Here is a 144,179-nt window from a genome sequence, read left to right on the forward strand (position 1 = left end):
GTGTTCAGCCATAACGAAGCAGCAAAAAGGTCAGGCGAACAGCACACAGTAACAAGCGCGAAAACAGAGCAGCAACAAGGCAAAAAAGGGACAAAAATCACAAGCAGAAACAGCAATCACGAAAATCGCGTACAGCCAGGCACGAAAAAATAGAAACAGACAGCAAAGACAGTCCAAAGCACCGCAAAAACCACACAAAGAACAAGACCTGAGAATCCGCAACAAAAAACCAAAACAGCAAATGACAGAGACAGCAAAAACATCAGAAAGACAGCAAAAGAAGTAGCAAAACCGACCGACGAGAAAACTCGCAGACAGCAGGCGAAACAGCGCGCAGGGAGTCCCTGAACGCCCACAGAGACGGCACCACAGTCGGCGGGCAGCGTGACAGAGGAGGTCATCGGTGCGGGTCGTGGTCACTGCAAGTTCATGCAGCCGGGGTGAGTCAGGGACTGACTGACGATTAACTGGAGTGGGCCGTATTTATAGTCCGCTGGGCCCCAACCGATCACACCGAAGAACAGTCTGGAAGCCTGCGGTGGAAGTTCGGCTCGTCGGTAGTTCCGGCGCCAAGCCCGCGAAGCCGATCTGAGTCGAAAGGACCCGAGCGGGCCCAATGGCTTGCTGTCAAGCGCGCAGAATTCGAACAGTGCGCGCCCCTGTGCTGCGGTTGGTATCCAGGCGATAGGCAGGGGCGCGCTCTTGAAATTCATCAAAGTTACGCAGTGCGAAACTGCGTAACACATTAAAATAATCTAGAAGTAACCAGATTTCAGTGCTTTATTCATATTTTTATATATTACGATCCACCTTAACACCCACCAACCTTTTGGGTGTAAACACCTAAATTCTTTGTATTTTACCTGTGTTCCGCCTCTGTTCACTGTTCAAATGTCTTCTTGATGTATGCCATAGCCCGTATGTTTCTAGATTTTTTTTTTTTTTTTTTTTAAAGTACCTACTAAGTCTACAGGAACACAGGTTTATTACACTATATACTTTTACTCTGTAGAACTCATTCTATTGAAATGGTAATTCTGAAGGAAAGCCTCTTCCTAAAAATAGCTCTAAGTTGCATTTTTACACACTGACCCAATTTCCAATCATTCAAGTCGTTTTCCACTCTTGAGCGGTTAGGTAAGCTTTTATATATTACAATTACTGTGATATCATGATAATAAATTTGAGTATGTTGGCTACATTAAAAATACTTTGAATGCATTTTGATTGTTCATAAATTATGAACCTACTTTAACTCACCTAAACATACCAAATGCAAAATTTGATGAAGTGAAAAATTAATAGTTTTGAAGTAGGAAACAACTTAATAGAATAAGTATAACAAATTTTTTAATGTAATTTAAATTACAAATAATGTAAATTATAATTTATTTTGTGCATACCTGAGAATGCCAGTTTAACAGGTCGAAGTTACCAGATCTTGAAAGCTAGTTTTACGAGTCACTCACTTCATACTGACGCTCTTGCAGATTTGCTGATAATAGTCAAACCACACTTCACAGAACGTGTTTTTTGCTGAAATTTTAATTTTGAATTTCTATATGATTACCGATGCCTTTTTTCCTTACAGGCATCAATACATGTGCAGTCTGGTTATTCGTTCCATATATTTTGTTTAATATTAACACATAATCCTTACCTACGCATACAGTCTATACAATCATTGCAGAAATCAAAAATACATTCTCCCTGAAAACCTATCTGTCTTGATCTCCTTATGACAAAAATTAATTGAAATTTTATCGAAAGTGATATAATTAATTGTTATTTTGGAATAATTCTTTGTAAATTTATCTCTATAAATCCCCAGAATCTCTATAATTATTGGAAATAATTTCAGCGTTGGATAATTAATAGAGCCACGCAATTTTCGCGCATTCATTTAGTCGCAAGCTAGAATGCAAACCTCCACACTGTTGCACTGTGTTCATGATTGGACCGCAGTTATCTGGACACGCCCCTCTACGACCGTGAGCCAACGATGCCCAGCTAGGAGAGAAGTAAGCGAATCAGGTAGTGCCAAATAACAAGGATAAAAATGTTCTCGCTAAGGAATCAACCAATAGGAAAGTAAACATGGGTCGAGCATACCTATAACTTTGAATTCTATCCTGAGGCCAGAGGAATCCGCGAAATTTCCGGGACTCTAATAATTAATGATACAGGCCCATCAAAATAAATAGCAGTATGATAAAATTAACAGTGTTTGTGATCAAAATACATGTTTGCAAATGATTACTACCGATTCACCTGAAACTATTGAGTGAAGGCTATCAAACATGTATGTAACATGTACATAAATACTTTTTTTTTTCCTTGTTCAACTACATGTTTACAGTAAAATTTCTGAGAATTCACGAAAAGAAAAATCACCCTAATGTTGTGATTATACATTTTACAATTTTTGAGATGCCTAAATGTTAATGAAAGCGGTATTTTTTGTTTCACTTTCGTTAGCACAAGAATAAATTCCAGAAAAATGTGATTTCCCTTACTTTTCCCAGTATTCCCTGACCATTTTAATTTCCCAGACTTTTTTCGGTTTTCTAGTCCTGTAGCAACCCTGTAATTACAACTGTACTTAGTATCTTGGTAGAAAAAAAATGTGAATTAAGACATTAACAGACAAAAATACACAACAGCCAGAGTTGATTAATTAGGCAATATTAACTACTCAGAGTAACTATTTTTTGTTATTAACTTGAACGAAATAAAACTGTTATAGTTTCATGATGTCTTTCCAATAAAATCTATAAAATAAAATTTTATGAAAATTAAAAAAAAAAAATTCACAAGCTCTGCCTAATGAAATCATTAGCATCCAGTTGGAACAATCTTTCAGTCATTACAATAATATATAATAATGGATAACTGAGGAGGAATTATTTCTGCACACACTTGCAAATAAGAAATAATGGCATATGTTTATTCACAGAACAAAGCACTTCCAAACAAAAGTAAAAAGGGCAAATGAAGACAGTTCATAAACATTTATATTTTCAAAACACAAGAACATACAATGGTGTTTCAAATACTCCGGTATCTTCATTTTCATTAACTCGATGCCTTTATGTATTAGCAGACACATCACTTTCCAAATGGACACACACAAGAACATACAATGGTGTTCAAATACTCAGGTATCTTCATTTACATTAACTCGATGCCTTCATGTATAAGAGCACACATTACTTTCAAACTGCTGGACACTCACTGTGAAACTTACTACTTAACTATTACGTTATTAACTACAATATAAGCAAAACAAAGTTTCTTCCAGTATACTATAAACAAAATACAATAAACTTTACACAGATAATAGAACAAAATTATTTCCAATTGCTAAAATGTTCATATATACATAACTTGCCAATACTGTTGTATAAAATATTTAGTTCAAATGTCTCAATGAAAAAAAATTCAAATAAATGCACTGAACAGTCATCAGTATTACACTATGACAGTTATAGTAATGAATTTAAGTGTGTGTATTCAACCCTCAAATGAACAACCTGTGCCTCCTTAACTAAAAGATAATTTTACTAAAAAATTAATAGTTTTAATGTAAAATAACAATACAAAATATAAATGAAACGTGACCCAAATCAAAAATAACCGGTGATAACTTATTTAGTCGTTTTAGAGTGCGACATCACACCTACAGCTTGATTCAAATATATAAACCAATTTATAACTTTACTTGTAAAGTAAAACCCAATACAACAACACAATAAAAGCAGACCCCCAAAGCTACATAAACATGAACTTTTGACAAAAGTGAAATTGGTAGATTTTCTTGTTAACTTTTCCAACCAAGTATGTCCCACAAATTCATCTACTTTACAAATGTATGTTGAATATAACACTAACATTAGAAACTAAGTATCGCACTCCAATTAATTTCATGAAATATTTTATGCCCTCACGTTAACAGAGCAATGTTTAATGAGTCTCAGCCATTTATATACCACACACCACTAAATTATAAGTTTTTCTTTTAATGAAATGGCAGGATAATGCATATTTTTCCAAACCAGAGAAACTAATACTTTTAGTCATTAGGAATTCTAGACCATAATGAAGACAAATTTCAGCTGAAATAACAAAATATTTGCTTATCTAGTCTACCATGTTGGCACAAATGTGCTACTTGAAACCTGTCAAACCCTTGGTAAATAATTGAAATGAATCAGTTAATTGCCAATGCAAAAATGTTCCAAAAAGTTTAAGTGAGCAAAAATTGATACATAAATAAATAAATTTCAAACAATTATATACATATTTAAAAAAAACTTGGGAGTATATTACTTACAACCATTAAGAAATTGTATACAAAAAAGAAACAGTTACCTGTAACACAGTGGCGAACTGTTCACCTGAAGTAGTCATTGCAACCTGAATATTTCTATGTATAAGTAGTGTACAACTAGCTTTTTGAAGTGCCTACATATTCCTTCGAATGTTTCTTTGCTTTCTCAAATATCACATTCAATACCCGATTGAAGAGTTTCAGGCTTTAATGAGCTTGGCAATAACCAAAGTTTTAAATTAACTTTCCAAGTGTCAAAAATTGTGAGTTCACAGATGCCTTTAAAGCCTGCTTAAAAAGTATTTCTTCTTATTATAACATCAATCAAGCATGTGTTAAATAATCCACAGAGAACAAAAAATATCTAACATATTATATTTTATGCATGCTAACACAAGGAGGGGAAAAAAAATTGAGAGCACATTAGATTATTACTTTTGAGGGTTGATTCACTTACAAACTGAAACTCACCTTGAGCAGCATCTGTTAGTGACCGGGCCTGGACACCTCGTTCTCTGGGCATGCAACGCTGGTAGCCAACCTCTAATCTTAACATTCTTACGATACAGTACGAAATGACATCACACAAGTGTCTTTTCAACACATTAACATATTGCAACAATTATTGGTCAAACAAATTTACAATGATTGGTCAAACAAATGTACAATGATCGGTCAAACAAATGTACAATGATCCATCAAACAAATGTACAATGATTGTCCCTTTGCTTCAAATTTTTGACACCTAGGACAAATATTTGTACACATCGTTGGTAAGAGAGATGCATGCCAAACTTTGTCAAAAACATGTTTTTGCAGACAAAGGATTTGTGAACGATTAGCCAGTGGTTATAGCTACATGCAGTCCTGGAGAAACATAAGGCACTAAAGCATAAATAAAACAGAACTAATCAACTATTTTAATGCACCTAGTAACTGGTTACAACCTTTGTCTAGGCATTTTAAAAAGATTCCTTGTATGAACAAAATGACTTCACTGTTTTAATACACTAATTTTCATGAAATAAATTATTCTTATATTAAATATGCACCTGATGCAGCAGTACAATATCTAAACCACCCAATTTCCATTACATCAGGAACATTAAAAAAATCCAAGCATTTGTTTTATTTAAATTTTTGTATGTAAATTTGGCTGTAACTTACAAGTTGACTTGTACATTATACTAAACAAATCACTTTTTCAACCACAAATGAATTATTTTTTAAAAATTTAAAATCTGACCTATCATTTCCATGAATTGGCATTTACGTACAACCTTTAGTAATGATAATGTTAATAACAATTAAGGAAAATAAATTATATTTTCTTCTTTGTCCTTTAATTGCTTGTAGTACAATATTTTGAATTTCATTGTACCAATATTGGCATATTTAATTTCATGTTACAGCAATAAATTGCAATAGGAATAGAACTTAATAGAAACTAGTACATTTTTGGATAGGCAGTCTAAATTGGAATTGGTTTTTAAGTTAATTAATATATTCGTAACTGCTACAGGCTAGTAGTATCTGCATAAAGTGAAAACTGTATTTATTAGTGGCTACTGCTATTACTTGTGCAAAATATTTTCAAGTGCGTTTTCTAAGTATCCGCACAAAAAATTTAATATGCATGTACTATAACATAATATAATAGCCAGCGGCCTAAAAAAACACATAATGAACATAGTGCACGACACCTGCTGACAGAAAAAATCTTTGCAAGGCCAATTATCAATTACTTCCCATATGTGCATGGACAGGCAACCTAAACACCAAATGTAAATCGATAACTCACAGCGCAAAGCAATGCTGCTATAAATATTTTACGCAATAACTTTTATAATAGAGTCCGAATATCCAACTGGAATACCACATTGTTTTGAGCTCATGACAGATCAGCTTGGCAACACAGAATTAACAAGTGTTAAAAAGAGCTGTTTGCAATCTCTTGAAAGTTGCATAGTAGTTTTAGTAGTAGTAAAGATCTTTCTTCCACCAGTGTTATTTTCAACCACTTCTTTGCATCTAATAACAACACATACTAAAAACCATTAGTGCTTTGGCTGCTGTCCACAATGTTTTGAAGATGTACGTATTTACCAAAAGATTAAAATTAAAATATAGTTTTTAGCCATGCAAACAGGATTCTGAAAATAGTCCTGCTTACAAATGCTACATGAAACACCAAATTAGTTCGTGAATCTACAAGCTGTTAGGAACATCACAACCTACTTTTTTGTTTGGTGGCATTTGCAGGTAGATTACCTAACATTTACAGACAGGGGAAAATATAAGAATGTCTACTCAAATTTTGCATTTGATGCTATTCTGATGCCAGACTGAAAACTGTGTAGTGGTAATGAAAAAATCATTTGGAACATTATTATTTTTATGACTTATTTATATCTACATGTGCATTATGAACTAGTCTTTGATGATGCTTCTATAGTTTAAGTTAAAGTCCAAAAATTTAAAAGTAATTTTTAGCCTTACACATGGGACTTACAATCATATTACAAATGATGCGAAAAAACTGGCTTACAATTTCCCCTTCCCCACAAATCAAATACCACTTGCTAATACATAATGTTTTATCCAGAAGGCATTTGCAGGTAGGCTACAACTTACCAGCATAGCAAAAAAAAAAAAAAAAGTTGACAAAGTTTTCATAACGTTTAAGAGTGATTATTAGCAGCTATACGTTTAACACAATAATAGTAATATCATACTGAACCAGAAACATTTAGTGTGTTTGCACATTAACTAGTCTGTGAATGAAAATAATAATAAAAAAAAAGTGTTTTATGAAGTTTGGATGTTTTTTCCCCATAAATCTCAAGACGCAAATATTTTGAACACTACATTAAATAAACTTAATAAATAATATATAAATTTTCACCATAAATTGTTAACATTGGGCATGGGAGCACTAGTGACCAAGTACCGCCCACACACTGCTACGACTGCACTCACATGTAACCCACCTAGTTTTGTAATATCTTTTATTAAATCTGTGTTCAACACTTTTCAATTACACAAAATTTCATCTTACTTCATAACCAAGTATAACCAATATAATTGTGTGTGTAAGAGAACTATTTTTTATATTTACATGAACAGTAATAAATTTAAATTTCACAAATCACGACCCTAAAAAATTTAAACTAAAATGTACAGCCAACGAAAATTCATTAAATTCAATTGTGGAACAGATTTTTTTTAGATTCATGCAATTACGAACGGTACATAAAATACCACAGCTTCGCAAAATGCTAACAATTTTAAGCCCACTCAATTTTATAATTTATTAACCATAATATAGTTACTAGCATACATTATGCAAGTTAATACTACTTAATTAATTGTAACACACTTTGAAGTACAAAATAAAAGGATAACATGTACAAAAATGAGTTTCCAAACACAGTCTATATCTTTAAGTTTCACGATACCATAAAGCAAAAGCTTTAATTTCTGCATGAAAAAAATTTAAAATCTGAAAAATTCTGGATGAAGCAAGTAGGTTACTTATCAAAGATAAAACACCTAAAGGAGTTTTTAATAATGCCAGTATCATTAAACATAAAACTTATTTTAATTGTTTTGACACCAAAAAATTAAACATAAGAACTTAAAAGAATGATAGGCAGATGTAAAGAGATGAAACTTTAAGTGGGAAAGGAAACATGACTATTTGGAACCCTTCTGGCTTTTAATGTCAAAGCAAATGTTCAGAAAAAACAATTATTTCTTCAGAGCATTTAATTTCATAAATTACTGCAAATACAGTTAAGATTAATATTAAATGTATAATAGATGTCTGAAACATCAAAGGGCTAGCTGAAGTGAAAACCCTGTTGAACTATGTTTAGTCCAATGACTATCATTCACCCTTACCCCGATTCCACTAGCACAACACACCTGTACTGTGTCATATAACAGCAATTATGACTCCTCACACCTGAGATATAATCATACATTAAAAATCCTTCCTTATTCCATATTCTTAAGCCTAAGCATTCACATGAAAACCAAGCAATATAAAGTCACTCCTCCATGCAGAATTAAACCAAATTTGGTTGTTTTGGTGCATCATAGAATGAACGTGAAGTCCATAGTTAGGTACTACACTGCATACAGATCGCAATAATTTATATTAAGTTAATACTAAATAATTACAAGTCATACTTATGATACTTACTTTCCGAATAATACTGTACATATATTTTGTTTCACAATACCAGTCACATAAAAGGCAAAATTTTATGTGCTTATCTGAAACACAAATTGTTAACTGCTTGAGTTTTAAATTTAATTAGGGGATGTAAATTATAGTTACATATTACTGTTGTAGAGTGGACTGCTTTTTAACACTAGTATCACATAAAAATTTAAAAAAATTGTAGAGACATCATCAAAGTTTATTTGGAATGAATACAGGATAAATTTTAAGTTACTTTAAAATATAAAATATATATACAAATAAAAAATTACACTCTCTTGACTCACCATTTAGAAAGAAATATACAGAAAAATAAAGAATGTCAAATTATGTTGTAGTTTTGATTTGTATTCACACAGTTTTTAACAGCAAGGAGACTAAAGATTGAAGTACAGAATACGAAAAAAAAATTCTTATTTTCATTCATGATATAAGTTCAACATTCTGTCATGCACATTCAGTTTATGTAATATTCACAACTTAAAAACAAAAACCCATTAGAAGATGATAATAATAAAGGATGTAAAGTATCATTATTATAAATGCTTCAACATTAAATACACTACTATGAAATACAATTAATCCATATGTATAAATGGCACACACAAATAACACACAACACATTGTGATGCAACTGGGAAAAGGCGGCCTCCAAAAATCAGGCCAGTAGAATTCCTACTAGTCACTGGAGTAGCAAAAGGCTAATGAATTTTTAAAAGTATTTTGTAATTATTTCATTATTTCCTATACAAGATATGTACTTCACTGCAACTAGATTTAATGACCGTCATAAATGGAAAATCCCCTCTCTCAGGTGTACAAAACATTCCATTCACTAGCCAAAATCTTGCAGAGATTAAATAAAAGCAATTGACACAAACACAAAATACACTTCAATTAATTCCACACTACTTAAAACCCATACGCGTGACTAATAAGCATTCACATTTACCCAATTTGAGTGGCCTAGCTTTATGAAGTCACATCACAACACATGCAAAAAATAAATATCTTCAAAAGACAAAAAAAATGTACTATACATAGAAAACCTGATGTGTTATTAACATGAATATTAATAACAAAAAGAGGCATCTAAGTAGTTTTAAGCTATTCTTTAATCTATCAATTTTACAATATTGTGACAAATCTGAAAACTGCAGACAGCCAAGAAACTTATAACAATAAAGCACAGTAATTTTAGAAATTTGAAATCACAAAAGTTTCACCATTTTTGAACTTTACGCAATACCCTTTCTAGGCCGTGTCCCAATTCAGACAGCACTCTGTTCACAAGCACTCTCTTGCAAACTCGTTCTAATTTGCTTTCTTCACAATACTTGTCCCCAGTCACACATGAAACTTAACACACACAGAGTACACAAACCAAAAATTGTACATGACAAAAAAAAAGCACACAACCATTTTTTTTAGAATTAAGACCACATACCCACGACCTTTTTTAATTTACAGCTTCAGGTTGTGAGAGTATTCATATGTATCTGCTTAGTCCATCACTTGCTAGGGAACTTGTGAATGCCATTCCCTTGGATAACGCAGTGATGGGTGACTGCAACGTAAGGGCAGTATCTTGTCTCTACAAAGATGTTAAAAAATGTAGGAGGTCTGATAGCTTTGCCAATCATGGTCAAGAAAGTTAGGCAATATCAATAAATAATTTTCAGTCATGTTATAGCAAGCAAACTCTAAGAAATAAAGGATTTAAGAGGGAAAAAATATTTATGAATTAATTTCAAATAAAAAACATAAAAATAGCTAGGGACTTAAATACCCTTCACAAAACTTGTACATCAATTTAAAATGCTAATATGACCACAGTTGCTAATAATAATGCTGTTAAAACTGTTTCCTTAAGAGAATCAAAAAAATATTTTAACATTATAAATTTTACAGAATATTTACTTTGCAAACATCAATCAAAAATAAAAGAAGATGAAAACATTTAGACTGAAAAAGCACACATAATCTAACTTCTTCTTATATTATACGCCCACATAGATTCTCTCTGCTGATGCACACCCAAAGGGCACTTTTAAATGACATAACGAGACTGCAAGAGAATGCAAAAGAGCATTCTTACAGCGAATTGAGACACAGTCTTAATGTTTCAATTGCAATCTCTCAGTTGCTGATATTTTATTTCATAATGCTGTTTGTGTTGCAATTAAATATTTAGTTCCAGATTCGCAAGAAGCTATCCCATGAACCAGTGGCCACTGCCATTCCATCTTCAGTCACACCAAGACAGCTCACTCTGTTATCGTGTCCAGCCAGAATTCCTGGGGAAAAAAGAAACTTGCATAAGTACCACTAACTATGCAAACACATACAAAAACAAAATTAAAACCATATTAATTAACTAATAACATTTATGAAAATCCACAGATGAACTGAATTTGGAATTAATTTTATTACATTACTATGGATACAAACAGTAAACAAATATGTCTGGAACATAATCTCACCAGCTCGTTCAGTTTTCATGGAGTCCCAAACATTACAGTTGAAGTCGTCATAGCCAGCAAGAAGAAGACGACCAGACTTGGAAAATGCCACTGAAGTTATACCACAAATGATGTTATCATGAGAATACATGGCTAATTCTTGGTCTGCACGAATATCGAATAAGCGACATGTAGCATCATCACTACCAGTAGCAAAAGCATATCCATTGGGGAAGAACTGAAAAAATACAACACAAACAAAATTATTATTTCACAAATTTAAAAAAAAAATGTATTTGGTAAACATATTAAGTGCAGGTATATACATTTTCATTTATATACATTTCATGCATTTAGTAAATCACAAAGCAAAATCTGCACTAAAGAGCTTTCTACTGATCAGTTACGGTAACAAACTAATGGAGAACTGGGCATAAATAAATAGTAAAAAATAGTGCCAGATACAATACCAATGAAAAAACTTTATAAGAAAAACACCAACTAAAGAATAACAATTTCACATGCACCTTAAGGGGCCCGCCTCGTCAGGGGTGCATGTGTGTTAGTGAGGCGGGATGATAAGCGCGACGCTCGATGGTATTTCTAGCGCGGTATCGCCTCTAAGCACAAGGCTCTGAACTGGAGCGCAGCCTTCTCGTCGTCAATGGATAACTGTGAAATTTGAGCGGTGACCGTATTTTTATATTACGGGGAAATTAAGATAAATGTGTAATGCAAGTCCCTTAAGTGCTTTCAAGAATCTGTACCACTTGTTTCACACCTAAAAATTACTCTGAAAACATGCGTTTCAGCCATTTTAACTCTTCTAGAAATACAGTTTAAAAACATGATCCAAAATTAAAAGTACTTTTTGGGCCTCAGTGAACTCTTAAATGCTTTTCGTAAACATACCCAACTCGGATATCTTGAGTAGTTTTTAAATCGCGTTGTTTTTCCTGAAGCTCTGCACATCGTGTGTGTGACAAGGTAGGCGGGCCCCTTAAGCACAGGCCAACACCAACTGATTTGAGCAGAATGCCATCCAGGTACTGTTGACCGAACCTAATTCATCCTCATTTGTTTTATCATATCTAACTGATCAGAGCCAAGTTTCATGCTTTAATACAGACATAGATTTGCCATAATCCATCTTATTACTAGAGATAAGATTATGTGGTTTTATTTTTAGTCACATTTCATTTTTCAAACAGAGGATATCTGTTATTGATTTTACTTTTATAAAATTTGTTAATACTTACTCCACAAATATAGGGGTAAAATTTATATGCTGCATTTTTAGGGTAAAATAACTTTTAATAAATTAGTCTAACACAGAAATATTCAGAACAATAAAAATAAATAATGAGCAATAAGAGATTAATTTTTCTGACCCATACACTTTGCAACAAATTTTTCCCCCCCAGAAATAAAGACATTTCTTCAATTTCAAACATTAAAAGATTCGTTTTATGATTTGAATTAAATTTTGGTTAAATGCTATTAATTCCTTGAAATGACTTGCATTTCGGTGCTATATGATGTATTAATTGGATTTTGGTGCATGTTTTGTCATACTTTTTGGTGTTACTTCGGTTTTTATCACAAATCACCATGCAATTTTGTCCTTATCTATTAAAAGTGCACTACAGATGTTCTGGCAACAAAAAAATGTGTGTTAATTATGTCATTATCTTCAATGATGAAATAGATTTATTATGTTACTTTTGTACATCAATCATTTTTACCTAGCCTACACAAAAATGTTTAAATAAATAAAACAATATGAAAAATTATACTGCACTAAAACTAGCAATCGGCTTAATTAAACTGTTTAAGTACAAAAGTGCAATGAAAGTTGTGGAAAGCGCTACTGATACCTAATTATTGTTATATCATTTTACTACGTAGGTTTGCATAACATAATCTTAAGTGGTTATATTACATTATCAGCACAGGTGTATTTACAGAATCAGGTAACTGATAAATGTTCAGAGAAAAACAGGAACAGGGACTGAAAATGAAATTTGTCAACAATCAGTAAAACATTCATTTGCATTCTTCAAGTATTTCTATATAAAAATTATTTTAGTTCTAAAACATGGCAAATGTTCAATTTTACTTTTCATTCCCTTAAAACTTTTATTCTATACCCTATGAATTGAAACTTAAAGACTTTTTTGCAATTCTGAAGGAAAGCCTGTTTTTGGTAATAGAAACTTAACAATTATAAAATCACCCCAACCCAGAAGCTATTATTTGATATTTCCTTAGTTGGAATATTTATTCAATTTTATAAACAGTGATATATCTCTTACCCGAACTTCCTGACACATTTATCATTAGTTTTTAAGTAGTTCACTGTTTAAACAAGCGATTAGGTTAGGTACATTTGAGTGAATGGTTGGTTAGGCAGCTACATAAAATATACTGTTAAGTGATGTGAACTTTTGGTTTCATCAGATTAACTAACTATATTAAAAATACTATAAATTATTATGGATAGTTGGTTAGGTTAAGTAAGTTACATTTTAAATCAGTAATTCCTAATGATTTCACAGTATTTTTAATGTAGCTATCTACATGTAACCAACCATTGATACAGTTTTAATTATTTTTAATATAGGTAACCTAACACAACTGGCCATTTTCACAATATCACAGTAATTGTAATATATATACCTAACCTAACTACTCAAAATGGTTAACTACTTGAAGTATACTAGTATCATCATATTAGAGAATGATTGAAGTATAATTATTTGTTATCAGAAAAGAGGCTATTCTTCAGAAATACAATTTTTATTAGTTTTTAAAATCAGTGAAGTTTCAGAAACTATAAAAAAATTATAAATTTGATCATCTCTATAATTTTTATAAAATTCCACGAAAAAACTAAAATAACTTTTTGTTAAAATATTAAAACATATGGTAAGTACTAAATAAAGCAGTACTCCTATAATTTGGCATTAACAAGGCAAAAACAACACAATGTGTACATATCTATATGTAATAACTAAAGTAAATATAAGCATAGGGATGGGGCTAAACATACATAAAAAAATGTAAGATGTCTTCTCATACTACTAACAATTATTTCTTGATATAAACTATAAAATGACTACAAATGTAAAGATAAGTAATTAAACACATTATTTTTCACATATGTTAATACTTTTCCAGGGAAATGAGTTTTTCTCCATTGAAAAAGACAGTATTTTTTTGTCCCATCAAGTAATAAAAGAAAAGTTACATAAAACCTGGTAAACATATAAAATGTGTAGTAGCTTCATTGTAAACAAAGCCATCCTGCATTTTTACTAAATAACAAAAGATATAAAGATACAAGCTGTATAACTGTGTTGTACATCAAACAAAAAAAAAGACACATTTGTAGCATTTTTAAATAATATAGATTAGCATTGTAGTACAATAAAAATACTACATTATAGATATTTACATACTTTTATAATGAAACGTGTTTCATGTATTACTGAACTACAAGACAACAAGTGAAGTTTTCAGAAATGGCATCCATCAACTCATGGAAACAGCTGTATTTCACGCTAAAATTAGTGTTTGCACAAAAATTTTGTAATATTGTGGAAAACTTATATAAAAAAAACTACCAAATTTCATTTTTTTGCGAATTCAGCAGTTCACCATTTTTTGGGGTCCCTATGCATGTGCACACAATCAAATATTCTGCACTTTATGTTTGCCATTATGATTGTAAATCAAAATAAGCTATAAACATATGCAGAAACACTGCTGAAATTACTTACTGTGACAGCGTTGATATCAGATTCATGCCCGGGGAAAGTCTGCTTGCATGACCCTTCTCTGATGTCCCACAACTAAAATTAAAAAAATACATACAAATGCAGATCAAACTCTTGACATTATACAAATATACAAAAATTAGTTGTGTTACCAGAATAAGGCTTTTGTTGAAAACATGCAAGAAAGCATGTAAGAATCAGGCACTTATATTTTCTCTTTCACTTGCAGCTCAGAGACAAGCTACATGTAATGACCAACTAAAGAACTTACATGAAATAAAAAATTATTAAATATGCATTGGACATCAAATTTTATAAAACAATGATAAATACACCCAAAGAGTCAGGTTGTACAAAAAATTCATAAAATACAAAACATTTTGTTGGCTTTTCATATACCCTAAACTAGAATGGTGTATTTACTAGCTCAGTGCGAATATTCAAATTTTAAAATACAAATTATTATTTGTATTCAATTCGACCTAGAATACCAACACTTTGAAATAACGAATGTTTGTTTGCTTACGAATATTTTACACAGTATACCTTTTGAGTTTTTTGTATACCAATATTCACTTTTAATGTTAAGACTTTTGTGCGATATAAAATACCTTTATTGATTTTTTGATAGGATTTAATAATCAAAAAACATGAACAATAAGCAACATATAAACATGAAACAAGTAGTAGTTTTTTTCCCACTATTGTCTTGTCTTGCTAAACAGTAAATAAAAATCATGCGAATGATTCAAAACACAGCGTATTTGTCATTTCAAACTTGAAAACAAAATTATTGTATTTCTTTTCTCACATGAGCTAAAACTGGGGACAAAATAAATAACCGTCAAACACCATGGACTAAAACACCACAAAACACGGACACTCAATTGTGATGGCCATGGTGTATAAATCAATAGTCACTATCAATCTAACAGCATGCGACACTAACAGCTAACTTGCTGTATGTATCTATGATGAAAAGACTTTGCGATTCAATAAATATGGAAAAAAAAAAAAAAAAAAAAAAAAAAAAAAAAAAAAATAATGGCTTTGAATTCCAGATTAAATTATACATTTTGTTTATAAAATTGCTTGACTAAAATACAGAGTACCTGTTACCATTAATGATGAAAATGTGTGAATAACTAGGGTTTAAATATGTACATATGAGCTTATTTAATAACTAATTTGGTAATAGAGCATTAAAAATTAGTATCTTGTTTTTCATGAAATGGATTTCACAGTATTTTGCTGTTTCGCAAACATTTTTTGATAATATGTTAAGTAGCAGGTTCTGGAAAATAAAGGCTAACAGGAATAGGAAAGGATTGGTTTGGTTTGGTTTGGTTTGGTTTGGTTTGGTTTGGTTTGGTTTGGTTAAGTTAGGTTAAGTTAGCTGCATAATTAAAAAAAAAATTTCATTCATAATTTAAATATTTTAACAAGCATTTTACATACAATTACTTTAGCTAACTAAACCCAATGAACCTTTCACTTTAGTATTATTTGTCTAATTTCCCATAAGCCACTACACTACATATATACTTTTTCTTTCCATATGTTTTTGTTACGTGTGAAAAATTTTTTTTTAGTGGGATTACAGTTCTCATTTTTTTACTATTTGAATTCGATATTCTTACTGGCCTATCATCTACTCATATGTGATAAAAGTTAAAAAATCACAACTATTCTATGCTGAATATTTAGTTTTTTATGACTACTTAATATCGGAATTAAAACTGCACAACTTTTTATTGGAATACCACAAAACAAAAGTTTACATTTTGTGCTTTAAAACTGCAGTAAATACAAACAAAAAATGAAAACAATTACATCTGCCAGTACTGTAATTAAATTGTTAATCTAAATAGTTCTCTCATTATTATAGCAAAACTAGTCATGCCTATAATTTTCTGCAATTTATTTTGATATTGTAGATTACAAACACCGAGATTTAACAAACTTTATCATGTACTAGGTTAGGTAAAACTAAACTGTAGATGGGTTTTTTAATGTAAGACTAGACCAATGTAGGCATGCATGACTTGGCAAACAAGAACATTACAAAAATTATTTACTTTGGAAAAATCTGTATTCGGTGCCGTAAGCGATCGAAAGACGTCCAGCTACATCCTCTGGCACATTGTGTTTCCTCTCTTCACCCCTACACCCACTTGTTCGCTTGTACCCGTCTTTATTGCTTCCTCCTCTCTCAGGTGTAGGTGTAGGTTATGCGCAGGTATGACTTGTGCACATGGCGTGCATAAATAGGGCTCGAGATCCTAGCCTCAGTCTTATTATGGTTCAGTTCTCATGGAGTATTTCTTGTTCCTGCATCGCCGCGATACTCTGAGATAAGCCATGGCAACGCTTCAGTAACTTGGTAACTTGTGTTGAGGTTCGTGGTGGACAGCCATAGTTTCATGTTTGTAAAAACCCATTTTTTGGTCTCCACCATCTACATTTTGTCTGACTTTACTGTTTCTTGGTCTTTGTACTTACTGTTACATAATTGCATTCTAATAGGTTCTGCAATGTTTTACGTCACTTCGGTATCGCAGTGATCGCTATGTTGCCTATAAATTTTGAAGCCTTAGTTTGGCTTGTAATAATACAGCTTTGCATTTTGCTCTCACCCAATTGTTGCCATGTTAGGGTTGAATAATGTTCTGGAACAACTTGTTCCAGTTTTCCCTTTGACTGTTTGAAGTTTTAAAATACAGATTTTTTGGAGAGTTGTCAATATCTTCTCCCCTGGGCAGTTTACGATTAGTCGTAACCTTCATATTTAATCACACTGTCTTAGTTTAAACTTCAGTGTAATCATATGTACTTGCGCTGTCGTGGTTGGCGTGTGGCGTATATAAACGAGCCTCCGTGCTGTTAATTTTTTCAAGGTCAATTTCCTACCTTGTGCAATACTATTTATTAGTACAGGTTTAGATTGACTTCTGCTTGCCTGTAATGAAGTAATATTGCTAATTTTTATATTTCTTTGTAAGTGATATTTGTATCATTATGTTTTTTTTCCATAATCAATTTGTGAACATCATTTAGTGTTTGGACTCCTTACACTGTTTTTAACATTTCTGACTGATTGTTGATGAAAATATAAACCCAGGTTTTGAAGATTTATTTTTTTTACTTGTCATGCCTATAGAAATTAACTTGTCTTTTTCACAACCTGCCCTCTCTACTATAGTTACCTACCCTGATGATGGCTACTGCAACACTGATCGAAACGTCAGTGATACATTTGCCTTGGATGCAGCTACAGCCCAGAAGCCAAGCAACTTCAGACAATGGCCGCGAAAGCCTGAAATCTTTATTAAATGTCCTTTACTTAATTGTTTGAACTGACGTTATAAACGTAGGCTAAAAAATTGGCCAAAATGAAATGGAAAAAAATTACCATAATCCTATGAAGAAACATACCTTTATAAAGATAATGCTCCTAGTGACTAGCTTAGCTAAGTTAGAAATAATTAAACTACTTTTCAAGGATAATGTGCACAAGACTTTGCTGCCAAGGTAATGAACACTTACCTTAGCAGACGCATCACATGCACCAGAAACAAATGTCCGCATGTCTGGAGAAAGAGATAGTGACATGACATCACCAGTGTGTCCAATGAAAGATGTGCACTGCTGACCAGTTTCGATATCCCACAAAGCACTGCAAAATAAACACACAGGCCATGTGCTCTTAACTTATTTTTAACACATTTATTGTCTACATAATGTATGTAGTACTTTATTGGATACTTGAAAACATACTACATATAACTATTCCAATCTTATGCAAATGATTTATCATTATGTATCAAAACATTTTTTTCAGAATTTAGTGCATTTTTTTAATTTAACTTAATTCACAAATACAAATAACCAATGTAGCCATGGGGTATTGGATTATGTACAAACATTTTTCTAAACTGAACCACAAAAATGCCAACAAATTTATAGTAAAAAACATTAGAAGCATTTAGCACGCCAAGCACTGCAGCAAAGCTTCATCTAGCGCATCCTGCTGCAGTGTTGCAGTGGAAAAACACTTGCTGCAAACACTGATGCCAGCAGATATTACAATGACTTCGAGTTATTATGCTGATTAATTAACAAAAAATGACCAGTGAGATGAGAAATTTATAGTAAAATAATGAATTACTAAGGTTATGTGAATAATATGTTTGCATAGCATTACATACTGTGAATTTCTTATACTATGTTTTAAAAGATGTGTTTTGAGTATTAATTGTGGAAAATCATGTCAATGTACACAATAACTACATTATGAAAACTTTTAAAAAATTAATTTTATATAAATTTATACATAAGGAATTAACTACATATTAAAAGAAATCATTAGCTGGGATTCATTCAGCAGAAACCTACAACGCTCTGCAAACCAGAAGGCAGTGCTGCATTGCCTGCTGAATAAGGATGTATCAGGATGTGTGTTCCAAGTTTGAATGATAGCTCAAAACATGTAAAAAGTTTAGTTGGAATTGGAACGCTCAAAAAATCAAAAAGTGATTACCGTGTTTTATCGCATAATCGTCGTACTGTTATTTTAGGGGGTCAAAATTTCAAGGAAAAAAATTCTTACATAAACGTTGCATGATGTTTTTGGTCCCACTGTTAAGATTCCGAGCGCTCTGAGTAGGTAGTTTTCCCGTATAAAACAATGTATGTATTTTAAAGTTGAAATCAAATATTCATCAAGATATTCTGCTTACTTATTTGATTAACGGAAATACTAAGTTGTCTGACGGGTAAATTTTCTTTTAAAGACATTTTAAAACGTTATAACTTTTATAGGTTCGTCTTCATCACTGCTGTGTACCACTTATAAAATTGTAGCCAGCGATAGTTAGCATCATTCATGTTTGGTTGTGTTGATTCCTGTATAGAGCGCGCACAGAGTCGAATATCAATAGCTCGCTGAATGCATGCAATGCATGCACTCTGCCTAGTGTCGAGTTAATTACATTTGATAGCCCACACTCTTTTGTGGTAAGAGTGTACTACGAAGATAGTTATGTGTTAGTTCTGGCTCATGTTCGGGTCATGGTTTTCGTTTTTCTATTTTATGTTTAGCAAAATTTTGTTGCATGACTTACTAATTTAAATTGTTTGGTGTGCATTTGTATGCTCTACTTTTTAAATAAACGTACTTTCCATGAATAGGTTTTGTTTTTATGAATAACTTACCTAACACAAAATGCTTTTTTATTTTCAGTAAAAAATGTGCAACATTTATGCTATAAAACACAGTACTAGAAGAGCAAAAAAGGTGTTTTTTGCTTTCAAGCACAATACATATAAACGTAGTCCATTACATATAAATGAGTGCATTTGTTTGCCAGACATATGTTGGAGGGATCAAGTTGTCATTCCACACAAATTATTACATTAAATAAAACTTGTAAAAACTTTATATTTCCAAATAAATAGGCTAGCCAACCATTTACAAGTATTTTTCTCAGAAATTACTGAAGACATCTTGATAAAGAGAGCACCCAATGGTGGAAAATACTGCATGAAGGAAAATTAATGGAACCTAGCATTTTGTAAGCTAAGTTAGTTACACATGCTTAGGTTTCCACAGTCATGAGACTTACCAGGTCATGTCTCCCGAACTGGTCACAATTTGATTATCATCCAGAAACCTGCAGCACGATAGATAGCCTGTGTGACCGGGAAGCTCACGGCTGACTCTGACGTTTCCTTCCCTGGTCTTCAAACTGAAATCAAACATTTAGTCCCTGAAAGCCACAAGTCAAACAATGACATATTATTAAATCGTATTCTACCCCACATGGAAATATACCACTTAACACAAATGTTTAAGGGCCAGTTTCACAATATAAATTTTGAAGTCTCAGTATCTGAACACAAGACAAATATTAACAGAACCTTTACCTACATATATTATTCTGTTTCTCAACTAGCTTTTACTGCTAAAAAAGTCGGTAATCGACACTGCTTAGTAACTTAAGCTATGTTTAATATTTTGAATTGCCTCGGAAACTTTTTATTCATGTTGTCTGCATAATACAAAAAGTTAACACTGACAAAGCAATCGCAATGTATACATTTCATTTCTTCAAAACTGTAACTTTTATCACGGTTCGGCTTATTACTGCCTTGCATGAAAAAAATTAATTATTAAATTTTACAGTTTTATTATTTGAAAACATCATTTTCATAAACAGTAAAATGCAGGTCCTGTATCACATGCCATGTATAAGTTAGGCCTACTGAGATGAAGTGCCGGGGCCCGATTTTAAGCTAATTTAAAAATTAATCTTTATTGTACCTGTTGATCTTACATACATTATCTACAACAAATCATAAAAATATTATCTTTTTAATACTACACTTCACATTATTTTTTTTTAAATTTGTAAACAGTACACTTTGTCAAGCAGGGCATGTTTTGCAAATTGCAATCATATTTATACCTAATTCACATGCACTTACATTTCTATACATTAATTGTTGCATGCATCTGCACCATAATTTTACCTGTGATAATCCAATATGTTAAAATATTATTGTTTCATTAACAAAGAACTGTAAGATAGGGTACAACGTGCAGTCACTGTTTATATACATTACAATACACACTGTCTTAAGCTTACTGGGACTTTTTTACTCACATCTGCATGCATTATGCATTACTTTTACCTTAAATTAGCCTGTAAGATAAAATACTAACATGTCATACCTACATGTTACATCTCTAGTAAACATTACACTTTTTAAACAAGACAGGGTTTGCCAAATCATCTTACGTTCTCAATTGTTATAACAATTCTAATTACTAATAATGTGAAACTTCATTAATAAAAACTCTTAATACAAAGTGTTTTTAGAGTCCCTAGAAATGACGTAAGTTACAATGCTAAGCAGTATGTTTAGTACAAAATATGGTTATGTAATACAAAGTAGTTTTTATCCCCTGGAGAAACAATTACATGAATTAAAGAATGGTTAGTATAAACATTGCAAAATGATAAGGAATAATTTGAGTTTCAACTAAAATAATACTAGTCATCTAATAGTTCAATGTCTAATTCAAAATAATGGTATGTCGCCTTGTAGGTACATTCCGAGACATTCGTGCGTTCTACTTTCGTAAATGTCCTAGAGTCGCAAGGTACAAAAATTATTTTTTTCTGGTACCTAACCTAATACTTAATTTATTAGAATCTAAGAAGTACTTCTGATATAGTATGTATATTGCTTGCACGTGTTCTTACAGCACAATCTTATTTTTATAGGAATTTTATAATACATGTAGTAACTGAGAAAAATATTTATAATTTTATTTTGATTGTCTTTAGAAATTATTGAAAGTTATGATTTGCCTCATTAAATTTCAATAGTATAGTTTGTAATAACTATGTTGGTACTAACCAAAGTGCCAAAATTATGACCCTTTCATGTTTATATTAATGAGGTTTGATTGTATATTCACTTCTGAGACACAATTTAAACAGCAAAAATTGTCATGTTTCATAGGCAAACATTGAGAACAAAAATTGAGCCAGTAAAAATAAAAAAAAAAATTATTATATTTAGAGTTTACTTACCTAGTCTTTTCCAATTTTTTTTTCTTATTTTCTTGTAACTGCTTCAATGTAGTTCAAAATTACTAACAACTGAGTACACATACATTTGAATAAAATAACATAACAGTGTAAAAATACAATTTAATAATTTTACATATTTTTATTTAAAATCCAAGCATATAAGCAAATTCACACATTTCAAAAATGTATACATAATTCACTACAATGAACCTAGGGCTTACATTGAGAACAATTACAATTATTGAATGACCTTTGGCACAATGTCACAACCATTACCAAAGCCTTTCTACATTACAATACAATTTCACAATCATTAAAAGCGTTTCAAATCAAAAAAAATATTAATTCTGTAATTCTTAACATTCATCTGTGTTTTAGAAAATCTAGTGTCTAAATTTCTAAGCCACGGTAAATGCTACTTAACACTAAATGCATATTAACACAGTTTAATGTTTTAGTGATTGGGGCTTTAGCATATTCTTAAGTGCTTTTGCAGGGTGGCTAACAAACCTGTGATGAAAAATTACTTGACCACTGATGTTATTTAGTAACCCATAACTATAAAAATTTCAAATTCAAAATAGCGACTCTTGGGCATACCACACTTCTCTATTGCAGCAGGCAACTATAAATTATTTTATCACATTACTGTTGATAGCATTGAAGTCAATGCGTGTGGCTAAGTTCTGATATAGGTACTTATGAGCAAAAATGAATAAGAATGGATGTGTAAATAGAACCAGTACACATCAAATCCAGTATATGCTATAACTTAAATTGTTCCTTGACATCATCATTAAAAATAGTCATGAAAAATATTCCCTAACTACCTAATAAATTCCCTGATTAACCCTGACTTTTTCCTATTTTTAGTAAACAGTCACCACTTGGATTTATTTAATAGTTTTGTCAATTGCGTGGGATCTTTCGAAGCTCTGCAGTGTTTTGTGTGCCCGGCAGGCAGAGCCCTTAACGGCAATGGTGATATGAATTTAAAAGGATGTTTTCCATTGCCTTTAACGATCTCCATGTTGATGAAACAATCACTAGTTATCTATCAATTGCTTAAAGTAAAAAAAAAACATGAATGTGTACTGCATTGCATTTTTGAAGTGAAAACTTCTTTAGTGGCGTTGAGTGATTGTTGGTAGGGGCAAAACTTACGTGTTCGCATCACCGACATGCTAGTGACGTGTTGCGCCAGACTGGCGAATTGCAGCGGCCTGTGTACATGTATACGCATATATACACTAATCAGGGTGGCCACTCTTCTGGGATAATAAAATTCCTGGTTTTTTCCAGGTTTTTTCAAGGGTGGTTTTTATCAATATTTGCATACAATTTGCATTTTTGTTACACAAAGCACACACAATATGATGTTTTATTGCCGTTAAACAATAGACAACTTAACTATAGGCTTAAAAATTAAATCAATGAACTTGCTTAAAACAAAACCTACCCCCAACAAAAAATTTATAATCTCACGTCACAAAAATTACTTGACACCAAACGCACGTGTTTTGCCCCTCTTGCGTGGCTGGCTAATGCTGTTCTTCCCATCCATGCTACCGATATAGATTTTAACATTACAGAAATTGCAAATAGCGTTCGTCCCGCACTTTGGATCTTTCTCCACCCATTTAAACTCTTCCGTACATTTGTCATTGTATGTGGTGACCGAACTCGTTGACATTTTGATAGTCTGCGCCAATTACATGTTAGATTAAAAGATTCAAAACAACGTCCCGCACAACTAAACTTTTAAAAAAAACTCGAGAAAAGTATCCGTGATACCGTGACGCAACAACATGAGCGCAAAGTAAAAACAAATATACATACAAAACTAGTGCTACCAACATGCCGTGCGAGAAATTACTACCATCCTACAACAACATTTTCAGCCAAAATGCTGTTGCTTTTGAATACAGAAACATAATAAGTATGGAAGTCTGAATTGTTAACGGTTTCTTACGTACTACAAAAGTTTTTAAATGCAATATGAACAAATTAACTTTCACAAAATATAGCACACGAGCACACTGTCGTGCTTCGACGGGTGGTGAACGTGCTCATTTAACAGCCGTATGTTATTGTGATCGTTACTTCATAAAAAAAATTCCCGGTTCTAATAAAAATTCCTGGTTGATTCCAGGTATTCCTGGTTTTTTTAAGAAATCCTGGCTATTTCCCGTATTTCCCGATTTCCCGGTTGGCTGGCCACCCTGCTAATACATTGTATATACTCGACTGTATCATGTGCGTGTTGGACTCTATTTGGATGGGTAAAATCTTGTTAGTTTGCGCACCGACATGCTGTAGTAGCAGTAACTGAAGTTAAATTGACCGTGTTGAACGATTTTCTTTTGTTTATTTATTTACATAGAGAAAGTTGATTATTTGTGGATTTTAGTTCATAGTTTTTAGATTTTTCAAGGATAAAACTTAATTTATTCTCATTTTACAGTTACAAGTTTGTCATTTTATTTTTATTTTCCAAGGAAATTTTAACTTTAATGTGTGGTACATATTACGAGTATTGGCTATTTCTTAGTAAGTAGGTAGTTAAGTTGAGATTATTTTTTTTCTTTCGTTTATTTATTTACGTAGTGGATTTCTTCAAATGTCAGGTTATTGATTTATGAGAGGTAATGTTGATTATTTGTGGATTTAAGTTAATTATTTTTCAATGATAAAACTTTATTTCTTCTAATTTTAAAGTTATTATTGGTAGTGGCAAAACTAATGGGTTCGCATCACCGACCTGCTAGTGGTATAATACCAAAATAATTTTCATCATACGTACATTTGAAGAAGAAACGATGTCATATTACACATTTAAAAACCAAAATTTTAAGTTTCCACTTCTGTCGACAGTCCCCATGACTGCCTTTTCATATTTTTTTTTAAAATATGTGTGTCTTGTCATTTTTATTTTGGCTACAACAGGATCTCTGTTGATTCATTGGTCTATGTTCATTTTTTTATTTCCTGTTTGTTATTTTTTTGACTATTATTAGGCAATGGAAAATGTCAATTTAAATTCATTTGGCAGAAAAGTGAAGTAGGTTAAACAAATCCTCAACATTCATTTATTAACTGAATTCTCTGGTAACTGACATATAGACTGATGTGTAAATTTTTCTTTTCTGATGCCAAAGAAAAACTATAAACCATTCTTCGTTATTTTCCAAATAGAACGGGCCCATTAAAACTTACTGTGAGTGACGATTGAGTCTCAACTTATGCTTGAGAAATGTATTTTGCTGGTTCTTCACAATTACTAATGTTAAAACAACTTCTTAGTGCTGATTGTCTTCACAATTATGGATTATTGATTAATATTACACTTTAGAAAGCTAACATTTAGCCTTAAATCAGTCTTCAGGCAACAACCAAGACACATCTTCAGTTCCACTTCAGTCCTACAAGTAGGGAACGTTCTTGGCTACTGTGGCATACCATAGAATGTGGGTTTTCTCAGGGTACTATTACTCCAAAATTTTCACCCTGCTACTGTTTTGCATCCACTTTTCTATGATACTGTCTCACGGTGGGAAACAACACAGATGCTATGTGTTACCACTTTCAAGAATACCAGAAGAGGGATTTCATTTAGTATTAAAGTTCCAAGAGTTCCCCAAATGCATATGGTTTCAACTGCACCATCATCCATAACAAATGTGAAAGTGATAAAACCTGATTGTGAAGAGGCCAACGTAGCTGAATGGTCAGATCACTCGACTCCCCCGAAGGTGATCTAGGTTCAATACCCGGAGGGGTCCAACAATCACTTTTTATAAGTGGGAAATGTGGCAGCCATTGCAGCGAGTTGTTTGGTTTTTTCGGGGTGCTTTCACTACTCCAACCTACTCATTCCGTAAATACCCCATCCTCACATCACCCTTCATTGTCTCTGATGACCCCTATATCAACAAGTCATTTCACAGTAATTCATTTATTCTGATTGTGAGCACTATTAATCACTTTCTACCAACCTTTGGCCACATTACCATACAACATAACTTACGAACCGTCAACGACAGTCTTTAATGCACCCATTCATCGTCCAATTCAACACACACAGCACTAGTCAAGTGTGTACCAACCTGTAGATTGAACAAATGTTGTCAAGGCCACCACAAGCCACATAGCTCCCCGACGGAGCATAGGCACACGTCATGACCCAGCTCGAGCGCAGAGGGATAGCATGAACTTTGTTCGTTGTGTAGCTGTCCCAAACTATTAGTTTCCCATCCTGTGATGCAGATACTAGGTTCCTGCAAATACTGAACATTTTTTAATCTGTTACTTGTAAATGGGGCCAGATAAAGATTGTGTTCTATGCCCCTATGGGTATATTAGTTACATTTTGAAATGAATTTTCTTCCTGCAGTTGAAAAAAAAAAAGCAAAAAAAATTGCAGTTACAAATTCACTAAAAATGCAACCACAATTACCCTTTAGAAGCTTTACAAATAATCTAACTAAACAGTACTGTAATTCTAGTTTTATTACATGCAATTACAATTGCTAATCTTCATGAGATCTGACTATCACAGGATGTCTACCCAATCTCTACAACAAGATCTGAGTCTTTTTTCATGACTTTCTGAATTTCAAAAATTACTGTAATGTGATTTTCAAAGTTTTTAAGTTTTCATTTAATTTTTTTTTTTTGCTGGTGTATTAAAAGTTATTAAAAATAAAAAGAAATTAGAAATATTTTGAGGCTTATCAGACTATTAAGCACCTCAAATAATTTTTTAAAATATTTATAGAGTTATTTGGTTAATTTACTCAAATTAATACATTGATTACACATACCAAGCATTTTAGATGTCAAATATAAATTGTACAAGTTATAACATAGATGTATACTTCCAACTGACATTCATTGAATGTAAAATGTGATTGGTAAACTAAACTACACAGTATAGAATTTAAATAAATAGTGCAAGCAGTAATGCTTGATAAAAAATTACATACAAGAATGGCTTGCAGGCACTCTCAAATAGCATGTTTGTCAATGGCACCAAACTAGAAAAGGTAACTTATTAACGAGAAAAATCTTGACCAACGTGGGAACTTCCCAAACCATACATGCCATTTATATGACTTTTTTGTGACTTGTGTGACAGGCAGACATCCTGCATTAGCTAGTTTTCTATATTTAATTAAATAAAAGGATTAAGTAATTACAGCTGTGCTTCCTGGTTGGATTAAATTTACCACAGCTGTGTACCCATAAATAACGCATATTTCCTTTGCATCAAAAAGCTGTAGGAATTTAGGCTTGGCACGAAGAGGGCTTTGGAGAATTTTTTGTTTATGTAATGTTGTTGGTACGTAACAGAAAGTTCTGGAAGTACATTGGAGGATGAGAAACTTCAGAAAATTGTTCCTTGTAGGTACACAATAAGTCATGATCAGAGCTCTATCATACTCCATTTCCACCACACACACAAAACAATATTGTCACACCAGTATTTTTGACTATTAATTTTTTTTGTGCCCCAGGCTTTTTTCTTACGGGCTGATATTTTTTGTAAAGATCTGTATTTGTTGAGATTCTGTGCACTAGGCCAGTCAAGCAGGTAGCCAAGCACGCATGGCGTTGCTGTGTTGCAGTTTTCAGCACCCGCCACACAGCCTTTTGTCCGAGCTGCGCGCCTACTGCACCCTTCCAGAAGGAGGGTGTGATTAAGGAAAGGGGAATAGTACAAAGGTTGAGTCACGGGGAGGATAGAGCTGGGACCAGATTGAGTGTTTAGAGGCACATGGAGGAGCACGGCCCAATCAGGGTAAGGTTTTGAAGGTGGTAGCGTGGCTTGGATTTGGCGGCATCAACATTGAGGGAGTCTCTTGCGGGATGAAGGAGAAGATACACATATAGTTTCAGCACAGAGGTTTTGAAGAATAACGGGAGACGTGAATTTGGGACGATGATGGTTTTTTCTGCTTGCTAATTTCTTAAGAGAGCGGAGGACCCTCTGGCATGGATCATCATGTAACAAGTAAGTACTTTTTGTTGTTTTCTGGATTATAGTAACATGTCGTGTGAAAATTAATATAAAACGAGACAGTGCTCGTTTGGACCACCACCAATAGTGTCGTTTTATTTATTTATAAATTGTGACATGCACACCAACACTCTGAGAAGAGATTACAGGGGTGTGCACGGTACAAAACCCAAACACAATACACAAGAGACACCAGAGGCAAAGGACACAAAACAAAAAAATTAAAAAACAGAAAAATTACTAAATTCAAAAATACAGAAAATTAGTGAATTTAGAATAATAGTAAATTTAGAATGCCAACAAACAAAGATGCACAGTTTATTGAGTTGACTGTAAGTGCTACTAAAATAATTTACTAATTGCTTAAGCTTGTTACTATTAGGTCTAATCTATTATAATTGCTTATTAATCTAAAAATAATATCATTTTTTCTCTTGAATGTACAGAAAGTAGACGAAGTCGACTATGATACTGGGGAACTCTTAAACCAGTATTATCTCAGATGTATTTATAATTGATTTTAGATGAATAACAATTGGAAATAAAAAGATGGTCAAGGAGGGCACGCCGATCAAAAAGTGATGTTAATTTAGGAGGGGGAAATGATTTTTGAGTAATAAGTTTAATACATTTGTTTTGAATATTTTCAATTTTATCAATATCAGATGAATTAATGTTGTTCCATATTACTGAACAATATTCTAATTTTGACCTAATAAGTGCTAAGAAAAGAGAAATGATGGAATCTGAATTAATGGCATGGTAAGTAATATATTTAATTAGGGAAAGTGTTCTTTGAGAACTAGAAATTAAAAAATCTACATGTTGATGAAAAAATAATTTAGAATCAAGAAAAATTCCAAGATCTTTTAAAGCAGTCGTTTTTGGAATTAAATTATCTAATTTGTACTCATAGTTTATAGGAAAATATTTCCTAGTAAAGGAAATTATTTTTGTTTTATCATGATTAAGACGGACAAGATTTGATTTGCACCAAAGATTAACTGCCTTGATGTCGGATTGCAATAAAATGCAATCATTGACCGAGATGATTTTTCTACAGATTTTGAGATCATCTGCAAACAGAACACCAGAAGAGTGGGACAAGACATGTGTGATATTATCTATATATAGATTAAAAAGTAAAGGAGAAAGTACCACCCTGAGTAACACCAGAACAGGCATTGTGAAGAGTTGAATTACTGTTATTAATAGAGACAAAGAAACTTCTGTTACTGAGGTAACTCGAAAACCAATTACCAAAGTTGTCAGATAAACCAAAATTGGATAGTTTAACAAGTAGAAGTGGATGACTAAAAGAATCGAAAGCTTTGGCTAGATCAAAGTAACAGGCATCAACCTGACCCCTGTTAGTGACTTCATAGTAGATAGGATTGAGGAAGGTAATTAAGTTTGTAGCAGTAGACATTTCAATTCTAAAGCCATGTTGATTTACAGAAAGTCTATTTTTTAAGGGAAAGTTCATAATTTTGAATATAATTTTTTCAAAGATTTTTAGAAAAGCCATTTAATAGAGATATAGGTCAATAGTTTGAGACCTTTAATTTAGAACCACTTTTGTGAATCGGGATAGCTTTGGCAATTTTCCATTCATCAAAAAATACTTGAGTTTTTAAACTCATGTTAAATAAGTGAGTTAAAAGAGGAACTAAACGATGAGAACAGCCTTTCAATATGAAATTTGGTATCCCGTCCGGACCCATTGACATTGATGTTTTTAAAGTCTTAATGCCCCAAAGTACTAGACTTTCAGATATTGTAGGAACAGAAATTGTATCATGTGATAAAGATGAACAGGAAACATTGTTTGTGTGAGTAGGTGGCACATAAACACTAGAAAAATATCATTGGAAACACTACCGTTAACTTCAAGAGATAGATGATCATAATATCCATGTTTCATTATTTTTACAAAACGCCAGAATTCCTTGGGGTTATTTTTGATATTATTATTAATTGATCTTAACCAACTGATTTTATCACGTTTGATTAAGTGCTTGGCCTGTTTACGAAAAAATGAGAATTTAGAGAAATACAATGAATTACTGTTTCTTTTATAAAGTTTGTGAAAATGCTTCTTGGACTTCAGAGCTTGAATTACATAGATCTTTTGAAAACCAGGTTGGGTAGGAGGAAACCTTTCTTGTAAAAGTAGGTATGAAGGTGTTCATATTTGTGCATATACAAGAATTAAGTTCATCAACAAGATTATTAACATCAGATGATTGAAAGAAATTAGACCAATCATGACATCTAATACCATTATAAAGACCAGCATAATCACCATTTTTGAACGATTTAAAATTGACAGAAGAATTGGTCACATGAGAGAGACTATCAAATGTTAATTTGATATTTAAGGCTGGGTGATATAGGTCTTCCTTAACAAGAGCTTCATCGGCCTTAGTGATTAAACACTGAAAAACATTGCTGAAACAAAGGTCTAAAAGATTTTTGGATGATTGAGTTTTATTATATTGAGCTAAACCAAGACTAGAAATAAAGTTAATCAGGTATTGTGCCTTGTTTTTAATATGCGTGTGTAAAATCTGGGTAGCTTGTTTGTTAGTACAGTCAACTCCAGGTACATTAAAGTCACCCAAAATCAGAATATCGTCTTGATAGACAGTAAGTTTATCTTCTAAGAACTCAAGATAAGAAAAGTGATAGGGGATGTTTGAGGGGGGAAAGTAAATATTGCCTAGAATAAAAAATTTTGTTGGGGTTAAATGAATTTTCAGCCAAAGAGCTTCAATTCCAGGATAATTGAAATTATGTAAAGATTGAACAGATGAAAAGTTGGATTTGTTTACTGCTGTAAGTACACCACCACCACGTTCTTTCAATGTCAGTAATTCGTTTCTATCACTTCTATAGATGAAGAAAGAAAGTATTGACTCACCACATTATCTTTAATCAGGGGTAATGTCTCTTCCAGGCGGATATTCAGTTTTAAGCATAGCTAGGGCAGGACAGATATGGTTGGCAAGAGAGTTAAATGTTTTATTTTATTCTGTTATGAGATGCAAGACCATAAAATATTTTGATAAGCCCAATGATGTGAAATGAAAGGCTACTCCTTTTGTATTGTTTTGTAGTTGGTAATGAACTAATTAAATCTTGTGTCCTGATAACCGTATATCTAGTGTTTTTTTAATACATTATTTTAAGTTTATGTTCCTTGGTCTTTGCTATTGTATTCTTAAAATTATTTTATTGGTGGTGTTTAGTAGAGTTGACGAAAGTCCTTGTATATACTCCTTGTGCAGAGCGAATTTGCAGTGTTCATTTGTAGCTCTAACTACTGGGTTTATTTAAATTTTGTGTTTCTTTGTGTTACTTCCAGTACTCATTTGGTTTATTTGCCAAACAAATACTGGGGTGGTTAATAAGCCCCCTTGGCTGGTTTTATTGTTACAGCCAGAGTAATTGAGTTTAAGGATTACTACTCGATCATTCATTTCATCCCATCTCATTTTCACTTCATTATTACCCACATTGACATACCCCATCTGCCAGCATCCTTCACAACATCTACCAACCAGAATAACACCATTTTCAAAATAATAAATGGTTTAACAGTAAAATTATGCACAGCCTGAAGTTCATTTAATTATTTCTAACACTAAATGTATTTGCAAGTAGACCTCCCATATGACACCGTACTAACAATCACTTTTCTGAAGAATATACTACACAATAAGCAAGCTTTATGAAAATTTAGAGAGGAACAAAAAAAATAGGCTAGAGTATATTCAAAATGTTAGCTGCCCAGTGGAATCATGTGCACAATGAGTAGCATCATTAAGACCAGGATGTTCAAAGTTCCTTCAAAAATTACCAAGTCATAAAAATTATATTTGAAAAGTAATGGCTAAAATAGTATATTTGTTCAAACGTGCAACTTCAGCCAGAAGCAAAACGCTATATGAATATTTACTTTTTATTCTGAATGGGATATCTTGCTTGGAAAAACTTTTATTTCTGAAAAATTGCACATAGATTAGATCACATTAATCGGATTCACTTGCCAGTGGGCGAGTTCATTGCACTCGCCCGTCTACTCCTTCCCCTCTCCATGCCACGCACTTGCAACTGACCTAGAGACAACATTGCTCAGTTGCGTTGCTATCTTGATAGTGCTCGCGTGTTGTCCTAGTATCGTTGTGCTGTTTAGTTAGCGTGTTGTTCGCGATGGCGAAGAAACATAAAAACATTGTTGTGACTATGGAAGAAAGTTTGAAAGCATTAACAAGAATTGATAAGGGAGAACCTTTAAAGAACATTGCTGCTGAGTTTGGAGTAGGAACATTGACCGTATCTGAATGGAAAAAGAACAGAAAACACATTGAAGACTTTTGTTTCAAAATGATTTCTAAGGACAGTTTGGATAATCGGTGTCAAGCAAAAATTGCTAAACTAGAAACTCTGGATAAAGATTGTTTGTCTGGTTTTGTGCTGAAAGAAAATGTGGTTTGCCAATTTTTGGACCCATCATCCAACAGAAAGCATTGAGTTTGAACAAACAGTTGCCTCATGGAGACTAGTTTTATAGCTAGACAGTGATGGTTGGACAGGTGAAAAACAGCATGAAGTGCATCAACTAACAATCACTGGAGAAAGCTTGTCAGCTGATGTAGAAGCAGCAGAAAAATTCAAAAAGAGTTTGAAGACTTTATTAAAAAGGAAGAACAAACAGCAGATCAAGTTTACAATGCTAATAAATATGGTTTATTTTACTGGATGTTGCAGAGTAAAACGCTAGCCTCAAAATTAGGAGATTCAGCGAAAGGGTATAAAAAAAGGAATAACACCTCACAATAATGGATTGCAGTAATGCATCAGGAATGCACAAAATTCTTCTCTTTACAATAGGGAAGTCTAAAACCCCCCATGCATTTAAAGATGTGAAACGAGACTGTCATTTACAGCTCACAAAAAAGTGCTTGGATGGTTAGTGACATTTTCCAATAATGGTTTTTCAAAAATTTTGTGCCATCACTATCACTAAAAAAATATTTTTAAAAATTGTGGTCTTCCCAACAAGGCAATTTTGCTGATTGAAAATGCACCTTCGCATCTGTCAATGAACTAGTCAAAGATGATATTTCAGGGAAGTTTTTACCACCTAATATAACTTCTCTCGATCTACAGATAGACCAAGGAGTTCTATAAAAAAATTAAAGAAAAAAAGTGTACAAAAAATGCTAGGTAGAGGTGCTGAAATCTTTTAACGTAAAGACTGTTATTTATATGATTGCGGAAGCTTGGGACCAGGTTGGAAGAACAACTTTGATAAAGTTTTGGAAAAGTTGTAGCCTGATGGGTGTGACTTGCCAGAAAACAATATTTAAGAAGAAAAAAATAAGCATGGAAGAAGATTTTATAGACATTTTCAAAAATATCCATGGCTGTTCCGATGTTGATGAAGACATTGACGGTTGCAAATTGAGAATGACAGAGGCAATAAAGATCACAGAGGAAGAAATTACTGCATCATGCAGTGTTGGAAAATGAAGAGGATTCAGACAGCGTTGATGAACCAACTGTGGTTACGACCCACGCTGAAGCTGAAACATCGCCAAACGAGCTTCTACTGCTAAAGTGGATGCAAGATTGCGCTGCTCGTAAGCAATACACAAAACTGAGGCAGCAAAAGCTCTCTGCTTTTTTTTTTACTACCAACTAGTTTGTACCTATATTGTGTATAATGCAAATACATACACCAATCCCTTACTTAGGCACATCTTCGAATTGCGCAAATTCATTTAGCGTAATGTTAATTTTACTGCACCAGTCTTGAATAGCATATCTGTAAATTTCAGTTAGCACAAAATCACCACAGAAAAAAAAAGTACGGCATGATGTTACGAAGTTTGCTTCAACTCTGTAAACAACACATGTACCGTGGAATACAGTTAGCTATTAGAAGGGGGAAGAGATGCGTGTGCAGGTGACTACGCTATAGACTGTTGTACAAACATCAGCTACGCAAGTTGTGGCATTTGGGTGTAAAGGATCAAATGTTTTTACGCCTGCGCGTATGCCACCAAGCCATACAGTTATCGCCCTGCCACAGACCGGGCCATGATGAATTTCAGTCTAGCCAGTGGCAGGGAACTCGAGAGCTTAATACATCATGTCATGAAGGCCACAGTTATGTTGGTTGCACTTTAGTTTTAAGCAAGTAAACTGTGCAATCATACGTATCATAAATAAGGATTCTATCAAATGTTTATATAAGTCTGACGTTGTTGGTTGTACTAGTGGGAATATATTTTACATTAGATACCAGAACTGAAATGAATAGATGATTTACATGGAAAATGTTGCTAAATAAATGGTGTCATGAAAAAAACAATCACTGCCTTACAGGATTGGTGTGAACCAAATGGTGATACATGAATAAACACTAATTTTGAAGTACATAATCACCTACCTCCTGCTACGCGGTGTCGTATTTGTCATGCAAAGGATTTTATGGTAGGCTTATTTATTGTATTTATTGTTGAATGTTATTCTACGCATTTATATTAAGTGAAAAATATTTCCCTGCATATTTTGGAACATATTAAGTAAATTAAACTTGCTATTTTTGGAGACTAATGCTTTAGAACATGCCATTTTGAATAACAAACATTTTAGGAACGCATTAGTCGTGCTAAGTGAAGGAGTGGTGTATTGTAAGTTTTTAGGTAAAAGTACACCAAAAATAATTTTCAAACTCCATACATGTTCTTTATCATTTTCCCCTCATCCTCTGGATAAACTGGATTTTCATTAACTTAGATTGGCCCTGGCCCCAGCTGATCTAGGTTAACGAGGTACTACCGTGATTGTTATTGATTCACCACATCTTTGCAAAAATCTGACATATTTTTATTCATACAGAATGTCTATAGATAGATCAGAAAGGACAAACCTTAATATTTTGGTTGTTACACATGTTTAGCATTCTGATAAGACTATTTAGTTAGTTATTTGCCCCAATAAATTTCTGTGTACTTGTGATTACTCTTAACATTCTCACCCCAGCAGTTAACACACTGCCTATAAGCCAGCCTTGGCCGGCACCTTGTCTGGGAGTTGTGTAGGGAATATGTGGGGAGAGAGGGAGACTACGCTGCCTGCACAAACAGACGCTGGCTTTCTTCCAGCAGCTGATGCGTGGTACAGGTGTTAGAATTTCAATTTTATTGATAAAATGGTCACATGACCAAATTTCATTGCATAACTATGACAACTTTGATCAAAACAAAATAGAGTAAAGGTGTTATAAAGAATAAAAACCAAGATTACTTAATTTTGAACGAAAAAATTTGAACCTGTAACATAATGCTAATCATTCAACAAATTATGAATTTAATTTTATTTATAACTATTAAATTGTGTGTTTAGAATGTGCCATGATATTACATACAATTCGGACAAGTTTGTAATGGTGACAAGTTTAATTCATGAATAGTTCTTTTATAACCACATGCCTTGTAATGAAAAATAATTTAGTAAAAGCTTATTGCAAACAACCAGAAACAAAAAAAAAAAAAAACCCCCCACCTGAGAAATATTAGTTAATCTTGAGTGCAACATTGCCTGTTGGTTTAAGTTATCTATTATAACAGTAAAAATATACAATATTAATAGACAATTTAGACAGTTAAATTTACACTGTGTGCATGTATATAGAAGAACCCATTGTGCCACTACCACTTTGGACACCCAAAAATAATTTTTTTGAACGCTACCATTCTGAACTTAGCTAACAGCACAACCATCATCAACGGTTTAGTGCGTTGAAATTCCTTGCTAGTTCGCCTTGATGATATTTCTAGTACGTCACATAATACTTCAATTCAGCAATTCTATCTGCACATGCAGAGCTGCCAACCTCAAATCACACCCATCAGTAATGGCAATTAGGTATATGAAAAAGTACGCGTAAATCATGCACGATAAATTTTTCCTGGGGCATTATAACACACTCACAAGATAAAACAAAGACAATAATATGCAAAAGAAAAAGAAAAATATGAATACAATGCAAATTAATGAATAAAAAAAATCTATTTGAACAATACAATCATCTGAATATGTAAGAAATATTAATAATTTTACTGGATATTTTGAATCTTCAATTCAAAGTATTCAAAGTTAAACTTTAAAACAACTGTCTTTTTATTTGCTTCTTTTATCCTGGTTGAATAAGAAATGTCATGTAAACAAACAACAAGACAAACACTAGGACTTGTAAACAATAACTGCGTTCGTTACTTTCGTTTCTTCAGATGTAGTGAAAAAACGAAGCTATAGATTTATTGCTAGTCACGGCTTTAAAATGTTCTGCATGTTTCTTTGATTCAATATGCCGTCTACAGTCATCCCTTCCACCATGTGCAATCGAAAAGTCACACGTGCATACATTACAAAACCGTAGCGTTCCAAATATTTGAAAACGACAAGCATGGCCATTCTTTTCAATATTTAAGTCGAAAGTTCATAACACAGGTTAGCCAAAGTACCGTACAAATATTATCGTGATTTAAGTAGCCTTCAAACGATAAGTCCGAGAATATGTACGAGTTGTATCGTACAACGGACGTAATACCATCCCATTATTATTTGAAACCACGAGAATTAATTTACTTATTTCGACAGTACATCGTACATGCGCACACTTACTAGTTCCGTTATTTGAGCAACCAAGCGATGTATTCAAACTGCGTTCACGAAACACGCACAGCAGAAACGGAATTTTCTCCGTTACCATGCAGCACAAAGCCTCGTTTCCGTAATAAACCAGCGATGTTCCGTAATTCCGTAATTCGGGGTTAAAATCCGTAATAATTACGGAAAATCCGTAATGGTTGGCAGCTCTGCACATGTTACATTCAACTCATTAAAAAAAATTCCTGTAAAAATCAAGAATAATTTAATTTGGTGATCAGACTGATTGAATGTTCAATATATGCACGTACACAGAAATTTCTACGGCAACTAACCATAACTAAATAGTCTCTCAGAATGCTGAACATGTGCCACAACCAAAATATTGAGGTTTGTCCTTTCTGATCTATCTACAGTCTGTGCATATGAAAATATCTTTTAGATTTCCCTAAAGATGTGGTGAATTGATAACAATTATATGTGATTCCCCAGAATTGAAAGTATTTTCAAGCAAGATATCCCATTCTGATAAAAAATCTTTTTCTGCGAGAAACCTCTGGTTGGACAACTAGCTCCAAGTACCAGCTCCTCATGTCATCTATACAGCTCATGCCTAAAAAGGAAAATGCATGTATATTATTTTATATATAAAGTACCATATTCACCCGAAAATCAGACGAGTTTTTCATCGTCGAAAAACTACCAAAAAATTAGGGGTATTGTAAAAAAAAGTTGGAATATTTGTTTAGTTGAAAAAATTTCTTACAATCATAGAATTAATTTTTTTTAATATCGAATAGAAGCAATACTAATGATATTAAATTTTAGCTAAACTTTTTTAATATTCACAGAGATTTGGGCAAAAAAAATTAGATTTTTTTTTTTGTGATTCTGTGCAGTGAAGCAAGAAAAGGAAATGTTAATGAGAGGTAATAATTTTTCTTGGAACCTTGACTTGCATAATCAGGGGTTGTCTTACATTCAGGGCCGACTTATTTTTGGGTGAATGCAGTACTCTCTGATGTTATCTGAAATGTAAAAACATTTGCGGAAAGGCTAACCAGATTTGAATCTATTAAAAGTACAGCAAAAATTGTAATCCCTTTTCCTATTGCACTATCTATAACTACATAATAACTCCAACAAAGCTGCACCCACATATAATCTAAACATTAGTACAGTGTACCTAGAGTCAGAGCCCCAGTGCATGGCATAGATTTTTGCCAAATGACCTCTAAGGGTTCGACGTGTGCGCATTTGTATTCTGCCAATTGGTTCCATGTTGCTTGTTGCCTGGACAAGGCTTGTGTCGCAAGCCGCTTTCCGAGCATCCTGTAAACAAAGAACAACTTGTGTTTTTGCTTTGCCTAGAGAGATTTTTCAAATAAATTTCTGGGGGCCAATTTAAATTTGGAATGTTTTAAATAAATAAATAAAATAAAAAGTTTAAAACAAAATATTCTACAAACTTAACCGTTCAAAAATATTTCAAAAAAGTATAATTTTTAGAATTTTGCAAATTTACTAGTTTCCATACAAATATTTCTATGTTAGTTGTGACCTAACTTACACTAATATTTAAAAAAAAATGCATGTAGACACTGGCACAGCCAGAAATATAATTAAGAGAGAACTCAAAAGTAACTTTTGGAAAGAGATTAACACTGGACTACTGAGAACAGTCGAGAGGAAGGAACTTGGAAGAGGGGGGAGGGTATACCCGGAGTTCAAGGTTTTTTTTATTGTGCAAATTTCCCCTGATAGGACCAAAATCACAAGTCTGCTGCTAATAAATTCATTGGAAACCTTAAAAGTTATGCAATATTTGCAGTTATGGTCATGGTAACATTTAGTCTTTAATTTTTTTATAATGTGGGGTTTGAAAAGTTGTACATTAGGTAATGAGGGGACCTGGCAAAACTATTTGCCCATGGACCCTTAGTCCTTTTCCACAGCCCTAACACTACTACATGCATTGGATGTATATTAGCTATAAAAAGGTATAGAGCTACAAACCAAATCTAAAAATATAAAGAGAAACAGCGATCATGGCCACAACGGAATGACTGTATCATGTCCTTACCAATTTTAATGTGAGGGTTGCATCGGAGAATTCACATGCCTTTTCGTGCTATAATTTTAAGTCAGTAGGGCAAGGAATGTGTCTTGGAAGATTAGCCTAAAGTACCACCTTACACACAACATCCTATACAACAGCTCTTCTAGGGTGCTATTCCTGGTAAATTGTTAGAATTGTTCTGTCAATGGTAATGTGAGCCATTACAAATATTTAAACAAAACAAATAGTGTCTTGAAATGCAACCCTGCAAGTTACAGGCACGAACCGTAATGCACAATTGCAGCACAGTGGCATTCAAATGCTCCACGGGAAGCAGGCAATGAACTGGACACAGTCTTTTAGAATTACAAATTCACATTCTTATGTACATAACCCTTCGTATTATAGCAGGGTGGCCACACAAAATCTCAAATAAAATTCCCTGACTTTTCCAGGTTTTCCCTGACCAGATTATAACTTTCCCTGACCCTTATTTTGCACTGTTATGCTACTTCACTTTTAAAAATTAACCAGCATTATTTTTTTCCCAAACTGCAAGTATTCAACAGGCAAATTAGTAAACAAAGATTTAACATAAATATTATTCATGATAGGGCAATATAAATGTGATAATATGTATTTCTAGATGACTATTATTCATGCACAAAACTCACGAAGAGTAAAAACATTATGAGATTATGTAAGTAACCCAAATTATTTTTAGCAGACAATTAAGTTACCAAAATAAGATGCAGTAATTCCAAAGGAGAGCCATTTTACCGTAAATATTAAATTAAAAATTTCAAAATGCTTCTTTTTTTTAACTTCCTGATATTTTTTCCAATTATTATCTACGAGGGCATTATGATACTACAAGTAGTTTACCAGTATATAACCATTTTAGAGAGTGGTTATGTTAGGTACATTAAACACACTTAATAGTGTGGATGGTTATTTAGGTTAGGTTAGCTACATTACATTTACTTTTAAATTTTGTTAACTATTGGTTATCTTCGTTAAAAACACTATAAAATAGTAAGGATGTTTAGTTAGTTTAAGTTGGCTACATTATATTGGTAAGTTTCTACCCATTTTTTCAAAAAATATTTACGGATTTTTAATGTAGCTAACCTAACTGATCATTTTCACCATATTACAGTATTTGTAATATGTAACTTAACCACACTACTTGTATCACAACACCTTCGAGTAATGATTGTAAAACATGTCAAGTAAAAAAAAAATGCTATTTGGAGTTTCTAATTAATTTTTTTTAATTACTTGAATAAGCTTCGCACCCCTGACATTTAGACCATAACCAAAAATATTTGATTAGAATATCCCTCACACCAAACTTAAAACATTGATGTTAGAATCCTTTTTAAACTTTCTATTAATTTTTTTATTCTGAACTTGCATAATCATTCCAAATTATAACTTACCTTGAAGGTTTCCTGTAAAACTATAGCATTTTTAGTACCATTGTAGAAGTCTACCAGTTATTTTTTTTACACTATTATGTTTTGCCACAAGCATACTATTAAAAGTTTCAATACTTCAATTAAAATTTTTGAAGTAAATTGTACACACTTATCTCTACAGATATTGGGTAAAAAATGTTTTATTTATGGATTAACTGTGAATGATATGTTTACCTTAAAGAGAGGAAAACATTGGTCATGAATAAAAAATGAGTGACGTGTCGACCGAAGAAGATTTGTTGACTGTAGTGAAGAACCATTAAAAGTTCGGCCATAATATTATTTTTTTCCTGAAGTCACATATATAGGGATTTTCTTCCCATAACATTATTACCCATTTCCTCATCAATTTTAATAATTTTAGGGTTTTCAGCCACTGTAGATACAACTGAAAACCTTTGGTAATCATTGTAACATCTTTTTCACAAATATATGCACTTTCAAACCACATGCAAGATGTCTGTTGTCATTTAACCAACAGAAGGTTAACCAACATTGGAGCTTGAAGGAACTTTTGCTATGCAGCGTTGCCTTGCAACATTGTCAAGTTTTGAGTAAGCTGTGCACCATGCTTTTAAACGCACATTAAAAAAAAATTCTATGTGGATTATTGGATGAATATGGTAATATGCACACACAATTTTGAGAATGATACAGCTAACTCACGTTTTTATAACTAATGGCCATTGAAGAAACCATTACAAGCTTATCTCAAAAAATTCACAGACTTTTCCCGGTTATGCCGGTTTGTGGCCATCCTGTATAAAACTCTCACTTTCAGGCAGTCGCTGGTTAAGTCTGCGAAAGTCTTCCTAGTCGGTACACGTCTATTGTGAAATCACCCTCGCAAATGCGTACTGCTCCTGCAAATTTTTTTTCCTGCCTGTACACCATTAACATATCGGCCATCTCTGCGAAAGAAAAGTCTGCCATGCTATTGCTGTTTGTTAAATCTTGAAATGCAGCACTGTATTCACTAAAAGTCAACACTGCACTAAAAGCTTAACGACAAACCATTCACATGTGCCACAACCAAATCATCCCCTGTACTGAAAACTAGACAGCTGGTTGCTAGTGCGCATGACTAACTAAATTTCTGCACCGAGCCTGCTTTCCATGAAGCGTTTGAATGTCACAGTGCTGCGATCGTGTATCCTCTCGGTCAATGTATTGGTGCATAATGCCTGCAAAATTTCGAATTTTCTCACAATTGTTCGCACCTGTAACTTTACCCAATTACATTTTCAGACAAATGTTCAACAAAAATTGCTTGTTTTGGCATTTCATGCCACCCATTAAATTTATGCTCGCAGTGTGTAAACATCCTGTAGATACGTCCACTTAAAAAGCACAGAAAAATATTTGTAGCAAAATTCACGAGACAAAGTTCCAAACAAGTAAATGCTCTTAGGCAAGATCAGGAACAATTTTGGTCTATTAATTTTGACATGCACAGATGTATAGTTCCACACAAATTGCCGTTCACACCCAACATTTTGTATACTGGATGAGAAATGTGTCCCTTATTTTACTGGATTATGCATAACCCTATTTTAGTTTAAACATTCCATTATTCAAAAATTATGTAAAACTTGTATCAAAATAGTGATTTCTAAATGAAGTAACCTAATTGAAAAAATAATGACAACACAGCATTTCAAGTCATCACATAAAGATGGTAAAAACTGACTATAATTTCAAAGCAGCAGCCTGATACATGAACTATAATCTGCAAAGCAAATTACATTAAAAAGAAAACATATATTTAAGAGTGTAAACCAAATAATAAATAATAATTGACTGAAGTCTTATGGAATACCATATAGATTCATTATGATTTAAAAATATTTAAGCTGATGTTTTAAAACAATTATAAATATTTAAAAAATATATCACTAAAAATCAGATCTATAAAAATACATTAAAAATTATAATTGTGCAAAAACTCACTCGTATGGCATTTTTTAACGTCTCTGCTTCTTGCCTCAAACTATCCAGTTCATTCATACTTGCTCACACTATTGCAAGTGCTAACTGGAACAATCTGAAACAATAAAGAAAGCAATGAAAGCACATACTTAAAGCAAATATGATAAAATGTTACCGTTAGTGAAAATAATTTACATAATACACAATGTTATCTCGGTGGTGCCTTGAGGAGGCCCAATCTTGTTGAAATCCAGGGTGGTGGAGGCCATATGGTCATGGTCATAGAAAATATGAAAAAATTAGCAGTAATATGTCATGTAAATTTCACATCATTCAAATCAATCACCCATTCACAACTTCTTAAATCTCACATCTCCCCAGTAACCACTATCTATTCACTCATATTAATTATTGCCACACATTTTAAAAACACAAATAAATCCTGAACCCTAGAGACACCTTGTAATAATATAGTTCTTCACGTATGCAATGAAAATCAATCTAGCCACATATGTGTAGTTATCATAAGAAACAAGACTACTTGGAAAATTAGACCCCCTCCCCCCATAACTCAAGCCAAGGTCAATCTGATAAATATTTTAAGATATTTGACAGACATTATGTCTCGTCTTGTATCTTCATCCTGATAAAAAAAAAACATGATGCTGTTCTGCCACAATCAAATAAACATGATGTGACGGAAGAGCACCCTTCTAGCACTACAGTCCTCTGGGCCTAATAATGTAATTAATTCTACAGTTAAATAGCAGTGTTCTCCCCAAAAATATTTACAGTCGGATGGTCGTCAAAATCAGCCGTTGGTCCACTGGAAAGCTACCTTCCCCAAAAATTTTTTTTTAAATAATAACATGGCTCATTTTTCAGATCTTGGTGACATATTTTAATAATGGTAAGACACATCCAAGATGATTTGAGAATTCATTAAATTACTTGTTTAGAAGTGCAGGACTTAAGCGAACAATTAAGTGTTCCACATAAGTAGCCCACAGCCAATGCATTAACATTGTTTCAGTAGAGGGAAACTGATTAGGCCACTGTGTGGAAGACTAAAAAGGGGAAATTTAACAGGTTAGGTGACACACACAACTGATAAAGTTGGGTGAGGGGGGGGGGATACAATTGAAAAAATATAGTGAGAAAAGACACAAACATAACTAATCAGGTCAAGATGGGGGGAGATAACACTGAAAAAGTCAAGGGGTAGGGGGAAAACTGATAAGGTCAAGGTGTAGGAGGAAAAAACTGATAAGGTCAAAGGGTAGTTAGGGGAGAAACTTTGTAGAGATGGGGGTGGGGGGGGGGGGGGGGGAGAGAGAGAGAGAGAGAGAGAGAGAGAGAGAGAGAGAGAGAGAGATTGATTGGGTCGGGGAGGAAGAAAAACTGATTACATGGTGGAAGAGAAACTGATTACATGGGGGAGAGGGAGGAAAGAAACCAATATGTAAGAGGGAAAATAAACTGATGTTGGGAGGGGAAGGAGAAAATATGTCACTGGGAAAAATAAACTATGTTATGGAGGGAAGGAAAAACTGTCACAGGGGAGGGGAAGAGCACTGATTATGTCGGGAGAAACTCAATTGGGGGGGGGGGGGGAGGGTAGAGGAACTGAATATATCGGGAGGGGAAAACTTTTAATTTTGCGATGAGAGGAATTAAATATGGGGAAAAAAAAATTATTAAGTTGGGGAGGGGGAAATTAATATCGGGAAGGGGGGAACCGATTATGTCGGGGGGGGGGGGGGGGGAATAATAACGGGGGAAAGAAACCGAAAATATTGGGTGAGGGAAGAGAAACCGACGATGTCGGGGAAACTGATTTCGGAAAGGGGGGAAACTGATTTCGGAAAGGGGGGAAACTGATTTCGGAAAGGGGGGAAACTGATTTCGGAAAGGGGGGAAACTGATTTCGGAAAGGGGGGAAACTGATTTCGGAAAGGGGGGAAACTGATTTCGGAAAGGGGGGAAACTGATTTCGGAAAGGGGGGAAACTGATTTCGGAAAGGGGGGAAACTGATTTCGGAAAGGGGGGAAACTGATTTCGGAAAGGGGGGAAACTGATTTCGGAAAGGGGGGAAACTGATTTCGGAAAGGGGGGAAACTGATTTCGGAAAGGGGGGAAACTGATTTCGGAAAGGGGGGAAACTGATTTCGGAAAGGGGGGAAACTGATTTCGGGAGGGGGGGAAACTGATTTCGGAAAGGGGGGAAACTGATTTCGGGAGGGGGGGAAACTGATTTCGGGAGGGGGGGAAACTGATTTCGGGAGGGGGGGAAACTGATTTCGGGAGGGGGGGAAACTGATGTCGGGAGGGGGGGAAACTGATGTCGGGAGGGAGGAAACTGATGTCGGGAGGGAGGAAACTGATGTCGGGAGGGAGGAAACTGATGTCGGGAGGGAGGAAACTGATGTCGGGAGGGAGGAAACTGATGTCGGGAGGGAGGAAACTGATGTCGGGAGGGATGAAACTGATGTCGGGAGGGATGAAACTGATGTCGGGAGAGATGAAACTGATGTCGGGAGGGATGAAACTGATGTCGGGAGGGAGGAAACTGATGTCGGGAGGGAGGAAACTGATGTCGGGAGGGAGGAAACTGATGTCGGGAGGAGGGAACTGATTAAGTCAGTGAGATAAACTAATAATGTAATAATGTCTGGGGCAGTAACTAATAAGGTGGGGGGATAACTGATGTGGGAGGAGACAAACTGATAATGTCGGGGGGGAGACAAACTGATGATGGAGGGGGAGGGGGGGAGACAAACTGATGATGTCGGGGGTAGAGAAATTGATGTCGGGGGAGAGAAACTGATAATGCTGGGAAGAGAAAATGAAGTCGGGGTTAGAACCTGATAATGCTGGGAAGAGAAAATGATGTCAGGGGAGGGGGCAGACTACATCGAAGAGAAGCTGACTATGTCGGGGCCGGGGGGGGGGGGGAGAGAAGCTGACTATGTCGGGGGGAAGAGAAACTGATAATTTAGAGGGAAAACTATGTCGCGGGAAAACTATGTTGGGGAGGGAAAACTTATTTTGTTGGGGGAGGGGGGGAAACTTATTGTGTTGGGGGGGGGGAAACTTATTGTGTTGGGGGGGGGGAAAACTTTATTGTGTTGGGGGGGAAAAACTTATTGTGTTGGGGGGGAAAAACTTATTGTGTTGGGGGGGAAAAACTTATTGTGTTGGGGGGGAAAACTTATTGTGTTGGGGGGGAAAAGTTATTGCGTTGGGGGGAAAACTTATTGCGTTGGGGGGAAAACTTATTGCGTTGGGGGGAAAACTTATTGCGTTGGGGGGAAAACTTATTGCGTTGGGGGGAAAACTTATTGTGTTGGGGGAAAACTTATTGTGTTGGGGGAAAACTTATTGTGTTTGGGGAAAACTTATTGTGTTGGGGGAAAACTTATTGTTTTGGGGGAAAACTTATTGTGTTGGGGGAAAACTGATAACAGCAGGTACAACTTATAACAGCAGGTACAACTTATAACAGCAGGTACAACTGATAACAGCAGGTACAACTGATAACAGCAGGTACAACTGATAACAGCAGGGGAACTGATTACAGCAGGGGAACCGATTACAGCAGGGGAACTGATTACAGCAGGGGAACTGATTACAGCAGGGGAACTGATTACAGCAGGGAAACTGATTACAGCAGGGAAACTGATTACAGCAGGGAAACTTATTTTTAATTGGCTAATCAAAGGAGCCAGGTAGGGGAGAAATATTTGGTCGCAAATGTTAAGAATTTAAAGTGTTGGATGATAAGGCTAAGGTGGTGATGTCATCCTAATTGCCAAGGTCATGACCTCGGCGGCTTAGAGCGGCTTGACGCTAAGGAATTTAAGCCGATTTTAAGACTTCTCAAGCCAATGACATTTTTTAGGACTAAAACGGGAATTTATCCCTCGAAATAGGAATTTTTTAAAGTCATTTTGAGTCATTTTTGAGGAATATTGACCCAAACATGGCCGCCGTGACGTCAGAGCAATCGGTCATTCATTCCCATCCTCAATCCTCAGCCTGAAGCCTGGGCTCGGAGGAACCAAACTATAGTACTCATGTTGTAATGCTTTTAGAGCCTACTTCAATTTCAGTCGTTTTAATAACATTATGTTTACCTCCAAAAACGTTTTTCAAATTAGTATTATATTGGTGTTTGAATGCTATGTAAACAGGGTAGATTTTAGTGTAAATCAATTAATATTTGTTATTTTCTGTGCCACATACTTTTATGCCCGTATGTATTTTTGATTAAAAAGTGAAAATGTATAATTGACATGGCCCATAGCATAATTATGTGTACCAGTTGCTTAAAATGTAATGTAATGATACTTGTATATCTAAGAAAAATTCTAATATTATTTAATAATGTGTAATTGTTTTTCTACAAAATTTGTCTAACATATTGTTATTTAATAAATTAGTTAACCTTATATAAAACTACGTCCATGACTTATATTTATAGTACTAGTATTCATCGCTTCTAATAGACTGGTTGATTTCCGTGTATTATATGAGTGGTCGTAATTTATGCACGCCTTTTTCCTACTGAAATGATCCAGGTCCAGATCTGAAACAGTGTTTTGCATGTGTTTACGTGTCGATTTTTTTTAAGTGTTTGGGAAGGGAGGAATTACTACTCTTCGCGTATCACTATCTAGCTACCTCTGAAATATTATTTTGTTACTTATGACGATTAGCCTACTCCCTACATATTTTCATTCCGACACTTCTTACAGGGTAGCGAAGGCGGTTCGTGGTAAAGGCCTGTGACCCTTTCAGAGTTAAATTTTACTCGTAGAAATATTAATCATTAATTACAGAATATGTTATTTCGTGCCTGTCCGACCTGCAATACATAAATACATACAAGGAAACTACCGGTGATGGTTGACGTCACCCGTAGGGATAGCAATTCGTCAGACGTGACAACCGTAAATTATACTTAAGCCAATATTTATGTTGCAATAATAAATTACTAAACGATAGCTTATTTTGTAAATTTTAATTACGTATTTTTAAAAGAACAAATTTTGACGAATGCCAGGGACACTGAGCAACTAATGACATAGATTTCAAACATCATACAAGATAAATAAAAATGAAGGGGTTATCGAAAGCCACAATCTTCAGGTCGGTTAAAAAAGCAAACAAAAAATGCTTCAGCTCTATCCTCATGTATACATATTTACATGCATAATACATTCAAACAACTAAAATTGGTGCAATAAGCTGAAACATTTTGTGGACATATATTCAGCTACAAATATAAATTGATTGTATAAAAAGGTCACCTTTTATATCATCGTACATAAACTATAAATTTTAATCATATATCAAAAAATACCGCTTTGCAACAGAAAGTCACGTAATTATATGTTCAATCATATAGCTGTGACAAAATGTGTAAAGCAAGAAAACCTGCAGAAACGCAAAACCTTTATCATACAGTATATAACAAAAGATTTTTTTTTTACGGGAAGGAAAACTGCATTACTGGCCAACCTTACTGATTGTGGTGGTCAGCTGTGTACGAGAATTCTTGTGTCATCTCAAGGATTAGCTTATTTAGTATAAGCATGTCAAACTAGTCGAATATGTTATAATAAATAACTAAAAACTTGATCTTGCGTAACTTGCAGAAGGGACTAAATCTGAGGGTTTCGCCACCAACCCACCGCGGTAAAATGTACAATATGTTTATCGTATATGTGAAGTGTTCTTTATATTTGTTTGTATATGTATACACAAATAAATATTTATTATAGTTCTGCTGGGTTGCATACGGTTACTTACGAGTTTAGAACTGAAATTCACAGAAAATATAATATTTATCCCTCTTACGCGCTTTGAGGGTCGAACGTTCGAAGAAGTCTGGGGAGAATTGACAGAGAAAACCGAGCGGAAATCTTACTTCTCTCTGAGGCAGGCAGTTGGCTGGGTTCCCCCATCCCCCTTTTCTCTTTGAAGAACATGACACCCCGGTGGGCGATAAGGAATTCTGAGAAAAGCGCGTTCTTTCGTTGTGTTCCTTCTCTGCGCGCACGGGAGAAACTCAGGATCTTAGCCTTAAGGTCGTGGGAAAGGGATGCGGTCATGGAAAAAGTGATTTGGTTGTGCAGAACGGGATTAATTTGAAAGGGAAAAGATTGGATCATATGGTGAATAAATAGGTTGTAAAGTAAAGCCAGGATGTTCATTTTAAGGGGCGATGTTCTGAGGGTAGCAGAAAGGAAGGTCAGGAAGGTCAGGAGTGTCAGGGAAGTCTAGGGTGGCACAAGAAGCGGAAAGAGGTGGCAGAAGGCGTGGGTTTTGAGTGCTAGCAGTTATATTTTTACAAATAGAAGGGTTGCATTACAATTGTAGACTTAAACCTTTGGTTGTTGATAGGACAAATTGTGTCTTGAAAGAGGGTAGGAGGGTGGTACGTAACATTGTGGTGCGGAGGTGGTAACTCTTGGCGATAGGCAAACTTTTCACACGAGTAAACAGTTACAGAAAGAATTAGATTCGGCACTCAAGAGGTATAGACTGTATGCAAATTATGGATAGTGATGAAAGCAGAGTGGGCAATCACAGAGATGATAATTTATGAGCTACTTCGTAATTATAAAGGTTAAGTATGAAAGTAAGGTAATTAGTTGGAAATAGTTTGTTATTCATAGTTCACAGCAAGCTTATTTGTGTAGTATTAACAGCCCTATCCACAACACTATTCAGATATGAACAGAATACTTATTGATTAAATAAAAGAAAATCTACAGGTCTTCGCATAGGACAGAATAGACACAGCCCACAGATAAATTAACGTGGTGTAAGGGGGAATAAACTAGGCTGCTGCTGCATCAAAGAAATGATTAAGGTGGCGGTAGCAAATTAATACCAAGAACCTTCTTACACTATACTATTAGCCATTACTTAAGACTACTTGAACAGCGATGCACTGAATATATAATCTAACTGGAAACTTCAGAAAGCGAAATCTGGTTAGTAATAAGCATGTGAATAACTATGTAACTGGACAGTGGTAAATATTACCTTAAAGTTATGAAACCTTCTGTGTTTGAAAGTTTTTAAAATTAAATCCCCTTAATATGGTGGCGAACATCTGTGTTTCAAAAGAGTGACAGTCAGTCACAGCACACATTCGTAGGATCAATTTTCCTTGCTTGAAGTGTCATTTTTTTGGTACCTTGCTTATTTAATATACATTATAGTTCTTCCTTCCTTGAAACATCAACTAAAATTTTTTCTAGACAGCGAGACTGGTAGAAACTGAAAGTACGGTGTCAAAAATGGTTCATTATAAGTCGTTAAGCTAGTTATGTTGTGTGCTTACGAGCAATTGAAATACCGACACTGGATTTTGGGAAAGAATGAAGGTAGAGGGAGGTAAAAAATAATCCGAGATTTTAAATTTCAAATCAGTAGCGGACTCCGCGTTATTAAAAGCTACACACCACATCCTTCAATAACCAAAAGAAAAAAGTGCACTTGACACCTTAAAAACTCTTGGTTTTGGCAGAGATAGGGCCTATACAAATGGTTAAAATTAAGAGAATTGGCAAAATAATAAATGGTGGGAAAACAGAAGTGCCCCGACTAAAATCAACCAGCTTACAGAAACGGTTGTCGCATCTTACAAACAATACAAGTTTGGATTCACCGAATTTTCCTTGTAACTACTATTATCACAGATCCTTGGCACTAGATTTTGTAATCGATAAGCTGGGTAGGGAAGCATTAGTCGGGAGCCGCGCAGAAACTGCATACTGTGCTTTGGTGAGTATGGTTCTTAAAACCCACCCCACAATGCCCATTTTCTTCTATACCTTGTTATACCCATGGGTTTAAAAGTGGACAAAGGTTTGTATATCAGAAAAGAAGAAATAATTCTGAACTCAATACACACGATACCCAGAATACTAACAGAAAACCAGTCAATATAGTTTCCGACCAAAGCAAGCATATCGGGGTAGGATAAACATGTTGCTGTCAATTTAATCAATTATAAAAAAAATCGCAGTTGTTTATTTGAAACATTATGTAATCTGGTAAATGATTTTTCTGCTATTTTATCTTCTACACTTCACTTGAAAAAAAAATTAGTACTAAAAAGTAATACAGAACCATTTTGAAATTAACGAAATTGGATTTTCAATGGCAGGTTAGTTTAAAAATCCAGTAATAAAAAATTTAGAAGGATACAAGGGAAATTGTGTTTGCTTTAATGTAGTTTATTTATATATAATATTACACTAATCAGTTCATCTAGCTAATTCACAGTATTAACTGGGCTAATTCATTGTATATGTTACTTGATTACTAACAATTTTTGTTACCCAGTGAGACAAAATAACACGCATAGATCGCATAATATTCTTTAATTAAAGTAAAGGAGAACCATCCCGCATTTTCGCTTAGGCTGACGGACAGGTGTGGGTTTCTATGAAATGTTAAGTTTATTTATTAATAATTTATGGAAGTTCGTTTCTAAATAAACGTAGGTGTTTTCATTATAGAATATTTAATTATTTAAATTCCTTTGAACATAAAAATTTAATTTTAAGTAAAAATTAAGGATTTAGTCCTACCAAGTATGAAATAATAAAACCATTAGACCAAGATATGTATTTAATAATGATACAGCAATAAGAAACAAAAAGTATAAATACATATTTGCTTAAAGCACAATATGTAAAATTCAGTAATGTTTAAAAAAAACAGTAAAACAGGTTTTTGCAGCAACTAGGTTTCGAACCACGTCAAAAATTACGACTTAATATTGTAATGCAGTAGGTATTACATATTTTAAAACTTGCGATTACTCCTATTACTATTTTAGTTTACCAAACATATTTCAGAGTAGTTTTACTATCATAAAATCTCATTTGGCATACAATTACGTTATGTGGTCCCCTAATGTTTACAAAAGGAACTACATACGAGTTTATACTGCTACACGTGGGTCCGCCATCTTTAACTCGGGTCGGGGATACAGCAGAAAAATAGAACACGTTCTTTGACGGTTTTGGCTAAGACTTCGGTTATGAAATCTTTCATACCAAGAGCCACACCCCTTGAAAGGGTGTTGAAACGTTACCTAAACGCGAGCAGGTGCGCTAACAGAAAATAGGTATGAAAACTGCAAAGGAAATGGGTATCGTGTGGGGCTGGCTTAAGCATTGCGCAACAGAAGCTTGAGTGCCAGATGGGACGAACCAGCTGTCGAGGCTCACAGTCACACGTGCTACGTTTCTGCGAAAATCATGAGGCAACGTTCTCCCGCCGACGGAGTATGCACATCACCTAACACACACACTCTCGCCGAACATGCAAAATAACGTAGTTACTTAAGAATACGCACAATTTCTTTTTGTATGTGGGTTTACGTCTCGCTGACAGCGAGGTCACTATAAACAAGCATGTATATTCATAGATCAGAAGTATAGTAGAAGGAACCAGTCCTGCATTTTGGTAAAGAACCATTCCAGAATATGCCCAAGAGATGTTTGGGAAAACCATAGATAACCGAAGTTAGGATGGCCAGGCAGATATTCCAACCGGAGTCTTCCGGGACGAGAGTTCGGTGTCTTTCAGCTGCACCCTCCTCGCTCCTCACCCTCTTTTCCAAATCGATTTTAACCATGTTCGGTAGTTCTCAGGAAATACTTTATTTTTCTGGTGTCAAGATCTTCGCTGTTACATGTCTGACTAATGGTTATTATCAAAGTTTCCGTCAGTCATCAGAAGCACTTTTATAATGTCTTTCGTATGCGGCCAGCGGGTTTGGTCGGAAAATGCTGCCAGGGCTCGGGCTCGGGTGAGGGAGGAGGGGATGGAGTCGAGAGACGGGGGAGGGGCGGGAGGGCCCCTCGAGCCGTTCAATTAACCGCGGGGGGGAAACAGGGGGGGAATCAGGGTGGATACAGGGGGAGGGGAGAAAAAGGGCAGCGAGGCGAGCGACAGGGGATCGATAGCTAGGGCCGGGTCACTGCGCTGCCGCCTCACGCAACGTCTAGTCGTCTGGCGGGACGGCGCGCGTATCGACCTGCCCGGCCCAGCCTCCCGGCGAGGGCCTCCCAGTGCAGCCACCCGCGGCCCTTCGCAAACCTTTCACCGCTTTACGGCACTTGGGTGAAAAATAAAACCATTTCCCACGTTCGCATTACATTGAAACTCGTTATGCATTAAGTAAAATAGTATGATTGCCTAAACAAAAACCAGCTTTCGCTTATATAGACTTAACACGAATAATCTATACTAATATTATAAAGCTGAAGAGTTTGTTTGTTTGTTTGAACGCGCTAATCTCAGGAACCACTGGTCCGATTTGAAAAATTCTTTCAGTGTTGGATAGTACATTTATCGAGGAAGGCTATGGGCTATATTATATTATCAATAACATTAGGGATCCTTACTAAAAGTCCAATTTAGAATCAAATGCGTTGGAGGGGGTTAGATACAACATGCAGTACACGTACTAAGTGTGTGTTGACAATGCCGCAGGCGCTAGAAGTTTATTTCCTATTGCCTATTAACATTGTTGCCACGCACTAGATGCCTTATCATTCTTAATTTTCCCATACAAGTAAAAAACACCCGTGTGATATTAACAACGAAGCTATCAGTACCCTCATATAGAATACATAGAGATAGTGTGAGGTATATATGTAGATATAAATAGATAAATACAGATAGAGAGATACATAGATATATAGGACTTTAGATGTAGATAGAGATAAATATATATTTAGAGACATGGATAGATTATTTGTATATGTGTAACTACTTCAAACATATTACAAAACAAAACTGAATGAGGCATTGCAATGCATGCCGAGCATTAGCTAGTTAATGGAATATTTTCAATATTAGTAATCCCTTTTTCAGTTTTTTTTCTATATTGCTTTATATATAGAGTCTAGATTACATACAGATCAGGTAAATAACTATAAACTGGCAGAACGTCTGTCGGGATCTGAAAGTGATATAAATTATTTTGCACACTTGACATTCAAATTAAGAAGACAATTACTAACTACATCTGATCTCTAAACCGTTCCCCTTCACCCTGTGTTCAGCCCGGGCAAAGCTGGGTACTGCAGCTAGTAAGCATATACAACGGAAAATTTCTTTCTCTCTTGATTTCTTACATGCGTTTAAATGTTTTGTTCCCATTTTTAACCAGTTTAAAGCATTGGCAAAGAATTTCCACCTCCGTCACAAGTTGATCATTAAACGAGACCGAGTAGTTCTGTATTAGTTCGTGGTTTCCGTGTTATACTCAGAAAACTTCTTTTCACAGCGCAGGTGGGTTTATAAATAAGCGAGGATATGAAGAGGGTGGGAGGGAGACTAATCAAAACTTGTTCGACCTCTGCTTTCTAGCTGCAACTCGACATTGCTAAGTTGGAGATTTGTCTACCTGTATATACTTGCATGGCATTGCTGTGATTTATGAGTTGTCGAGGTATCGAAAAACCAAACATAAAATTGTATTTTTTATTTAGTAATAAATCCGAATACAAAAAAGTCAAATACAATTAGAAAACGCACGCCAAGAATTAAAACACCACCTCACACGCACTTCCTCTAAGTAAAGCGATCTGAACTCGCCTTATGCAACCGACACTCCCTGAGTCAGCAACAACACTGGCACTAACGTGCGATTTTTTTTTCGCCGACGGGTAACTAGTAAACTCGCTTAATGTAATCGGGATTATTACAAAATGGCAGGGTCTTCGAAGCTTCAGGTACGAAGCCGTACAGATTCAATACACGCAATATACGCGTATTTCAATTAAAGATAATTTATGAAGGCATCTACACGACATACGCTGTTACGGTAAAGAGCCACACTTTTTTAATTGACTGGCTGATCCAGGAGCCAGTAACATGAGACCTCTTGTGATTGGCTGACACTGGTACCGACCGAAATAGACCACTTGTGACTAGCTGCTAGCTGATGACAGTTTATAATACACGTATATAGTAAAAATGCCCGCACAATGGGCAATACCTCTACTCTGCGGAAGCAACACTGCACGACAGGTGTTTGCGAGACTACGTCTCGTCGACAGAGATCTGTAGAGGCGGGCAAACGCAACAAACATTGTTGGGTCGGGATTATAGATAGTCCCTATGAATGAGAGCCCAGCATGTTACCACTGCGATACCAGCGCTCGTGAATAAAAAAAAAGGGGGGGGGGGGGGGTTGTCAGCGGTACACGACGCGGCCGAGCAAAACACGGAATAACTCATTTCAATCATGCAAACAATTATCTAATGCTTATACTACTTGTTATTTCCACCGTACTCGCACTGTATGGGTGGTATTTAACTAAGACAGCTAAACCCCGAGTGCGAAAATTTAAAAAAATAAATAAATGCAGTTGTAGTATATTCACACCACAGTGGTTCTCACTTCAACTTACGTTTTGGAAACTCTGTTGACAGCATTTTCTCATTTAGATGTGCCTAATGACACCAGTCAATCAAGCAAAAACGTGGAGATGTTAAAAATATAAATATGTAATTATGAAGTTAAACTTAATTCGTATTTGCATGTATAACAAATTTCCGTAAGGCGTTAATACAACTTATTCTTATATATTTGCAGGCCAACAATGTGTGTAAGGAAATGTACACGCTAGCAACGTATAGTTACTTTATTTTTCAAATGTTGATAAAGTCTTTTAGATTGAACGAATTAACTAGAATGAAAAGTTGAACAAATAATTAAAACCCAGCCCATCACTGAATGTAATTTTACTTGAACATCGCCTGGTTAATGTCCAGCAAAGGCCATAGCCGGCTAAGTAAGGGTGAGTGGCCCCCACGCGCATTCGTTCCAAATTCTGGCCAAAAGTTGCGTCTTATGGGTTACAAATTCACCCCAAATTTCAATCTTGTAGCTGCACTAGGAACAAAGATAAAAATACCACTAGTATTTTTGGTGCAGATTTTTTTTTTTTTCGGGATCTAATGGACCGATTTTTATGGAAAAAAATATGTAAATATATTCAACGCGATTCACAGAAAAAAATACAGAACCTCATCCCACAAACGTAACTACCCGAAAAAATTATTTTGGTTTCGTGATTTTTTTCGGTCACTCGCTCACGAGATACAATTACGAGTTTTATTCTATTACACAATCGGACCTCTTTCTACAACGTAAGTTTTCCAAGTCGATCGAAGAGGTGGAGCATAGATTAAAATTTTAAAATGGCTTTCGTGATGTGAAATCTCACTTAGAATCAAAAGGTTTTAGAGTAATGATGCCAGCACTTAAAGGAAGGCGTTCTCATTATCAGTTAAAGAATCGAATGAGTCGCGCTTCATGACAAAAATTCGTTGGCCAGTTGAATCTGTTCATGATATAATCAAACAGAAATATCAACTCCTTGATAAAAAATTAGATAGTAAAATGCTTCCAAAAGTGGGTAGTTACTTTAGAATCGCATAATATCTGCACAATAAGTTTGAAAAACGTTCAACATCCGATGCAGAATGTGCAGATGAAGTCTTTAGAGAAAATGAAAATTCAGAACAGTGTCAAAAATACGTTAGCGATTGAGGTCGAAGAAAAAGGATGTCTTCGTAAGAAAATACCTTTTCAAAGTATTTCATCGGAGGATCTACTAGATTTCCCGGAAATGACAGATGTAAAAATTCTGTTCACCGGGTCATACCAGTTTTCACTAGCCATATATCTTGCAGAAATGATTGACGAAGCTACGAACGTAAATATACAATTCACCAAAGGTAAATCAAACGTTTTGAAGCTTCAAGTTCAGTCTCACCACATATCCAGGAAGGTTTATTGCTGCTTCCTTGAATATACCCCTCACAGTATTGGCACGAAAGGAATCAAGATATTATTGTGAATGCGCCAATAGGAGATGGACTGTCGGTTGCTGTTCTCCGAAGCTGCAATCATATATTACCTGGAACATGGAGGATATTTGTAAGAAATTTTACGACCAGATGCGATTCTGAGTAAACTGTTCGCAAAGAAGAATATAACTGCCATCATCAATGATGATAGCGACGAAGATTAAGGGAGGCAGTGAACATCTTCATCGGCCAGTAACGTAAATGACAGCACCAAAAATTGATCGCAAGTACAATTATATTGTAAGAAATCGTAATAAAATTTAGTTAAAATTTGCAAAAAAAATTGTATTTTAATTTTTTTTAATAAGCTCCACCTCTTCGATCGACTTGGAAAAATTATATGTTGTAGAAAAAGGTCCCAATGTCTAATAGAAAAAAAAAACTTGTAATTGTATCTCGTGAGCGAGTGACCGAAAAAAAATCATGGAAACTAAAATATTTTATTTTTTCGGGTAGTTACGTTCGTGGGATTAGGTTCTTGATTTTTTCTGTGAATCGCCTTGAATATATTTACAACACATATATATTTTTTCCGTTAAAATTGGTCCAGTATATCCTGAGAAAATTAATCTGCACCAAAACTACTAGTGGTATTTTTATTTTTGTTCCTAGTGTAGCTACAAGGTTGAAATTTGGGTTGAGTTTGTAACCCATCAGACGCAACTTTTGGCCAAAATTTGGAACGAATGCGCGTAGGGGCCGGCTATGGCCTTTGGCAACCATTTAGGAAGACATATCCTTGTCCATCAAGGTTTCGTCAAATACAAAGCGTTGAAACTCTTAGCTTAACGAAAATGATACTTTTTGATTTACGTTCATATAGTGCGCATTGCACAAAAAGGAACACAACCTACATGAGATTGCAACAATCTTGGTTCGCATACATTTGCATATTCGCGTAGTCGCATCTGTCCGATGTGTCAAAGCTGATAGTGCAGATGCGAATATGTCATTTGATTGGTTCCTGTGACCTATGACGTCAGATGGTGATGGCGCAGTCGCGTGGGACGGATGTCTGACCAGAGCTGGCGAACTTCAGCACCATCTGCATCTGGCGACATTAACAATATTGCGCCAGTGAGAAGCATGACGAGTACAAAAAAAACTTTAATATCGCGGAAACGATTAAATATAAACAATAGTTTTATTTATAGGTTTTATCATTTCATCTTGGGCAACATTTTGTTGATCTTTTTTCCCCCGTTGAATTGCTTTGAAATGGAAAACGAAATATAATTATGCACGCAAGAGGCGTGAAAATAAAAGTTTCGACCCAAAGATGTATAACACTCTCCGCGAACCAGATGCATCAGTCAAGGGAAAATGGCCCGCTGCTACAGGAACCGTATCAGTCACGGCTGAGCGAATGCGGCAGGGCCTTAGTCATCGACGCATGGACACCAGCCACTACGTCCAAGGCGGAAAAGGCATATAACGGACCAAGAGTATCATTTTAAGAACAACTTCCTAAATGTGCAATATATAAGTGAACCAACTATACCTACTACGATATTCCACAGCTGAACCGCACAGAAAATCCATAAACAAAAATATGCAAATTTATAGAATAATTTTACTAAAAAAATAAAAGGAATCAAATTATTTTCCAAACAATCATCACGTTCGACACACTGTGGATGCCATAACGACAAACATTGCGGACAAAACTTTCCGAACAGAACTTGTTTCTACTTCGGTGGCACCGCGCGATAATGCCGACTGAACATCTGGATTTTGGTTTAAAATAACGGTCAGGCTGAAACACTGGTAATACTAATCAAATGAATGTATTAACCAAGTTCTGTCAACCAAATTCCGCTAAATGTATAGCCGTACAGTGATTCCCTGAAATAAATGTTTTATTTGGACCAATCTCGTTTCTCTCAAACAAGTCCATTAAAATCAAAGTTTAACCATTGACGACTCAATGTTGTATTAAGTCAAATAAATATTGACTTGTCATTTTTTATGCCAGATTGTCGCGCTATGTTTACGGCGCGATACATTTCGTCCTTCGTGTAAAGGGACGTGCATCGACGCGAAGACTGCGCCAGTTCAGAGGCGTCACCGACACAGATACGCCCCTGAAATGCGGGCGCCGTGCAGTCTCGTCCACGGCGAGGCCAGTAGAGGCCCTAAAGGTGGGTTTACTATTGAGAATTAAGACTTAGACTTAGTCGTGTACTTACCATATGACTATGTAAACTAGTGGAATGGTTTATGATTGTCGTGTGTGAATTTGGACGGGTCGTGTGCGAACCATATGATGACTTAAGACTTAACAGAAATGGTTATATTTTATATTTTTCGTTAAGACTTAAGGGAAGCAACCAATCACAACAAACCGGAACCTTTCAACCGGAAGTTTATGTCTTATTATTGGACCGAGCGAGGCAGTATTTTGGGTTAGAATTCGTATATTTGTCATTTGTAATCATCATCCATTTCGAAAAATAGATATCCCATTTGTCAATAACCTATTTCAAACACTGCTTCTCCGTTTCGAACAATGGCCGACCATGTGTTTTGTGCTGTGATTGGTTGGAATTAACGACTTCTATGTCAATCATAAACTAGAAAATGTAGTTATGACTTAATCGTGCGCTCGATGTTAAGTTATAATTCTTAAGGAAATCAATCGTAAACCCAGCTTAACGGACAACACATGCAGGGATTTCGGGGAAGGAATAGGCAATGGAGTGATTTCGGGAAACCACGCGATATTGGTTCCCTGGAACACACTACGCTCTCTCGTTCCATCGCAGATACTGAACTGTGTGCTTGTGCATACCAGTGCGACAGTTCGTCCGACTTGGCTTCTGCCACGCCAATACCATCATACCCCACAGCGGTGCAGGACTAATACAGAACTTTCGAAAGTTACTAAGAAAAAAAAAAGGTCTTGAACTTATGTATGCGCGTTAGACGTTATACTTATTCTGAAATTTTAAGGTACCAAAAAAATGTATCAATTTTAATTAGCTAACGTTTGTTACAGAAAAATATTTTGCATCACAATGGATACCGTTAATATGTATATGTACTTATACATATAGCCGAATTACGACTAGGTATTGCCTGGGCTTAACACCATGTAAGGATACCTCCTTTCTTATAGAGTAGCTCGAATACAAATATGTAATGTTTTGTTCCCGAAATTTAAATTGCTAAGTACATGGAGATTGGGAGTAGTTTTTTTTAAATCACATGTAGACAATAATTTTTGTCTTATTTTGAATGTAAATTGTGCAAATTTCACTTAGTAGTATCTAAATTCCGCTTTAAAGGGTGTGAGACGTGGAAGTAAAAACATTAAATGTTACATGCCTACCAAGTGTTAAGAAACCAAACGGACAGCTAAAATTTTAAAAACATTTAGTGTTCAAAATGCGAAAATAAGGCGTATAAAACGTTTTTTTTTTAAACGTTGCCCAGTATTGTTATTTGAACATAGAATCTTGTTGTTCGACAACACTCATTTAACCACAGAGCTAATCAGACATAGTAAATAAAGCAAACAATGTTGGTGTTATAGTCTAGTCCCAGGATAACGTATTTTTTAAGTTGCGGTTATTTCTTTTTATGACTTTTAAAGTTCATAAAATGTATACCAATATAGTTTCCCTATCACAAAGATTCATTTGACTCATTTCATTATAGGCTTGGTAAGTACCCGATGTTCACATAAACGACTATACAAAGGTTAATGCTGCTACTAGCGGTTGGCTGGCTGAACATTTTCGTCTCGTAGGTATAGCTTAAAGGCGCATGCGCATTAGACTTCATCATGTTAAACTTCCGTCCATGATGCGCGCGCACTTCACTGCAATTCCGCTCAGCTGCTTAATGAAATTTTACCTTTAATGCACCTGAAGTATAACTTCAAAAATTCTTGGAAAATAAATTTTAAACTTTGGTTTTCGTTCTATTCTCAAAAGTAGCCGGGAGCACAGAAGTAAACAGATTTCACCCTAAGTTAAACATATGTTATTTTTCTCTCTCTAATATCGGCCAAAAACTATTCTGACACTACCAACCACACAGCATAAAACCAAAGAAATTTAGTTTTGTCCCGAAAGATATCAGGATATAGGTTACATTTAAGAATTCTTTGGGTTCGGAATCTAGACTCGCATACATTTATATACGTTTTAATAAGATATTGTCCAATTTGAATTTCCGCACAGTGATATTCATGACAAAACATTTACGAAATTTTATTCCAGTATTAGATATTAAAGGCTGTGTTTGTCGATTTTAAACTAAGACAAACGGGCACAAAAACTTAACGTAAATGTTTGTAACTAAACATAAACGTTTATTAAGGTCTCCCGGTACCTAACATTTGTGACGCTATACATTATTCAATAGTTATGCATCCTACTTATAATTTTAAATACATCAGACAGGCATAAGCAAAACACAACGATCTTTGGACGAGCGTGATTTAAAGAAACAAGGGCATCAACGAATTGCCATTTGTTGATTTGCACCTGTATTTAAATATATCTGTAAAATGGTTTTTCCAACACTAAAATGTTGTACAAGTCAAAATCATATTTAGAAAGTAAAATTACAGTTTGTTTGCAAGTCACATTATAAAAAAAATATTTATAAATTAGCTTTGAAAGTGAATGACTTTCAGATGTTGGTGCAACAGAATTATTGTTAGTGTACAAAAAGCGCACTGTAGACCGCCGCCATCTGTATTCAGACTTCTGCAATAAAAGCATTTATGAAACCAAACCGAAACATACCTAGTGACAGCCCCCTGAAAGGCGGCACCTCAGTGGTATACGAGTTAAATTTGCAATGAACAATGTGGTACGAGCAGTAACCTATCGACAGCCCCCTGAAAGGAAGCACCTCAGTGGTATACGAGTTAAATTTGCAATGAACAATGTGGTACGAGCAGTAACCTATCGACAGCCCCCTGAAAGGAAGCACCTCAGTGGTATACGAGTTAAATTTGCAATGAACAACGTGGCACGAGCAGTAACCTATCATTAGTTATAATTATTGAAAAAAAAACACAGCAAATTCAAATGTTTTTGATTTTTAACATACTGGTAATACCACACGATATTTGGGTGCGTACAAGAAAAAAATAATTTAATCAAGATACATGACGAGTTAAGCTGTCTTTTGAAACCAGAACTGCAGGATGCAAAGGAAACACACACCACGAACTCGTTGCAAAGAAAATAATCCACGCTCAGCCCTCCAGAATATTTTAAAATAAAAAGCTCAACCACTCACGGCAACATTCTGGTATGACCCCACCGGGAATCGAATACGTATCACCTTGGTGGAAGCCACGCAGTCCCCATGTATCTCCAAGATGAAGTAGCTCTCCAACAAAACAACCGGCCAGTTGCCGCACAAACAGTTCGCGCCTTATTTGCGTCAGAGCGAAGAAACCTGTTATGCGAAAGATCGGCCGGAAGTGGAAATGACGTGGTTTGTACTGATGCGGTCAAGGAATCAGAACTTAGTTTCTGGACCACTGCGTTGAACTGAAGACGGGTTATTGGTAAGGTTTTAACTGAATCACGAAAATGTTCTGGGCTCAAGAAAGTCCGCAAATCCAACCAAGTTCAAAATCCCAAAGTTTGAATAAATCATGCATTACTGGAAAAAGTTGTAATCTTGCAAAAACCGCCACAATTATTTTGATGATAATAAGAAAAAATATATATTTTTCAAAAAAATTTAATGTCAAACATTCATAAGATATATGCTTCGCACTTCCAGACTTTTACAGAACAGAGAAACTTTTCTTCGCCTTATGTTACTACAAAACACCAGTTTACAGAAACTGGATACGCCAACTTTTTCCAATAACCCCACCAAATATTGTTTTCACGTGGCATAGTTATTTAGGTTAAGTGCTGAACGAACTTCTTTCGCCGATGCAAATGTGTAATGACACCAAAGCCAACCAAACAGTAATATTTTCTCGCAATAAACTTCATTCTTTAGTTATATGTCGTGTGATGATTTATATTATCACTATCCTTTCACATAATCTAGTTTTATAAACTTGAATTAGATATAAGGGCCTATCCAGCTGACCTTTTAAAAAAAAGTCTTACCACCATATTAACAAGGAGATAAATATTTTAAATTATGTATTGCATTAAAATATAAACAGCAAGTATATGTTTGATTTTTGATGTAACCTACCAGAAGTAGACTTTCTCACTACTATTTAAAAAAATATAAACAAAATGAGGTGATGAAATGCATTTTCTTACTAAATGAATGCCAATATGATTGTGTAGCCAATTTAGTATAGTTCTGATACACAGTCGCTTCATGTTCAAGACAAGTACCAAAAATATTATCTAACATAGTTGCAAACAAATTTTCACCCAACAAAACAATTAAATATTATGACTTTTCCTTGCCTGTACATTTTTCATACTATACTTTATACAATGCGTAACTCCACAGTAATATCAAATAGTAATATACACAGTTATCAAACTAGAAATAGATGTGATTTACATTTAATCACATAGAACAAAACTATTTTCACAAGGACCCTACTACAGTAGTATCAAATTAATTAATAAATTACCAACTGAAATTAAGGAAATTGTCCATTTAAATAGGTTTAAACAAGAACTAAAGAAATATTTGGTAAAAAAATCCTTTTATTCAGTGGAAGAATACCTTAGGGTATAAGCATATTAATATGTTGGTTTTTGTATTTCAGCAAGTATGGTGGTTAGGATGTATCAGCAACCTAAATAATATTGCCAAGATAAAGATTGTAGTATCCAGGAGTGTGGTTATGTTTTGTATTTAAGATTTGTGTTTGTCTATATGTTTTAATTTTTTGTTTGTATTTTGTATATTGACAACTCCCTTCTAGTATGTACTGGAGAAAACAGGAGGCAACCAAATAAATAAAATAATAAATAAATTAAGACCTTTCACGTATTATACAATAATTTCAATACAAAAATTCAGAGACGATTAGGTACAAAAAATACTGCTAACAAAATGAATTCCCCAAATACCCTAGCATTTGTTTAAAATTTTAATGCTCAGTCACGAAACACGTTATACATTTGTTATATGCTGCTATCAGTAAACAATTAATGTTCACAGAAATAAACTTTAATTTAAAGAGTATAGTATTTCTCGAATTAAGCAACATTAACATTGAATAAAGTCCAATGTAAAATTAAATCACTTGTAACAATTCAAACAAAAATAACTAAAAATCTTAATGTACTAATGCTCACTTGATTAGATCATAAAAATAAACTAGCTAGTTTAATGGTATTGTTACGATATTGAAACAAAGCTTTTTTTATTACACCTGTGCTTTTATTTTGGAGACCTTGCATACTACTAAGCACATGTGTACAAAAACACTCAACCATAAGTAAATTTGGAAGATTGGTTGCTGTACCAATAATACGGCGTAAGCTTTTGCACCTTACTGTAACATAAGCTTGCCATGCCTCGCAACCAACCCTTGGACTACAAAGAGGAATAGAAAAATAAGTTAAGAAATAAATTACAGTCTTAAATTTCGAGTAAACGGGCCTGCACACATGTTAGACTTGCATTCCCTAAAAGGTTGACACAAAGCCAGCTTTCCCCAATAATCCTGATCTACTGATAGCAGGATATAATTAAAATTTAAGTAAGTAACGTTGGACTGCACGAGTAATAATCACTCCTAAAAAACCAAACAAGAAAGATTGCGTACACTCTACAAAGTAATTTTCACGAAAAAAAAAAGTAGATTGAAAAAATATATAAAAACATTTTCTGAAAAAGCCAGTTAGCTGCAACACATTTATAAATCATTTCATGACTACCAGAATTAAAAAAAAGGGGGGGAGGAGTTGTCTGTAAAGTCGGTTTACGGACGATAATTTTACGTGATAACGTCATAAGAAAACATTTATGAAAAATTGCATACTTTTTAATTTTCAAATATTATTTACAGTTTATGCAAATTTAATTTAAATAATTTATTTGAATTTAATTACGACAAATTAGTTAAAAAGCCCGCCTTAACCCGTTTGATAATATAGAAGATATTCTCGCACGGTGGTTGGCCGGTTTTTGCACGCTCGGCTCAGGCGGAACGTGACACTTTTTCGTGCGTGCAACCGGCGTTCATCGATTTATAAGACGTTATCACGTCAAAAAACTTAAAGTTATTTGTACACAAGTTCTAAAATCAAAGCTCGAATGTAGTTTTCAATTACTCCTGTCACTATAATCTTAAAAATATCTAAACATGAAGCTTAAGTAGTTATGAAATGACAAATTGAAGATAACTGTAATTTTCAAGCTATTTTAATTATTACAATCTTTCTTACTTTCAATTACAAATCATTTTTAAATATAAATATTAGTTCTCTAAATTACACAAAATAATGAAAATTAATAGTATTCTGTAAATATTTTTAAAATTAAAATCAAATATTTTATGCTTATACATTTAATTATTCACTGTACTTCCAAACATCTAAAGATACATAAAAATCAATTTCATATCCTACAACATGTCGACACGTGCTTATACATATTTAATTTTAATGTATAAATCTACATATAGAATATGCACACTACCACCATTAATATACACAAATATGTATGCGTAAGACTACATGCCTTGACACACACACATACACACACACACACATATATATATATATATATATATATATATATATATATAAGCCCTACTATCACAACATTAATTTTGATAGATTGATACACTTGCGATTGGGCTTCCGCCCAGTAGCAAGGCGACACCCCTACACGGACAATTTCCGTGAAGTTTCTTCCTCAAGTCCTTTCCTCTTCTCACATCCAATATCTTTCCCTCAATCCTATTTCACTCTATATCCGTCCTCACCAGGAATACTTTCTTTCCTCTCTCTGTTCTCCACTCTCTCTGAATCTCCCCCACATGATCCCCCCTCCAGATATACACCCCTTCATTCAATTTGATCCCAGCGTCCCCCAGTTCCCCCCCCCCCGGCCCCTTGTCTCCCCTAACAATATCTTCACCACTCTCTCTACTTTCCTTCTCCTGTGTAGTATGTCCCACCCCAGCTCCATCACAGATGGCCTATGCAGCTCACCCTTCGCCCCTTCCCCCGCCTTCCACCTACATGGCGTCCATCTATCCGCTCTACGTTGCACCCTTTCCAGTTCCTTCATTTCTAGCCCTAGGGTTTAGTGTAGTATGTTCCATCCCAGCTCCAGCATCACAGATGGCCTATGCAGCTCACCCTTCGCCCCTTCCCCGCCTTACACCTACATGGCGTCCATCTATCCGCTCTACGTTGCACCCTTTCCAGTTCCTTCATTTCTAGCCCTAGGGTTTAGTGTAGTATGTTCCATCCCAGCTCCAGCATCACAGATGGCCTATGCAGCTCACCCTTCGCCCCTTCCCCCGCCTTCCACCTACATGGCGTCCATCTATCCGCTCTACGTTGCACCCTTTCCAGTTCCTTCATTTCTAGCCCTAGGGTTTAGTGTAGTATGTTCCATCCCAGCTCCAGCATCACAGATGGCCTATGCAGCTCACCCTTCGCCCCTTCCCCGCCTTACACCTACATGGCGTCCATCTATCCGCTCTACGTTGCACCCTTTCCAGTTCCTTCATTTCTAGCCCTAGGGTTTAGTGTAGTATGTTCCATCCCAGCTCCAGCATCACAGATGGCCTATGCAGCTCACCCTTCGCCCCTTCCCCGCCTTACACCTACATGGCGTCCATCTATCCGCTTTACGTTGCACCCTTTCCAGTTCCTTCATTTCTAGCCCTAGGGTTTAGTGTAGTATGTTCCATCCCAGCTCCAGCATCACAGATGGCCTATGCAGCTCACCCTTCGCCCCTTCCCCGCCTTACACCTACATGGCGTCCATCTATCCGCTCTACGTTGCACCCTTTCCAGTTCAGTTTCTTCATTTCTAGCCCTAGGGTGGTTGTTAAGTATTAGGTTATACATAATAATATACAATATTTTAAGTATTTTATAACTCTGTGAATATTGTTTATTTATTGCAGTTTTTTGTTATTAGAAAGTTGGTTTGTGTTGTCGACATTTAACATATTACGAGGTATCAGTAGCCATCGTTTATAGTACGCAGTGGTTCGTTTAATAATTATCTAGCACAGCAGTTATTGTGTGACTGCGAGTGACTCTGCATGTTACTTTTAATATTTCATCATATTGGTGATGAAACATTGACATATGGAATTGTTCCAATGAAGAATGTTTAGTGGTCAATTCAAAAAGTTAAAAATAAGTTAACATTGATTGGAAAGAACTGAATCAGATGGATTTTATTGTACTGCAATTTTAGTAATTTTCATTTTAATATTTTTCTGATTTCTAATGTTTTAAACCGTTCAATTTCGCTTCACCTCATTACCCTCCCAACTATTGAGTATTTCATAATCCAGTAGCAATTTGAAAACACTGTTTTGGAGAGAAAGCAACAAACATATATAGTTCTATGAAACACTATTTCCAAATTTTTTCACACAGAAAACCTGGGATTACCATTTATCGTACATTTATAATACTGAAAATTGTTTCAAACTTAACAATTCCGACTAGATTCTGTAAAACTTAAATTTAAAATAACTTTGAGGCCTAGAAAAATGGTTAGGTTTATTCAATTAAAAATTAGTACTAATGATGGAAATTTATTGAATCACTGTAATTTAATGCTGTTTTACTAGCCATTTTCCTGGACGTGATTACACACACTGCACAACCCACATTTATAATAATTGCAACGTAAAGGAAATGGAAAAATTCTGTTTTACGGCATAAACAAGCAACATTAGCAGTGTAAGAAAATACCTATATAGTTTCTATAACCTCCCCCCCCCCCCCAGAAGCAAATAATTTTAACATTAACGAAATTACAAGAGACCTGTAAAATTTTCGTCATTTTCCGGTACCAGGCTGAGCACATACACACATTTTTACATAAAAGGTAGTTGTCTGCTGTTCAATGGCTGATGCCTTTTGTCCGGGTAGCAACTAATTGGGTTCATATTACTTTCGCAAAATTAGATTATAATCTTTAAGGACGTGTCCCATTAGAACGTCCTTCAAATATGTATTGATATGCATTCTAGCGTAGCTTCAAATAATATCGCTACTTTTGCATGTCTCCGATAATTACTACAGAACGAGACATGAATGCGGAATGAACTGTTGCTACCGGGACCTGTCTTCACGAAAACAGCATCGGCCTATGGCGTAGTAATAGCCTGCTACAAAAAACCGGATCATGCAAATGTGTTTTTTATAATTACAGAACGCAATTGACAGTCTACTTCCTCATTAGTACAACGCTACATACAAACTGAATTCCATGAACACTGCGCACAGGCGTTCGTCACACACGAGTACCAAATTAACGCAGGGGTAAAAAAAAAAAAATGCCTCGCACGTAACTTGCCACTGTGTCTACTGGCATCCAGCTCATAAAGAAGACACGCCTCCCTTCCTATAGAAAAACGTTCGGCGCGTTAGGTATACCGAGTGGTCCAGCATGACCGATGGGCATTAACTTTTTTGGGGTTTGCGTTTCGTAGAATTCCCTTTGTAACTTTTCCATCGTCAAACACGAGTTAATGTATTCAGCAAGACGTGGAATATCAATTATGAAATAAAAGTGAATTATCATATAGGTTAAATCTTTTACGGCATCGTTACAAACTAAAAATTATAGTTAACAGAAAAAAATATTGCATGCATCATTAACATAAACATTAAAAACGTTTGTACTCAGTTTTTCAAAATTGCAAAAGTACCTCAGGATCATAACGCTTGTTATTTTTTTTATAATTATGTATTTATTTGCATTTTCATTTAACTTAAAAAAAAAGAAGTGAACATAACATAGCGATCATTTCTTAATTTGTAATGAAAAAGTCACAAAAGTAAAATTCAAATTGCGGGAAGTACTAAAATGTGCGTGAAAAGACAGCTAAGGGAATCATAATAGTAACAATATCACAAGTCGTTTGACGTAAAAATTTTTTTTTCAAACAATACAGCCTAAGCACGTATTAATCACTGTAATAATAACCAACTGGCATGGTTATAGTGCTCTAATAACACGAGTGAATGTTCTCTCCCGTTTGGGGAGGAGATAGGCCCGGCGCCCAATGACGCACGCAGGTAGAACAGGCTTCCCCGAAGCCGCGGGTAAGAGGAACCCACCTCGACGCGAGCCGGGCCAGTCGTGTTTACGTCCGCGTAGCCGCCAGCCAGGGAGCGCCGCCCGAAGCCGGACAAGCACGTACGGGTGTGTGTGTACTCACGGTTTCTAGGCATTCCTCGCTCGCGCGAACATCGCGTACGAGCGGAAGCGAAAACCGTCCACCACACCCAGCGCTCTCCACGCGAACTCTCTCTCTCCCCTCCCCCCCCCCCCTTCCGCTGACGTCACGGCAGATGCAGTGCTGCCACGGCGCCGGCCGAGAAACTACATGTCGTACGCCACCACGATATTCTCGTACGCGCGGCACCTCACGAGTATCGCACGGCAGAGGGCATACGTCACACCACATCCGGGACCCGGGGCGCGGCAATTTAAAGACAAGTTCGAACGCACATATAAAAAAAAAAATTCAACCACTCACAATACAGTAATTATACGTTGGCGTGTTTCAACTCTCAGGAATATAAATTGAATTCTTTTTTTATTATTATTATGTTGTATGTCTACCTCTTAAATGGGTCAGTATGTGATAAGTATGATTCTGGACAGTTTATTTTGTAATATTTTGTAACGTGGGAAATTGGCTCGAAAACGTACCTAGGTACATATATTTCTCATAAATGAAAATAAAATGTATTATTTTTACTATCGTACCCTACGAAGATGTTTTAACAAAAGATGAGCAATTTTGCAGGATTTTGCTGGTTATATACATACACACACAATACACACATTCATACACATTATCCTGTTTTCCATATGCCTTAACCTCAAAGCGGTGGCGCAAAATGTCGCCTAATCGTAAATTCTAAGCAAAAAAATAGTTAGCGACCATAGCCTCGGAAACATTAGATCTACATTCAAAGATTCTGCACCCAAACCATTCTCCGTGTCTCGACTGGCCCAGAGGAATGCTTTTGGGCGCTCTACTCTCGAGTGGACGTCTTTACTAGGTCACAGAAAGCACTCTCTCATGGTCTCAATGTGTCCAAGAGACTGCGAGAGAACGAAAAGCATGATAGAGCACGCAATGGTGAACTCTCTTGCAATGTCGCCCGCCATGTTTCTTAACATTCGCCGATTGAAGCTATTCCAGGCTAACAGATGCATGAATCGGCGAAATATAGCAATGAGGTAATATTTTAATGCAATGATTTGAAGTTAATTTCAAACAAAGATTAAGTTTATTTTTGTGAAATTCTATTTGCCTACACACGCTAAAAGAAGTCGCATACAGCAATTTCACCCCGAATCGGATAGTGTGGGGTTTGAGATAGTTATTTTTAGTAATTTACATGTGTTATAAGCCTTCATTTAAAATCTCACCTGCTCTGTCTTTACGTTTTGTTTGTTTACCACAGAGAGCGTACACTGCCCTGGCTGAAAACAGCGAGACTGCGAGAAGAGAACTGACGCGAGAGAACACTCTCTCAAGAACGTTCTTTACGGAGAGCCGGCCGGCCTGTATGACATGCAGCGCTCTCAACTTGGGGTGCGAGTTAGAAACAGCGCTACAATGCAGAGCTTCTGGCAGTAAAGGTTGCTTTAGATACAAAATAACCAGGAGCGTACGCAAGGATGAAAATGCCCCCTTCCTTAAAAAAAAAAAAAAAAAAAAAAAAAAAAAAAAAATAATGTGGTTGTCTGTAAAGTCGGTTTACGGACGATAGTTTAACGTGACAACGTCATAACAAAACATTGATGAAATGATTGCATAGTTTTATGAATAAAATTGAATCATTTTTATTGAATTATCACTATTTTGTATGGATACAAAGAAGGAGTGAAATGAAATCTACAATTTAATTGATAAATTTACTTTTATTTGCACTCATTAATTCAAATATGTTTATTACTTTAACGAAGAGATTATTTTAACTATAACTTTTATACATGTTTGCTATTTAACTTCTTCCAATCTGTGTTATTCTGTTAAGTATAGGACGATGATAGGAAAAGTAGGAAACGAATGGGAGTGTTTCAAATTTAATGCTCCTCGAAAAAGTCAAATCTATGGTTGTTCCAATCGAGTGGAAGAGAGATAGATGCGGCGCAAGCGTACAATGAGCGTAACGGGACAAATCGTAACGGTACAATGAGTCATCCTTTTTCGTGCGTGCAGCCGGCGTTCATCGATTTATTAGACGTTGTCGCGTCAAAAAGAAATCTTAACAAAACTCTACTCTACCATCCCCACCAAACACATGGAAAGAATTTGAAAGCAAACAGCGGGCAAAGTACTATATACTCCCCCCCCCCTCCCCCGACAAAACCAAATTATAAATCCTGCGTACGCTCATGAAAATACAGAACTGGGAGTTTGCTCGTCCTTTCCTCGTACCGTCATAAGACAGCGACAAGCCACCTGCCTGCCAAATAAAATCTCAGGCGCGTCATTGTTTTCACCAACGATGCGTTGTCTGGGGCCTCTAAGCACTCAGCTACAACATATCTGCATCACATTACATGCGATAATTAGAAGAATGCCGATAAAAAACACGGCCAGAAAGAATGATACTACCGGTTGTCCACAAGTCAGCATTCTCAAGTTAAGAAAAAAACTCAACTAAGCTGGAGAACTCTTTTTTTTTTCTGGTGTCAAATTTAACTTATATCAAACAATGAAAATTTCTTATGTTCGAAGAATTTAATATCAGTGCACTATTTTTTAAAGCTATAAAAGCGTTCACCTGCAAATGCTCATAAAAAGTAAACAAAATGGGGTTCATGATAAGTAGTACTTGCATGTTCACAACTATAGCCTACTATAGAAGCTAGTGGAGGGAGTTCACAACCCCGAAGAAGGCACTGTATCCATGGCTTAGCGTCACAAGACGTTCCCTTGCAAAATAAAAATTATAGTTTCAAAAAGCCACCGCGGAAACCCAATAGCCAAGTGTGTCAGTCAGTCATGCAGTCATGCAGTCATGCAGTCATGCAGTCATGCAGTCATGCAGTCATGCAGTCAGTCAGTCATGCAGTCAGTCAGTCATGCAGTCAGTCAGTCAGTCAGTCAGTCAGTCAGTCAGTCAGTCAGTCAGTCAGTCAGTCAGTCAGTCAGTCAGTCAGTCAGTCAGTCAGTCAGTCAGTCAGTCAGTCAGTCAGTCAGTCAGTCAGTCAGTCAGTCAGTCAGTCAGTCAGTCAGTCAGTCAGTCAGTCAGTCAGTCAGTCAGTCAGTCAGTCAGTCAGTCAGTCAGTCAGTCAGTCAGTCAGTCAGCCAGCCAGCCAGCCAGCCAGCCAGCCAGCCAGCCAGCCAGTCAGTCAGTCAGTCAGTCAGTCAGTCAGTCAGTCAGTCAATAGCCAGCTAAAATCGTACATTGACTTGACGTGCTCCTTCAGCCTGCAACCGAGTGCTTTCGTCCATTACTCTATTCCAGTCATTATTTTATACTTACGGCAAAACTGCTAAACGTGCAGACGTGTTAACGGACTAAAATTTCACATACACATTACTCATAGCATCCGTTTTTGCATAATTTCCTACAAATGTTACATTCGTAAGTTCAAAGTAATGCTGCTGGCTTCTTCATATGGTTTGAATTTATTTCAGAAACATGAATTTAATTTTACCTAGCCTTAAATTTTTTTTTCAAGCATGAAGAATTTTGACAGGTATTTAAAATACAATTAACGTTTCTGAAATTAATTTTGACTATATTATTAAGTAGCTTGACAGATTTCCTTGAATACTAAAATGTTTGTTCATGTTGCCCTTGGTATGGTAACACCCAGCAACCTGGGTGTGGCGACGCGGACAAGTCAATTACACATTACAAACATCATTATGAAGCCTCATTATTACATAACTAGAAACTGAATGTTATGGTTTATATAAATTTTAAAACAAAACATAACCTAAAACTTTACTGTACCACCCCCTCGGTTCGCGAATTCATTTAACGTATTTTAGCTATCTAGTTACTTGCAGGAAACACAGATGGCAGCAGTAGAGCCACCTGCAGTGCTGTTAGTGAGCTGACGTAGAACTGTAACTAGTCTGTGAAGTTTCACTTATAACGAGCGTGGTGGCCAAGAACCCATTATTCTTTTTTAAGAAATAAATTCTCGGTGGCTGGCCCGGAGTGTGCCAAAATCGCATTGGTTCGCACTAAAAATCGAAATTACTAAAGACCGGTTCGCATGTCACAACCATACGCAAGACTTGCGCCCTGGACGAGGGTCAATGGTTTTTGCACTTTTACAAGCATAGTCCCTGGAAACTTAGTTGCCAATGATACAATTTGTAAAACTTCAAAGCAGAGCTTTGTACCATTTGTAATTTTACACAAGCTCTGTCTTGCAGTTTTACAAATGATATATCGTTGGCAACTGAATTTCCAAGGATTTTCCTTGTAAAAAGTACAAAAAATTTTTGCCGCGTAAGGCCAGGTTTATAAATTACGCAAGAAACACAACAACGCAACACAAGCATCGCCCAACATTTAAATTCTTGCGATTCGGCCTTCCATAGTTGAAGTGGAGTGGGACGCAGACTTTACGTGCATGATGCTGTTGAACTTGTTAAACTTTCGAACTAAAGAAAATAACACTTTAAAAATAAGGTCCAACGACCGTGATTTTCTTGCAGTGGTCGCGTGCCGCGTTACTGCGAAGTTTATAAACCCGGCCTACCAACTGCTTGTATGTTTGTACGGCCGGTAGGTGGTCGCGCGCAATCGGCCGGTCTGAACTCCGACCTTTCCACAGCTTCTCGGCCAGGGGTTGGCGTGACTGCCGTACGGGCAAAGACTCTACATGGCGGACAACGATAACCAAACAATAACGCCCGTGCAAAACCGAAATGTACGGCAAAACATAGCTGCAACGAAATTACCTCAATTTGTCTAGTAAAATGTAAGATTCAATTTGCAAACCTCTGGCTTGGACATTTATTTTACAAAATTAAAACAATTTTTTTTACCAAAATTACTTAGTTTTAACGTATGATTTTTTCCCCTTCAAATTCGTATAGGTACTAGAATAGTAGAAACAAAAAAAAGTTGAAAACTTAACAAACTTCAATTATCTCATACATCACAAGGTAACACATAAGAAAAAATTACTTCACACAGTGCATATTGATTTTTTTTCACTAATAAACAGTATTGTAATAATAAGACAGCGAAAAAAGGCATTTCAGCACCATAAAAAAAATTACAGCCACACAATTAATCATGTATTTTTCCCCCACTGGGCCACCAACACATTTTCGTGTTTTTATACATAAAATGTGACATATGCCAAACTTAAGTAATTCTGGATATTTTTGAAAGATATTAGTGGCATGTGTACTACATTCATAAAAAAGATAACAAAATAGTATTTTTTTAGAACAAAACTGATCAAAATATAAAACCATAAAATCTTTTTTCTATGTATAGTGTTTGTGCGATGGACTAAATTAGTCAGGTGCCTAGAAATATCTGGTGAACGAATTTTAAATCTTATTCAGGACCTTTAAATAAAATTATCTTACAACTTTATATATCACAGGGCCAGTTTATATGTAAGAAATATTTAACAGAAAACGAAATAAATACACTAATTCCAGGAACGCGCTGATTTTATTACCAGAAAGCTAAAATAAAAAAAACTTCAGTGATAATTTACACACGATTCAAAATGACAGCCTAGCTATTTATATTTAAAGTGCGGCTATAAACTTAAGCGATGCATAAAAAAATGCAAATGCAAACAAGCAAAAGGTTGATGAAAATAAGTTTTTTTGTGACTTCCAGGCACGTCACTGTTCTTTTCAGGACTATTTCGTGACCTTCATGACCTGTGGACATCCTGGCAGTGGATACATTTTGAGCCAGTCAATAGACGGCTTGTTTGGCAATAGAACTGATACTATGGTGTCTCACAGCGGACAGAGTTGACGCGCTGTTGAGGTTACAAACTCACGTCACATTTTTCATTACTAGTGTATTTCAATATATTCTGCGTCAAACTACAACTTCACATTGAATATTTTTAATCAACTCCTGAATTATGATCTGAAGAAACGCAAGTGTATATGTTAACTTTATCTGATTTTAACAGCTCTCACGGGAAATGGTAAGCCAGTAACAACTATATTAAGATGTCATGGGCATAGGCCATTGCTGATCTACACTGTTGCCATAGACAAACCTCAAGAACGGACAACGAAGATCAACAAACGGAGAACAAGCCAAAATCAGCTTATGTCAAACAAATGTTATATGCAATTATATTACAACCCAGATGCATACCGTGGGCTGACAACGAAGAGATAGTTGCAACAAGAAGAACCACCACCTTGGACCACTCAGCAAAACACAGACAAATCCATCAATGAAACGAAAACCGTAAATTAGGAAAACACGACCACACAGAGACGCACATATACGGACCTAGGTTGTCTTTAATTTCAACGTTGGGTTCGTCCGTGCGTCGCTGTTTTTCAAGGTTGTTTTTATTTACAATTTTTGTTGCAACTGTCTCCTCCTCCACGTCGTCGTCGTCAGACCACTGAGTTCGTCTGTGCTGTAATTTTTTCTGACTAAAATTTCATCCACGGAATTCTCTGTACTGTCTAGGCATGTAGGGTAAGGTGGGTCTAACTGAGTCGAAATAAGGTTTTCGACTACAGCCATACACTCCGCTCATACAGTCGCTACGGACTGGGCGAAGACTGACTGGAAGAAGTTTCAGTTGCCGAGGAGAACATGTTGTATGAGGTAGTTAGTACATCCTATTATAATAAATGGGCGGCGAAGTAAGCAAGGTAGAGATATGCCTTTCTTATAATGCAAAACTGCAACGTTTAGACTTAACATAATAGTAATTTCCAGGGCAAATTTCACGCCTGCCTATGAATATCAGGTGTCAAATGAAAGAGGAAGGCTTTGCAAGTATTCTGTTACAGAGTTTCATTTTACTCGCTTGGGATATACATGATTAGTGGGGCTATTGGGGTCATATCCACATGCTTTGTTGAAATTAATGGCTGTATTTAACATCAATTTATCACATTTACTCATCGTTTTGATCAGTTTGGGCTATAATATTTTGTATCAGGAACTCATGACACCCAATTATTAACAACATATTTTAAAACGTTCAACAAATTGAGTAATACAATTTAAATTGTTTTTAGGAATACTGTTATAAGCTGGTATACTAAATGCTAAAAATGTATGATATAAATAATTTACCTAAAATAAAACAAGTTATAATTTTTAATTCGTGTGTTTTATTAAATATTTTCTGAAAAGTTGCCTCAGATAATTCGCACGTACAAACGTATTGGTGCGTACTCCAAGTGGAAAAAATAAGCAGCCGAATTTAGCAACTTGGGCCGTCATAAGAGTGCAGCTCATTACGGCATACCATATGAAACTTTGAGGATGAATGTGTGTAGAGAGGCTACGACGTACATACACTGTGCATCACGCGAGATTCACTTCCAGCGAAGAAACCAATCGGTCATCCAACATTGTTAAGTGATGAACAAGAGACTGAGCTTATCCAAACGAGGTCTACATTGTGATTCTGAAGGAGTGCGCCAAACTGTTTACAGGTGTGTTGTAAATAATGTAAAACATACATGGGTATAGTCCGGGATCGCCGGGAAGGATTAGTGTCATTTCTTCATGTAAAGACGTCCTAACATATCTTTAAAAAATCTAAAACTATCTCGAAGGCTCGTGCTGCAGGGGTGAATAAAGATGTGGTTAATGCATTGTATTCTTAGCCGCAAAACGTTTAGTCTCAAGACTGGAGTTTACAGTAATCCAAAGTGTATTTATAAGGCGGATGAAAGTGGTTTGCATGAAGTCATTGCGTCCAAAGGGAAAAGAGAAGTGACATCTATAAAAAGCTAACGGGGTGAAAATGTTACAATGCAGGTGGTCATTTTATTCCACCGATGGTGATATTCAAGGGCATTCGTTACCGACAAGTTTACTGCCAAAATATGGAATCAGGGTCAATTGTTAAAATTTCCGAGTCTGAATGTATAAAATGAAAAAATATATATTCTTCTCTTGGTTACACATTTTAACGCTTATATGATTCCAGGAAAATGTATTTTTGTACTCACTGCTCTCTTGAATGTTTAGAATTTTGTAAACAACATGACATACAACAACTCACGGCTTCAGCCACTGGACAGAACCGTTTTTTAACTCTTAAAACCCACTACCACTCTGAAGCTACAAAGTATATACACAACCAGTCAACTGGAAGGATTTCTGGGTTCAATTTTGGGGAACTGGGAAAGGCTTGCCACAGAACAGTAATACCTGCTCATGCAGAAAAGGGATTGAATGAATTCATCTAGAAATATTATGTCATTCCCGAACAGAAATTTATGCTAGCGACAGTATTCTCCAAAGGAAAAACCATCAGTGCCGATTTCTGTAGGATGTGCCTGAAAGGCCACGAAATTGGATCTCTGCAAGACTGCTTCCATAGACCTAGACTCAAAGAAGCATTTTGTTCAGGGTCGCTGAATTTTTCAGAAATACTATCAAGGGCAGTTAAATCTGGTAGTATTAGGCCTAATATCGGAGGAAACAAGAAAGAATCTCACCTATTGACATCAAAATATAACATATCTGCATGTAGGAGCAAAGAGACAGGTTAAAATATTAAAAACGCTACAATGCATAAAAACTACAAAAACATCAGATGGATATGTTCACACTTTTCAATGTGAATCAGAACATGAAAGTTCGTCTGCTGAAGATGACATGTGAAGTGTCAGTGGATAGTGATGATGACACACCATTAAATTTTTGTGGTCTGCGTTACAATACTGTGGAATTGATGAAGAGCAGTGACTGGATAGCTTGCCAACAATGCTCTCACTGATATCACGAAGTTTGTGTTGGTTGGGAAGAAAATGTTTATTTGTGGGAAATGTTTTTAGGATAAATAAATTTGCAGTTTTAAGTCAATTAAAAGTAGGACATAACTAACTGATTATTAAATTTTACAAATTATTCAGCTGACTCAAAAAGCCTCCTAGTAAAACCAAATAGCCCCACACATACAGATATTCCCGTATTTTCCATTGATAATTCATTTCGCCCGATTTATTTGTTTTTAATGTTATTGCTTTCGAAATCCAGGAGTGTGTATATCAATAAGTGAAAATATGATATTTATATAAAGATTTTTTTTACCAATTACAGAATGTAATATTTATTTGATTTTTCTATTAGAGAACTCAAACAGCCCCAACTTACCCCATCATAAGAAAATGGCTTATTCTCCATGTGTTTATGCAAAGCCTCCCCTTGAATATTCGGAAACAGCATCTGTCTATATCATATTTCTAATATATGGTGTGTGTGGTGATACGCCTGCACAGAGAGTGGCTTTCTCTTTCCCCATGCCATTTGTACAGTTTATCTGCTCGCACTTAAGACTTATTTTACAATTCTGGCACAAATGTACAGTGTGGTAGTCAGTGTTATGATTACTTTATTGATAAAATAGTCAAGCGACCTAGCTGTTTTTAGGTTGAAACAATTACTATCAGAATGTTTATTTACTGCATTCTGAATGTAAGATGTGTGTGATAATAGTGATGAAATTTTGAAGTTATAGTAGAATCTGCTTAAGTCGTATAATTTTGTTATTGTATTGAAAACTCAAACTACTAAATTGATTGTTTATATAATAATAACTCATAGCATTAGGTGCAATTCGAACAGGTTTACAGAGAATACTTTAATAAAGCGAAGTTGTTAATTTTGGAGTTGATGTAGTATCACAGTTTTCTTCACGGTAGTGCCGATTTGTGTGATATTTTATGTTATTAATAGTTATATTACCAGCAATGTTTGTACAGAGAGACAAGGGAATGAACTGTTATAAGCGTGGTGAGTTAAGTGATTTTTTTTACAATAGCTTACAACAATCGCAATGTCCGCAACGTGATTACTATTAATGACGAATCATCGCAGGGAACTAATGATCGACTGATGGCTCACGTCTACCGAGTTTTACTTACTGGCTCTGACTGGAGAGAAAAGCTCGTTCCACACTTGGCCAAACCAGTGAAAACGCAGCTTCTATACTGAATATCAACCCTTGGTACGTTTCAAAGTAACTACACAATAGTTAGAAATGTTTCCTCCCAATCACAATAGGAAGCCAACTACAAAAAAAAGTCACGATTATTCACTATCTAATGATTACCATTCATGGTACATTTTACCAGCAGGTCCGACTCCACAGTCCTGTACATACTCGACTACTGGACAACAGACATCGTAATTTATTGCGGAAATGTTTTGGAGCCTAGATACAAACAAAATAAAATAATTTACCGCTTGTTTTTAGAAGACAGCGTAACACAGCATAGTTAAGAGGGTGCCTCCCATTTCAGATCATGATTTTATATTTGTATTATTCACTGACCAACTTTTAGACTTTTTCAATTGTATAACTTTCACGAAATTAAAAGTATGTACAGCGCATATTTTTTGCATAATTAGCTGCCAAAGTTACATTTTTAACGTTTTTGGATTGTACAAATAAGGAGAATTTAATTTATTGTAAAACTGGAAATTTTTTAAGTTTAACTGCAATGCCACTGGCTACTTCATGATATGGTTTGCATTTCTATCACAAAATCTCATTTCATGTTTCTTGGCTGTCAAAATCGTAACAAATTTGAGAATTTTGAAATTCCAGGTAAAATTAATTAATATTTTCTGAAAGAAATTGAAACCATTTCTTGAAATAGCCAGTGGCATTGCAGTTAAACCTAAAGTTTCAATTCTGCAATAAATTAAATTCTCCTTATTTGTACAACCCAAAAACGTTAAAAATGTAATTTTGGCAGCTAATTATGCAAAAAATATGCTCTGTATATATTTGTCATTTCGTGAAAGTTAAACAATTGAAAAAGTATACAAGGTAATCTGTAATTACTGTAAATTTAATATCTTGACCTGAAATGGGAGGCACCCCCTTAACCTCAGGCAAATCACAGACGTTTCGTAGCACAAAAGCTTCGTTCTCATTGGCCCAGTAAAGCGTGGAACGTGCTTCTTAAGCCAATAAGAGTAACGTATAAAAGTATGCAAACTTGGAACAGTGTATACAACAAACAGTCTAATTTTCCTGTGGTACGTGACCATATATACAAGTAAGTTTTTCTGTGGCAGCATTTTCTGTTAGAATCCACCTCGTTGTTTTAAGCACAGCAACCCAAAACTTAATTGTTTTACACTGGCGAGGGTCAGATCACTCGCCCCACCTAAGGTGGGGTCGGACTCAAGGTGGGGTCGGACTCAAGGTGGGGTCGGACTCAAGCGGGGTTTCCTCGGGGTACTCTCGTTTCTCCCCAGCCCATTCATTCCGTGAAAGCTCCATCCTCATCGTTCCACCTTCTGAAAAACTGTTATGACGCCTATGTCATGTAATAATTTTCAACTGGCTCAGAGTGATAAAGAGCGTGTCAAATTATTGACGGCCAAATCCAGCTAGCAGAGTAAACCTACACGAAATGTTTCAATTATCCGTAGGGACTGGGAAAATTAACGGGTTCAATGACCTCAGGACCAACTTTATTAATTGATAGTTTTTAATTGGTTCAAAGCCCTTCCGATGAAGTACGGTATGATAGCTGAAGCAGTCAAAAGGCAAGCGAGAATTATTACTTTAAAAGACGTCTCATTTAAACACGTTTTTAAAATGACCTAATTTAAAATAAATTTACATTCATAATATTTAAAAGCTTAAAGATAGAATTCAGTTAGTCTATGCGAGACAGTGAGGATAATAGGCCATTTACATTAATTTTACTGCGTAATTTAAATTAATGCTTAGTTAGTTTCATTTCGAATTTCACATTTATGTCTCACTCTAACTCACGTCGAATACCCTCACTTGTCTGTCTCACACTACTTGAATCTGAGCTCTCAACAGCATTCATATAGAGAAATGAAACCGTGAAATTTATTTTTTCTCTCCAGTTGCTGCCCATACATCGAACGTCGCGATACGCATGGAACTGCGGCGAAGTTCGATCGGAAAACGACGCGTGCCGACTGCCTGATCAACTCGGCACACGTGACGCTCGGGCTTAAAGTACGTATTATCCCCCCCCCCCCCCAAACCAACACGAGCCGACACGAACATGGGCTCCGTCACGATGCACGCTACGTCTCCATAACAGCTCTGCAGTCCCCTGTGAGGATTGGGGGGGGGGGGGAAGCATCCTGTTACATTTCAAGACTTTTTAATGAGCGGAGTTTCCCTGGTAACAGGACAAAAATTACAAGCCTGGAAATCCTAAGTTATACGATATGCTCGTATCAAGTTTACAACCGTGAAAACTACTGTTAACTGTCTAAAAGCAAGTCTGCCTGGAAGAAAGTTATGATAACAGACCACAAGGAAGGACAAAAAATATGCATACACCAATAAGAAGTCTTGTTTCATCTTAGACGAAGAGGAAGCTTGGTTATCGCTTGGCGGTGGGATGGTGAAAACCTGGTAAGGGAATGTAAAATATGTCGGCCACGACAGGTGAATGTTGTGCGGGGGACATTTTATTTCAAGATAATGAGCATGAGGACTTCTGTTACAGCAAGTAACTCAGATTTATTTACGCTCTTTGATTTGTCTAGTTTCATTCTGTTTTAAAGTGTTATAGTGGGCACAACTCACTATACAGTTGGTGAAGCATAATCGTGTTATATAAATGTATAGAAAATATATATACATATATCGATCCAGTTATCTCCAGTTTGCCTGGAATATTAATTAAAAGACCTATAAGTACAAAGATCAGAAATATCGCGCAAGAAACAGTGGTGTGTATCGCTGAACATGCAGATATTAAATAAGGTCGTTTAAAAAATGTTTGTTATGTAATATATTGAATATACATGGAGTATAATTTTTTTAGAAGTTATAAGTAAAATTATGTTCATCGATACGTGCCAATTTATCTTATATATATATTTAAAAACGCAAGTCACGTAAAATGCAATGTGCTAAATTGTTTCAGGAAATTATGGAATACCGGTATCAGGGCAAAGGCCGAAAGAACAATATCAAAACGAAGAAAATGGTTTACAAAGGTAAAATAACTGTATTTAATTTTGGGTTTGTATCATCAATTGTATGTAAATGAAAAATAAAGTATGGACGCAAATAATTCGGAATTCCCAATTGTTCTCTAGATTCACAAGACAAGCATTTCGGAATCTACTCTGCAGCCTCTGAAATTGTCCAACAAATTAACAGAACTCGATATTGCTCATTTATTTCTGGATGTGTGTTGCACTGCGCATATTCTGCGTACTTCCTGTTTCTGCTGCTCAAGCAGAAAGATCTTTCAGTGTGCTTAGCGGTATTATGTAAATTAAGTTTTAAAAAGAAAATTTGTCATATTTTTGAAAATGTATAAAAAGGGATGAGAATTATGTTTTATAGATAGAAAAATTTAAAAACTTTTCTAAAATGCTGTTAAAAGTCACTTAGTGTTGTCCTATTTATACAGCATTATAATCCTTAAAGGTTTGCAGTTTTTGATTTGTTTAAATAGTGAGGGGTTTGAAGAGTTGTGTTAAGTAATGGGAAGAAGCCCGACAAATTGATTTGCCCCCGGGCTCTCAATTTCTCTCGACGGCCCTGACACCCCATCGAGACAATTTATGGGCGATTGATTTCATTGGACGGGTTTAAGGGAGAGTACGAACATAAAGATGCCATTCTAGATTTAACGATATTAGGCCATAAATATATTTTTATAGATTAATATTGTATACTCGATGCACAGTAATGGAGTGCCTGAAGTTAAAAGTGACTAGCTGCTGCAAAATACTTTCCCCTGTGAAGTCGTTGGGATTATTTTTGATTATTACAACTGTAATAATACTTTCAAAATACACTATTTATAGTCTATTATTTGCGATTTCTGCCTTAATGAAGACAACTTTTCAATATTTAACGTTAAAACTGTGTTACGGTCTCAAAACTCTTGGTTACGTTAACGAAGATTTCGTGTGTTTTTTTTTTAATATTTGAATTGCGTTTTTTCTATGGTTGATTTTATCAATTTCACTTCAAATAAATCCCGTTGCGGTTAGGGAGGGAATTATTTTTTGACGTGACAACGTCTAATAAATCGATGAACGTCGGTTGCACGCACGAAAGTGTCCCGTTACGCACATTGTTCCGTTACGCGGTGTACCATTACGCTCATTGTACGCTTGCGCCGCATCTATCTCTCTTCAACTCGACTGTTTATAAAGTGATGTGAAAAGTTAATGTGGTTTTCATTGCTTATTACAACAACAATTTCGGCAATAAAGGTTATTATTCTTGCATTTTAAATATCTGATTGCTAGTATAATTTCAAGTATTTATTCTTTTATTATTAAAATAAAAATGATTCAATTTTATTCATAAAGTATGCAATCATTTCATCAATGTTTTGTTATGAAGTTGTCATGTTAAACTATCGTCCGTAAACCGACTTTAAAGACAACCAATTTTTTATTAAATTAAAGTGTTTTTTGTATTCATATTTTACTACGGGTGCCCTAGGTGCCTTACAACAAACCCCCCCCCCCCCCTTTTTTTTTTTTTTAAATAATTATCCAATAGATAAGTAGTGGTAACACATGCGCCACATTTTGCTGTGTATTGAAATACTTTAAAAAGCAAAACTGCCTAACTACTCAGAGTCGTAAACATTAAGATTTCTAATAATAAAAACTACCTTTACACAAAACTGAACTCACAATTATTTGCCGCGTCTGTCCATCGGTCAATCACGTGACCTTCAGCCAATCAGATGACCCGGAATTCCCGTCCATCAAAAGATTGCCAAGCTTTAAATTCCGAGGACGGACGGATGAAATTACAATCTCAAATTTTTTTGCCATGTATTGCCGGCCAACTGTTATTACTGTAAAATTTTTAAAGTTTGTTTAGCTGCTTCCATAACATTCTTTTAACTTGCGTTTCAACACATTTTAAAGTTTGATATTTGAAAGAAAAAATGACCGAGACTAGTAAATTTCATTGTTCATGTACGGTTACCTCAAAAATAAATGTAAAAAAATTGTATGTCATTTTTCCCATTTATTTTATGAAGTATGGCTTCAAATAATTTTTTTTTTACTAGGATGATGGTCTCATCGAAAATGAGGTCATTAGAGACGGTAACACACAACGATGTAGAAATGGGATCTTGGGGAACGAAACAGCCTAGGCCTATTATGAGATAACACAAAACGACGTACAACTGGGGTATTGGATAAGGAATCGGCCGTGGTCTATTGTGATAATGTAACTCACAGCAATGTTTAACTGGGATATTGGGGAAGGAATCTGCTTTGGTCTATTGTGATAATGTAACTCACAGCAAAGGTTAACTGGGATATTGGGGAAGGAATCGGCCTTGGTCTATTGTGAGGAACCATCATAGCATTTTCCTGGAGACGTTTCAGTGACGTCATGTGCCTTTCGAGGGATCGGCTCTAATAAAATTTGTTTGACGCAAAATTCGATCATGTGTAAGGGCCTTCTAACGCACTCGGATAAATTCGGCTGACGGGCCTACATGCACAAGGACGAGTCCAGGAAGACTTTACGGGAGGGGCTATCGCACCAAGACGGATGCAGTTGCAAACCATGACAGTAAATACGCCAGAGATTGGCCATGGAACCTTTACGGAATTGACGGTCTCAAATACTTAAATTCTGTACTTTCATAAAACCTTTTCATGAAATACAAGTTCAAACCATTAATTTTAAGTATACCGTTTTATATAAATAAAAAAATATATAATTCGGGTTGGGAGGGTTTGTAACGCAGCAAATGGATGCGCGCGGTGGGCGTGGCTACCTGCCACGAGACGACCTGGAGGGAAAAGTTCACAAAATAAACTCTTACAACACTAATTATTGTTTGCATGATCAGTATGTCTAATAAATATCAACAGTACTTAATTAATCTACAAGAACGAGTTTTGAATAATTTTTATACCTCAAAGAAAGGAGAATATTAAAAAAAATATTTTGAACAATTTGAATAAATAAAAAAATGTATAACTTTAAAATTAATATTTTCCAAAGTTAATTTTGGTTATGTTCCAAGGTAATTTCGGGGGTCTCACAATTAAAGTTTCAAATTATTACCCACCAAATGTCAATTTAAGTAACAAAACTGTAATTTACTATTTGAAAAATTTCTTATTTCCTTTGTCACCAACTAATGTGTAATATTTCTTTAACAGCAACAGCATTGTTCATTATAAGTACCCAGCTTCACCGCTAAAGAAAAGGTAGCCACATTTTGTTGTCAGTAACTTACAAATGTTTTACTATAAAAGCATTACATGTTTTCTTGTGTAATTGCTTACCTTATTTATGCTACATGCCACCTTCTATTTATAAGAAGTCAAAGAAGTATTCATGATTTTAACACCATTTGTTTGTCTACTGCATACATTTTAAGGTCATATTTTACGACATTTTTTAATATCAACAAGGGTGTTTTGTCACGAGAGCAAGATTTTTTCCCCTTTTTATGGCCACTGAACACCCAAAACAAGAAAGTAGCCTTCTCTTTAAACATTTATTAGGTCAATCATAAGCAGTTGTAGAGTAATGACCTACCTTTCATAAGCAGCAATCTTTATCTAACAAGGGGAGGGCACAACAAACAGAGATTGGCTTCGAGATGAGGGTTAGCGTATATGTAGGATACAAAGAGGTTGTTGACCCTGTAAAATAAGAAAGCCAGTTCTTAGGAAAAAGTCTTCAAAGTATAAATTGCAGCTTTATTACCAAAATAAAATTAATTATATTGTTTATAACAAAATGTTTTATAATATAATTTTTGATTTCTTATTTTTAAATCATTAAATGATTATTAATGCAATTTTAATACCGGATAGTTTAATATTTTATTACTATGTTCAAAGGTGTAATGAATACAATTTGGGGTCACTGAAAATATATTCCATAAAATCAAAAAAATTTAACAAACAAAATATGTTGTCCTGCTTATTGTAAAACCGGCTCACTCACAAATTTCTGATGATTAACAATGAAAACGAAAATAAATATGATCACCCTGTTATTTACATTAGGAATGACCCAAAAGGTACAAAATTTGTCTCGAAAAAAGTTACACTTGATAAAGTCTTGGCTCCTGCAGAAACATTTTGAACACAAGAATCAAAATTAATACCAAATATTAATAAAGATTGCAGCATTAATAATAACAAAACAGGTATGTTAGGAAAATTAATTTTTTGCCCATTTTTAATGTTAATTATAATTTTTACACTTATCCATTCAATTTATGTAATGTCATTCCCTGTTTCCAGGATATCAGTACCAACCTATTTTTAATAGGACCCTTGCTAAAAAAGGAAGCAAAACATTTTTTATAAAACTGTAAAATATGAATAAAATAGCACAAAATGCTTTAGCTATGTGTTTAAAAGAATCAACCGGTAACTTAGGCTCTCAAATACAAAAAACCTTTGGATAAATATGCACAGAAATATAAAAATGTTATCACGAGTCTGGAAAATTTATGACAGGATTGTAGATGGACTTCCTTAAAAATTATTTAAAATAGGTGGAAAAAGACTAGTTTCTGTTAGTTCTGGACTCTTGGTGGTGGACAAACAAAGCCTGAATTATATGATGAAATTTACCAGGTTGATAAGCAATTGACAACTTGTACTATTAAAGTAATTCTTCCAAAATATATCTCTCTAGTTTACTTTTATAGACAAGCAAAAAATATAATAAAGAACACAGAATTTTGCATATTTGATTGAACATCCTCAAGAAATAAATTCTCGTGAAGACTATCAAAATAAAATCAACTGTTCATCATCAATTTTCAGTACGATGATTCAGCAAGCCTTCATACTGTCTGATGAACTAGAATTATTTTTTGAATGAAAATTAAGTTTGTTATTCAATAGATCTTTTAAAAAAGAATAGTTCATTGAAAACAACCTTCAATTATTATTTGTACACCATACCAATGTTTTTTCAATGTCTCGATTATCACCTTGCTGGTAGTTGTATGTAAATAAAAATTAATTATTTATCAAAATTTTGTCAATTTTATAAATAATAAAGATATACCGAGACAAAACTTTAAAATGAATATAGTAATTATATATTTAACTTCCAGAGTTAAAAATGCATTATGACTATATAACATTTAAAAATAAGAATTTGATAATTATCATAAAATATTTAACAATGAATAAAAATATTAATTTTATTTTAGTATTAAAAATAATGTTTCCTAATTTTTGCCAATTTTTAAGAAAAAGTTTTTAAAGTTTTAAGACCAACTATTGTACCTACCAGTATTTTGGTTCAGTGGAAAGCGGCACAGTGGCTTGGATAGTAGCGCTCTTTCCTATCACCTGGGCGGTCAAGTATTGATTTAAAATGCTGCAAATAGCATTTTTAACAAAAAAACACTGACCATTTACACATTTAATTTATTTTCTTATTAATAACATATCACGGATATAATTGCATACTTATTGCAGTTATACTTAAGGCATGTTGAAGGTGAAATATTAGTATGCAATGAAATGTAGAGGCACCATGCAATGGAAAATTAACAGGATTAGGTTCAACACGTATTTCATTTAGTCTATTTTTATTTAAACCCAAGATAGCATGTGGTTTATTTATAAATGGATGGAAAAAGTTCATGTAACAAATAAGAAAAATGCTTATACATACTTTTAACATTGAACTAATAGCTACAACTACTAATGCCTATTTTTTTTAAATTGTAAAATCAGCAAACAGTTTCTGCAATTTGGTTTTCTTCATGGTGTACTTATAATTTAATAGCCGAGAAAATTGTATCAGACTGTGCCTGATGACGGGTGCAGATGCCAGTTACCGAAACGTCGCAGCTGTTTTGTCGTAGGAAGTCGACTTTAATCATCTGTGCTGTTGTCGTTTTGTCGTCTAAGGTTGTTATTTTGTCTTTATTTACTGTACTTATTGAAAATTGTTCCTTGTTGTCAGGCCATTGTCTTTTGTCTGTGATGTAATTTTTTTCTGACTAAATTTCTTTCACATAATTCTGTTCTTTCTTGGCATTTAACATAAGCTAAGCTTTTTCTCTCTGTGTTTATGTATTAATTTTTGCTGTCCATTCTTGAGGTTATTCCATGATATCCAGAGTAAACCAGCAATGGCATATGTACATAAAATTTTGAATCACTCTTCCCCAGTGCAAGAATCTTCCAAAAAAATGGTAATATTATAAATACACAAGCCAAAAGAAGAAAACATTAAGAAAAGATGTTTAATAAAAGTTGCTTTCTTACATTATAAACTATATCCAGCCTTCCAGCTATATACAGTATCATACCCTATAAAGCATGTCTCTTCCATTCTTAGTGTATATCCCTGTTCTCTTTTCAAATTATAAAAAATAAAATTAAAAAAAAAAAAAAAAGAATGGACTCATCCTCAACAAGACAGCACATAATAACTAATAGTATAAACAGAAATCTAATTGTGGTCAGAATAACAATTTCACTGTTTTGCCACAAGCCCTAAGGCCTAGTAACCTATTCATTGCAGAAAACTAAAACAACAGTAAGAAGACTAGTGTTGTTTACAATTTGGCTCCTAAAAAATTATAATGGTTTGAACTTGAACCCTATATCTTCCTGCACAAAACACTATCATGCTTTTTATACCATAAGAACATAACAGTATCATGAAGTAATCACAGATATATTACTGTTATGATATACACATTAACATACCATCTAACTAATCTACCTAAAACTATTCCTCAATTTATACAAAAATAAGAAATCTGTGATGACTTTAAAAGATAAAAATTTGGAAAAAATATGCAAATTGAAATTTTCAATTCAGATACATCACTTTCTGGTAGTTTACTGTTTTAACAGTTGCTTAGGTTAGCTACATTTAAAATGGTAATTTATAACCAACAGTTAACACTATTTTACAGTATTTACAGGAAATAAATAACCTAACCAATCACCCACAGTATTTTAAAGTATTTCAAATGTACCTAACCTAGCTTAACCTGTAATGAGTCTCAAGGCTAGCTTAATAGTCTGAATGTTACATACATATATAAACACTTGGATACATTTTAAGTGCAGAAAATATTGTGAGTATAGATATGATCTGAGTGAAATAACGACTCTGAGAGCATTTACTGATTTTAACTGTTTTTAGTCTCTAACAGAAACTTCACACAACACAATGGTGGACATCTTCCGACCAAGAAAGCTCTACATGATAAAAGACTTTTATAAATAAACTTTACTTGCTCATGGCTCGGAACTGATATTTACTGAGAATCCGATGTTACTTCTGATGTAAAATCCTGCTGTCATAGTACAAATGGCCAAGAGACTACTGTCCTCTCTGCATGGCTACCAATCATTAAAAAACGGCTGCACCTGGCCCTATGCTGCTGGCTATGGTCAAAATCTTTGAACTGCAAAAATAATGTTCCTTGGCAGGGCCAAACCACAGGCGTGAAATTGTATGCAACTCATATTTAAAATACTGTATTCGAGTAACACCCAAAACACGACTTTTTTTTGTGGATTTTCAAGCGATGACTAAACAACGGCGACTGAAAATTCCACCTTATTCCCAGAGAAAGGAGTTGGAATTGTAGGCCAATCACAGCGTACCTAACAATTCCCGCCAATAACAAGACACTTTACATTACTGAAAACGCATGAGCACAAGCAGTTAAAGAAAGCACAAAGACACAATGCCAGCATAAAGGCCATTGCCATGGGTAAAAAAAGGCACAGGACTCTACTTGCAGCCTCACAAAGTATGTTGAAGCATGAGAAAGAAACGAGTGAAAAAATACTAAGTTTTCTGTAGAAAATCAGCTTACCAATATAGATTTAATTAGGTATGACCGCATGCAGTCTTCACCCACGGGACTAATGATATGATTTCTATTTCCATGCAAAAAGTACACCTGCCTCTCTCTGTCTCGCTATAACACTGATGAACTTACAAAATTATTGCATCCTCTCACTTCCAGACAAAGAAGAATAGCAAACCATGTCTAAAAATACATGAAAACTCATGAAAAATTAACTAAGCAAAAAATTAAAAAAGGGAAAACTAATCTTCAGCGACTTTACCGTATCAAATTAAGTAAATCAACTGATATACTTAAAAACAGGAACTAATGTAACATACGATCATTAAAACACATCACTAGCACATAACCTCTCAAACTAATGAACAGCTGTTATGTACATGATACCACGAAACCTAACAGGTTGATACCTCAGTACAATAGTGTTACCACTCAAAATGTGAGATTTTTCAGTAAACTCTGTTGTTTCTTCAACTGGATACTATTATATGTTCACAGTTAGGATATTATAAAAATTATTTCGCAAAGTTACATTTTTATTTAACATATGATCATAAAATTATATTACAATTGTTGCAAACACCTTTTACTTTAATTTTTTTGAGATGCAACAGTTTAGCGTACCTAACACCTTATAGCAGACAATTAAACAGCATTCTTGTCAGTAAATTCACCCTCTAATTTTCAACATTCGTTTTGTCAAAATATGTCGCCACCATTGTGTAGAGTTTGGAGTCGGAATAATTTGTACCTTCCATTGCTAAAGCAAAAGGTCCCGTTTACAAATGGTTCACAATAACCCCTCTTGAATCATTAGCCATTTCTTTGATGTTGGTTGTTTTTTGTCAGACCACATGCATATTATAGTGCTTCTTCTGATATTGAAAACATTTTTCTAAACAAGGATCCAGCTTGGTTGGCTGTGCTTAAAGGAATGTTATGTTCGAGAAGGAAGTATGGCTCTAGTGATTTGAGCCTTCAGTTGCAATATTTCTTAAGAAGCCACTAATTTTCTTGCTGGTTTCTGCACACTCCACATTGTTCGCATGTTTAACTGATTTCACGCTAAGTAAAATATTACTTCTACCAATGTGAGAAATGTTAAGAACAGCGACAAATAACACAGAATGGATATGCGGATCCTTTGTCCGACTTAAATAAACGGGGGCACTTACGAATATTCTTTAAGAAAACACTGTCCATGTTTTTTTTTTGGGTGCTAATTGTGATAAATACAACACAATTCTCATATTTATATATACACATAAATGGCAACTAACTGTTAAATCAACACCTTGGACTATACGACACGTGAACAAAGAAAACAACTGATCTCATCAATCAATCGATTCAAATACAATATTGGGACACTTTCACTACTCGTAAAAACATTTGTCTGCACATGTATATCTTGTGCAAAGTGGAAAAATTCGTTAAGCCCTTTATAACTTTTGTAAAATATATAAGCATGATATTTTCATAAATTTTAAGAAATAATCACGAAAGTTGACTAGTATGATATGTTAATACCATACTTACATCAGAAAACCAAAATATAATTCATGTTTGATTTTTAACCTGCATTGCCTGAAGAATTCACATTACCAGATCCCAACAATTTTCATAAGAAATTATTTTTTTGCAGTTTAATATTAGTAGCATTATAGAAAGAAAAAAGTAACAGAAACAGAAAAAATCCAAAATATTATGTAAACACATTGCACACAAGAGAATTTCTCAACAGTTTTACTATACAGTATCGCAACACACTTGTTTTACATCTTGTGGTTGATCTTTAGATTTTAAATTTCTATTGAAGACCCAGTGAACACTCAGAATAACAATCATGACAACAAAAGATCATTTATCTCTTAGAATACACTTTAAGAGGAGAATTGTAGGTTTGTTTCAGTTAAAAGTGTGAAGGTGTACCCTTTGGCGAGTTCTTAAACTGACATACTTGTTCGCTTTTTAGGCACAGATTGTTTTGTAAAAGAACTTAAAAGGTTCACACTTTACAACATGTAATACTTTTATATCTGCCCACACAACTTTGTCAGCATCTTCATTCACAATGTAGTTTCTTCCTACACTGTCCGCCAGTGATAATGAAATCAAAGCCAAGATCATTTCTACTACTTTCTAAGGCTTTTCAATTTTCCTAGCTAATTTAATCACAGGAACACACTGAGATGGATGACTTATACATCGTTCTTTCAAAAGTCTCTTCTCTCTTTCTGTTTTAGCATTTACTGAGTCATTTTCATTTTATGTGTGTTTCCTTTGATGAAATATTTTTGTATTTTGAATTCAATTCCATCAATAAACTTCATTATTTTAAATTTAGCCAATACAGTTGTCAGCATAAATAAAATAATCTTTAAATTTAAGTAATTTGCTCAACAGTGATAGAATCAACAACAACTCTGTATAACATAATTTTATTAGTAAACTTAAAACAAGAATTAAGAAAGAAAAAAAAAACAATTTTAATGAAAAAGCATGGGGTGCTTGATATCAGTTGTCTTAAATTTTCTACCACTAATAGTTATTCTTTAGGACAGAGTCATTATGAAAATGAAACAAGAGAGCACCCCATGCATTTTATCATTGAAATTAATTGTTTTGTCTATTACTTGATTTTTATTTTAAGCTTATTAAAATTTTTTATGAATTCCTCGAAATGCACCACAAAATCAATCTTCAAAGCTCCTCCCCTGAGAGGCCCGATTCCGATTGTACGCAAAGACCTCGGAAGCAAGCCAAAATCAATGTACTTAAAGTTTCCTGACTTTTGAAAAATCAGGGGCAAATGACCACCTCTCGAGGGGGCGCGGGAAGGGATGCAGTCGAACCCCAGTCACATAATAGATTTTGAAATTTCAGAAATTTTGGTGGTTGTTTGTGATGGGGGAGGAGAAGGGGGGGGGGGGGGAAGGCAGTCGACCCCTGGACAAATTTTCCACCATGCCTCGGCCTCATGATTACACAAAGGCATTGTTATTGCACATCGCTCGAAAGAAGTGGGTTTTCACCCCTATGACCCACCCCCTTCCCTAATGCTTCGGGTCATAGTCATGAAATTATTGTATTGTAATTCGGATTACACACACTTCAAAGTTTCAAATTGATACAACAATTATAAGTAGGTTAAAATCAAATTCAAGATTTGATTGCATACTTGTTACAAGTGAAGCTAAAAGCATGTTAAAAAATAAGCTGCTTCTACCCTGATTCCTAAATTGCTTTGATAAATTTCAGGAGACAGCTGCAAATTTTGTTATCACTTCTCTTAGCTTCATGTTAATAAAAACATTTTAGTAACAACATCAAAAATGAAGAAACTGCAGCACAATAGTTTTCTCTTATAAAACAAGGATGGATACTCTCCACAATGAACTAATAACTGCTTTAAGTCAAAACAGCAAACACTGTTTCAGGACAGTCCTATTTTGCTTTAATACATTACAATCTATTTATTACCATTTCTGTCTGTAATTTGTACATAAACTGCACTGATTTTTTTTTTTGCTAATGAAAGGATATATTCTGTGTATAAAACATAGAATTTTTTTTTGAAAATCGCTTTCCTGTTTCTAAACATTCCAGTTTACATAACTCATACATAACAGAAATGTTTAAATTACCATCTGGGTCCCCAAAAATTTTTAAAATGCATTTATGATTAAATATGATAAACTACTTCTCAGTAACAAGATATGTGAGCTTATCAATAAAATAATACAATTTTTTTATCCAACTTATCAGAGCCCTTTAAGTAGTGACTGTCACCTTTCAAAATTTATGTGAACTAAAACGTTCAAATAATAAAATTTTTACACATATATTTTTTAACAAAGCATTTGACTAAATATCATGTATGAAAATAATTTCAAGACAATTTTTTTTAATAAAAGAGTACAAAAAAATTATGTCCCAAGATATTATACCACCTTGGTGCAACACCTGTCATTAGTTAAAATTAACTAAGTTTTACCTTTGAATATATATACTGTATAGAAGTCGCCAGCCCAGGTTAACATTTCTAATACGGTTTTGAGGTAGTTGGTTAATTCACCGCCGCAATCGCCACCATCTCTAGGGCATCGACTTGTAGTGGTCCCTAGCGGACAAGTGTCGAACTCTTCAAGCACCCCTTCCCCCTCCTGTTGAACGACGTTGAGCTGCAGTGAATGATGGTGAGGGGTGCGGGGAATGACAGCGGGCGACAGCGCTGCGCTCTAACGTGTAAATAACAACTAAGACGATACAGGGCGTTACGGCAGCGCACTGCAGCGGTGAAGTTCCCAAGCTGCTCGTCATACGCTTCTGAAAGACGTAGAGTAAATCCTATCCACTCGCGACTTCTATACAGTATATATATTCAAAGGTTTTACAAAGTAGGGAAACAATATAGCTATGCTTTACACTATACACAAAATTTCCTTCTTCAGTAGGGTATGTGTGCTTGTTGATTTCAATAATTTTGTTAACTATCATAGTTACCATTACAGACATGCATTTATTGATTTTGCGATAACGCACATGTTTATGCAAAATCAATTTTTTTTAAATTAAAAACAAATTTTTTAAACTAAAAAAAACCTAAGAATCAACTTCCAAAAAACATGGAATACAGCAAAACTAATGATTAAAAATAAACACACATTGATTTATGATAGTTTTGGTCCAAAAATTGGTTTTTAACTCTAGTCTGTATCATTTGTTATAAACATGACCCAGTCACTAAATATAATGAATGTGGTTTGATACTAAAATATTAGAATGCATGCAGCCAGATTCTGAAAGTTACACAATTGATAGTTTAGTAGATATTTTAAGTTCTATATGCAGTGATTTGTTTATGATGTGTAACTGTCTGACTAACAAATGTATATGCTGTTTGTGTGTTTAAGATTTTTGTTACACATATAAATAATTGCAATTATGGTAGCTGTATTAAACCTAGCTAGATAGATGGTGGTTGGTTCAGTGTATTTTAGATGGCACCACAGGGTACAAGCAGCTTTGTACTATTCATATTGTATTGAATATTATGGGGAAAACTGTGTTCGTAAGGGATAGTCAAATTAAGGTTTATTTTTTACTAGTAATTACATTTATAATAAATAATTGTACTTAAAAATGTGTGATCACCAATCACTTACACTTAAAAATTTTATTCGCAAGTCACTTAATGTCAAGTTCCACAGTTCGCACTGCTCACTGGAGCTACGCTCGACAGTGATTAGACCCTTACCTCGCGCCTGTCCTCACACAGCTTTACGCCACTCGGTCGCACTCTCACGGTCCCGTCACTCCTCCTCGTGCCGCTCTCGAGAGGGGTCTCTCACCCTTTTTGCCGAGTCGCACTTCCGTTCACTCGCAGAACTCTTCGAACTCTCTGCACTTGCTTGCAACTCCCGCCAAAGCCTGCATCGCTGCTTATATACCTGTGGCGCCCTTCTCGAACAGACGAGAGGGGCTGCGACGAGAATCCTGAGCCGTCCCGATGCCCGAAACATCGAGAAAGGCGGTCTGTATTCGCGCCACTCCACACGGCGGCCTCGGCAAACCCGCAGAATTCCCAGGCCACTTAAAGTGTGACAATAGTCTGAGGCGGGATGGTGAGTGGGGAGCAGAGGGGGTTGGTTAGCCAGACCCTTGTAATCGGCCGGGCACATGTGGTATGCATGACGTCAGCACCTGTGCAGGGCCGCATGCCAGACTCACTGGAAGTCCCGCTCAGGTACCTGGCAAGCGTCGTGGCCTTGCCTCCTAACACGCCATGTAACAATATAATTTGTTTTTATTTATGTACTTGTCCTGTATTGCCTGCTTATAAAACAATAAATTAAGGTTTAAAAACAGTAAACTTACTGGCTGAATTCTAAAATTTGATACTGGATTCTCATTGGTTGAGAATCACGGAGAGGGGAATGACATCATTGAAGTTGGCCAATGATAATAAATTGAATGGTGGAACGAAGGAAAATATAGTATGTAGAATTGGCAACACCATGGAAAAAAAAATACTAATGATAGTGTGAATTTTGGAGCGATTGTAGCGGTCGGTTGTACGAGAAGGAGTGAATTAATAAGTAGAATTGAATATCATTATAAATTCAATAAATAAGTACACAATAAGCTTTACGTAGGTAATAAGAAATTTATTGGCTATGTGGGGTAATGTGTAGTAGTCACGAGAGAAGAGGAAAGTCGTGTTTATTTAAATTTAAATAATATAATGGTACAATGTAGAGTGAGAATGTGTGGTTGTGATTGTAGTAGTGACCAGAAGTGATTGTTCGTTTTTTACGATAATGAATAAATTAAAAGGAGGAATCGCAAATTGGTGTCAATTTATAATCTACAAGAGAAATAGTGACAGAAAATGATTATTGCCATAATGCTGAGAAAGGTAAGTAGTTTTTTATAGGTTTTAAATGTTTGTAATGTGTAGTTTTATGTGAATTTATTTGATGTGTTAAGTGAGGTGTGTGTTGTTACATTTGCTTTTGTTAGGTGAATCATAAAAGTTATTATGTAATGTAAAATGGTTTGTTTGCCTGTAGGTTAGTAGTGCAATTGTTGAAGCGATATACAAAAAGCGAAAGGTTTAGTGAGTTTAGGTAGGCTAGTAAAAAATTTCCATTTATTACATTTTAGTAAATTATAAGTGGAAGATATTGAAAAGAAAATTAAAATTCTACAAGGTCCAGTTTGTTTTGCAATAGCAGTATTTCATTTGTATGAAATAAGAATTTTTGTGATTACAATTTTGTGATATTATAAAATAGAAAATATGCCTACCCACTCCAGTCTATTTTGTGATAATTGGATTTAAATAATTATCATAATGAAAATTCTACATAATAATTTGATCTGTATTGTAAAGTAGAAAACAGTACCGTCCGGTCTACTCTATTTTGCAATACAAGTATTTAATTTTCTGAAAGTGAGAAGTTTCAAAATAATATTTTCTCAGTATCATGAAGTCCTTACCAATCTATTTTAATTTGTGATACCAATATTTAATTTTTTTAAGTGGACTTTTTAAATAATAATTTATCAGTATCGTTAAGTAGAATATAGTCACACCCATTATATTCTTTTTTGGGTTACTGCAGTATCACAAAATAGACTAGAGCCGAGGGAATTATAGTCTAGTTTACAATATAGAAAAAGCATAATAGTGAAAAAAATTAAATATGCCCAAATCCCCCATATTCCCACGCTTCTCCTGAAAGAAAAGTAGGGGTGGTAATGACGTACACGACGTCATTATTAATGTTGTGGTATCGCAATCTATAATAGTCCCAAATTACTCATTTTCACACAGTGATTGTCACCAAAATAAGAAGTCACCTACTAATTTGTATCATAACCGGAAATATAACAGGATGTATGTACAAAAAAACTACTTTGATTTTAAAGTGAATATCTTGGAAGTTATATCCCAATGTAAGTAAATATCTTTAGGTAGTGCTTAATTGTGAGTTTCATTGAAAAATGGCAATTGGGAAAAGAGTGAGTGTGTGTAGATAGTAAATTTTTTTTTAAATTCCATGCTTGGTTATCAATTTTAAGTTCTTGTTTTTCATTTTTCATCAGTGTTTAGTAGTTGTCAGCCTTGTACAGTTTATAAATCATGATATTGTCAGTAAAGGAATATGTAATGGTAGCTGTTATAGTGTTACAGTGAATTACTATGTGAAATAATGTAACACTGCCTATTATTCTAATATTTCACTGCATTTATTATGCATCACTTAAGATAGACAGACATTAAAGCCTTTCAAATTTCACCATTCAGCATTTCAATTTTACAATTTAACATTTTGGAGCATTTTGACATTCAGTATTTTTATACTATAAAATTCAAGTGTAGAATACAAACAGGATTCATTAGCAAATGTTATTTTCATATGAAACAAAAACACGATCATTGACAACATACTATTGCAGTTGAAATACAAATAAAACACTAAAATTCCATTAAAATTGAAAAAATAAATATTCTGAGTTCACATTGATACGTTTAAAGACAACATAACACACACTTTCAAAGTTTTTTTTTCGTCGTATTCCGGTGGTCTGCAAGCTATATTTGCTAAAATATATTTCACCATTTACACTGTTAGTAGGTGCCCACACATTCTTCAGTGCTGCATCAGCAAACCTGCTACGCTTTAATTTCACAGCAGGGAGTATTTGAAAAACAACTTCCCAGTCGCTTCCAATGCCACTAACTTTTTGGCTGATTTAAACGACAATAATTTAAACCACCATGGTCAAAAACAAATGGTTTTTTAAATTATGTATTTTAAACAAAATATAATAATTTTTTTAATGAAAGGTCTGATTCCACTCGAATAGCAACAAAAGTTAGCTCATTAATGTTTCTGGTGTTTACAGAAAAAAAAAAATTATATACTACTCAAGATATTATTTAAATTATCTATTTAAGTTGTAAATTATACCCAGCTAAATACTCCTATATAATGTAATTATTTGTGAATGTTAGACAATGTGTAAAAAAAAAAAAGGGGGAAAAATTAAAATTATTAAAAAAATATTCCTATTCTGTGGGAATCACCCATTAGATGGAGAATGCTCTTCCTGTGGGGAAATACCCTTTCTCTGGGTAAGTCCCAGTCACATGTGCAGATTTGCTGGACTTCAGTCCTTTGATATAACAACTTTTCTGGTTCAACATGAGTGGCAGAAAGCGGGATGTTGTATGGCTTTCATTTTAATATGCTGACAACCAAAATAACTAATGTAATAAAAAAAGTTTTGTTTAAACCAAAAAAAAACTAGCTTGTTTGGTTTTTAAAATTTTTTTCCAACCCTGGTTTTCAAGAATACTGTCCCATAGCTGGGTGATCCAGCTTGAGAAGAGGAATATTAAAATTGTAAACACATGTTTACTGTTGGGAGTTTTCTTTATGGATTTTATCATGACACTGATGCTTTGTGTTTCACTACCTTCTTTTCCTGTTCTGTTTTTTGACAGAAAATTATTTTTTAAGACTTGGTGACACTCTTGAGCCGACAAAACTTATCAAGTATGTCTTTCTGTTTTCACTGTAACTGGCAACTGCATAACTTGCACATTAAAATGTCACTGTCACTTTGGTAAAATTGTTTATTCTTGTATTGTTTACTCTGTCTTGAAGGAAATAGTATTTTGAACCATTTCTAGAGTAATTCACATTTAGTCAACTGCAGGTCATTCAAAAAATTTTTTTTAGATGTTTGGCTTGGCTAGCTTCCAAAAGACTCAGAATCACTTATGTGGTACACGTAGGTCCATGTTCCTTTACGCTCATGAAAATAGGGAAATAAAAATTGTTTAAACATAACTGGGAAGAAGCTTGTATTATTTAACATTCAAATACACACTTATAGGCACAGCATCTAATATAGTGAAATGTACAGAACAATGTTGCTCTCTCATCAAGGATTGACACACTACACTATTTGTTGTGGTGTATGCAGGAAACGGAATATCGAATCTAATGGCTAGCATACATTAGCTGACTGCGCTGTGGGACATTTTTGTAAATAACGAAAATATTTTAACTGAAGTGTGATTTGAATAAGCATTAGTATGTAGTAAAATCTTGTGGTTATGAGTAAAAACCTGCACAAAAATTATATGCCAGGATTAAATATGTTGCAGTAGTATATTTTACTAACTGTATTTTAGGTTAGTTTTGCCACTTTCTTGTGAAAAGTTGTTTTCACATATTTTTGCAATCATGGAAAATATTCATCTCTATGCATCATACAGGTATTTTACCTATGTAGGTTAACATAGGCATGAGCCATGCTCAGCATTTATATGCTGGCTTGCACAGTTATGACCACACAAAGGAAAGTATTTCTCCATTTGAATAGCTTATTTCAGGAAAAACATAACTTAGTGAACCCTAATTTTTCAGGAAAATTAAAAATATCAATACATTTATAATTGTTGCATGAACATTTGTATATAGTCTGTATGTACTCTCAATCAATCATAATTTAAATTCAACTGAGCTTGAGTTAGAAAAAAAAAATAAAACCATTATTTCACCATTTTTAATTAATAGAAGCTAACCACGGAGAGTTATTTTTTAAAGGTAGGCATAAAACTTAGGTTTTTTTTTCTCACATGAGCTGAGCAGAGGGAACTTTTTTATGCTGCTTAATTAAAAACTATCATAAGTTACTTTTGAAGTCATATTATAACGTCCATGTTGCAAAAATATAGACTCCATGGTAGTCAGCACCATGGAATTTATGTCTATGGATTATGACATTTCATTCACAGAGTTAAAGTTTTTTTTGCTTTAAACTGATTATTATTGATGTTATCAAAGTAAAAATTTCCAGAAAAGATACTGAGATAGAAAAAAGTGTGTGAAAGGTGTAGAAGGGCTCAAATAAAATCAAATCCAGATCAGCTTGCTAATGAATAAGAAAGGGAAAGATGAAATAGAAGAAAACGGAGTAGCGAGGTATGGTCAATTCAAGACCTCACACATTGATCTCAATGTGTACCCACAAAGAACAAAATAGAGAAAGTAAACAGCAATAAGCCATAACAGAAATTTTTTTAGCGAAAACTTACTTTAATGACTGGATGACTATATACTAAGTGAAACAAGTGCGATCAGTTTTAACCATGAAAATTGTAATTCAAAGATATTGAATTCAGAATGCAACAAGAATCTTAAAGCATTTATCAGCTGTTTAAATCAAGCAGAGACTTGCTGGGTCAAATGAAGCAAGAAGATGTAATTTGAGGTATTCCTTGATAAAGTAAGCAAATATAAAGTATACTATAGGTGAGAAGTCAAATCCAGAATAAAGTAAAAAAATACAATAGACTCTTGCTTGCAAAGTTCCAACGTTCCAGCAAATTGATACATCAGTGGAGAAAGACAGCAATAAGAGAGTTCTTGGAAGAAGATGAAAACGGTAAAGTTTTTTCGAGAGAGAAAGATAACGTATTGAAGAACAAATTGGTAAAAAAAAAAAAAAAAAAAAAGGAAGGAAAAAGAGAGGTTTCTTTGTAATAACATCAACAGACTGTATGAAAAGACGGCGGTACGAGAGTAGTTTTGGTTGGCGTAATGAAATGCAATAAAGCATAGTGAAGTCGAGTCTGGATTATTTTTAGCAGTGGAACGGAAAGTGAAGTGTTTCGAAAGTGCATATAACTGGTTGGCAGCCAGAGGGAGATGAAGAGTGTGTACGTTAGGTGAGATGCAAACGTTGCAGAAAAGCGTAGCAGAAGAAAGAGTGATGTACAGTGTAATAAATGTGATGAATGGTTCCATTTTGAATGTGGACGAGTTACAGAGGGACTAGAAAGTTTAGAAAACAAAGACTGGATATGCCAGGTATGTAGTGTATGAGACAGAACACTACTATTTTATGTCAAGTGAATCAAAAAATAATAAATGGTTGCTTGACCATGTTATAAAAAAAGATTTGTTTGTTGACTCCTACACGATTAGAGTATAAAAAGACATTTTAAAATTGTAATTTTTGCATTTGTAAGGGTTTGCGTTAACTTGTATTGCTCGGAACTGGTTAACCCTAGATTGATAAAAAAAAAAAAAAAACAGTTTCTTCAGGAAGATATAGCCATTATTATCTCCAGTATACATTTAAGGAAAATTGTATCCTGAATAGCAAAAATCAACTTAAAAGTTTGACTTTAAAAAGTAAAAATTTTTAATTTTCGAAGGCATATCATTCGCAAAATAAATATATTCTCCATATTACTTTTGAGGGGATGTGTAGCTTCCTTAATGCACCGTATTCTAAAAAATTTCAACCATGAGATTAGCCAGCATATTAAAAAGGTCATTTATTTTTCTGATGAAAGTTTCTGGTCAATATAATAAAAACGTTTAATAACTTGTGTCACTATAAAACCAATTTTCATTTGGAAGCTGAGTTGCATTTTGTTTTTGCTTTGGGTCATGGTAAAAACACTTGTGATGGTGTGGGTGGTACCAAAAAATGAGAGGTTACCAAAGCAAGTCTCCAGCAACTGTACACTAATCATATATTGACACCAGCAGAGACGTTTGAATTTTTTCAAGAACATTTAAAAGGAATCTCTTACAATTACATAAAATGAAAAAACCATTCAACATCACTACAGTAAACTTCTCGATCAATTTGAAAACTCGGTGACAGTTACCCATACAAGGAGTATTCACTGTTTTGTTCCTTTGCCAGAAAGTAACACCTGAAGTGCTTGGTTAATTAACATGCTGCGGAATATTAAATTGTACAAATAAAACTGCACACAAGAGATTTTATTGCATGTTTATATGATGGTTAATGGTGGCTGGCAGAGGTGAACGACAATAGTGATGTAAATAAAGATGTGCTTGTAACATTTAATCATACCACCAAGTAAGGATAGTGTTTCAGAAAAAGGAGAAAGACCAGACTTGCGTGCCCATGAACAATGTTTTAAGGAAACTGAGTGCCTTAAAACTTACAACTACTGGAACGACACATAACATCTCCCCAAAAATAAGTAAAGAAATATCAAAACTTCTTAATGAATACAAATCAAAGTAGAAAATGTTATAGTATATCAATAATTTTATGATATTTAAGTTGTAAATAATACATCAATAATTTTACTTGAAGTTTTAAAAGGTATTAACAATGGTACCCACAGTAAAAACTGTGTTACAAAATAGTGACTATAGAAGCCTCCGTATACTGTGGAACATTTTCAAATTATTAAAGTTCATTAAACCTTTAAAGTGTGCAGAAGCAACTCTTCATGTAAAAAGGTATGTTTAAATGTTATAGGTAGTATAAGTTGAGATTGTACTATAATTTATTAATGATAAGAATAATAATTAGTCAAATCAACGTCATCATTTTCGGCAAAAAAAATACATTTTTATGGGATTTTTTTAAGTCCTCTAACTTGACATGTAGATAAAGCTCAAAGATGAAATTTTTACAGCAGTATAATACAATACAGAGGGTTTATCTGTAAAAATGTTAGATTTTTAAACTTTGTTCCTCTACGACAAATGTGCCACTAGATCAGTAATAACAAAATTACATCTAACAAACTTGGTCACAAAATGGAACAAGGTATTTATCAATTTAAAGAAAAGATTGATGTTTCTGAAAAGTAATTTTTATTATGTTGTTAAACAATTATTGTTTTAGAAGAATTATTTACATTGTAGGAAAAAAGCTAATTTTTATTTGTTTTTAAAGTCATATTTTGCAACTGATATCTACTAAATCAGTAAAATTACCTTAAACTACAACAAGTCTTATTTTTGTCTGAATTCTTGAGTTTCTGGATTATTTGTTTACTGTTAAAATAGACTACCTTAAAGTATTACAAGCAATAAAAATGTTAAAAGATTGTTTTGAAGACTGAGATAGTACATACAGTATTACATAGTTGTAGGTAAATTCAATAGTTATCAATGTGATTTAATTCTTAAAGAAGTGTGCCATAATTAGATTCTAAGATATTTGGTGTTGAACATGAAGTAACAATTAGTATTGATAATTTCCTATGAAATTGTGTATTTTATCAGTACCATGTTATCCTCGTCAGTCCCCTAGAATTAAAATTTAGGAAAATCCACTAACTCACAAATTATTTAAAAAAGTGACTGATCCAATTTAGATCAGTATATTAATTATATTACCAAACTCCTCATATCAAAATACATATAAATTATACTTAAAAACTACATAAACAAAATAGGGTCAAATATTACCAAACTTTAATAGAATCACCAAAATTAGGGTTTCTTTTAATTTTCTGTTTTTGAAAGCCTGGAACTCTTAAAAAAAAAATATATATATATATATATATATATATATATATATCTGTGTTGAAATTTTTTATAAATACAGTGCATTAAGGTAGCTACACATCACCAAAAAATTAATATGGATAATAGATTTATTTTGCTAATGATATGCCTTCGAAAACGGAAACTGTCACTTTTAAAGTCAAACGTTTAGGTTGATTTTTTCTATTTGGGATACAATTTTCCTTAAATGTGTACTGGAGATAATAATGGCTATATCTTCCTGAAGAAACTGTTTTTTTTTATCAATCTAGGGATCACCAGTGGAAACAGCTGAAAACGTTAATATAAGAAATTGGGTTGTAGTTAGATTCTGTGGTAAAAACGGCAAAACTCCAACCTATTTCACTCGTTAAATGATCAATTTAAAAAGTGATGGTCTCCTGTAGCAAAATTCACCAAGGAAGAAGTCACCTTTTAAGGGATTAGTTTAATTTATAAGACAAACACCTAAACACATTTTAATTTAGAAAACTGTGAAGTGTTATTCCAGAATTCAAGCCTTCAAGTATTACATAAGAATTTTACAATTTTAATAGTAAAGATGAATTGATCTCTTTATATTGCCATAATTATTTAAGAAGTGATTTTCTAATCCATTATTTTGTAAGTAGACAAGGTACAATGATTATTAAGACTAATTAAAAAAATTGCACAAGTTCCTTAAAATTGTCTATTTATCTATAAACTATATGTGTAAATAAGAGTAAAAGCACTGATTAGATCAATAGTAAAGACGTTTCCACAATACATTAAATGTTTAGAATTATATTTTTTTTTTGAGAGTATGTACTACTTGTGTTCGTGTTATATATGAGTAAACTCATACTTTCACATTATTAAATTAAGAATAACATTTCATTAAAGTAAATTACTGATTTTATAACTGAATGTGATGATGATGGACTGAAATTATCTTGATTTGTTAACACAATGATTCCTCACTAACCTCAATGGATCGAGCATGTCAGTTCCATATAACCAACGTTAACTCTGTGTATGGAATTTTTTTAAACAACAGTATTTTCCAAACTAAAGAGTGACTATCTTTACCATACTAGGCCTATGTACGCTTTAAAGGAACAACTATACTACAGTTCCATGCCATTAAATGCAAAATCTGACACAAGTTACAAAATAATTTGATAATGACCCAGCAGGTAGTAAACAAACATACTATTTTAGAAATTTTAAATTTTCCAAATAAGCCCGTCATCCAGAACTACTGCAAAATTGATTTCAATGTTTAATTCCAAGTTGCTATTGTTCTTAAACTTTTTGACTCATACTTGCTGTGATTATTCTGCAAGTCATGACTATCATAGACTAGTGTTGTGTTGTCTCCATTACATCGAAGTTTGGTAAGGTCAATATATTTCAAAATATGTTACAAGCCTTTTTAAACTATTCAAATTTCTGCCAAAGCATTTTAAATCCCACGTGCATTGCACAAACAAATCTGCATTAGAGCAACATCAAAAAATAAACAAATTATTGCTTAAAACTACTCTTGTAATCATAATACACAAAATTTAAAAAACACAGGAACTAAAAAAATTAATTAAGAACAAATAAATATTAATAACATTTTGTTTTACATTTCCGTCACTCTCCTTGCCAGACCAAAAGTGGAATGGACACAAAAGGGTACACCAATCTACCTGCAATGTTTTATCTCTTGTATTAAATATTTGATTAAACAAGGCGAGACAATGGATAAAACACTGAAGGTAAGTTCATGTTACCTAAAACCTGATGCTCCAAGAGGAAGAGTCACAACAATTTCCCACATCGTTCCCCTGTAATATTTCTTATACTATTTCTTGCATGGTTTGTACCCTCTTGTGCAAACAAATTAATAAGTTTTATTCGCCTTCACCACTATCACAATACCTCAAGAAAATAACAATATTAAATGTTGCTGACCTAGCCAACCTTCAGCCCAATTTTTAAAAATTTGAATTGTGGCTAAATTTTTACACAATTTTACAGTATTTTAAATGTGCTTACCTAACCTGACCAACCTTCCAAAAAGTTTATAATATTTTTAATTAACCTAACCAAAACCTTTCATAAAATTTTTCCATTTTTTAAATGTTGCTGATCTCACCTTACCAACCTTTCTACTCATAATTTTCACCATAATGTATGAAAATAGGAGAGGTAAGACGCGAAAGATGCTACACTTGCTTGAACATTTTGGCCATAACAGTTTTCCATCATTTGAGTTTCAAAACTTAGCTTTGTGAAATCATACTACATGGTAACACCAGATAAGTGGGGCTTCTGCTAAATAAAGTTATAGAAATCTAAAAACTGTACTAACAACTTTCAATAGTTATTAGCAATCTTTCTGTGAAAGAGCATTGTGATTCTTCAAGTAGTTTGCAAAAGTTTACCATTTTAACAGTTTGTTAACTTAGGTACATAGGTAATTACATATTGCAGAAAAGATAACTATCAAGGAGAGCCTCTTTTCCGTAAAACAATAAAAAATTTCAAAATGCTTTTGTTTACTTTACGACATGCAAGTAGCTTACCATTTTAATTAGTGGTTAGATCAGGTTTTCTACATTAAAAATACTGTGAAATCACATGTACTGTTAAACAATTCCATAAAATTTTTAGCGTGGTTAATAAAAACCGTAACAACCATTCTAACCTATTTACAATACACATACCTAACATAACAAACTGCCAAAACAGTAAACTAGTAAAAGTATCACAATGCCCTGTCACCGAATAGTTACGGAAACTATAGAAAGTAAGTTATTCCCTTTTTGTGATTTTTAAAATTTGGTAAATATCTTATGTCGCTGTTTTCCCGCAAAGTTAAAATAAAATTAAGAAAATACCATTTTCCAACACTAGAGGCGTACGTGTATTCACCCTGAAAATAGCATTAATATATAGGTAATAGTTCATGAGAAATTACACTTTCAACATGCATTACAATTATCTGTGCATGGACGGTGCCACCACAATTTATTTTTAACCTATACTGGTTTCTGTGTTTATTTTGGAGAGCTTCAGTCAACCAGTCAACAGTGGTAGGTATTGTTTTATAATAAAATTAGTAAGTTAATATGACGGCATATTGCAGTTGTATGGAAATATTAATAATGTTTATACTTTCTGTTCGTTGGTTGTTTGTTCAAATGTCATTAAATTAAGAAAGGTTTTTTTTTTTTTTTTACTTTCATTTACAGTAGTGTTTTGAATCACATATTAACAAAGGATTGCAACGTTACTTTAGCGACGTAAAAAATAATTTAAAATTTTGTGGATGGTTGATTGAGTTACTTAGCGACATTGAAAATACTGTGAAATTGTGTTACTTTACGTTAATGGCGTTAAAAATACATAATAATATTGTTGACGGTTGGTTGGGTAAGTAAAACTACATTAAAAATATTGTGAAATCATGTGAAGGGTTGGTTAGGTCAGGATAGCCCATCTTAAATTGGTAATTCCTAAGCAACCATAATAAATATATTATAGTTTTTTTTAATGTAGCTACACTAACCCGACCAACCATTCAAAATGTTTGAAAGAATTTTTAATGTAGCTAACCTTAGCTAATTGACCATTCATAACATTCTAATAAAGTTCATCAAAACAAACACACAACCCAACACGGATAAACAAAGGCGGCGTGAGCTGCGATGCACAGGTTTTGAAATGTGAAATACCTAACTGTGATTTCTAAGAAACTAGTTGTAATTCATTAATGCTGTTTCCAAGGTAAATACAGGAACATCTTTAGTGTTGCAAAATTGTATTTTCATTATTTTATTTTTACTTTGCTGAAAAACAGTGACATAAGATATTTACCTAAAAATTTTCTAGCGTGAAGCCCCACTTATCTGGTGTTAACAAAAATTGTTAGGTATGACATAAAAACTACTGAAACTAATACAGCATCTTTCATTTTATATCAATGCACCTTCAAAATTTTAATCAGTAAATATATTATTCTCAAACCTTTGACACAATAGGTTATCATCAGATATGTGTATTTAACATGCCACAATTAAAATACCGGATGAAACACACACCTAAACAATAAAACATTTCTAAAACAAATAACGTGCATTTCACAAGGATGCTTTTACAGTATCATCACATTATGTAAAACTACTCAAAAACACCATTCTCCGATTTAAGTTTTTTTTTTTTTTTTGAAAAGGGCCTACTTTAGAAAATCACCCCACAAATTAATAGCCCTATGTACGATATCATTACCCGAGACAAAATTAGTTAACAGTAGCATGTTCGTGGAAGGTTATATTATCTGCAATGAATATTTGGAATAAGACATTCGCATGTTATTTGAAATGTGGATTTTGCGAGCAGTTAATAAATTGCAAAGGTTAAGGTCGGTAATGTTACTTTGTATATCATGGTATTGGTGATTGATTTCATTGATATATTTTCGATAATTTTTGCAGTTGTTGCTGATTCTTACAAAAAGAAAGGTGTTGGTTGAGTTGGGTCAGCTACATTAATAAAGGATATATAATACATATAGAATATTATTGTAGCTGACCTAACAAACTGTTCACACAAATTTACAGTATTTTCAATGTAGCTAAACCAACCAAAAACTAAAACAGTAAAATTATTATAATAACAAAACATGGTTTTACAATATGATAAAAAAAAATTCAGGAAGTACAAAAAATAATTTTGGATTTGTACTTGCTTTTTTAGATAAACCTTCTTACTAGATAATAACACATAACATTGTCCTTGTTAATTTTTTTATAAAAGTTTTTAACTACACGATTACCCAAGAGAAAATTTTTTTTTGTAAGGATTTGCATAACAGCTATGCACAAAAGCTTCAGGTGACGTGACATCCAAGATTGTAATGGTATCTTAAATACTTGTAAAATAACTTAGTGTTGATAAACTTGAGCCAGGCCAGGATGATGGGACTGAACTAACGACCTTCACCATAAAGTGTGACATGTTATCATTAACTGCGACCTAGGATCCTTTTTGCTTACATATATTTAGTTGACGTCAACCTCTACACTCTACACATGCAGTTCAATCATTAAATTTGCAATTAAATAAAAGCATTTTTGTTCTAAATAATACCTTATTCTGCATAATTGACAACACTTTCAATCATTCATAAATGCATACATCATGATTGGTATGGCCTGCTTAACTAAATGAGTATATTTTTAATTTATAAAGACCAAGTGGTAGATGTCAAACATTATAACGCTTCTTGATAATAAATTAACAAAGTAAATCTACAAAGATTAGAGGCAACAGTAATGAACATATTAGTCACTACACGAAAATCTACAGTAACTTCAAAATGTCAAAACACCACTTACTCAAACAGTTACACATTACTTAAAGCCAATCTGGGTTAAAATAAACTGAAATATATGTGCAAAAAGTAAATTACAGAACAATAAACATACTAATAGTAACAAATCAGCTGAAAACATCTTCAGTGTAGACGACCACCACCCGTCAATACTTCTATGCAGTGAACACTCATTCTAACGTATAGAGCTTGCATTAATGTTGAAAGCATTTACGTAGTTATACGAAATGTCCCAATGTTCCCGTACAAAACATTACAAACTATTACACATTCTACTTCACTATCACTAGTAGACTGCGTAGCCTTTTACTCGCGCACCAAATACACAATAAACCTCAATTTAGTAATTTTAAATTTTTGAACATACCTTAAAATGAGGCGCTGAAAATAGATGCAGGCCAGGGACTCATACAACAAACCTGAAATCTATAATGTTTATGTAAAATTCTTTTTCTAAAATCTATTTACAATTTAATAACAGTCAGGGTGCGGCCTCCCTCCACTATCCACTGCAAACCCCGTAGCAAAATGACGTCACTATTAAGCTGTTAAGTGCTACACATAAAATTATATTAATAATTTTGAAATGACTTATAATTTACAATATGAAAAAATTAAGAAAAAGTATTTCTCAATATCTAAAATAAAAATTAAGTGTTAAGTATTCTTAACGATCAATTATTAAAAAAATGCATGAAAAAATATTTAACTATTGGAAAAATAAAATAAATAATTTCGGAGCAATAATTAGGAAAAATTGTAAACTCACTCTCATCGACTAGGTACTGTAAAAACTGTAATATAAATTATAGTAGCCATCATGGCCACATAGAGGTGCCGAGGCTATGAGGCAGGAAGAAGAAGGTAGAGTAAAGATGGAGATGTATCGTGTGGAATAGAGAATAAAGGTGTGAACATAAAGAAATAAAAAAAAAACACTTAAGACTTAAGCTTTAATTTTAAAGCAGTGCACTCAATAAATTTATTGACTTTTAAAATTATTTTAACTACAGAAATATAACTTGAAACTGAGAACTGCCTTATTGGATTCCATAATTTCATGACCACTTGATATTTGAAATGTTCCTTATTATAAAGCCTACCGCATGTAAGACACTGTGGGTGGTTTTTCAAGCATTTCGGGTAAGGTAGTGAACAAGCACTGCTGTTATGGGATGCAACTATACCCTAACTCACGGGCCATATTCCAGAACATGTTCATAATGAATCCTAGTAAGTAACCAAATCGGCAAATGTTTTAATAAAATATGACCTGCGCGAGTCTATATACTGTTTTCAATGCATTCTCACGGCCGTTTCGCAACCATCGATACAAATGATACGACACAGATACTAGCAACCCATACAGCACACAATGTTTCAGTAACATGTCTGTGATATTGCAGTACCTAACATTACTATGTTTCGAATAGATTACATTTCATCTGTCATGTTTCTGGAATATTTCATAAACATTTCATTGGACACATAGTACTCATGTCTATAAATGAAGTTTCAGATACATTTCAGCAAGATTCGTTTGGCAATATTACATTGTGGTTGATTCTGAAATGTATCTGAGACATTATATTGAAACTTCCCATCATGCATGTTGGCACTGAAGTTTAGAAATCTTCTTCTTTGTGTATTATTTTTTGTTTTGGCGCAGTATTTTGGTACTTGGATTTTTATATGTGGTGAATAAATTGTAAGTTTGAACATTATTTATTTCATGTTAGTTTACTATTTTTTGTTTTTACTTTCGCACTTAAGCAAGTACCGGTATAGAAACAATCTTTTATGCGTCTTCGAAATGTGTAAAGCTGTAGGTTAAGGAATGTCTTTTTTTGTCGGTATGCTTATTATGCTCAAACATTCCCGTGCCATATTTATATGTGCGCTGTTTTCAGTCTGATTTTTAATTTATGTGATGCATTAACAGGATATTCGCGATTTAATAAAATTGCTAAAGCATCTAACAAGTTTTCTACTTACTGTAGCTATGCCGCTATATGGTCGTTGACTGTAGAACACGAATGCTAATGTATGGGTTAGTCCCTTTAATGTTATATTTAGTTAAAAATCACAAATATAGGCTTATAGGTTCCTAAATATTTTGGTTTTAATAGCATTTGATTAAACCAATTTATTTTATTCAGTTATCACCTTCGGGCTTTTATAATATACTTAAGTAAATATATTTCATAACCTATAATATGTAGTTAAGGGTAATTTATGTTTATTTACTGTGCACAACACATAAATTAATTATGTTGTGTTTATTTTAATATGAATATTGAAGTGTTTAATTTGAAATAATTTACAATTCTACTGGTAAAGTAATTATTTTTATTATGTTCCGCACTCTGTAGTACTTACATCGTATGTTGTAGGCCTACGTATTACTATTAACGGAAATTTAATAAAGCCTGCTATTATATCTGGCTTGTCATAAATGTAATTTATTGTAAGTGAATGCACTAGGCCTACACATATAATTAGACAGCGGTTTCATTAATTGCCATTTCGCTTAACAAAGTTATTTCTGCAATCTGGCCTTCATTTTATTGGTGGGCTGGAATTGCAGCGCAAAATAATTGAAATAAATTTTGTCCTTTACCGCAGAGAAAAGGTACACGTCTTCGAGTTGTGTTGTACTAAGCATAAGCATCATTGGTATTTCTATTTAAATTATTTTTTCTTATGCTAAATTATGGTAGTAACCAAGTATGTTTGATTTGGAGAGTTTGACAAAACCTAATTCCATCCATAATATGACAATAAAGGAAACACATTTACTTAATGATGATTTATTAGATTACATGTGTATAGTTATGTAGTGGTAGCAATTTAAATAATGAAAATAAACATTAAATGTGCACTACAAAGGATACTATTGAGAATCTGCTCAAAAAATTACTATAAATTTTAGAGTATTATTGCACAAAAATATGGGCTGAATTGTAATGATGTAACATCACAGGCACTGTTCACACAGACACTTATTAGGAAATCATTAGGATTTAAATTTAAGTTTTCTTTTAAAACTTTGCTTAAAATGTGTTATTATACAATGTCATGGGCCTCTTTGCATTAACCAGACACCATTAAATTGATTATTAGGAATGTAAATAGCATGTTAAGAAATTACCAGTGAAGAAGTATTCCTGCTTAATAAGTTTGAAAAAAAATGCATAGGTTGCAATACCAATTTGTCCCTTTTAAGATGCTTTCAGTTTTTAAATTTATCATTGGCATCAGAAACTTTTTTTTTCTGTTTGCATGGTAATTTAAAAACAAATAATGTAACAACTTAGTGTCTACATGTTTAAAAATCTCACATACATGTCATAATTGACCTGAAACAAGTTAAAAATAATTGTTTTTTCTTCTCTTTTTTTTCAGCAAAAATCTCCAAGAACATCTGCATAGAGAGTCAGTTAAAAATTTCATGTATTGTATACATAATATATATATAGTTTTTTTTATTAAAGTCTACTTCTCAGACTACGTTGTTATTTGTTATTGAAAATACCCCTTTTCATCTTTGCCTCTATTGTTAAGTATTCAAATGGAAAGAACCTGGTTTGACCTGGTGTGGCTTTCTGATTATGGTTATACATGGTTCTTAACTTACTTCAGGTGCATTCTTGGCTGGTTTCATAACATAGATCATAGAAGTTACAATCCAAAACCCTATTGTCTGTTTGAATAAGTTTCTCTATCTCTAATGACTTCATTGTTGACGAGTTAGGCCAAACTTCTATTTTGTACAAAGTATAACTCGCCATGCATATTATTTTAAAATTTTGTACTGCATATTACAAAATTATTTATATTATTTGTTTACAATAAATTTGTGATCTCATTTGAATATAGTTTGTGTGGAAGTACTGTTGTGTTAATATTATTTTGTGTATTTACTTTGAAAATTTGGATTTTAGAGACCCTATATACTATTGCCATATTGTATTTGTTGTTTTATCCTTAGGCTATTTAGTCAATTTGGTAGTATTAAAATACACATATAAAACCTAGCTTAATCCACGAACTTTAGGTAGATTAACATGCTATCTATAGAAAAAATTAAGGAAACCAGATTTTTTATGGACTGCCACTATTGTATCTTCAGCAAGTCACTGGCCACTCAATGTTAGGGAAGCTGGATCAATTTGAGCTCTTGTCTGATACAATAAGTCTTTCAATTAGGGAAAGTGACATTGCAATGTTAAAGAGTATTTCTCATTGCACATTTGTTTCATTCCCATTTATATTCCACTACTACACCACCATCTCACTTCATTTAGGCTGGTCAGACAAGTTTTTCGTTTAGTGAGGACAGCCGATTCCAGTCCAGTCTCATTTATGTTGAGCTTGTGTGAAATGGAAAACAATATGTCTATTATTAAGCTATATTATGAATTTGTATTAAGACTGCATTGTTTCATATTTAGACCCTCTGTAAATTAGTATATGTGTGTTTAAGAAGAAAAATACATTAATTATAACATAAAATTGTTACATGTCTTTTGAGGGTTTTCAAGCACACATTTTTTCTTGCAAATAACCAAATCACAAGCACCAGCCATATATACTATAGCATTAAATAAGGAGAACAGTACATCACAATTCGAGCACAGGTCAAGTCTCATGGCTGTTCATTATGTTAATACCGGTTTCCTGTGCAACATAGAAGTAGGAATTTTCTATAATAATATGTTAGTGTATTGGATGTAGGTATATTAGATTTTTAATTTCTATAACATTTGTTTGAGGTTGAATGCAATTTTTTTTCTTGTGTGTATCAAGTATTTTAAGTTAATGTAATACCACATGATAATCTAGACCACTGATACCGTACACAATAACAGTGCCGTGAATTTTGAGAATGTCAACATCTGGAATGCAATAGAAAACCACACCCAAATTCTCAAGATATTGTTCAAATACAGATAAAGACATCGATGGACAAGTGCTTATTTATGATACTCAAAAAAAAAACTTGCAGTGGCCATAACACATTGGGTTGTGAAAATTGTATTTTAAAATGCTCAGTAATCATGTCTCCTATGCAAGTGGGGTTTGGTTGTTATGGATTAAGTAAATATTAGCATACTTTCTGTGCTGAGCATAAGGAGATCAAATCCAGATAGCTTGGGGAGCCTCAATTTAATTTATTCATTACAAGATGACATTGTCATTGTATTTAATAATGGAACCTTTGTGCATTAGCTTGTCCCTTTTTCCCCATGTACTGATATAGATGCATGCCTGCCTGCCACTATATCACATTCAAATTCCCCATTAAAATAAAATGCAATGGACAGGAACCATGGACACCAGTGCTGGGCTTCCTATGACATTCATGTAAGTTTCATTCACTTTGCAAGCATACTGAAGACTTATTTAAATTTTACTTTTTATATATATATATAAATTTAGCTCAGTAGGGTGGAGAATATGGTTTCATTAATTTACATGAATTGTTGGATTTTGTCGGCAGGCCTTTTTAATCTTACATTAGAAATTATAAGTTGGTTTTTCAGCTATTGTACAAGCCAAATTATTAAGTAATATAATCAATTATCATTACATTAAAAATGACAAAAATTTACATTCTATGCCCTACCAGAGCACATCTTTAAAATAATTTCAAACAAAATAATATGACAATATCTATTTTTTTTATATAATCAAAAAATGACACATTACTAAGGACAAGCAAAACTTGACGAAAACAAGAAGATACGAACAAGATCATATCAATCCACCGATTAACACTTTCTAAGGGAGTGGTCAAGGGGCATTATGCAAAAAGTGATCAAGAGGAAGTGTACGAGGGCATGCTGTGATGAATTGGAACACAGTCACTGCACTTCACTGCAACTAGCTGACCAATGCAGCTGTAACATTATGGTATCTGTTAAAGTGCAATACTCTTTTAAATTATAAATATACCCTCAGTCATCCTAATTTCAAGAGGTATTTTAGGTCACATGATACATTTTATACGTATTTCAGAACATTTATGGAAATATTTCGGTTAAATGTTTCAGAAATATTGATGGGACATTAGTGGAAACATTTCAGAAACATTACCATTTGTTGTTGCAGGGAGGTTTCATTGAAATATTTCACAGGGCGGACATTTTGACGTTTCTGAAATATATCCGAGATGTTTCAGGTAGGTTGCGAAATGTTTCAAACATGTTACAATGTTTCAAAAGTTATATTTCTGAAACATATCTGTAACATTTTGTGCTGTATGGGAATAGCTGCGCTATCGCACAAAAAATAGAATGAGCTATTCTAATTTTCCAAAACTTTTAAAGTTGTGATTATTACTTGGTACAACCATTTAAATTGACGTTGTACCGCCTGTGACAGTGAAGCCCGGTCTCCACCCCGCCAGTACCTTACCCCGCTGCGAGACCGTACCCCTAGCCTAGCCTATGCAGGCTGACGCTGCCCCCCCCCCCCCTCTTAGGCCAGCCGCGGTTAACAGCAGTCGAAAACGGGTCATCAACTAGGAAGACGTGCCGTTCCCCGCGTTTCCCCTTCGTTCAAAAACCGTCAAGTAATTACGTGCGTGTGTTCATTGTGTTCAGACACCATATAGCCTAGGAGCTTAGTAGTGCACGCTGGGGCCGACGACCCACCACAACAACGGCTAGACGCTTTAAGACTAGCCTGGCACCCTCCCGGAGAACAAACACTTCAACAGAGTCACCAGAAACTACTAGGCTCACCCCGGGTATCGAGTTCAAGACCCCAGGTGATGGCATTTGGCGCCCATGCGTGTGACAAAAATGAATAATTCCAGTGTTTTTCCGCGATCCGCCTACACCAAGGAAACCAGTGAGCGTGAAACGGCCGTCTCGTGCGTGTGAAGGAATTGGGGTTAGACAGGCAGGCGCGACCAGGACAGCGGACAAAGGGCCCCCTCCCTTTCACTTCTGGACATTCCAAAGGAGCGAGACCGACCTCCCCCTTCCACCAGCCGGAGCTAACGCTCTTCTCTTTGTGCGACCGTCCGGGCAGCTGCCCACACCCCTCCCCACGCATCAACCCCGACCCCTCCTTTACGGCCCACCCTGCTTCTCCCACCAGCCGAAGTTATCGCTCTACTCTTTGTGCGGTCGTCCGGGCAGCGGCCTACCGCACCACCCCTCCCTCTTGTGCGCGCGCACGAGTCCTCATCCCGACTACACCAAACATCACCGGACATTATGTGTGAATTTATTTTATATTGGTAAAAATTTTTACGTGATCTAATCCTTCTAAATTATATTAGCTACACCAAATCAACTGACACCTACCAGTGACGTCAACAACACAATTGCTCACAGGTAAAATGTTACCACACATTTCAACCACAGTCTGTGCAAACTGCTACCTACCTAGGGGCATGGACCTATTAACAGGGACACTACCGTGGCATAACACATGCCGATGCGCACCCGACACCTTAAAATTCCCGATCAAGCGGGAAACAGTAAAGTCCACATGGGAAATACAATCGAATCCTGTGTGGCCAGGGAAGGATGAAGCGGGGCTACCACCAACTACACCGCCTGCCCTAGTGACCATAGCACCAATCACGCACACCGTCACGGGGAACCCATCAGATAAAATAGAAACAACAGAGTGTGCAAACTGCGCACAGCGCGAGCAGAAGCCAAGGCAGACACGGGAACACACATCGCTGACCGACCTGAGCGCCACATGGGGGGCACCGCGAATGGTGACGAACACGGGTAGAGCAACACTACCGGAGTTCAGTGGACTGCCGCAGGAGAACCCGGGCGAGTTTCTACGGCAATGCGAGGTGCGCCTAGCGAGGGCGGGAATACCACCTGATGAATGGGCAGAACGTGCGAGTGAGCAGCTGCGGGGCGTGGCACGTCACTGGTGGAGCCTCTGGGGCCAGTTCGGAATGCTGTGGCCGGAGTTCACCACCAAGTTCATGCAGCGTTTTGACACAGGAGAGGCGGTGGTACAGTGTACCTCCCAATTTTACGGGAGACAACAGCGAGACGGGGAACCAGTGGAGCAGTTTGTCGCCCACAAACTGCAGCTGTTTCGGCGGATCATGCCGAACACAGAACCAACGGCAGCGCTGCCGACTGTCACCACCCTGCTGCGTGATGAGCTTCAGCCCTTCCTCCGCTGCTACCGACACACCTCGGTAGAAGACTATGTGCAACAGGCAGTGGCCACTGAAAGAAACCTCCAGATGACGTGGCACCGAAACCCATCAATGACAGAACGGGGGTACCACAGGCTAGGCGTTACCGGGCGCACCAGTGACCAACCACCAAGCCAGGCCGAGTGAGCCTCAACCATCACCCAGGCGGCAGAGGGCCATCGAGGATGCACTGGCGTCACGCCAGAGCACCACGCAGCCAGGCCGCCGGGACAACCAGTCGCAACGCAACCATGAGCAGCCACCTCAGTGCCAACGGGGTTGCGCCACTGGAGCATATCACTGGCACAGTGAATGCCCACTTACCCCACCACCACGCCAGCAGCAGACAGTGCCACAGTCGGGAAATGGACCACCGGGGGTGCGGGACTGAGGGGCCCACCCCCCGCGAGAATGGCACCACCTGCCGCAACTCCCTTCTCGACACCACCTGCCGCAACTCCCTTCTCGGCACCACCTGCCGCAACTCCCTTCTCGGCACCACCTGCCGCAACTCCCTTCTCGACACCACCTGCCGCAACTCCCTTCTCGGCACCACCTGCCGCAACTCCCTTCTCGGCACCACCTGCCGCAACTCCCTTCTCGGCACCACCTGCCGCAACTCCCTTCTCGGCACCACCTGCCGCAACTCCCTTCTCGGCACCACCTGCCGCAATTCCCTTCTCGGCACAACCTGCCGCAACTCCCTTCTCGGCACCACCTGCCGCAACTGCCTTCTCGGCACCACCTGCCGCAACTCCCTTCTCGGCACCACCTGCCGCAACTCCCTTCTCGGCACCACCTGCCGCAATTCCCTTCTCGGCACCACCTGCCGCAACTCCCTTCTCGGCACCACCTGCCGCACCTCAGCCAGGGCACCACCTGCTGCAACCTTACTCTTGGCACCACCAGCCACACCACCAGCAGTGCTACTGGCACCATCCTTACCAACGGCATCACCGGCCACAGGGCCAATGCCCTCAAAGCCCCCTGCACCACCACCTATCGGGATGATGCCAGGTACCACACCGACGCTGGGCCAACTGTTCCGGCCACACAACCACCTGCTGCGCATCCCGGTGGAGGTGAATGGCCAGCCGACGGCGGCACTGGTCGACACAGGTGCGAGCCATGTGTTTGTCGCCCCAAGCCTGGTACCCCCGGGAGCACTTCAACCCCACCGCGCCGAGCTGCGCCTTGCGACCACTACACGGCCAGGGATGACAGTGGGTCAAGCCAAACTCCAGGTAAGCCTTTGGGAAATGTCAACCACAGTTCTTGCACTTGTTGTGGAGGACCTACATGAGGACCTCGTATTAGGACAGCCCTGGCTAGCAGAGCATGATGCTGTGGTAAAGCTGAAGGCTGCACGAGTCCACGTGGGAACCCGGGAGCGATACACAGTGTATGCCACGGGGTTCGCACCCGAACCACCTCGCGAACCGCTTACACTGGTGCAACTGCATCACGATGTACCCCCGCAGCATCAGGCAGCTGTGGAAAAGGTGCTGCAAGAGAGGCAGGATGTGTTTGCACTCGCCAACCCCCTGCAACGCACCACAGTGGCGGAGCATCGTATCCCAACCATGCATGATCAACCTATTCATGAACCACCCAGGGGATATGGCTTCCGAGAGCAGAGCGCCATCAGAGAGCAGGTATCAGAAATGTTACGGGATGGCGTCATCGAGCCCTCCAAAAGCCATTATAATTCATGTGTGGTGTTGGCCCCGAAAAAGGGCGGCTCGCTGCGTTTTTGTGTGGACTTCCGGCCCCTGAACGCCATCACCATCAGCTCACCTCCGCCCCAGATCAGTGTTGAGGCCGCCATCGCAGGCCTAGGACGAGCCAAAGTGTTCAGCACGCTTGACCTCAAGGCTGGCTATTGGCAGGTGCCCATACGGCCTGGGGACGGAGGTAAAACTGCTTTTACAACACCAGATGGGCGGCGCTTCCAATTCAGGGCCATGCCATTCGGCTTAAAGTGCGCGCCAGCTACCTTCCAGGAGATGATGACACGGGTGCTAGAGGGGTATGTGGGACAGATTGCCATAGCCTACCTCGATGATGTCATCGTGTTTTCCGAGACATGGGAGGACCACATCCGCCACCTTGCCCTCGTCCTAGAGCGGCTCGCGACACATCACCTAACAGCAGCCCCAGCCAAGTGTCATATCGGAGCACTCGAAGTCGAGTTCTTAGGGCACTTGGTGGATGCGGCAGGCAACAGCCCACAACCAGTCCACCTGCGGAAAATCGCGGAGGCTGAGGTGCCGAGGACCCGCAAACAGCTACAACGTTTCGTGGGACTCGTTAACTGGTTAAGGAGCTATATACCGAACTTTTCAAATATCATTGTTCCACTCACAGACCTTTTGTCACCACGGTTGCGCTACAGGTGGGATGCGATCGCACAAAATGCCTTTGACCACATTAAGGCTGCATTCACAAGCTGCCACACATTGGCACGGGTGGACCCAGAGCGCCGCCTGTACCTGCAAACCGATGTCAGTGCACTAGGGGTGGGAGCTGTGCTTTTCCATCTGGACCAGAATGGAGACCGACAAGTCATCGACTATGCGAGTGCGAAGTTCGGCTCGGCAGAGTGTCGTTACCACAGTAACGAGCAGGAGTGCCTGGCTGTCGTGTGGGCCGTGAAGAAGTACCGCCCATACCTGGAAGGAAAACCATTCACGCTCCACACCGACAACAGGTGCCTGACCTGGCTGCACACCATGCAGGGGAGGAAGGGCAAGCTGATCCGGTGGGCATTGTTCCTGCAATCTTTTGACTTTGAAGTCGAACACGTCCCCGGAACAGACAACCAGCTGCCCGACCTTCTGTCTCGCGAGCCAGACGAGAACAGCGAGCTAGCCGACCATGAAGACTGGGAGGATATGCTGCCACCCAGCCACCAAAACAGGCAAGCCCAACCAGATGCAACATGCACGCGGATTACAGCTGATGCCCAGGAAGACAACGTATCACCGAGTACAGCAGCCAATGTCCACCACCGAGTTTTAGAAGCCCAAGGGACGTCACCAGAGGCCGATCGACGGCGCCAACAGGCGACGATGGGGGAACATGACACCTGGTGTGTACGAGACGGGACCGTGTGGTGCCGTACACCTGGACACCAAGTGGACTGGAAGATGTACGTACCACCTGAAGCCCGGGAAGCTGTACTACGGTTCTACCATGACCACGAACTAGCCGGCCATCCTGGCACCGACCAGACGAAGTGGGCTGTTTGCCAATATTACCACTGGCCCGGGGTCACCAGCGATGTACGCGAGTACGTGCGCGAATGTCAAGTCTGTCAATCACGGAAGGCACGACGGCGAGATGGGGAGGAGCAGCAGCGGCCACGGGAACCCACCACAGCCTTACAGACAATAGCGCTGGATGTGATGGGCCCATATCCACGAACACCGTGGGGGAACAGGTTCTTGCTTGTAGTAACTGACCTGTTCACCCGGTGGACGGAGGCCTATCCCTGTCGAAATGTGCGAGCCGCCACCATCACCAAGATCCTGGCACAAGAGTTCTTGCCGCGCTGGGGCTACCCGCAGTCAGCCCTCTCCGACAATGGCAGCCAGTTCTTGGGCCGACAGTGGAGGACTTGGTGCGACGACCACCACATACAGCACCACACCACACCCGCATACCACCCGCGGGCAAACCCCACCGAACGCCGCAACCAGGAGCTGAAGGCGCAGATGCGCATACGCCTCAGCTCAGACCATGCGCAGTGGGACAAGCACATTTCAGATGCCCTGTTCTGCATGCGCCGTCGGGTGAATGCGGCAACTGGTAGAACACCCACCGAGATGGTTCAGGGACACAATCTACCCCTGCCCGGTGAATGGGCCACGCATGGAGTACCACACCCGACAGAAGGACCAGAAGAGCGAGACCGCCGCCGCACAGCCACACACGAAGAAGCACACCAACGGCAAAAAATCTATGCGATGGAAATAACACCAACGACAAACCGCACGCCACCCACCGTACAAGCAGGAGACCAAGTGTTTGTGCGTGTCCATCCCCTGTCGGCCACACCACGTAATTACTGTGCAGGATTGGCCCCCCGCTGGGGAGGCCCCTACATGGTACAGAGACGCCTGGGCCAGACCACATACCTCGTGCGCTTAGGTGGACGGCGGGTGAAGAAGATTCATCGTGATGACCTGTGCCTTGCCACACTCCCAGGAGACAGGCTCCCAGAATCGCCTGTAACACTGACTCCACCAGAACACCCAGCACCCAGGAGAGAACTGGACGATCCAACCACCCCTGAGGGTGAGGGGGACGAGGACCAGAACGGTGGGCAAGCCTCATGCCGACGGTTCAGACGCAAACGATTACCACGAGTAATTATCACTGATGTCTCGGCGGATGAAATAACATTAGATGTAGACGAGGCACCAAGTACACCACCGGTCGTGACCGAACCGTACGAGGCTGACCCCGATGCACCTGTGTCACTGATCCGGGGAGCCTGGGGCCACCTGGCATCCCTGGAGGATGCCCACTTCACTGTCCATGTGATCGAGCCGAATGACGAGGCTAACGAACAGCCCCGCCGGCCAACCCAGCACCCGTGTCACCTGGATGATAATGGCCTCGATGAGCCAATGACCCCACAGCGACAAATTCAGCGACAAATGCGAACAAGGCTGTTCACAGGCGCAGACACCGCACCTGATAGGAGCAGCGACCACATGCTGGCACCACCCGCAATGGAACCAGAGGAGGACCAAACCAACCAGAGCTCGAGTGGTCCGGCATCACCCGGGATTCCAGGAAGTGAAGAGACCACGTCGGCCACCCAAACTGACCTCCGCCAACATGAAAACCTGACCGGACGGCCCCAACGGGTCAGACGGCCACCGGGATACCTTGCAGACTACCACCTGGGAACAATCCGGGGTGTCCGGTCTGCTGATGCAGCCCCTGGGTGCACACAGCGGGATGACCTGTGAGCAGAGCGCGGGCCCTACCAGCTGCTGCCACCCCAAGCGCCTCCAGCATGGACCTGCTGCCAATGCTAGGGGTGCGACCATGCTGCGGGGTACCTATCGCGGGGAAAGACCGGGCTTCTCCAGGGGGGGGCGTTTGATGTCGTACCGCCTGTGACAGTGAAGCCCGGTCTCCACCCCGCCAGTACCTTACCCCGCTGCGAGACCGTACCCCTAGCCTAGCCTATGCAGGCTGACGCTGCCCCCCCCCCCCTCTTAGGCCAGCCGCGGTCAACGGCAGTCGACAACGGGTCATCAACTAGGACGGACGTGCCGTTCCCCGCGTTTCCCCTTCGTTCAAAAACCGTCAAGTAATTACGTGCGTGTGTTCATTGTGTTCAGACACCATATAGCCTAGGAGCTTAGTAGTGCACGCTGGGGCCGACGACCCACCACAACAACATCTAGACGCTTTAAGACTAGCCTGGCGCCCTCCCGGAGAACAAACACCTCAACAGAGACACCAGCAACTACTAGGCTCACCCCGGGTATCGAGTTCAAGACCCCAGGTGATGGCAAAATATACTGACGCCAACTGCCAGTGCTCCCTCTGGTTCGCACAGGTCGTTACATCCCAATTACACCTACTCTTAAGTGCATTTACATCGTACCTCCGTGGGCAGTAAAGCCCAGTCCCCACCCCGCCAGCACCAACCCCCGCTGGTGGAACGCACCTTCACACCCCTCCTCTGTGCAGTCACCATCGCTAGCCAGTCTTCGCCCGCGCGCGACCCAGGATGGACGTGTGACCCTATGAGACCCCGGGAGACGTGAGACCGCGAGACGTGAGACGTGAGACTTGAGTAGTGATACATGTGAGTGTTTTCTGGACGCGAACTACGCACCGCCGGCGATCCTAGTGAGCTGCACAGGGGCTTACGACCCACACCCACCGTGGCCTAGCTGCAAGCTAGCATGGCGCCCATCCGGACCGAACAGTACACCAGCCGACTTCCCTACTAGGCTAACCCGCTAATGCGGCCTCCGTTACCGGGATGACAGCAGCATCTAACACGCCCGAGCGTGATGTCCACCGACGACGAACACCGAGTCGACTACAGAGCCTGGCCGGGTGTGGCAATGCTCTAAATTAAATCAGTAATTATTCTTTTTTAAAAAACAACCAAATTAATAAAATTAAAAGATAATTAATTAATGTAAAAATTATGAACAATTGTTAAATAATCATGTAATGTCAAATATATCATTTAAGTCCAAAACTGGTCGGAGCTATTTTCCCGTGCTTCACGTGTCTTGGCACGAGGTCGCGCGGCGGGCTCGCACCAGTTACCGTCGGGAGCTCACAGGGGTCGGTCGCTCCGCGAACGCAGAGCCTACAGATTTCGCACCACATTCAGGTCATCGCAATAGTGTAAGTTTACTAAATCTCATTTCATCCAGCTCTGCGTCCGACCCCAATCAGCTGGACGTCTTTTCGTGCGGCTCTTAACTTAATTCATTTAATCCCAATAGGGATATTATCATTTACTACGTAATTTTCACGTCCTAGTATTCGGACAGCGGATTTGAGTCATACACAGTTTCCAGGCTTCGAAGCCAGCGAATCGATATTTGTAAAGGACTCCCAGCAAGCCTCGTGTTTCAGGTACTAACTCTTTAATCTACATGTTTTCAATTTATCTAATTTAACTGTGTAATATACATCATGCAATCTAACCAAGTAATAACTTTGTTAACCAGTAATAAGTGACTGTGACTTTCATATGTTCTCATCCAGCCGGGCTTACGTACATTTCGAAGCTGAAACCCGCCTTCCGGTCAAATTGGAAGGGAGGTCCCGTCCCCGACTCACCCTGGGTAACTATCAATACAAAAAAAAGGAAAACCAAAAAAAGGTAATTCGCTCCAAAAAGTCGCACCCGGGCGGTCGAGCTATGAAAGGCATAAATACTACGAACGTATACAGCAAGACTTTGGCTCATTTCAACAATCCAAAAGATTAAGGCTACTCAAAATTTTATTATTAATACCATCTTCAAAAGATCCAAAATACCTATATAATCAGAAAATACAAATACTATAAAAATACTATATAATAAAAACAATTAATTATAAAAGTTCAAAAAGAGTCCTACTGGGAGCCGGATTTATTTACGTGCACGATCATAAATATTTGCAGGTCTTGCTTCCAAGCATCAAACAGCTGATAACCGTGACCTTCAGAAAATACATAAATATAGTTCAGTCATATGCACCAGGCAAAATATCACTTAATCGCAATGAGGCGGTTGCACTAAAAATGTTTTTAGTTCTGAGGGCAAATCTCGCAGGTAAACATAATTTAAAGAATAAATATCTTCAGGACATAGCAGCAATTTCTACACTCCACCTTTATCATAGTCCAGCCAAGGATCATTGATCCATTTTATAGAACAGGAAGGTCTAATCCATAAGCTTGCACCGTTATACGCAGTTCATATAAAAGTTCGCCTCACAAAACTATGCTTCTTTTTAATAATAAATCTTGATCCACAACCCGCTACTGCCAAAGCTATGTGTCGCCTCTTTACCTTAGCGTAGCTTGCGAATATCTTGCAGCTGAAGACGCCTCTGGGTAAGGCAAGGCACCATCTCAGCAGACCCCGGTGAGGACTGGCTGGTGCAGAGTCGAAAATCCGTGTTCCCTGCCTCGCGACACACGTCCGGTCGCGGCGACTCCCAAAACCAACAGACCGCGGCGCACAGTTCAGTCCGCCCCCGCCGGCACTCGACCGCTCATGACGTCATCGGTGCATCGAACCCGCGCTCCCAGTAGCCGGCCATGAAAACACAATCGATATATATATATATAATCTATATTATAGAATAACAATAAAACTAGAATGACACCAAATCAGAATAAAACTATAAAAGGAAAAAATCACAATAATTAAATAATTAACCAAAATAACATTAAATAAGATTTAACAAAAAGAAATCATTTAAAATAAATATAATTCGTAAAATCAATAATAAGTAAAATAAATAAATAACATAAATGTGGCCTGGGGGCCACAAAGCATTCGCATCTTGTAGTGAGTTAGATTGCAAACACCTTTAAGAACATTTAATTATATATTGCTGTATTACATGTTAGTGTCATTCACTGCATAAACCGTTGCAGCATATCCGCTCCGCATTAGTTTGCCGCATCCTTCACGTCGGTAACGGCCACAGGATAAATCATTACATACAGTTTTGCCATCTATCCTATTCGCGCGCATCGCCAACGTATAGAAACCTCTCGTGAAACAGCGGTCAGACAACAGACGCGGCCAGGCATTGGACAAGCAGGTGTAACAGTTTATAATAAAGTGCAGTGTCTTTTCAATCAGTTTACCATTTATTTCCAAGGCGTTCTGGGTGGCCTAAACAGCCCGGGTAGTTTTTAACACCATGACACACTCCTGCCTGCATCCACGAGGCCGAATCCCCGTTTTTGCCCCTGATATCATTTTCAGACCAATAATTACTCAAAAACTTAATCAGGCAGCGGGAGTGGCGTCAATACAAATGGTATTCCAGGATATTTTCGCTATGAAAAGTTTAATTTGGAACACCATCATGCTCGGTTCGTCTCCCGATGCTTACGAAAGTGACAATATACGAATTAATGGCCCAAGATGCAGGTCCCCTATCCAGACAAAATCAATAAAAAAGTGGACTCTGCACATGCACTGAATTTCAAGCAACAAATTGGCAATAGGAACGACACCAAAATCCATTCTCTTAAAATAAGGGGCTGGCTATGTCCTATTGTGCACTAGAAATACAATTAGGGTACAGGTATAATAAATTCAACCCCTTAACCCTTGTTTTTATGGCTTGGTATACCAGCATATAAGTTAATAAAAAACATTAAATGGATATATTCATATTTCACTACAATTTCTAATTAAATACAAATTTTAATAAATACATTCAAGGAATATATTGACGTCGTCCGGCCGAAGGTCACCATAAAGACCGACCTGCAACCGCCAGTATCCGATCCCGCTAATGGAATGCACCTCTAGCCATGGCCCATCCGAGTCAGGCGAGCACCGCGGAGCAGAGGTAGAATTAAAGCCCATGCCCTAATCAACCAGACAACACGATTCCAGTACATTATAAATTCAACGTACATTAATGATCACATCACTTTTAATTAACAAACCCGTGCAAAGGAAGTGCGACCTAGGAGTGCCCGGGTCACTCACGTGTGGATTTTTATTAAAACATTTGTGAGTGCTCCCCTTGTGGCTATCAGCCTAATTTAAATAAAGTAGTGTGTGACTTAATTAAAACCGCCCCAAATTTTCATGTATAATTCGCCACTGGAACAATCATAAAGTGACAAACAGTCTCCAGTGTGACTCACATTATTCAAATTTAATTAATGTAAACTTGTTAAATCCAATTTCCAAAATGTATCTATGTATTAGGTTAATTGTTAATTTTTAATGTGTAAATTTACAGACACTCATAATCTTTTATTAATATAATATTTTACGAATTACGGAACTGTATAAACCATGGCGCAAGAGGACGCTGAGCCCTCCCCTCGCGCCAGGGCCAGACGCCAGTACTGAGCGACTCGCGGACCAGGACGGACGTGCGTCCCACGGGGAGCCTTCAACCATTGTCTTCACCGATTTCATTCCTGGTAATTATAGTCACCCTCCAAAACCTTTTTATAATTAACTCCCTGTGTGCGCCCGGTCCTTTTACGGTGTAGGGCCTATCCCAGCCGCTTTAACGTAAACTCCCAGCACAACGCATTATGCGGGGCAGTGCAGCATACGGCGCGGGCCGACTCCCGCAGTCACAGGCATTTGGTTAATTGCCGAAGTGCACTGGCACCGGCCACATCGAGTTAAAGACTTTTAACGAATTTCATAGCGAGCCACGGTCCACACAGGTGGGCCCGAGCGTCGCCGTTCGCAACTTACGGGATTGGCCGACTCCAATCGAACTCTCCCCCTCAACCTCGACTGGCGTGAGGGCTTAATAATAGCTACGGCACGTCAGAGCGCTCAACATTAATATAGTGTAATTTGTGTAGGGGAAAATAGTGTAACTGTAACTGCAAGTGTAACTGCCAATTTCAATTAAACGTCCACTCCGCACACTCCGTGCGCGACGTGTATACGACAGTGCAAGCCAGACTGTTGTGTGTTATTGTGAATTTCCCCAACCCAGTCAGGGATCAGCATGCTATGCTGTGTAGGGCCAGTAGTGTATCAGTAACCAGGGATCCCTAACACCACGACCACCGCCGCCGTTCCTAGTGGGCCACGCAGGGGCATACGTACCCACCGACCCACCTCATGGTTAACTGTAGAGTTAGCCTGGCGCCCTCCCGGACACGTTTTCCGTAAAACACCAGCCTTCTCGCTAGAAACTATGCCGGATCTCGAAAACGAGAACCCGGGCGACGGCAATATAATCTCACAGAAAAATTATAATGTTTTAGAAATTTTACTTTAAACATCACTAAAATTTGTGCTGTATGGGTTAATTATGTTGCACAAAATACTAGTTGCATTTAATCGTATATTTCCCAGTGAAGTAGTTACATAACTATAAATATTAAACCTATTAAGCTTTGCAATTCAATTACGGAATATACAAACATTTCTGTTTGTGTTTTAGAAACCCTACAATGCATGGTGATTCAAATATGAATCAGACTCTTTTTTATGCTTCTCTACTAAATCAAATTCCCTGTGTGGCCTGTGGATGCAGTGATGCGCTTATGAAACCATTTGGCTACCATTATCTGAGCTGTTGGTGTAGCTATATGGTAAAGAAGCAATTTATTGTTTGCAGTTGTCGGAGTCGGATGCAGTGAGTGTGTATCCATCTGAGTTGCTAAGTATTCAAATTATTTATTTTATGTACATAACGTAAGATCATAAAAATACTTACTTGTAAGTCATGAGGTGTTCGTATCTGTAGAGGTAAGCAGATATTTAACAAAGAAATGCAAAATTTCGTTTATTAAATAATTTGTATGATTCATATATGAATAGTAATGTTTTACAGAGAACAGTTAAATTTCATAACTTCATTCAGACTGTTGTGTGATATGTTTCACATCACCCAAACATGCTGGATTAAATATTTAAATTTTGAGAAATATCTTAGAATTTAATTTAGGATCGAATAAATCACAATTTTTTAAAATTAAAATTAATTATATTTTTAATAATTCATAACTTTTAACTGATCTTTTTTACCCCAAAATCATAACTTATTTTAATATAACAATTTGCTTTAAAGAATTCACTATGAAATAAATATGGGAAATTAATTGTTCAAATAAAAGTATATTAACAACATTTCAATTAAAAATTTTAAGCTAGAGTTCAAAATTCACAAATTACTCCTAGTACTACTATGCCCGGCAGATATCTTGGCGTCTGAGCTCCCTAGTCCTGTCTGTTGAAGAGGGGAGGGCGAAGAGGAAGCGATACCCTATTGTCAAGGTCAGCCGCCAGGTTTGTACTAGCAGAACAGAATACATTCGACGCGTGACTTCCTACACTACGTAAGTCTGTATCCAAGCCCGTGGGGGCCCAGGGCGGTAAGGCCTTTTGGCTAAGAGCGCTGGGTTACCAAACCAAAAGTGAGAAATCCTATGAATTGTACTTGTATTACATAAGTGTAACATTGTGTAAATTACAGTGGTTGTGCTCGAATATTTGTACTCATCTGTCAGGAAAAGTAACAAACTATTACCTTAACCTGCAACGTTTTACATTGTCCTATTAAAATTACTTACAGTGTCTGCTAATTATTATACTAACCAAAATTAATTGAAATGTTAACTCAGTAACTAGCGAAAACCATACACGATTTATTTTGGAAAACTAGGTCACTTAGTATGTAAAATAAATTTAAAACTATGCTTCTCAATTCATTGTGTTCTCAAAGTTAATTAAAACAAAAGTCTTACAAGAAAAAGCAAACGACCTAAACATTACGCAATTGTAGCTCTCCGCGCGAAAGCTATTTCACAGTTGATGACGCAGGAGCCAGTCTAGCCCTTATCATTCTCCGGTTTCCGTAACTAAAACGTTCCATTTAGCGCTGGATGTACATTTAAGTAAACATGGAGCTTGTTATCTTATATTTGCTGCTTTAACTTCATGTCAGTAGTTAAGGAAACACCTGCCTACCAACGTTAATGGCATTTAAAAATGCTTGTGTATGTGTGGCTTTATATTTTAATGCACCTATAATCGATTAATTATTATAAATGTAAATACAATTTGCATTTTACTTCCACTTTAGAATGCATATTATAAACTTCAAAACCTCATATATATTATATGATTTGTTTAATGTAAGTATGAAATTCTCTTTCCATGATAATTGATTGTATTAGGTGACGAAAAACAAAATTAAGTTAAAATTAATTACTATTATTACTACTCTCATTACTTTCTCTAGGTAATCCCGTTTTCCCCGTTCTGTCATTTCGTCAACGCTTCATACTCGTCATTTCTCCACAATAGGCTATCAAGACCTTACTTGTTAATAGCCGCCCAACTCACACACACCCTAACTGCCCAAATATTTTATTCCACTATACACTACGTAACAGTAACATAGTAAAGATATATTTCCATTGTTTATTAAATACTTAAAATATATGTTTTTTCCTGGCGTAGTCTGTGGGTCATGTGGTTGTTCTTTGCTGACTTTACGAATCCTGACTATGGACCGTTCACTCACACCCGTGTACTTCGCTGCTCTTGCCGTCTGTCTCTGTAAAGGCTCGAGCAGACATTTATTTTTCGCTTCTTCATCACAAAACTGCATCACGGTTTTTATTATTTCCCGCTCTCCGCTATGTATAACTTTACCGCGCCTCTGCGAGCTGCCACCTTCGCCTTCCATTTTCGGGTATACACTGAAGGGCGATATTTTCCTAACAGCCACTACACGGCTCTCGGCTACGTGTCGCCTGCTTACCCCCTCTTCTTTCTCCGGTCCCGCTGTCCCCGTACCCCCGCTCTGAGACACGCCAAGATAACTGCCGGCCACAGTAAGTACATGTGGGCTTTTTTTTGTCAGTATATTATTTTGATGAAAAAGGAAGTAGAAAAATAGTGCATTCTAAAGATATGCAGGTCTTATTATTGAATACACCTAGTGGAAGTGAGGAAAAATTGTATATTGATAGTGAAGAATAAGATGCTGGAGAGGTTCCCATGGACAACAGCAACAACCAAAATGAATTATCACTTCATTTGATAGCTCTAGTTATGGAAGAATTTCCTCCATCAGATGCCAATCTTGAAGAAATTCTTGGTAACAAGGACATTGTTGAAAGGATGCTAGACACCTGGCCTGGAAATACTGGGATTGCTGATCAACCAGAAGATAGTGGTGATTTACAAAATTCACAGTTAGATAATACACGTGTTTCATATGGAAAACAATGTACCTCTTTGAACAATCTTCTGAACCACAATCTTCAACAAGCCAGCCACAATACAAGAAAACAAAGAAAATAAATGGAAACCTTTACACGAACCCCACTACCTCTGTGTGAATTTAGTAGTATTTTGTACTGTCCGGGATCTCAGGGTAGGTTCGGCCTTGTGGCGGGAGGCAAAGGTTCGACACAGCAGGGCCCCCCAGCTGTTTAGGCCATTCGACCAGTTGGGCAACATTTGACACGAACCCCGCTACCTCCATGTGAATTTAGGAGTATTTTGTACTGTCCGGGATCTCGGGGTAGGTTCGGCCTTGTGGCGGATGGCAGAGATTCGACGCAGCTAAACAGACAGTTGATAAAAATGTTGACAGGTATGACAAGTTGTACAAACTATGACCAGTGTTCGATGAATTGGGAAAGAAGTTTCCCACTGTCCACATGGAAGAGTGCTTATCAGTTGATGAGCTGATGTATGCCATGAAGTCAAGGCATCACTTGAAGCAGTATATGCCTCAAAAACCACGTAAATGGGGATACAAGCTATTTGTACTCTCTGATTTGTCTGATTTTGAATACAAAATATAAATTCACACCAGCACTGAATATGATCCAAATAATATATTAGGAAACGATGAATATTTGGGTGCAAGCACAAATGTAGTGGTAAGACTGATGGAAAGTTCCAAGTGACATAAACCATAAGGTTTATTTCGATAATTATTATACAAGCCAGCCTCTTCTTTCATACTTGGCTAGTCGAGGTATACACAGTTTAGATATTGTAAGGAGGAACATAATACCACAATACAAACTTTATAATGAATCGGTGTTGAAGAAAGACGAACGAGTGTTTTCTGCGGTGTATGGTACGACGTACGAGAACATTGAAATCAGCAATGTACTATGGAAAAATAATAAACGTGTTACATTGTTTTCAACATTTGTTGGCACTTATTCTGAAGGAACGATCAAAAGATATGACAGAAAGGAAAATATGAAGAAACCCGTTAATTGTCCTGCCATAATACGTGAACACAACCGTTATATGGAAGGAGTCGACTTGCTGGATATGTTATTGGAGTCATCACCACATAATCATACACACCAGAAAATGGTACACGAGATTTTTTATCATCTTGTTGACATTACCATAGTCGACTCATGGCTGTTGCATCGCAGACTTGGTAAAGACTACATGGCCTTATCACAGTTCAGAATTGAACTTGCAACCACACGTTGTGCAGCTGGAAACTCTTTCACAGTAAAATGAGGCAGGCCATCATCTGAAGTGCAGAAACTGTATGCAGCTAAGAAGTCAAGGAGTCCAACACCCCCTCCAGATGTCAAACATGACACATTAAACCATTTTCCACTTTGGAACAAGATGAGGATACACTGCAAATTTCCAACTTGTTCAAAACAAACCTTTGCAGTATGCAGTAAGTGTGGAACTGGACTATGTTTCAAGAAATACTGTAAAAGTTTCATGCAGTTTTACTCATTTAAACACTTTTATCAAAAATAAGGATACATTTTTTTTTTAGTTTTATTCCATATGGACTAATATGTAATTGTTTTGTAGTTAGAATATGAATTTGTTCAGTGTACAATAGTGCTATAATCTATATTTAGCTATATCTGTCTATATTTATACATATTTTTAAGTACATACATTTTAGTAAAATAATATTTCATAAACTTGTGCAAGTTATCGATCTTATTAAAACCAATTATGAACTATAAGGCTATCAAAAGATATAATGAATATGATTCAGTTATGAATAATTTAATATTATCTATGGCAATGCAAATATGAATCATTTAGTTAATAATTTAATGAAAACTTTTATTTTTCAGTGTGAATTTTTTAATTTTTCAATTTATTTATTTTAAGAAGCATGTGTAATTCCAGAGAAAATTATTTCACTGGGATAGAAAAAATCATGCTGTGTAGTGTAAAAGCTCACACAACAAAACATTTCCAGAAATTTTACTTTTTTTTTTGGAAAAACATGATTTATTTTCATTGATTTATGTTTCCTGTAGTATAAGTGAAAACTTTTGTGCTGTATGAACTTTAATACTATGCAAACATTACGACATTACACACTTGCAAAATTTATTTATGAACACATTATAAAGGCAAATAAAGGGGGTTGTCTGTAAAGTCCGTTTACGGACGATAATTTTACGCAATAACGTCATAAGAAAACATTGATGAAAAATTGCATACTTTTTAATTTTCAAATATTATTTACACTTTTTGCAAATTTAATTTAAATAATTTGTTTAAATATAATCACGAACAATTAGTTATAGAAATAAACTGCAATGAAATCAATGTTAATAAATTGTTAATTTGAAATGACGAAATTGGACAAATAAATCCAATTTTTTAAATAGCTGCTTTTAAAAAGCCCGCCTTAACTTGTTTTTTATTATAGAAGATTTTCTCGCACGGTAGTTGGCCGGTTCTTGCACGTTCGGCTCAGGCGGAACGTGACAATGAGTCAGCCGGCGTTCATCGGTTTATAAGACGTTATCACGTCAAAAAATATAAGGTATTTATATGTTATTTCCATGTTTGCACTGTTGTGTCCCTGACTTGTGCGGACTGGATGGGAGGTGTGTTCCGCCAGTGAGAACTGATACTGACGGGCTGAGGACCGGGCTGTCCCGTCATAGGAGGTACGTAATCAGTGAAAAATGTTACATTACTTGATACAGTCTGAGTAAATGGGTTTAAGGGCCGTTGAGCCTTAGGATTTCCCACCACGTGGGTTAAACTTCGAACAGTCGTTAGCAACATGCTGCTTTGAAATAAAATTTCTTACATAACATGAAACAGAAACAATTAAGCATGATGATCACCGCTCGCAAGATGTGACCAATTAAACACAAAAAAAAACTCTAAATTTAGTATACAACTAGAACATTAAATAACACACACTCGGTGTGCTTTGCATAAGTGTGGGAGAACATAAACAGACACTTGAACCCCATATGTCATTTGGCAGTCATGTAAGCTGAAATAAAGAGGCCTCGAAAGTCCTCAGGCCATATCAAATAAGTAGAAAATATCAAAGGGGTGCACATGTCACCGATGTGGGGGCCAAGTGCTGGCGAAACTGAGAATGTCTTTCGATGCAAAGCTAATTACTTGTGGCCTGGATTGCAACACGCGACCAGGCATTACTTATTTAAATTAAGTTATTTTTCTTCAACAGCTACTAAACTGAAAGAAGGTGAGCAAGGATGAACACACACAAACAAATCAATTAATTAATATAAATTGAACTGATAACATTAAGTATATCACCCTCAAACAGTTTAAACAGGTAAATAGCATTACTGGAAAACACCGGACAAACTTCAGGAAGAAAAAATTTACCTCAGAAGACTTTCCCTAAGTCTTGAGTCTTGACAAGTTTCAAATGCAACATCCATCGTTGTAACAACGTCAATGGGTATAAGGTCACTTCACACGACCTATTTTTAAAATTTAGTACTAACTTACTTAATGTTTCATCATCTGATCACAGACAAAAACTGCATATTTCTCTATCTGTTATTCTCTTTAACTTTATTTTTCATTACTTCACCAATTATCGGTTACTGTGTTTCTTAAACATCCTACCAAGTCTCTCCATGGATATGACCCACACATCACAAAACCTTACTATATTCTTCTTATGGGTCTCCAACCCAACAAGAAAATTACTCAAGTTATCTTGTGCCTGGATTTGCCAAGCAAATATCCTCAGTAGTGCCTGTTGCTTCTAGACCAACCACTTCTGCCTTCCAGTGTCTTTTACATTGAAGGTCACAGTTAGTCAAATGGACACAATTCACCATGTGGTCCTTCTCCTTTTTACTGGGGTCATCCTAGCCCCACCACATGACATTTACCAAGGTCTCCTACCCCCACAACATGACAGCCCATATTCCTTGGGGTCTGTACAACATGTTGCTATGATATTCCTTCTCACTAAGGGACTCAACTTACACCTATCTTACAACATTACACAGCCAAACTTTACTGGCTGAAAATCTCAAACTCCGAATACATATATTCCTCTTAATCTCTTGGGAACCTCTTCCTTAATCATTCACCTTAAACATCACACATTTTTCAACAAAATGATTCGACCCAAAATAACTATCTACTTTTCCTTCTGTAGTACATAAAATCTCTATATTCCTTTGATTTTTTCCTTAAATTTCCTTTCCAACAAATTATTTTTGAACAGACGGTAAAATAGCTTAACACGAACATAAACACACGAACAACAACAATACACATCGTACAGTACAAAATAATAAATTACGTACGTCTGCTACGAAATCTTTTTCTTCTGAAACAAAACTTAAATTTACTATTAACAGACGATAACCTACTTTTACAATCTTTATTTTACAATAATACCGCTCATCAGCTGTATGAAAGGACACAACAACTGCGGACTGCATGACGATAGTCAGTTTGTCGGAGCGTGATGTCTGGCCAGCATCTTCTTTGGTTCTGCCGTTCTATAATAGATATAAGCATGGCCCTGGTCGCATGTTCACGGTTGCAGACGTACGTACCAAGCAACGTGTGCTGAAACAATTCTCAACATTTCTTTTTAGAACATTATGTACTACTCCGTTCCCTTGTAACTGTAATCTATCTTAAATCACCTAACTTTAACTCTTTATTCCTTTGTGGCAGTTATAATTACTCTTGATTCCTGCATCACATAAATTTAAAATGATTTAACTCATTAGCATAAAATCTTGAAAACAAAACAAACTTCACTGTTGAAACATGAATTAAAACTTATATATTTCTAATTTAAAACCATCTTAACATAAAATCTTATAGTTAACTTAAACTAAATTAAAGTTACTAGTTGCTTAAATTAAGCTTTTTATGTGCATAAATTAAAATTATACTAATCTTTCACTAAGGACTTAAAAATAAAACTTAAGGTTTTGAACTTAACATTTATAATACATGATTTATCAACTGTCTAACTATATCCCCTTTACAACTTCCACATTAACTTCATTTCAATTAACTCAAAATAAATAAACCCAATACTCTGTTCTGACTTTTGTAATCTTCATAACTATCTTTTCATCGCGTGATAAATCCCAGATAACTATTCAATAAATCGCAACGACGTAAAAACTCTTAACATTTAAACTTTTCATCTGAACGAAAACGTAATCCACTGTAACCTCACTGGAAAAGAACTCGTGTTACCTTAGCACACAAAAAAATCTCTTGTAACACCTCCACCTAACCACTTACATGCTATGTAAACAATATAAACTCATAAATCTTAAATAAACACTCGTTAAACTTCCACTAGAAAATGAAAAGTACCCGGAACCTCCTCCAAATGTAACACGTGGGTTTCAAATTAAAATAAATAATTATATAACAAAGAACTAAATTAATAATTCAAGAACAGAAAAGGTGAGCGTGTCTGTAAACTCCATATCACAACTGGGGGAAATGTAAACTCAGCGTATAAAAATTCTTGTGGTAGAGCTAAAATTTAGAGAGTTACACATTTCATTTACCCAATACTGGATGCTTCTAAATGAAGTTTAACCACTTAAAAATTAAGGACTAACATTAACTAAAAATAAATTAACACTACTTCAAAAAACAAAGTACATTTATGTACAAAAAAATACCGAAACTTAAAATTAGTTTTTAAGGTTCCAAAATAAACTGAGCATTAAGGATTACAGGTGACTTTAGCAAAAAGTCACAGTGCATAACTAAAAACAATTAGAGAGAAAGAAAGCGAGAGAGAGAGAGCATCACCAAACATTATCCTTCTTCGTACAACCAGCTCTTAGACTAATCTTACAATTGAATTAAAAGTACCCCTTTAATTAAACTGTGTCGTACTCACGCTGATTATTTCAAGTACCTTGTTCTAGATTTCAACATGTAACGCAGTCCATTTCGTGCCTTAAGTACCGTCCGAACTTCTAACTCGACAATTCTAGTTACTGAGGGGCATAGCCTCCACCGGAGTGAGCCTAACTCTTCTAATTATCAACTTGTAGCCTCCGAGGGGCAAAATCTCCCCCTGGAGTGAGCCCCAATCAACCACTTGCGGTCCCTTGAAAACCATCCGTGCACCGCCACTCCTAACAGAACAATCCAGGGTTGTGAAAATTAAATTTATAAACAACTTACCAGGACAACTGAACATGCTTCCACCTCCACTCGCACATACAGCCAAACCGCGGTCAAATGCGCGTGTCTGAAACAGGGACCGCGATGAAATGTGACACTGGAATGTGGCCGAAAAAAACAAACAAATTACACAACAATTAGTGCAAGCTGCAAGCCAGTAGCTTCATCAGCCTGGTGTCCCAATTACTTGGTCACACTACTTGCGCAACGAGTGAACAGAGCAACCTGCTCAGAGTCCCAACTGTAAAGTCTTAAAATTTGATTGCAAAGACCCCAGAAAATTACTACCCGCAACAATATTTTCCCAGAGGGTACCATCTTAGTAGTATGTTTTGGGGGCTACTGAAACTGGCTTCTGGCTGTGGTGCTTGATGCTAGTCAGCCATATTGGATTGTGACGTCACGGCGGCCATCTTGGATGGTTGTTACCTTGACCTTTGACCTTGACCTTGACATTTGACCTTCAAAACGTGCCAAAATTGCCCGAAATCGGGCAAAAATTGCCCAAAATTCCCCAAAAATCGCCAAAATTTCAATTTTTCTGGAAAAAAATTCCGTCAAAAAATCTCAAAAAATTCCACAAAATAAAAATTTCTCTTTTCGAGGGAAAAATTCCCGTTTCGAGGGAAAATTTCCCGTTTTTAGTCCTTAAAAATCCCAGCAGCTAGAAATGTCCATATGTAGGCTTAAGCATCCATGTCGACAGCCTCCGATAAGCCTCTGACGTCATCATGGATTATGACGTCACCGTTGCAATTTCCGTTACGGTCGCCATCTTTAACTTTTTTATTTATTATCCGATTTTAATGAAATTTTTTTAAAATTTATAAAAAATTCAATTAATAAAATTTTAATAAATTTCCTATAAAAAACAAACATTTACGACACGGAAATCGGAGTCCTCGATTCGAACCCGGCGAGTGCAAAAAAAAATAATTCAAAATGGCGGCAGGCTCCTTCCTCAATGGTGGATGCAGGCAGACTGACTCCCACCACTTTTTTTTTCAAAGCATATATATCGTCACCTAGTATGACGTCATGTCCGCCATCTTGTCTTCGATGCTGGAAGCCATCATCATCATCATTGTATCGTCGGCTAGATTGCGCTGACGCCATGTTAGTTTAATTCGTATCCGCTAGAGTGCAGTAATAATTTATTATTGCTGTGACACCCGCCATCTTGAAATTTGCCCGCCATCTTGGAAATCCGTAATTATTTAGCTAGGAATTCGGGAAAAGTTCCAAAATACATTAAATAAATCACTCATTAATTTACATATTGATTCGATCCGCTCCTGTCCTCGGTTCGATACCCGATCGATGTAATAATGTTTAATTTTACGTAAAAAATAATAATTTCAATAAACCATGTTCAACATTCGTAAAGAGACTCTAAATCCTCTACGACCATCATCCTATCAGACATCAAGACCACCATATTGGAAATGCGTAATTTTAATGCTAGAGATTCGGAAAAAGTTCAAAATTCATTAAATAAATAAATTTGTAATCTATATATTGATTGATTAGATCGACTTAGGTCCTTGGTTCGATCCCTGGCCGATACAAAACTACTTTAATATTTTAAAAAAGTACCACTAAAGTGTCAGGTTTGAGAAAATAAAAAACACCGCAAGTTATTTTAAAAAAACTTTTATTACATAAATTATACACTACCACAAGTACAAGAAACACACAGACAAATTACCAAAGTTTCGTGGATCTCTCGATTCAAACAGTCTTCTTACTATACGGACTATGTCCTTTACATGACTTTAAATGTCTATTCAGTTTATCAGCTCGACATATTGGTACACCACAATTTGCACACAAAGTAGAATTATCGACTTCATTAAAAGGACAGTGATATATTTCGTGTCATTGTGCACATTGAATATTTGCCAATGTTTTGTTACAAAATATACAGCTTGATTCCGATGAATGTACAGCCAGTCTATCACAATTCCTGAGGTGCCGTTTTAATATTCCATATTGTACAAACTTGCTTAAACACCTGTTGCACTGATATTTAATGCGTTCAGAGTTATTACTACAATTGTGTATTACATAATCCCGTAATTTCAAGTTTTTTATCTTCTCACAGTACGTGCAGTCGGGTGATGGAACACCGCTGGATGCTCCTTCCTTCATCAATGCCACTGGAACTGTTGACAACCATTGTAACACTGCTGACATGTTAACTTCTGAAGCCGTTGAGGTCTGCTCTGCGGAAGATGTTGCACGCGTCGAAATCTCCTGCTGTGCTGAGAGAGCAGGTGTAGCTGTAGACGTCGTTGTCATCGTGCTCTGCACTGATGATGGTAGACCTTCGATCCAGGTTGGTGTAGATAGTGGTAATGATGCCATCGAGTTCTCAAGAATAGCTAGATACAGGTCTATTATGTTATACAAGTCTAACTATCCGATCCGTTCATCATCGCAGCCAGAGACGGACTGAAGTCCATATCACCAGGGTCTCACTTATATAGTCTCATCAGCTGGTACAACACATGAGTCAAAACAAAAACCAGGTTCATTATACTCGCACTTTACTTTCTCGGAGCATTTTTTATAATGAAGATGTAAGCTATCAAGACGTGAAATTAGTTTTTTGCACTTATTGCACTGAAATTGTATTCTTTTAACATTATTATTTCATTAGTTGAAGAATCCATTGCTGATGATGAAACTTCAGCTGATGGTGGAACAGCACATATCGAAGTCTCCTCCAGTGTTGTCAGAGGCGTTGCCAACGGGATCTGCTCCAACATCGTCGGCGCAGACGTCAGGGTTCCCGTAGTCGATGGTACATCCTCCATCGAGTTCAACGTTAAAGTTGGTAAAGATGCCATCGAGGACTCAAGAACAGCTAATTGACACGACTCATGCACCAGAAGAAACAAACAAGGCGATCCTTACACCGCCGACGTCAGTAACTAACTGAGCATCCTGCTGTCTAGGACTCGCTTATAGACATGCACCGTATGGAATAATACGCTAGTCAAATCAAGAACCTTCTACAATAATACTAGAGTCAAAACAACATTAAAAATAGAAGGACCATCAACGAAAAGGCAGCACATTTGGAAGCACCGTCAACGAAAAGGCAGCACATTTTGAAGCACCGACAACGAAAAGGCAGCACATTTGGAAGCACCGACAACGAAAAGGCAGCACATTCGGAAGCACCGACAACGAAAAGGCAGCACATTCGGAAGCACCGACAACGAAAAGGCAGCACATTTGGAAGCACCGACAACGAAAAGGCAGCACATTTGAAAGCACCGACAACGAAAAGGCAGCCCATTTGGAAGCACCGACAACGAAAAGGCAGCACATTTGGAAGCACCGACAACGAAAAGACAGCACATTTGTAAGCACCGACAACGAAAAGGCAGCACATTTGGCAGCTCCATCAACAAAAAAAAAAGGCAAAAAGGAAGTACAAGTTACGAGATCTAAGTCTTAGTTAGAAATCAGAATACAAGAAATAAAAACATTAAATTCTTATAATTTAAATTATTAATTTTATTTCTTTACATTATACAAATGCAAGTAAAACAAACCATTATTGTATGTAGCCAGCTTTCCTCAGTTCTATGGATCTACGAAGCTTCTAGAACATAAGTTTACGAGACTGCGAGAAAACAGGACTACAAGTCTACACGAGAACTTGACTACTTCTTAGCTCCAACAGCTCCAAATGGCTCCAACAGCTCCAAATGGCTCCAAATGCTCCAAACGGCCTCCAAATGGCTCCAACAGCTCCAACAGCCTCCAAATGCTTAACACAGCTCCAAATGGCTCCAAATGCTCCAAACGGCCTCCAAAACCTTGACAGCTCCAAATGTCTCCAGCAGCTCCAAATACTCCAAATGGCTCCAACAGCTCCAACAGCTCCAACAGCCTCCAAATGCTTAACACAGCTCCAAATGGCTCCAAATGCTCCAAACGGCCTCCAAATGCTTGACAGCTCCAAATGCTCCAAATGACTCCAACAGCTCTAAAAGGCTCCAAATGCTTCAAAAGGCTCTAAATGCTCCAACAGCTCCAAATGGCTCCAACAGCTCCAACAGCTCCAAAAAAAAAGGCTCCAAATGCTCCAACAGCCTCCAAATGCTTAACACAGCTCCAAATGCTTCAAAAGTCTCCAATTATCGCATCTGTCTTCGTCGGCATTTTCTCTTTTGCTCCCACTGCTCCAACAGCATTATGTTATATGATTCCATGGATACTTTGTTACGTAGCTACAGGTCTACGAGGTTCCAATGCATCATGTTTACGAAGCTTCCAGAACACATGGTTACGAGACTGCGAGGCTACAGGACTACGAAGCTTCCAGGACACGAGGCTACACGGCTACGAGACTACATGACTCTAACTGATTACAATAGCACCACTCAGTGGTGAGAGTTAGGTTATCTAATGCAAAGCAAATTGATGCAAGTAGTTCTGGCTGTCATCAACAGATGTAGCCACATGTTGCTTGCAGGTAAATATTAATTAGTTATTTTATGTGGGATGCGGGATGCCCACTAACGATCGCAAAAGAAGGAGGGCTTCGCTAGACACCAAGGAGAAGGAAGTTCGTCTTACATGTTAATGTTTCGCTGATGTCTCATGGCATATTATTTGACTGAGTAATGGTTGTTTATTTCTTTAATTCCACCTGGTAAAATTATTGCAAGTGTCAATTTATTAGCAGAAATTCACCAATTAAATGTAACTCTGAATAAAATGACATGACTCATTAAGTAAATATCCTTCGTGCAGAGATCGATTTCACACAAATAATCAGCAGCACTCGGAGAAAATCATTAGATGTCTGGCCAGGAATAACCAGAAGCACTTGGAGAAAACCATCAAATTATTAACAAGAATAATCAGGAGCACACGGAGAAAACGTAATGACAAGAATAATTGGGAGCACACGGAGAAAACCATACACATATTGAAAAGAATATTCATGAGCAAACATAATAACAAAAATAATCGGGAGCACACGGAGAAAACCACTACACGTTTTCTTTGATAGCATAAAATTACAGGGAAAAAAATTTAATAAATAAAAAAAATTTAAAATGTAAAAAATTCAAAAATACATAAAATTCTGGCTTGTACTAGAACTTTAACTTTGCTCAACAATGAGAAGTTCACAAGCTAGCAGAATCTGTTTATGTATTTTTGTATTTTTTACATTTTAAATTTTTTATTATTTATTAAATATTTTTTCCCCTGTAATTTTATGATATCAAAGAAAACGTGTGGTGGTTTTCTCCGTGTGCTCCCGATTATTCTTGTTATTATGTTTGCTCATGAATATTCTTTTCAATATGTGTATGGTTTTCTCCGTGTGCTCCCAATTATTCTTGTCATTACGTTTACTCCGTGTGCTCCTGATTATTCTTGTTAATAATTTGATGGTTTTCTCCAAGTGCTTCTGGTTATCCCTGGCCAGACATCTAATGATATTCTCCGAGTGCTGCTGATTATTTGTGTGAAATCGATCTCTGCATGAAGGATATTTACTTAATGAGTCATGTCATTTTATTCAGAGTTACATTTAATTAGTGAATTTTTGCTAATAAATTGACGCTTGCAATAATTTTACCAGGTGGAATTAAAGAAATAAACAACCATTACTCAGTCAAATAATATGCCATGAGACATCAGCGAAGCATTAACATGTAAGACGAACTTCCTTCTCCTTGGTGTCTAGCGAAGCCCTCCTTCTTTTGCGATCGTTAGTGGGCATCCCGCATCCCACATAAAATAACTAATTAATATTTACCTGCAAGCAACATGTGGCTACATCTGTTGATGACAGCCAGAACTACTTGCATCAATTTGCTTTGCATTAGATAACCTAACTCTCACCACTGAGTGGTGCTATTGTAATCAGTTAGAGTCATGTAGTCTCGTAGCCATGTAGCCTCGTGTCCTGGAAGCTTCGTAGTCCTGTAGCCTCGCAGTCTCGTAACCATGTGTTCTGAAAGCTTCGTAAACATGATGCATTGGAACCTCGTAGACCTATAGCTACGTAACAAAGTATCCATGGAATCATTTAACATAATGCTGTTGGAGCAGTGGGAGCAAAAGAGAAAATGCCGACGAAGACAGATGCGATAATTGGAGCCTTTTGAAGCATTTGGATCTGTGTTAAGCATTTGGAGGCTGTTGGAGCATTTGGAGCCTATTTTTGGAGCTGTTGGAGCTGTTGGAGCCATTTGGAGCTGTTTGAGCATTTGGAGCCTTTTGAAGCATTTGGAGCCTTTTGGAGCTGTTGGAGCCATTTGGAGCATTTGGAGCTGTCAAGCATTTGGAGGCCGTTTGGAGCATTTGGAGCCATTTGGAGCTGTTGGAGCCATTTGGAACTGTTGGAGCTGTTGGAGCCATTTGGAGCATTTGGAGCTGCTGGAGACATTTGGAGCTGTCAAGTATTTGGAGGCCGTTTGAAGCATTTGGAGCCATTTGGAGCTGTGTTAAGCATTTGGAGGCTGTTGGAGCTGTTGGAGCCATTTGGAGGCCGTTTGGAGCATTTGGAGCCATTTGGAGCTGTTGGAGCCATTTGGAGCTGTCAAGGTTTTGGAGGCCGTTTGGAGCATTTGGAGCCATTTGGAGCTGTGTTAAGCTTTTGGAGGCTGTTGGAGCTGTTGGAGCCATTTGGAGGCCGTTTGGAGCATTTGGAGCCATTTGGAGCTGTTGGAGCTAAGAAGTAGTCAAGTACTCGTGTAGACTTGTAGTCCTGTATTCACGCAGTCTCGTAAACTTATGTTCTAGAAGCTTCGTAGATCCATGGAACTGAGGAAAGCTGGCTACATACAATAATGGTTTGTTTTACTTGCATTTGTATAATGTAAAGAATTAAAATTAATAATTTAAATTATAAGAATTTAATGTTTTTATTTCTTGTATTCTGATTTCTAACTAAGACTTAGATCTCGTAACTTGTGCTTCCTTTTTGCCTTTTTTTTTTGTTGATGGAGCTTCCAAATGTGCTGCCTTTTCGTTGTCGGTGCTTCCAAATGTGCTGTCTTTTCGTTGTCGGTGCTTCCAAATGTGCTGCCTTTTCGTTGTCGGTGCTTCCGAATGTGCTGCCTTTTCGTTGTCGGTGCTTCCAAATGTGCTGCCTTTTCGTTGTCGGTGCTTCCAAATGTGCTGCCTTTTCGTTGTCGGTGCTTCCAAATGTGCTGCCTTTTCGTTGTCGGTGCTTCCGAATGTGCTGCCTTTTCGTTGTCGGTGCTTCCAAGTGTGCTGCCTTTTCGTTGTCGGTGCTTCCGAATGTGCTGCCTTTTCGTTGTCGATGCTTCCAAATGTGCTGCCTTTTTGTTGTCGGTGCATCCAAATGTGCTGCCTTTTCGTTGACGGTGCATCCAAATGTGCTGCCTTTTCGTTGATTGTCCTTCTATTTTTAATGTTGTTTTGACTCTAGTATTATTGTAGATGGTTCTTGATTTGACTAGCGTATTATTCCATACGGTGCATGTAT

General features: G+C 36.3%; 2 protein-coding genes across 7 annotated transcripts; one reads left to right on the forward strand and one right to left on the reverse strand.

Annotated features, from left to right (window-relative positions):
- Positions 1–2,996: 2,996 nt before the first annotated feature.
- LOC134529172 (guanine nucleotide-binding protein G(I)/G(S)/G(T) subunit beta-1) lies at positions 2,997–109,381 on the reverse strand. 6 transcript variants are annotated; one of them, XM_063362993.1, is made up of 10 exons: positions 109,219–109,364; positions 85,349–85,455; positions 42,595–42,688; positions 38,291–38,436; positions 26,507–26,686; positions 20,424–20,546; positions 18,346–18,475; positions 14,803–14,874; positions 11,042–11,258; positions 2,997–10,855 (listed from the first exon to the last, which is right to left on the reverse strand). In XM_063362993.1, exons 3-10 carry the CDS (start codon positions 42,649–42,651, stop codon positions 10,749–10,751), a joined length of 1,032 nt encoding a protein of 343 aa, XP_063219063.1. In that variant the 5' UTR covers positions 42,652–42,688; positions 85,349–85,455; positions 109,219–109,364; the 3' UTR covers positions 2,997–10,748. The 6 variants fall into 6 exon arrangements, with proteins under 6 accessions (XP_063219063.1, XP_063219069.1, XP_063219065.1 ...); XM_063362999.1 differs by lacking the exon at positions 85,349–85,455 and having other exon boundaries at positions 26,507–26,677; positions 109,219–109,381; XM_063362995.1 differs by lacking the exon at positions 85,349–85,455 and having other exon boundaries at positions 109,219–109,376.
- Positions 109,382–116,592: 7,211 nt separating this feature from the next.
- On the forward strand, positions 116,593–117,186 carry LOC134528859 (activity-regulated cytoskeleton-associated protein-like). The gene has a single exon (XM_063362526.1). It carries the CDS (start codon positions 116,593–116,595, stop codon positions 117,184–117,186), a length of 594 nt encoding a protein of 197 aa, XP_063218596.1.
- Positions 117,187–144,179: the final 26,993 nt, after the last annotated feature.

Source organism: Bacillus rossius, chromosome 2 (genome assembly GCF_032445375.1).
Source record: "Bacillus rossius redtenbacheri isolate Brsri chromosome 2, Brsri_v3, whole genome shotgun sequence".
In the NCBI taxonomy this organism is placed as follows: Eukaryota; Metazoa; Arthropoda; class Insecta; order Phasmatodea; family Bacillidae; genus Bacillus; species Bacillus rossius.

Bases quoted from the DNA above. Each gene is read 5' to 3' on its own strand.
- LOC134529172 (XM_063362995.1), bottom strand. From the start codon at position 42,651: ATGAATGAACTGGATAGTTTGAGGCAAGAAGCAGAGACGTTAAAAAAT. The intron at 20,547-26,506 runs GTTGGTACACAC...GTTTGATTTCAG, and splicing joins AACATTTGTTCAATCTACAG to TTTGAAGACCAGGGAAGGAA. The intron at 14,875-18,345 runs GTAAGTGTTCAT...TTTTAATTTTAG, and splicing joins CATGTGATGCGTCTGCTAAG to TTGTGGGACATCAGAGAAGG.
- LOC134528859 (XM_063362526.1), top strand. From the start codon at position 116,593: ATGGTGACGAACACGGGTAGAGCAACACTACCGGAGTTCAGTGGACTG.